Source organism: Lepidochelys olivacea (assembly GCF_965140295.1).
Source record: "Lepidochelys olivacea isolate rLepOli2 genome assembly, chromosome: 20".
NCBI lineage: Eukaryota > Metazoa > Chordata > Testudines > Cheloniidae > Lepidochelys > Lepidochelys olivacea.
Window position 1 is genome coordinate 3,773,244 of NC_140430.1, and position 125,951 is coordinate 3,899,194.

The 125,951-nt window shown below is 65.1% G+C and overlaps 5 protein-coding genes and 1 long non-coding RNA gene across 20 annotated transcripts; 4 read left to right on the forward strand and 2 right to left on the reverse strand.

Moving 5' to 3' along the window:
• Window positions 1-1,680: 1,680 nt before the first annotated feature.
• On the forward strand, window positions 1,681-24,305 carry KIF5A (kinesin family member 5A). Of its 2 annotated transcripts, XM_084610014.1 has the most exons (29): window positions 1,681-1,829; window positions 5,830-5,917; window positions 6,084-6,157; window positions 6,357-6,461; window positions 6,783-6,831; window positions 7,080-7,135; window positions 7,542-7,629; window positions 7,875-7,999; window positions 8,273-8,377; window positions 9,246-9,394; window positions 9,967-10,115; window positions 10,586-10,761; window positions 11,181-11,249; window positions 11,359-11,565; window positions 11,658-11,804; window positions 12,553-12,741; window positions 13,634-13,751; window positions 13,839-13,906; window positions 14,843-14,934; window positions 15,071-15,172; window positions 15,430-15,490; window positions 15,589-15,660; window positions 16,002-16,106; window positions 19,985-20,201; window positions 20,542-20,683; window positions 20,838-20,920; window positions 21,299-21,326; window positions 21,603-21,692; window positions 22,606-24,305. In XM_084610014.1, the coding sequence occupies exons 1-28, from the start codon at window positions 1,701-1,703 to the stop codon at window positions 21,679-21,681; spliced, it is 3,072 nt and encodes a 1,023-aa protein (XP_084466140.1). In that variant the 5' UTR covers window positions 1,681-1,700; the 3' UTR covers window positions 21,682-21,692; window positions 22,606-24,305. The 2 variants fall into 2 exon arrangements, with proteins under 2 accessions (XP_084466140.1, XP_084466141.1); XM_084610015.1 differs by lacking the exon at window positions 15,071-15,172.
• Window positions 24,306-25,627: 1,322 nt separating this feature from the next.
• On the reverse strand, window positions 25,628-27,048 carry LOC311510421. The gene is made up of 2 exons (XR_014709088.1): window positions 26,978-27,048; window positions 25,628-26,147 (listed from the first exon to the last, which is right to left on the reverse strand). It is a non-coding gene; the product is annotated as an uncharacterized lncRNA (long non-coding RNA).
• An 85-nt stretch (window positions 27,049-27,133) lies between these two features.
• PIP4K2C (phosphatidylinositol-5-phosphate 4-kinase type 2 gamma) lies at window positions 27,134-42,872 on the forward strand. 4 transcript variants are annotated; one of them, XR_014709085.1, is made up of 11 exons: window positions 27,135-27,320; window positions 30,866-30,963; window positions 34,728-34,824; window positions 35,237-35,383; window positions 35,644-35,790; window positions 36,686-36,724; window positions 38,854-38,967; window positions 39,822-40,065; window positions 40,474-40,577; window positions 41,096-42,715; window positions 42,769-42,872. XR_014709085.1 is itself a non-coding variant. In XM_084610041.1 (10 exons), exons 1-10 carry the CDS (start codon window positions 27,183-27,185, stop codon window positions 41,174-41,176), a joined length of 1,209 nt encoding a protein of 402 aa, XP_084466167.1. In that variant the 5' UTR covers window positions 27,135-27,182; the 3' UTR covers window positions 41,177-42,872. The 4 variants fall into 4 exon arrangements, 3 of the variants coding, with proteins under 3 accessions (XP_084466168.1, XP_084466167.1, XP_084466169.1); XM_084610041.1 differs by having other exon boundaries at window positions 41,096-42,872; XM_084610043.1 differs by lacking the exon at window positions 27,135-27,320 and adding an exon at window positions 27,562-27,579 and having other exon boundaries at window positions 41,096-42,872.
• Window positions 42,873-44,555: 1,683 nt separating this feature from the next.
• Window positions 44,556-55,873, forward strand: DTX3 (deltex E3 ubiquitin ligase 3). Of its 7 annotated transcripts, none has more exons than XM_084610048.1 (6): window positions 44,556-44,698; window positions 49,886-50,019; window positions 50,822-50,890; window positions 53,073-53,803; window positions 54,633-54,850; window positions 55,473-55,873. In XM_084610048.1, exons 3-6 carry the CDS (start codon window positions 50,878-50,880, stop codon window positions 55,546-55,548), a joined length of 1,038 nt encoding a protein of 345 aa, XP_084466174.1. In that variant the 5' UTR covers window positions 44,556-44,698; window positions 49,886-50,019; window positions 50,822-50,877; the 3' UTR covers window positions 55,549-55,873. The 7 variants fall into 7 exon arrangements, with proteins under 7 accessions (XP_084466174.1, XP_084466177.1, XP_084466178.1 ...); XM_084610051.1 differs by having other exon boundaries at window positions 53,092-53,803; XM_084610049.1 differs by lacking the exon at window positions 44,556-44,698 and adding an exon at window positions 45,016-45,074.
• Window positions 55,874-63,450: 7,577 nt separating this feature from the next.
• Window positions 63,451-98,012, forward strand: ARHGEF25 (Rho guanine nucleotide exchange factor 25). Of its 4 annotated transcripts, none has more exons than XM_084610024.1 (17): window positions 63,451-63,759; window positions 68,709-68,889; window positions 78,860-79,179; window positions 80,351-80,440; window positions 82,665-82,792; window positions 83,465-83,531; window positions 83,995-84,098; window positions 84,550-84,619; window positions 85,806-85,895; window positions 90,981-91,073; window positions 91,695-91,745; window positions 92,411-92,488; window positions 93,168-93,359; window positions 94,828-95,008; window positions 95,825-96,039; window positions 96,259-96,360; window positions 97,119-98,012. In XM_084610024.1, the coding sequence occupies exons 1-17, from the start codon at window positions 63,664-63,666 to the stop codon at window positions 97,206-97,208; spliced, it is 2,148 nt and encodes a 715-aa protein (XP_084466150.1). In that variant the 5' UTR covers window positions 63,451-63,663; the 3' UTR covers window positions 97,209-98,012. The 4 variants fall into 4 exon arrangements, with proteins under 4 accessions (XP_084466150.1, XP_084466151.1, XP_084466152.1 ...); XM_084610025.1 differs by having other exon boundaries at window positions 82,668-82,792; XM_084610026.1 differs by lacking the exon at window positions 96,259-96,360.
• Window positions 98,013-100,591: 2,579 nt separating this feature from the next.
• LOC311510411 (transcription factor Sp5-like) lies at window positions 100,592-104,502 on the reverse strand (the record flags this gene model as incomplete). Of its 2 annotated transcripts, none has more annotated exons than XM_084610058.1 (2): window positions 104,379-104,502; window positions 100,592-101,575 (listed from the first exon to the last, which is right to left on the reverse strand). In XM_084610058.1, exon 2 carries the CDS (start codon window positions 101,438-101,440, stop codon window positions 100,592-100,594), a length of 849 nt encoding a protein of 282 aa, XP_084466184.1. In that variant the 5' UTR covers window positions 101,441-101,575; window positions 104,379-104,502. The 2 variants fall into 2 exon arrangements, with proteins under 2 accessions (XP_084466184.1, XP_084466185.1); XM_084610059.1 differs by having other exon boundaries at window positions 100,592-101,570; window positions 104,379-104,429.
• Window positions 104,503-125,951: the final 21,449 nt, after the last annotated feature.

A 125,951-nucleotide genomic window follows, 5' to 3' on the forward strand; every position in this document is an offset into this window, starting at 1 on the left:
TCAGCCCCTGTTCGGCCAGGTGCTCACAAGGAAGCAGCCACTGAGAAGGACCAGACCGGAGGCTGCTCTCATGGCTGTGTCCGGGCCCAGCTGCGGTTCTGAGACCAGCCTCAGGCTTCAGACCTGGAATTTGGCTTCCTCCGCCCTTTGTCTCCCTTAAAACAGCAGCTAAACAAGGGAGGGGGGCGTCCAAATGCAAAGGGGACAGGTCCTCGGCACTGCTCCAGCAAAGTCAACCCCTGCCCGGCCGGCAGCATCAGCTGGCACAGAGGGGGATTCTTGGGGCTCATGGAGCGTGTAAGGCTGCAAGGGACCATTTGATCATCGGAGCACCTGGACAGCACAGTCTGGAGAATGTCTCCAGGTGACCCCTGCCCTGAGCTGAGGAACGTCCAGCCGGCTCAAGCACCTCCAGATGGCGGGACCCGCTGGGCACTGATGGCCTCCTTTGGCACTCACCGGGTTGCCCTGGCGCCTGAGGCCAGGAGCAGAGAGGAAGGGCTGGCTGTGGCCTGTGGGTGCCCAAAAACCCCACCAGGGCTGTGTGGCTCCCTTGTGCCCTGGCCCCATCTGACACGGGCATCTCGTTCCCAGGCCCCCCTTCTGAGCTCAGCCCCCCCCAGCAATGGGACACCATGGGATCAAGGGAAGGTGGGTCTGCTGGTTAGAGTCCAGGTAGAGTCAGGACTCCTGGGTTCTCTCCCCAGTTCTGGGAAGGGGAGTGGGGTCCAGTGGTTAGAGCAGGGGGCTGGGAGCCAGGACTCCTGGGTTCTCTCCCCAGCTCTGAGAGGGGAGTGGGGTCCAGTGGTTAGAGCAGGGGCTGGGAGCCAGGACTCCTGGGTTCTCTTCCCCAGCTCTGGAAGGGGAGTGCAGTCCAGTGGTCAGAGTAGGGGGCTGGGAGCCAGGACTCCTGGGTTCACTGGGTGCTAGTGGGCGAGTCGCTCGCCCTCTCTCTGTTTTCTCCATCCCCACCATGGGTCTGGGGCTGGTTCCCCCAGCAGGTTGCCAGTCTCAGCAGATGATGCCCAGCGCCCAAGACCCCCCCTAACGCAGGCACCGGGCTGGGGGCCCTTTCCTCAGCCTGGCCCTCAGGACCCAGCGGTTTGGGGACAAAGGCACGGAGGCGGGCAGGAGCCTGGGGCCGGGACCCGGGCAGGGGGCGCGGGCCTGGCTCCAGGGACCCCTCCCCCGGCCTGCTGGCTCCCAGCCGGGCCCCGCCACCTTAAGCGATCCGGGCCGCTCCACCTTAAGGGCTGGCGCCGTGGCTAAGCCCAGCCCGGTGCTTGCGGCGGGCGCCGGGGGCTGGCGCAGGAGCGGGACCCGGCGCGGCTCACACGGGCGAGGCGAGGCCGGACCAGCGGGAGCGTCTCCAGCAGCTGCGCCCCCAGCACCCGCCCCGCGCAGCCCGGGCTGCAGGCAGAGACCCAGCAGGGACCCCAGCGCCCCCCCATCCCAGCGACCCCCCCCGTGCCCGCCCAGCGCCCCCCCCATCCCAGCGACCCCCCCCGTGCCCGCCCAGCGCCCCCCCATCCCAGCGACCCCCCCCGTGCCCGCCCAGCGCCCCCCCATCCCAGCGCCAGCCCAGAATCCCCGGCCCTGCGCCCCCCGGCCCAGCGCCCCCCCCATTGCCAGCCCAGCCCCCCCCGGCCCAGCGCCCCCCCCCCATTGCCAGCCCAGCCCCCCCCGGCCCAGCGCCCAGCATGGCCGAGCCCAGCACGGAATGCAGCATCAAGGTGCTCTGCCGATTCCGGCCCCTGAACCAGGCGGAGATCCTGCGGGGGGACAAATTCATCCCCCTCTTCCAAGGGGACGACAGCGTCATCCTCGGGGTAAGTGCCCCCCCCCGCCGGTGCGGGCCCCCCCCCCCCAAACTCCCCTCCTCCCCGCTGCGGCATCGGCCCCGGGCTGCCCGGCCGGGGGGAAAGGGGCCCCCCGTGCCCAGCGCACAAAGAGCTGGGGGGTTGGGGGGGTCCCCCCAGCCCCCCCGAACTCTGCGGCTGCCGGGAGATGGGCTCCCAAGAGCGGGGGCGGGGGGGGGAGGCTGTATTGCGGATCCTCCATCCCAGCCGAGGCAACTGGGTGTGGCCAGCAGGGCTGGGCATTTGGCTACTGGTGTGTGACCCATAGAAAATCCCTGGCTTCCCTCCCCCCCGGGATGGGGACCCCCCCCCCTTTGCATGCAGACCCTCCAGCTGGCTCATTTCCCCTCCCCCACCATCTGTCCGTCTGTCCGTCTGTCTGTCCCTAGCCTGCAAAGCGGCCACCTCCCGCCCTCCCCCCCCCCCCCCCGACCTTGCGAGGGTGAAAGGTGAACGCCCCGCCCTGCTCGGACAGGCTCGGGGCCTGGCGATGCCAGCTTGCCCCGGTGCCCCTGCGGGGCGGGGGGGAGGAGCAGATGGTGCAGGTCCCGCCGTGGGCTGCAGGTTGTTTACTTCAAGGCATCCGCGCCCCCGACGCGCTCTCTCCGCAGCTGCCCGCCTGGCTGGGGGGTCGAGGAGCCTGGGGTCCCGGCCTCGGGGAGAGAGCGGGCGAGGGCAGGGCGCGGGGCCCCCGGGTGGGGTTGTCAAAATCAGCCCCTTGCTTTAGCCAAGAGCGAGGGTCGTGGGTGTAACCTGGGCTGACGCTCCAGCTGAGATGGGGGGGGCCCTTCGCGCCGGGGACCGAGATCAGGGGCCCCCGTCGCACCAGGCGCTCCAGAGACAGACCGTCCCTGCCTCCCAGAGCTCCCAGGCTAAGTAGACAAGAGGTTGAAAGGGAAACTGAGTCACCCAGCAGGGGAGGGGAACCCAGGGCCAGAGCCCAGCTGTCCTGTGTCCCAGTTAAGTGCTGTAGCCACTAGACCACGCTGCGTCCCCCGGTCTGGCTCTCTCGCACCCCAGCCCCCCCTTTGCCGTCTGACCGGGAGCTGGGGGGCATCTGTGCCAAGATGCCTGCACTTTTCTCCTCCCGGCCTAAAGGCCCTTTCCTGCCCGTCCACGCGCCCAGCAGCGATGCCACCCGCCGGACGCATGGCTCTGTCAGCCCTGCAGGCCCCCCCCCACATTGTGCCCGGCTCCAGACGACAACAGAACGGTCATTCCCCTCCCCCCATCTCCTGGTCTCCTTCCCGTCTGAGGCTGGGGAACGGCCGGGTGGGGTGGGGGGGTGGAGAGCCCGCCGGAGCCCAGGGAGCGCGCCGGGGGCTGCGCTGGCAGCCGGGGAGGGGAATCTCTCTCTGGGCAGGGATTAGGCCGCGGCTCCCGGATTAATGAGTTTGTCTGGTGACTAGCGGGATCCCTCTCCCGCCGCTCGCTGCTGGGTCGCACTTAGGGCCCCCAGGGGTTTGCATGGGGCCTGAGGAGGGGGCGGGGGGTTCAGGGAGGCCACCCCCGGGGCAGGAGCTGTGGGGCAGGAGGCTTTTGCGCCTGCAGGGGCAAGATTGTGGGCCGGGGGGAGCCGAGAGCCGGGGGGGGGTTGGGCACCCTGCCGCGTAGCCGTGACACAGCCCCTGTCACCGGAGCGTCTGAGCCTGGCCGTCTGTGGTGGCTTTATCCTCAGCAGCTCGCACGCTGGCAAAGCAGCCCTCGCAGGAGACCCTACAATAACAAACCCAGCCCTTCTGGGAGCCCCTGCGATAACAACCCAGCCTGTGTGAACAGGACAATCCAGCCCTCCCAACAAAAAGCCAGCCCCTGCAGGTGACCCTACAATAACAAGCCAGTGCAGGTACCTGGTGCAGGGGGCTGAGTGGATTCGTTATTATTTATTGAGCCCTGGCCAGGTGCATGATGGGAGTCAGTGCCAGGCTGGCAGCCCCCCCAATGTCCTGGCCGGTGTGGGTGCCCCCTAAAGGATGCATAAGGGACTAGCTGTTCCAGTGCTTTGGAGCTCGGCGCGGCGGGTTGGTGCTGAAGGTCGCAGGTTCTAGGCCCGGTTCCCCAGGTGGGCTGGGGGCGAGGAGGGGTCTGTGGCTTGCAGCCCAGGTGTTGGGCAGTTTGCAGAGCCCTGGCAGGGACGGGGCGCGCTGGCAGCTGCCAGCACCGGCCTGGGTTGAACCTTTCCCTTGCTTGTTGCGGTTCCGGAGCCGCTGGCTTTGGAGAGTCCTGGGGACCCTAGCTCTGGGGTATCGGGGCTGCAGGCGGACCAGTGAGTGGCACAAATACTCTGCTCCCCCTGCCCCCCTGTGGCATCGTGGGCGTAAGGGGTTTCTTAGCCATACGGGGGGGATAAGGAAGGGCCTGCGTAGGTCTGGGGGGGCCGGGCTCCAGGAGGAATGAATGCCTGGGGAGTGGGGGCCATGGGCTAGGCTGGGTGTTTGGAGAGGGCTCCTCCGTGGGGGCGGGTACGGCGCTGCTCTGTCTGTGCTGCATTCCAAGGGCACAAGTGGGATGAGTTTGCTGGGCCTTGGCCAAGTTCCCCATTCGGACGCGTCGCCGCTTCTCCTCTGGGCTTGGCTTTGTTGGCATCTCTGCCCCGGAGTGAGCCAGGCTACGGGAGAAAGGGGCATTGGCAGGAGAGTCCAGGGCTGGGCTAATGGGGCTGCGGGTTGGGAGTGAGGGGCACCGGTAGAGCTGGGGGGAGCCCAGGGCTGGGCTAACAGGGTGTCACGGAGTGTGGGGAAGTCAGGGCCCTGCACCCTCCACTTCCTGCCATTCACCGTGACTCTCAGCCAGTCAGTAAAACAGAAGGTTTATTAGATGACAGGAATGTGGTCCAAAACAGAGCTTGTAGGTACAGAAAACAGGTCCCCTCAGTCAGGTCCTTCTTGGGGGGTGGGGAGCCCAGACCCTGGTTCTGGGCCTCCCTCCGTTTCCCCAGCCAGCTCCAAACTGAAACCTCCTCCAGCCCCTCTTCTGGCCTTTGTCCCTTTCCCGGGCCAGGAGGCCACCTGATCTCTTTGTTCTCCAACCCCTTCAATTGGCACCTTGCAGGGGAGGGGCCCAGGCCATCAGTCCCCAGGAGACAGGGTGTCGGCCATTCTCTGCACAGACCCCTGCATACCGTTGCCCTCTAGGGCTCTGAAACAATCACACCCCCTTATCACCCCACCTAGATACTGAAGAAATGCCTAGGAGAAACCGAGGCACCCACACAGTATTCAGAGAGAACATTAAGAACAGTCCCTCTGCGGGTTAGGAGTGAAGGGCCCAGCTCTGGGCCTAGCTCCTGTATCGATAATGTCCCATGTCTCTCTTGAACTGGGGGTGGGGTCTGGCCCCTCCAAGAAGTTGGTCAGTCCCCTGGCTCTTCAGTCCCCAAACCCCCTCCCAGGGGTCCCAGCCCTGCCCCCCATGCCATCTGGGAAGCTGCTGTCCTGTCTTGGCAGACCTGGGCCTGGCCCGGGGCGTCTCCAGCACCTGGACAGCTCCCGGCGCGGGCCTGGCCTCTTTGGTGGGGGGAGGGGAGGAAGAGCCTCCCTGTTGGGCCTGGCAGTGGGAGAAGCACGAGTCAACTCAGCCTCACCCCCTCAGTGCCAGGGAGGGAGGGGGCCCAGAGCGAACTGGGGGGGGTGAGGGGGGTGAGGATTGGAGACACGTCTCCCGTGCCCACCCACTGGGGCCCAAGGGGGAACCTCTGTGATGGCTTCTCTATGGGAGAGCCCAGGGCTGGGCGGGCAGGGGGCTGCGGGTCGGGAGTGAGGGGCACCGGCAGAGCTGGGGGGGCAAGCTGGCACTGTGGTATTATTTCCTTGCTTTCCCGAGCACAAGAGGCCGGGCTGCGGGGGGGGGGGGCTCGGCCTGGGGGCCCACGGGGTGAACCCTCTGTATTGCGGGGATGGGGTGGCGCCAGCCTGGCGGGGGCTGGGGGTCTCTACCTGGGGACTGACCCACCCCGTTTGCTTCCCCCCAGGGCAAGCCCTACGTTTTCGACCGCGTCTTCCCCCCCAACACCACCCAGGAGCAGGTGTACCATGCCTGCGCCATGCAGATCGTCAAGGGTGAGCAGGGGAGGGGCTGGGGGCAGCCCAGCGCAGAGATTAGCAGTGGGGGGAGGACCGGGGGGGGCAGATCCAGGCTGCCGGGGGCGGTGGAGGGTGAGGAGGGGGCGGGGGGAAGGAGGGGGGCAAGGGGGAGGGGGCTCTCATTTACCCCTCTCTCTTGCAGATGTGCTGGCCGGGTATAATGGCACCATCTTCGCCTACGGGCAGACATCGTCGGGGAAGACCCACACCATGGAGGTGAGACAGGCGGGGCTGGGAGGGCAGGGTGATGCCCCCCCTCCGGGGTGAGGGGCTGGTGCTGCGGGTGTGGGGGGGGCTCAGTTAGCCCCTCGGCCTCTCCTAAAATCTGCTGGGAGGGAGGGAGGGGGCTGGAGCTGGGCCCCCTCCCCAGGGAGACTGGGCCCCACGGCTGACCCCCCCCTCCCCTTGCCCTCAGGGGAAGCTGCACGACCCCCAGCTGATGGGCATCATCCCGCGCATCGCCCGTGACATCTTCAACCACATCTACGCCATGGACGAGAACCTGGAGTTCCACATCAAGGTGAGCGGGGGCCGGGGGCAGGCTCTGGGGTCAGAGCTGTGGGGGAGGGGGTCCGGGGGGGCTCTGGGGTGGGAGTCATGGGGGATCAGAGCCATGGGGGGAGAGTGGGTGGGGGGCTCTGGGGGAATTTGAAGAGGGCCTCAGATCAGGGTGGGGGGCAGCACTGGTGATCTCTGGGGTGGAAGAGGATGGGGAGGTTTATGGGGACCTGCAGGGGGTGATCTGGGAGGCCCGGGGGGGGTTCCTATGGGCTCATTCCCCTCCCCACTCCCCCCCCCGCCCTGGTCTGTGCTCACGTGGCTCCATCTTGGTCTTTCTCAGGTTTCCTACTTTGAAATTTACCTGGACAAAATTCGGGACCTGCTGGATGGTGAGTGACGCCCCCCCCAGGAGAGCCGGGGCAGACACAGACGGGGCTGCCCCCTGGGGGGCTCAAGAAGTGGGGTGCAGAGGGGGCTGCTACTGCTGCTTCCTGAATGGCTGAGCTGGGGGAGCTGGTCAGGGGGTGCTGCTGGGGGCCCCATGTGATCCCCAACCCCCTCTGCCCGGGGGGCCCCTCTCCGGTCCCCCCAGCCCCAGGCCCTCCCCCCATTCCAGCTTGGGCCTTTCTTTCCCCAGTGACCAAGACCAACCTGTCGGTGCATGAGGACAAGAACCGGGTGCCCTACGTCAAGGTGAGGGGGGGAGGGAGGTCCCCTCGTGTGGGGAAGCAGGTGGGGGGCTGTGGAGGGGCGGGGAAGGGGACTGAGGGAGCAGCCAGAGGGTTGGAAGAGAATCCCCTGCTGCATGGAGGAAGCCGGGGGGTGGGGGAGCAGAGCAGGGGACCCCTGTGGGGTGGGGTGAGCAGCCCCCAGTGTGAGGTGGGGAGGTAGGGGCCTGATGGGGGTGAGGAGGGGCTGTGAGGGAGGGCCGTCCTGAGGGGTTGGGGGGGTGAGGAGCCCCCTGTGCGAAGCTGTGAGGGTGGGGACTGGGGGGGTGAGGGCCCCCCGTGTGAGGCTTGGGGGGAGGGCTGCCCTGAGGGAGGCTGTGGGGGGAGAGGGCCCCCCCACCTGAGCCTGACCCTCCCCGCTCCCCCGGCAGGGCTGCACTGAGCGCTTTGTCTCCAGCCCGGAGGAGATCCTGGATGTGATCGACGAGGGCAAATCCAACCGGCACGTGGCCGTCACCAGTGAGCAGCTGGGGCACCGGCGGGGGGGTGTCCAGTCCCGGTGTCCCCATCAGCACCGGTCCCCAGGGCTGGGGAGTGGGGGGGCTGGGCGAGCGGATGGGGGCTGGGGCCCTGCTGACTCGAGGCTGGACAATGGCTGGACACTGTGCCCGGGGCGGGGGCTCTGTGCCCAGGGGAGACAGGGGGGCTCTGTGCCCACGGGGGGCCAGTGCCGGCAGGCCTCCCACCCCTGCGTCTCCCCCCAGACATGAACGAGCACAGTTCCCGCAGCCACAGCATCTTCCTCATCAACATCAAGCAGGAGAACATGGAGACGGAGCAGAAGCTCAGCGGGAAGCTCTACCTGGTGGACCTGGCTGGCAGCGAGAAGGTGCCAAGGCCGGGGGGCGGGTGGCGGGGGCAGGGAGGGGCAGAGTGTCCGGGGGCGGGAGGGGCTCGGACATCCCCCACCCAGCTTCGGAATCTCTGCCCGGACACCTGGGTCCCGGGCGAGAAGGCCCTGCCCCCACGGGGGTCTTGGCTCATCCCTGCAGCCGAGACCCCATGTGCGCCATGGCTCCCCGCCTCTGGGAGGGCGACGTCCTGTGGTGGGATGGGAGCCCCCCCCCCCACTCCCCGCAACCGACACCCGCTCTGCCGACAGGTCAGCAAGACGGGGGCTGAAGGGGCCGTGCTGGACGAGGCCAAGAACATCAACAAGTCGCTGTCGGCCCTGGGCAACGTCATCTCGGCCCTGGCGGAGGGGACGGTGAGAGATGCCCCCTCCCCGCTGGGCCCCCCCCAGGGCTCCTCGGGGTGGGGATCCTCCTGCCCCCCACCCCAGAGCTGGAGTTCAGGGTCTCCCTCTCCGGTCCAACCCCAACAGGCTCCCCCTCTTTCTCCCCGCCTCCTCTGGGGGACCTGAGCCTGGCTACCTCTTGTGCCCAGGGCACCCATCCTTCCCCCCAGCCCCTCTGTGTCCCAGGGCGCCACTCCCACCCCAGGGTGCCACTCCCATAGCCCTCCTCTGCCCTGGGCATCCCTCCCCGCTAGGGCACCCGTCCCTCCCCCCCAGCCCCTCTGTGCCCCAGGGTGCCCCTCCCATCCCAGGGCACCCTCCCATAACCCCCCTCTGCACCCCTGCTGCCCTGAGGTGCCCCCATGATGCTTCCAGGGTGACCCAAGGTGTCAGGGGCGAATCACTCCCACTGCTCACAGCCTGAGAGTGGCTGTGCCCACTGGGGGAGACCTGCCCAGGCCTGCCGGTCGCTGGTGACCCACACGCCCGGCTGGGGGCTCTGCAGGCTGGCGAGTCCCACGGCCACCGGGAGATGGGTCTCCCGATCTCTGCAGCAACGCCCCCCAGCTTTCCGCCTTCCCTGCCGTTCAGCCCCTGTCCCCCCAGGAGGCCAAGCCCAGTGCTGGGTCTCTGGTAAAACCAAAGTGGGAATTTTCTGTCACTATTTTGTATGAATCCTGGGCGTGCTTCAGTTTCCCTCCCCCCGCCCCCCCAACCTGGGCAGCCATGCCTTGGAGGGGAAACAGGAGCACATCGGGGTCAAAAAAACTGTTACCGACTCTTCCCGCTTCGTCCCAGCACCGCCCCCCCCATAACTCCCCTCCTGCGCCCCTTACAGAAGAGCTACGTGCCCTACCGGGACAGCAAGATGACGCGGATCCTGCAGGACTCGCTGGGCGGGAACTGCCGCACGACCATGTTCATCTGCTGCTCACCCTCCAGCTACAACGACGCCGAGACCAAGTCCACCCTCATGTTCGGCCAACGGTACAGGAACCTCGCCAGCGGCCCTGGCCACCTGCTACCCCGGGGGCGGCGTCCCGCTGGCAGGGTCCGCAGGCCCCTCCCTGTGCTGTCCCCCGCTGCCCCCGGGGGTCTCCCTGCTTGCTGGGCCCGCAGGCCTCCTCCCCGTGGGGCCACCCGCTGCCCTCCTGCTACCCCTGGTGCGACTCCCCCACCCACCTGTGTGTGCTGGGCTCTGGCACTGTGAATCACCGTGGCCCCCCACCTGGAAGGGAGCCTGGAGTGGCCCTAAATCTGCTCAGGAGCTGCCGGGGCAGGGGCCGGGAGAGGCTGAGGGCCGGGCTGGGGTTGCTTGGTTCCCCACGTCGGGGTGTTCCGGATTCAGGGAGCGGGCAGAGCCGGGGTTGGGGTCAGAGAACCAAAGGGGGGCGCTAGGAGGAGTTCAGGGGAAACCCCAGCTGGAGGGATAATTGCGGCCGGGGGATCGACTCCCCAGGGGGCTCTGGCCCCGGGAGGCAGCGCTGGAGAAAGGAGAGTTGGGGGCAGGGCTGTTTTGTGGGCCCCATATGAAAGGGCCGCCCCTGCCTCCCCTCCAGGGCCAAGACCATCAAGAACACCGCATCGGTGAACCTGGAGCTGACGGCTGAGCAGTGGAAGAAGAAGTATGAGAAGGAGAAGGAGAAGAACAAGACGATGAAGGAGACGATCGGGAAGCTGGAGGCTGAGCTGAGCCGCTGGAGGAATGGTGAGGCCGGGCCGGGGAACCCAGGCGTCCGGGTGGGGAGGGGGAGAGCTCACTCAGCCGCTGGAGGAATGGTGAGGCTGGGCCGGGGAACCCAGGCGTCCGGGTGGGGATGGGGAGAGCTCACTCAGCCACTGGAGGAATGGTGAGGCCGGGCCGGGGAACCCAGGCGTCCGGGTGGGGAGGGGGAGAGCTCACTCAGCCACTGGAGGAATGGTGAGGCGGGGCCGGGGAACCCAGGCATCCGGGTGGGGAGGGGGAGCTGACCCTGCTGCTGGAGGAACGGTGAGGCCCAGTTGGGGGACCCAGGCATCCGGGTGGGGAGGGGAGCTCACCCTGTTCTGTGGGGGAGGGAGCTTCGTTCTCCAGGGCTGAGTTTCTGGCTGTCCCTGGGAGCTGGTGGGTGGGTGGGTGGGGGGTCCCCTGTTTCGGTTCCATGGGGTTACCCTGCCCCCCCCCCCGCACGCCCCCAGGGGAGAATGTGCCAGAGACGGAGCAGCTGGGCGAGGAGGAGAAGCCGGCGCCCGACACCTGTGACGAGACGCCCGTCAACGACAACGCCTCGTCCATCGTCATCCGCATCTCCGAGGAGGAACGGCGCAAGTACGAGGAGGAGATCCGCAAACTGTACAAGCAGCTTGACGACAAGGTCAGCCGGGACTCCCCCGCCCCCCCCCAGTGCCCGCTGCCCCCCCCCAGTGCCCGCTGCCCCCCCCCAGTGCCCGCTGCCCCCCCCCAGTGCCCGCTGCCCCCCCCGTGCCCGCTGCCCCTCCCGTGCCCCCTCCCCTCCTGCAGCCCCCGCCCACGCAGGGAGATGCCAGGGCGCACACAGACCCCTGGGTGCACTGGGCCCCCCCGGCCTCCCACTGCAGGCTTTCCAAGACCCAGACCTCTCTGGGCGCAGCACCCCGCCCCGCGAACCTGCCAGCCAGTACAGGCCAGAGAGCCCGCCCGACACCTCATGTTTCCAGCCCCTTCTCTGCCCTCTGAGCCCAGGGGTGCCGCGCAGCAGATCGGGGGGCGCCCGTGGGGCGGGTGGCTCTGACCCTCCTTCCCCCCCCCCCCCAGGACGACGAGATCAACCAGCAGAGCCAGCTGATGGAGAAGCTCTCGCAGCAGATGCTGGAGCAGGAGGAGGTGAGAGCCCGGGCGGGGGGCGGAGAGCGGGATGGGGGCTGGACCCCAGGGGAGCCCCCTCTTCTCCTGGCGGGGGCTCCCTGCCTGACCGGCTGTGCCCCGCCCCCAGCTGCTGGTGTCGACGCGGGGGGACAACGAGAAGGTGCAGCGGGAGCTGGGCCGGCTGCAGGTGGAGAACGACTCGGCCAAGGAGGAGGTGCGCGAGGTGCTGCAGGCTCTGGAGGAGCTGGCCCTCAACTACGACCAGAAGGCCCAGGAGGCCGAGGAGAAGGGGCAGCAGAACCAGCTGCTGGTGGACGAGCTGTCCCAGAAAGTGGTGAGCTGGGGGGGGGGGCGCTAAGGGCATCGAGCTGGGGGGGGGCCCTGATCCGGGGCCTGATCCAGGGCTAACCCGCGCTCCCCCGGCAGAGCACCCTGCTGGCCCTGGAGACGGAGCTGCAACGCCTGCAGGAGTTCGGCACCCGCCAGCGCAAGCGTGTGGCCGAGGTGCTCAACGGGCTCATGAAGGACCTGAGCGAGTTCAGCGTCATCGTGGGCAACGGGGAGATCAAGCTGGTGAGAGGGGGCGGGGGTGGGGAGGGGCAGGATTGAGCAGGGAGGGAGGGTGAAGGAGGGCTGGACTGGTGGGGTGGGACAGGCAAAGGGTGGCTCCCAGCTCCCCCCGCCCCCCAGCCAGTGGAGGTCAGTGGGGAAGGGGGATGGGATGGGATGGAGGGGGCAGAGGGCAGCTCTCAGTGGGGTGGGGGACGGGGTGGGGGGACAGGAGGGACATGGGTGGGTGGGGGAGGGGGTGGCTCTCAGCGGGGTGCGGGGAGGGGCACAGGGGGGGTAGAGGGACGGGGTGGAGGGAGGGGGAGGGGGCGGCTCTCAGCGGGGTGCGGGGAGGGGGACAAGGTATGGGGAGGGGGATGGGGGCAGGGCTGGCTCTCAGCGGGGTGGGGGTCGGGGCACGGGGGAGGGTAGGGGAATGGCGTGGGGGGGGGGCCGGGGGCGGCTCTCAGGGGGGTGCAGGGAGGGGGCCGGGGTGGGGGGCCGGGGTGGGGGGACAGGAGGGACATGGGTGGGTAGGGGAGGGGGTGGCTCTCAGCGGGGTGCGGGGAGGGGCACGGGGGGTAGGGGGACGGGGGGGAGGGGGCGGCTCTCAGCGGGGTGCGGGGAGGGGGACAAGGTATGGGGAGGGGGAGGGGGGCAGGGCTGGCTCTCAGCGGGGTGGGGGTGGGGGCACGGGGGAGGGTAGGGGAACGGCGTGGAGGGGGGTGCGGGGAGGGGGCCGGGGGCGGCTCTCAGCTCCCTGCCCCCCCAGCCGGTGGAGATCAGCGGGGCCATCGAGGAGGAGTTCACGGTCGCCCGGCTCTACATCAGCAAGATCAAGGCGGAGGTGAAGGGGGTGGTGAAGCGATGCCGCCAGCTGGAGGCGCTGCAGGTCGAGTGCCAGCGGAAGATGGCCGTGACGGGCCGGGAGCTGGCCGCCTGCCAGCTGCTCATCTCCCAGGTGCGGGGCGGGAGCTGCGGGATGGCAGAATGGGGGTGGTGCCCTGCTGGGGGGCGGGGGTAGGGGCCGTGGGCTGGGCCCTGAGCAGGGTCTGGGTGTGATGGGGTCGGGGCTGAGGGCGGGTGTGATGGGGCCGGGGGCGGGTGTGATGAGGCCCTGGGGCTGGGGCCAGGTGTGATGGGGCTGTGGCTGTGGGTGCGTGGGGTGGGGCCGGGACCATGGGGCTGGGTGTGAGGGGGCCGTGGGACTGAGGGCGGGTGCGATGGGGCCGTGGGGCTGGGTGTGATGGGACCAGGGTGGGTGTGATGGGACCAGGGTCGTGGGGCCGTGGGGCCGTGGGGCTGGGTGTGAGGGGGCCGTGGGGCTGGGTGTGAGGGGGCCGTGGGGCTGAGGGCGGGTGCGATGGGGCCGTGGGGCCGGATGTGATGGGACCAAGGCGGGTATGATGGGACCAGGGTCGTGGGGCCGCGGGGCTGAGGGCGGGTGTGATGGGGCTGAGGGCGGGTGTGATGGGGCTGAGGGCGGGTGTGATGGGGCCGCGGGGCCGTGGGGCTGGGTGTGATGGGGCCGTGGGGCTGGGTGTGATGGGGCCGTGGGGCTGAGGGCGGGTGTGATGGGGCCGGGTGTGAGGGGGCCGTGGGGCTGAGGGCAGGTGCGATGGGGCCGTGGGGCTGGGTGTGAGGGGGCTGTGGGGCTAAGGGCGGGTGTGAGGGGGCCGTGGGGCTGGGTGTGAGGGGGCCGTGCCGTGGGGCCGGATGTGATGGGACCAGGGCGGGTGCGATGGGGCCGTGGGGCCGGATGTGATGGGACCAAGGCGGGTATGATGGGGCCGCGGGGCCCCCCGCGAGCTCAGGGCCCCCCGCGAGCTCAGGGCCCCCCGGCTCCCCCGCAGCACGAGGCCAAGATCCGGTCGCTGAGCGAGTATATGCATAGTGTGGAGCTGAAGAAGCGGCACCTGGAGGAGTCGTACGACACGCTGAGCGAGGAGCTGGCCAAGCTGCAGGCCCAAGGTGCGTGTGGGGGTCCCGCCCCGCCTGGGCAGGGGGCTGTGGGGCGGGTGCCGGGGTCCCCCTAACCCTCTGCTCCTGGCCCTGCAGAGACCGTGCACGAGGCGGGCCGGAAGGACCAGGAGCAGGACCTGGTCCAGGACGCCGACGAGGTCAAGGTGTGTGGGGCGGGCAGAGCCGGAGCTCTCGGGGGGTGGCCTCTGCTGGGGGGATGGCAGGGGGCTCTGTGCCGGGGAAGGGGCTCCCTTCCTCCCGCCTGCCTTCGCCCCTCATCCTTCCCCAGAGGAGCAGAATATCGGGGTGGGGGGGCGGGGCGGTGAGGAATCTGGGGCCCCTGGCTGGGGGGGAATGGGGAGCCCTGTGGGGGGGAAAGCTAGGGCCCGCTCGGCGGGGCGGTGAGGAATCTGGGGCCCCTGGCTGGGGGGGAATGGGGAGCCCTGTGGGGGGGAAAGCTAGGGCCCGCTCGGCGGGGCGGTGAGGAATCTGGGGCCCCTGGCTGGGGGGGAATGGGGAGCCCTGTGGGGGGGAAAGCTAGGGCCCGCTCGGCGGGGCAGTGAGGAATCTGGGGCCCCTGGCTGGGGGGGAATGGGGAGCCCTGTGGGGGGGAAAGCTAGGGCCCGCTCGGCGGGGCGGTGAGGAATCTGGGGCCCCTGGCTGGGGGGGAATGGGGAGCCCTGTGGGGGGGAAAGCTAGGGCCCGCTCGGCAGGGCGGTGAGGAATCTGGGGCCCCTGGCTGGGGGGGAATGGGGAGCCCTGTGGGGGGGAAAGCTAGGGCCCGCTCAGCGGGGCGGTGAGGAATCTGGGGCCCCTGGCTGGGGGGGAATGGGGAGCCCTGTGGGGGGGAAAGCTAGGGCCCGCTCGGCGGGGCGGGGGCAGCGAGCCTGGTTAGGCAGTCTAGGACCCCCAGTCGGGGGGGCCCCAAGGGCGGGCTGGGGGGCCCGGTGCGGGGGATATGGGGCCCCAGGACAGGATGGGGCGGCCCTCGGAGCAGGGTGGGGAGCCCCGTGGGGGAGTCGGGGGCCCCTGGGGTGGGTTGGGGGGGGCTGCGGGGCCCCCGGCAGGGCCCGGCGCTAACCCTGGCCCTTGTGGTGCAGCTGGAAGGGCACCGCGAGGCCCACCACAAGCAGCTGGCCCGGCTGCGGGACGAGATCAACGAGAAGCAGAAGGTCATCGACGAGCTGACGGAGTGAGTGGCCCCCTCCGGCCTCCAGACAGCCCGCGGGGGCGGGGTGGGGGGCGTCCCGGACGGGCAGGGGCTCAGCACCGAGGGGGGCCGGAGGGGGGCCCCGGCACTGACCGCGTCTGCCTCTGTCCCGCCGCAGCCTGAACCAGAAGCTGCAGGTGGAGCTGGAGCAGCTCCGGGCCGACTACGAGAAACTCAAGAGCGAGGAGCAGGAGAAAACCACCAAACTGCAGGAGCTGACGTGAGCCCCGCCCGCCCCCCCCCCAGCCCCCGCGACCCCCCCCCCACTCCTGGAACTGAGACCCCCGCTCCCCCCGGGCCGGGGCTGGGTCCCGGTCCCGCTCTCCCCAGGACCAGGGCTCAGATTCCACCCCACGTGGGGCCAATTTGGCCCCCCAGTCCCAGGACCAGCTCCACCCTCTAGGGTCGCCCCCTCCCCCCAGCCCCGGGGTGGAATGTGGGGCCTGACCCCCCGTCTCCTCTGCCCCCTCTCCCCAGATTTCTGTACGAGCGCCACGAGCAGTCGAAGCAGGATCTCAAGGGGCTGGAGGAGACTGTCGTAAGTATTGGGGAGCTCCCCGGAGCTGGGGGGTGGGAAGGGCCGGTGTGGGGGGAACCTATCCTGACCTTAGCTCTGTCCGTCCGTCTCTGCCCCAGGCCCGGGAGCTCCAGACCCTTCACAACCTGCGCAAGCTTTTCGTTCAAGACGTCACGACTCGAGTCAAGAAAGTGAGTGGAGTCCAGCCTGGCTGAGGCCTGACCCTGGCCCCGCGCCCCCAGCCCGGCCCTGCGCCCCCAGCCGGTGCCAGGCCCCCCGGCCCCAGTCCTGCCCTGTCTCTGTCCCCCAAGCCAGTGCCAGTCCTGCCCTAACCCCCGAAGCCGGTGCCAGGCCCCCCGGCCCCAGTCCTGCCCTGCCCCAACCTTCCTGGGCCGGTGCCAATCCTGGCTTCCCCAGCCCTGTGCCCCACTGAACCAGTACCAGCCCCTCCCTCCCCCACAGAGCACCCCCCTGCCAGCTGGGTGGCTGTGGCCATGCTTCACCCCGGTACCCCCTTCCCTGTGCCCCCCAGAGCGCAGAGATGGAACCCGAGGACAGTGGGGGGGCCCATTCTCAGAAGCAGAAGATTTCCTTTCTTGAGAACAACCTGGAGCAGCTTACAAAGGTTCACAAACAGGTAGGGGGAGGGGCCGAGCGCCTGCGGGGGGGCAGCCGGAGCGGGAGTGGGGGGCTGGAACAAAGCCAGCATGGAGAGGTGGGGAGGGCTCAGCCGGAACTGGCTGGGGTGGGGGGCACTCGCTGTGAGTGGGGTGCCCGGGGGCACCGAGTGGGTTGTGCAGACCGGCAGCGGATGTGCCCTCTGCCCTGGGGGTACCCTCTGTGCCACTGTCTGGCACTGGGCGGGCCCGTTGGGGGGCTGGAGGGAGGTCACAGGACCCCACCCCCCCATTGGCATCGTCTGTTTTTATTTTCTGATCCATGTGTGTTGTGCACTGCTCACGAACCTCCATGCCTGTCCTGAGCCCGGAGCCCCCCTCCTCTGCTGCCCAGCTTGGGCTGACCCCCCAAATCCATGCCACCGCCCCCCAACAGTGCTGCCAGTGCCCTGACCCCATCTAGTGCCATCTGCAGCGGTCTCCTCTGGGGCACCCCCCACCCTGGGGCCTTAGAGTGACCGTCACCATGGCACCTGGGCTGAGAACGCCAGACTCATCACACCTGTCATGCATTCGGCACCGGGGGGGCTGAGTCTGCTCTTCCCGCCTCCCCTGCTCTGGGGCGGAGGAGGTGCCCCACTGGGGAGATCAGGCAACACTCCCCACCTTGTTCCCCTATGAGCGGCCCCTCCCCAGTGGTGGGGGGCAGGGGGACTGTCTGGCACATGCTGCGTGGTGGGGCAGAGCCTGGGCCGGCTGGTACTGGGGTGCAGGGGGGCGGAGCCTGGGGAGTGCATCCCAGAGCGGGGAGCGCGAATGTGGGCTTTGGCCGTGCTTTCCCCCGCACCCCCTCCCAGCTCTGCCTTGACCCCCACCCCTGTCAGCCCCTGCCTAGGCCTCTCCCTCCCCCTGTCAAGCCCCCTCCTTCCCCCACACCCCATCTGGCCCTGCCTAGCCCCCCTTCTTTGCCCCCCACCCCTGACTTGTGCCCGTCTCCATCCATTCTCAGTGTCTCTCCAGCTCCCCCTCCCCTTGCGCCTTGGCGTCCCGTTCCCCCCACATCCCTGCGCTGGGGGTGGGGGGGGTGGGGGTGTCAGGCTGCTGCTGCACAGCAGGGGGTGCCTTCCTGTGCCCCCCGAGGGGCTGAGTCCCGGGGCGGGGGGGTAGCATAGCGCCATGGGGGAGAGGGGATGCAGCCACTTGCCCAGGCTGGGCATAACCTGGCTGCTTCCCCTGCCCCGAGCTGTGGCCCTGCCCACGGAGCCCTTCCCAGTCTCCTGCCCGATGCCCTGGGGCCCATGGGAGGCAGATGGGGTCAGGGGGCTGCCCCAGGTGCCGCGCGGTGTTGAGTCACTGCTCTGTGTCCCCTTTCGCTGCCTTTCCCTAGCTGGATCTCTGGGTCTCCAAGGTACCGTACCCCCCCCAAGCCTGCTCTCTCGCCGGGCAGGCAGGGCCAGGGCGGGCAGGAAATGTTTGGAGAGCTCACTCGAGGGTTCAGATGCGGCCCCTCCCTCCCGAAAACCTCCCCTCTCCCAGCTGCAGTTGGGACAGTCTCTCTGTGCCAGGGACAGTGCCCGTCAGGAGCCTGGGCACTTTCCCTCCCCTGGCAGCATCCCTGAGTGCCCCTTTCTCCCTGTTCCCTAGGAGGCAGGGGGCTTGGGCAGCACCCGGGATGGGCCATGCAGGATAGGGAGGGTCTGTGCCCCCCTCCCCATGGGCACCCCTCAGGCAGGCCGGGCTGGGCCCTCAGAATGGAGAGGTGAATGGTGGTGTCCCTCAGGGGTCTGTATTGGGACCAGTCCTATTCAACGTTATTCATAAATGATCTGGGAAAAGGGGTAAACAGCGAGGTGGCAAAATTTGCAGATACAAAACTACTCAAGACAGTTAAGTCCTAGGCAGATGGCGAAGAGCTACAAAGGGATCTCTCAGACCTGGGTGGCTGGGCAACAAAATGGCAGATGAAATTCGGTGTTGATAAATGCAAAGTAACGCACGTTGGAAAATGTAATCCCAACTATACCTATAAAATGATGGGGTCTAAATTAGCTGTTAAGAAAGAGATCTTGGAGTCACTGTGGATAGTTCTCTGAAAACAGCCACACAACGTGCAGTCAAAAAAGCAAACAGGATGTCGGGCATCATTAAGAAAGGGATAGATAATAAAACAGAAAATATCATGTTGCCTCGTTATAAATCCATGGTACGTCCACACCTTGAATACTGCGTGCAGATGTGGTCACCCCATCTCAAAACAGATGTACTGAAATTGGAAAAGGTTCAGAAAAGGGCAACGGAAATGATTAGGGGTATGGAATGGCTTCCGTATGAGAAGAGATTAATAAGACTGGGACTTTTCAGCTTGGAAAAGAGATGACTAAGGGGGGATGTGATAGAGGTCTATAAATCATGACTGGTGTGGAGAAAGTAAATCAGGAAGTGTTATTTACTCCTTCCGATAAACACAGGAACTAGCGGGTCACCAAATGAACTTTATAGACAGTAGGTTTAAAACAAACACAAGGAAGTATTTCTTCACACAGCGCACAGTCAAACTGTGGAACTCCTTGCTAGAGGATGTTGTGAAGGCCAAGACTATAACATGGTTCAAAAAAGAACTAGAGAAGTTCCTGGAGGATAGGTCCATTAATGGCTATTAGCCAGGATCGGCAGGGATAGCGCCACTTGCCTCTGTTTGCCAGAAGCTGGGAATGGGCAGCAGGGGATGGATCACTTGATGATTCCCTGTGCTGTTCATTCCCTTTGGGGCACCTGGCACTGGCCACTGTTGGGAGACAGGATACGGGGCTAGGTGGTCTGACCTCGTACGGCCATTCTTATGGTCTTACGTTCTCTGCTGTGTGATCTCAAACATTTTCTTGCCCGCCCCTCGCCCACGGCGGCTGTGCCAGACGGCGACCGTCCCTCTCCATCCCGCGCAGCTTGCCTCCCGCTTCCACGCTCCCCTCTGCCACGCGCTCTGCTTCTGCTCTGCCCCACCGCTACTGCCTGCATGCCACACGCCTGGCGGCACGGCCTGCCTGGGGCTGGGGGCTTGTGCCTGGCAGAGCTGGGGGGTGTGGGGTCAGCCTGGAGATGGTAGGCACCTGCCCCCCACCTCCCTGTGGGGCCCCCCCAGCTGCCCTGCAGCTCTCCAGCCTTTCAGCCAACGTGTGCCCTGCGCCATGCAGCCTCAAGCCTGGCTCCACATAAGGAGGCAGGAGAGGGGGGCAAGGAAAGGGGCACGAATTTGACCAAGTCTCCATGGGCACTGGAGAGAGAGCACCAATGGGGAGGCACCCCAGGCTCCTAGATAGGGGGCATGACCCCTGTGCCCTGCCCCATACTGGCCCCCCTCGCCCCAGGGGTCCCGAACTCAATATGCTAGTAGGGCTGAAAGAAGGATGGCAGGTTGCTGGAGCCACCAGCCCTCTACAAGGCCCCCACCCTAGGGCCACCGGTCCCACCACAGCCCTCTGCGTGGGAATCCCTGTTCCCCATCACTCCCTGGTGCAAGTGATGTAGCACGGGATTAATTGATCTGTGGAACTGCCTGCCACAGGCGGGCGCTGAGGCTGAGAGCTTAGAGGGCTTCAGACCTGGGAGCAGGGGGTGTATGAGCATATCCCAGAGATGGAGTGAGAGGGGCTGCAACCCCCCCCAGCCCCAAACTGATGGGGTGGGGGTCTTGCCCCAGGGCGGGTGACCCCTTAGCCCGCTGCTGGGGCACGGGGGTGCTGGCTCCTTTCCCTGAAGCAGGCCACTGGCCCTGGGGCAGGACGGGTGCAGGAGATGGGGCGAGATGTGCTGCGGCTCCCTACGTAGGGCCGGGGGGGGAGGGCTCAGGGGGTCTTGTCTTGCCTCCGCGGACACCCCCTTGTCTCTCCGGTGCCCCCAGCTGGTTCGTGACAATGCAGATCTGCGTTGTGAGCTTCCTAAGCTGGAGAAGCGGCTTCGGGCTACGGCTGAGCGAGTTAAGGCCCTGGAGGGTGCACTGAGGGAGGCCAAGGAGGGGGCCATGAAGGACAAGCGGCGTTACCAGCAGGAGGTGGACCGCATCAAGGAGGCCGTGCGCTACAAGAATTCCACCAAGCGCACCCACTCGGCGCAGATCGGTGAGCGCCCATCCGGGGGCCGGGCAGTGGGGTCCCCGCCCCGTGTCCTACAGGAGCGGGCGCTGCCAGCGTCAGGGCCGCCGACCCCCCACGCCCACGGGGGGCTTGGCGACTCCTGGGGCATTGGCCTTCTCCATGGGGAGTGGTCCTGTGGGCAGGGGAGGGCATGAGGGGTGGGCACCGCCGGACCCTCAAGCCAGCATGGTGTGAGCCGAGGGTGTAACCCGCCCCCACCTCCCCTGTTCTTTGGGGGCTTTGCCCTCCCCCCAGCCTGCCCCGCTGCCTGCACAGCTGGGGGGTTCCCAAGAGCCCTGATTCAGTGGCGGTTTCTCCCTTTCAGCCAAGCCGGTGCGGCCGGGGCACTACCCGGTCTCGCCCACCAACCCCTACGGCGCCCGCAACTCCGACAGCGTCAGCTACACCAACAGCCTCTTCCAGAACTACCAGGCAGCCTACGGGCAGGGCTCCGCCCCAGACGCCTAGTGAGTGCCAGGGATGGGGGGGGGGACCTCCGGCAGAGGGGCTGCCACGCATGTGGGGCCCGGGGCTGCCGGTCCCAGGGCCGTGGCCCCCTGCGAGCGGCTGTCCGTGCTGCGGTTCTGACGGCTCTGTCTGTCTGGGTCTCCCCTTGCTCAGTTTTGCCAACACCTCGTCCAGCAGCGGCACGGGCTCCTCCAGCGGCCCCCTGGCCCCCTACCAGAAGCTGAGCGTGGATAACGGTGAGAGGGGCCCAGCCTGCGTGGGGTGGGGGGCGCCGGGGGAGAAGGGCAAATCCTGACGGGGGGGAGCCGGGAGCACGGAGCCTTCGGATGTGTCGGCTTCAGCTGGGCTGGACGGCCGGGTGGAGGCTGCTGCCGGGGAGCGGGCAGCTGAGGCTGGGGAGGGCCGGGGCCGGAGGTGGCCATCTGCTGGGGACCAGAACTTGCAGCCCATCAGAGATCTGCTGATAGCCAGGGCCCGTCCTGGGAGAGCACCCCAGGGCCCCTACCCTCAGGGACTGGCAGGGCAGGGGATGCAGGAGCTGGCTGCCAGGATGGTGCGGGGGCTGGGCCTCCCCCTGACACTGCACTTTCCTTTCCGTATCTTCCGGGCTGCAGGGAACGCCACAGACATCAACGATAACAGGTGAGGCCAGGGGCTCCCGCGGAGGGAGGGGGGTGCTGGGGTGTGGCTCCGGGGGAGGCCAGCAAAACACAGGGTGGGGTTGGAACCGGGCATCCCCCAGCCAAGGGGTGTCACAGGGAGGGCGTCGTCCATGCCCGACAGCCCTGGGTTCAGGCCGTCTGCCCCGGGTTGGAGCAGCCAGGCTCTGGTCTGGGAAGGGGGTTGGCACTAGGGGGAGGGGCCTCCCGGGGCACAGCTGGGGGGGGGGGCAGAGCTGAGCCCTCTCTCTGCCCGCAGAAGTGAGCTGCCCTGCAGCTGCCAGGCTGACGAACAAGCTAAGCTGTTCCCACTCCACCAGGAGACAGCAGCCAGCTAATAGCGCAGCTGGTGAGTGCCCTGCTCTGCCAGGTACCGCCCTGCCCTGCGGGCCTCTGCCCCTGCATCTGCCCTGCCGGGTACTGCCCCATGAGCCTCTGCCCCTGCCCTGCTCTGCTGGGTACCACCCTGGCCACAGGCCTCTGCCCCTGCACCCTCCGCCCTGCCAGGGACCGCCCTGCCCCATGGGCCTCTGCCCCTGCCCCCCACCCGCCCTGCTGAGGGCTGCCCTGCACCATGGGCCTCTGCCCCTGCACCCTCCACCCTGCCAGGGACCGCCCTGCCCCATGGGCCTCTGCCCCTGCACCCTCCGCCCTGCCAGGGACCGCCCTGCCCCATGGGCCTCTGCCCCTGCCCCCCACCCGCCCTGCTGAGGGCTGCCCTGCACCATGGGCCTCTGCCCCTGTCCCTCCCTGCCCTGCTGGGGACTGCCCTGCCCCATGGGCCTCTGCCCCTGCACCCTCCGCCCTGCCCTGAGGGCCTCTGCCCCTGCACTTCTCCCCCCGTTAGGGACTCCTTGCTATCTGCACCCTCCCGGAGAACAACCCCCATTGCACCTGCCCCCCACCCTCCTGCAGTCGCACTGTTGCTGCCCCCCCAATGCCTTTCAGTATCACGTGCACCACCTTCCTAGAGCCCCCCAGTGTCACACTGGCACTGCCTTGCCAGCTCCCCAGTATCGCGCTTGCACCCTTGGGTGCCTTCCCCTGCTGCCTCCCACATTAACCCTCCTCCATTGTGTGTCGCCCTGGGGGTTCTACCGTGAAAACTGCTGGGGGGGGGTAGCCCCTCCTCCTCCTGCCCCCAGGTCAAGCCAGGACCCCTGCCCGGCACAGCGCTGGTGGGTGAGCAAAGCTTGCCCCGGGGCAGGTCCCTGCTGTCCGGGGCGGCTTGAGATCTCACCCCATCCCCTCTTCTCTTGTAGTTTCTAACTGAGCTGGAGGCCTCTGCTCAGCATGCTGCTCTCTGGCTTCCCGGGCCTCTCTACTAACCCCCGTCTGTCCGTCCGCGCGTCTGACTGTCCTGCTCTCTCGTCTCCTGTGTCGTTTCCCAGCTGCTGCGCTCGCTCTCTCGCGCTCTCTCTGTCCTTGCAAGCTCGTTGATGTCGTAGCTCGCCCGTCGGGTCTGGGCCCGGCCTGCCTGGGGGCTGGTGCTCTGCCCGGGCTCGGCCTAGGAGCTGGTGCGGTGGCCCCTCCGGCCCAGCCCCGACCCACCTTGATTTTAAAATGCCTTAAGCAGACGCCACGAGGAATGTCTGGCATCGAACCCAGGCCCCAGGACGAGTGCCCTCCACCCCACCCCCCCGCGCACCAGCTCCTCTGCACCCCATGGAGAGGGGGGTATTAGCCATTTCACCCCACATCCCTTCATCCCCCTCCTAGCCCTGCGGGTCCCAGAGCCCATGGCACCCCCAGGCGCTGCCCTTCCGCTGCTGTACTGGGACCTGCTGAGGCAGAGGTGTCCCCAGCAGGGGGCGCCCTATGCATAGCCAGCAGCAGGGGCGCATTGCCAGGCCCGGGGAGCCTGCTTTCTCATCTCAAGGGGTGAGCCCCCCCCCAGCCTGCCATGCCGCTGGGGTGGAAGAGGCCCTGCAGCGTGGCCAGGTCAGTGCCTCAGGCTCGTCCCTCTGTCCCCCCAATGACAGTGCTCCCACCCCCCTTGCTGCACCCCAAGCTGCCAGCACTGCCCCAGCCCAGCCTGGCATCTGGACTTGGCGCTGCAGCGGCTGCCGAGTGGCCGTCTGTCCCTTCCACCGCAGCCGTGCTGGGGAGACAGCTGCTCCCCGGCCTCGCCCAGCATCAGACAAACCCCTGGAGAGCCCTTGTCCCCCGGGCAGGCTCAACAGAGATGCCGGGGAGCCCCAGCTCTCGTCCTGTGAGGGGTCCCTCCTGGGCAGGGCTCAGGGATCTGTACCTGGGCTGCAGTCTGCATCCTGCCCCCAGGAAGGGTCCCACCTCCCGGCACAGTCTGAGCTGGGCTCCTTCCTCCTCTGGGAGCCTATGTGCCCCTCAGCCTCACTCACCAGGCTACTGAGCCAGGAGGGGGTGGGGGTGCACACTGCTCGTCTCCTCTGGGTGCCTTCCAGAGAGAGGGGGGCTCCCGTAAGAGCTAGCAGGTGGGGTGCTTTGGGGGCAGAGATGCTGTGCTATAAAATGGGGGGATACTGCCAATGTTGTGAAAACTACTTGTGTGGCTTTGCCCCTCCCCACGATGCCCATTATACAGCTTAGCCTATGGGGCCCGGGCATCCTGCACGGTGCTGTTCTGGACAAACCAAAGCTGCTAAACCCACGTTGGTGTCTTTTTTTCTGTGTCACGGAGTAGCTGGGCTGGAGGGCAGCCGCCTCTAGCTTGCGTATGTGTGTCCCCAAGGGAAGCACGCAGACCACCTCCCCTGCTCCCCTCTTCTCCCATCGCCACAGCTGATATGCCCAGAGCAGAGCGGGCCGGGCGCACCCTCAGCCCTACGTCGGGGTCACTCTGCCCCGCTCCTGAGAGGCAGGAACACGCAGGCCCTGCCCACCCGCACCCCCCGTCTGCTCACCTCACACCAAAATGTTGCATGTTGGAGTAAAAAGTGTTTGTTTAAAAAAATCAATCAATAAAGAGATGAGAATGAGCGAGCGCCCTGGTGTCTGTGTGTGTGTGGGGGGGGAGCAGTGGGCATGAGACAGAAGCAAGAAACTTGTGGGCAGGCAACGTCCTTTGGTCTCGTGTTTGTGCAGCACTGTACACAGCGGCATGGTTCACAACGGGGGCTCCTACATCAGGCAGGGATGGGAATAACCTTCGCTAGCCCATGGGCCTGTTATCCTGCCTTGGCCTGGGAGGTGAGAACAAGCTGGACATGGGACTTTTGAGAATTGAAGAGTAGGGAAATATAACATCTCTCCCTCCATCCTAGTGTTGGGCATGCAAGCTTTCTCCTGAAGGTGGTATGGTGGGCAGGGAAGAAACCTGCTGCCCAGAAAAGCCAACCCTCGGCAGGCCAAAGCTAGGACAGAACTGACCTTCTGCTCCTCGACTGGCCCTGAGTCTGGCTCCTCCCAACCCACCATTTACAGCTATTTCGCTTTGTACGTCAAAGAACCTCAGAGCCAGCCGCAGCCTCCCAGGGCAGGAGCAACCCTCGCGTGCTGTAGAAGGGATGTTAGCCTGGCTCTGAGCACAACCCCTCCTGCCAGTTTTGTGCCCTGGGAGTGATGCCAACCCACAGCCCACATCTGTCTGCCCATGACCAGCCCACGGAATCATCCCTGAGCTCAGGTTTCTAATCCCCATGCAAGGCTGTGGCTGCGCACAGGGGTGGATGTGCCCAAGAGAACCCCCAAGCCTGGTTTGCAGCAGAGGAGGGATGAAGGGGAAGCTGAGGGCAGGGATGAAGTGACTGTGTGGTGGCTGGGGGACTGCCCCTTGGGGCGTGATGCTGTGCCGGGCATCAAGGGGATGTCCGGGAGCGGGAATGAGATCAGGAACCTCTTGGCTCTGATCCGGCCCAGCTGGGGGTATGTGACCTGCCTCAGCTCCCATCTGATACGTGGGAGCTCTCAGGCCAGGTCTCAGGAGGGGTTGCGCCCTTGTGACACACACATACAGGTGACTCATGGGCCCAAGAGCTGCTAGCCCTGGAGGCTGAACCCTCTCCCCCTCTTGGGGCACAAGAGGGGAATGAGGTTGTGAACTTTACCCGCTGCTTTGCAGCAGGTGACCCCTAAGATCGTGGCCCACTACTCCACCTGAGTAGGGTCACAGATCAAAGAGCTTAGGGACCATCTGACCCTCCTGTGTAACACAAGCCATTTAACTTCATCCCGTTACACATGCACTGAGCCCAAGAACTTGTGTTTGACTAAAACATCTTCCAGACAAGCCTCCAGCTTGGATCTGGGACACCAAGAGACGGAGAATCCATCACTCGGGAGGTAGTTCCAATGGTTAAACAGCCATCCAGTTAAATGTGTGTCATTTTTAATGTGATTTTCTCTGGCTTCAGTTTCCAACCATCGGTTCTTGTCCTGCCTTTCTCTGCTAGGGCAAAGAGCCCTGCAGGACCCAGGGTTTTCTCCCTGTGAAGATACTTAGATGCTCTAATCTGGTCCCCTCTCAATCTCCTTTCTGATAAGTGAAACGGACTGAGTTCTCAGAGTCTCTGCATTTTCTCCAGCCTGCAAATCAGTTTTGTGGCTCTTTTCTGCATCCTCAACAACTATCCAACAGCCTTTTTAAAACGGGGACCCCAGATTTGGCCAGTCTCCAACAGCGATTGCTCTCCCCGAAGCCGCAGACAGAGATAAAGCTGCCGACTGGCTCTTTCTGCTGCCACATCGCCCCGGGAGCCGGGGGAGTCGTGTGTCCAGTGTGACCCTGCGATCCTTTGTGGAGATGCTGCTTTCCCGGATCCCCCTGGCCCCCCATTCTGTAGGTCTGGCCAGCGGGCCTCACCCCCAGCGAGCACCCTGCATGTGGCTGGATGAAAACACAGGTTGTTTGAATAGGCCCAGAACCTGCTCTACAGCGATGCTCCCCCAGCCCGGCTCATTCTGTGCACCCCTGGCCTGGCCTGGCCCACTACCCTGCCCCCCCGCCTGCCCTGGCCCCCTGTGCCCCGACCCAGCCCAGCCCACTGCCCTGCCCTGGCTCCCTGTTCCCCTGCCCGGCCCCGCTGCCTGTCCTGGCCCCCTGGCCCAGCCCAGCCCACTGCCCTGCCCTGGCCTGGCCCCCTGTTCCCCTGCCCAGCCCCCCGGCCTGCCCTGGTCCCCTGAGCCCTGGCCCAGCCCACTGCCCTGCCCTGGCCCCCTGTGCCCCGACCCGACCCAGCCCAGCCCACTGCCCTGCCCTGGCCCCCTGTTCCCCTGCCCGGCCCCCCTGCCTGCCCTGGCTCCCTGTTCCCCTGCCCGGCCCCCCGGCCTGCCCTGGCCCAGCCCAGCCCCCCTGCCTGTCCTGGCCCCCTGGCCCAGCCCACTGCCCTGGCCTGGCCCCCTGTTCCCCTGCCCAGCCCCCCGGCCTGCCCTGGTCCCCTGAGCCCTGGCCCAGCCCACTGCCCTGCCCTGGCCCCCTGTGCCCCGACCCGACCCGACCCAGCCCAGCCCACTGCCCTGCCCTGGCTCCCTGTTCCCTTGCCCGGCCCCCCTGCCTGTCCTGGCCCCCTGGCCCGGCCCAGCCCACTGCCCTGCCCTGGCTCCCTGTTCCCCTGCCCGGCCCCCCGGCCTGCCCTGGTCCCCTGTGCCCCAGCCTGGCCTCCCCCCCACGGATAGGCCAGGGCCTGGCCCCACGCTGCGCGCGTGCTCCAGGCTGACCTTTGTCCTCTGCCCCCAGATGGGGTCACGACCCCCGAGAAGCCGGACCGCGCCGGCTCGTGACCTTTCCCCTTCAAACTCCCCCCCTGCCCGCGCAACGCGGTCCGGCGCCCGCCCCCGTCACGTGACGGGGGAGTCAGCTGGGCCCGGCTTCCGGCGCCGGGGGCAGAAGGCGGAAGCGCGGCCGCGCGGGCCGAGCAGGGATATGGCCGCCGCCGCCGCCGCCGGGCCCGCCGCGCCGCGCACCAAGACCAAGCGGAAGCGCTTCGTGCCCCAGCGCCTCAAGGTGCCGCGGGCGGCGGACCCGCTGCTGGGCGTGTTGGGCTGGGGCGTCCAGCACCAGGTGAGGGCGGGGCCCGGCCCCGGGACCCCCCCCACCGCCCCCCCCGGGGGCCTCTCCTCACTGCCCCCCCCGACCCCTCCCGCCGCCCCCCCCCGGGGGCCTCCCCCCACCGCCCCCCCTCCCCGGGCCCTCCCCCGATCCCGGCCCCTCACTGCCCTCCAGCATGACTAGCCCCCTCCCTGATCCTGGGACCCCCTGATCCTGGCCTGGGGCCCCTGGAGACCCCCCTGCTCTGCTGGTTTGGGGCGTCCAGCACCAGGTGAGGGCGGGGCCCGGCCCCGGGACCCCCCCCGCCCCCCCCCGGGGCCTCCCCTCACTGCCCCCCCCGGGGGCCGCCCCCCCGGGGGCCTCCCCCCCCGTCCCCCCCCGGGGGCCTCCCCCCACCGCCCCCCCTCCCCGGGCCCTCCCCCGATCCCGGCCCCTCACTGCCCTCCAGCATGACTAGCCCCCTCCCTGATCCTGGGACCCCCTGATCCTGGCCTGGGGCCCCTGGAGACCCCCCTGCTCTGCTGGTTTGGGGCGTCCAGCGCCAGGTGAGGGCGGGCGCCTGGCCCCCCACAGCCGCCGGGGATGCCCTGATCCTGGCCTGGGACCCCGCAGCCTCCCCTGCGACTTCACTGCTCCCCTGGCCTGGGGTGTCCAGCGCCCGGTGCCCCCCAGGGCTCCCTGATCCTGGCCCCCCATTATCTTCTGGGGCCCCCCTGATCTTGGCCTGGGACCCTCTGACCCTGAGCCCCTTAGATGTCACTGCCACCCCTGGGCTGAGGTGTCCAGCCCTGGATGAGGGCAGGGTCCCCAGGACACCTCCCTCCCGCTGTGCCCCTGGGACACCCCCCCCCGTGCCTCCCCCCCCAGTCTGAGAGCCTGTGATTCTCCCCCACCCCTGACCTCACTGCCTCTTGGGAGTGAGTTGTGGCCTTCAGCACCAGGTGAGACCAGGACACCCCCCCGCACTGTCCCCAGCCCAGGGCCCACTGACTCCCTCCAGCCTAGAACCTCAGTGCCCCTCTGAGCTGGGGTATCCCCCACCAGGTGAGACACCCCACACTATTCCCATTAGTACCTGGGCTGGGCATTTCCTCTTCCTCTGCTTCCCCCCACCCCAGTGTGAGTCACAATGTGAATTCGGCTGAAGCTGCCCCTTTCTCCAGCCTTCAGCTGAGGCAATGGGTCTGACGGGGGGCGGGGGTGGAGTCCCAGTTCTGCAGGAGTTGGGTAGATCTGACCCCTTGGGTGTGGGTGTGAATTTTGTGGGGTTTACTGCTGAACGTCTGTTTGTGCCCCCACAGCTCCTGGCGACTGTGGTCCTTAAATAGTCCTGATCTCTAGGGCTACAGCCGTGGAGCTTGGTAACCAGGTCACAGCGCAAATCAGGGCAACTCCCTGGGAATGAGGGCAGAATTATTCCAGTCTGTAGACAGGGAAAATGAGGCTCCTAGGCGCTGCTGGCATCACAGTCCTCTGCTCAGACCCCCTCCGAGGGAGCCCTGTGGGGCTTAGAAGGGGTGGCCTGCGCCTTTCGAGGCATGTGTACCGTGCTCTGGTGTTTGAGCGCCTAAGCCCCCCTGCCTGATGGCGACTGGTCTGTATGTGGGATCCTGGTAGGCAAGAGCTAGTGAGATCCTGAATACAAAAAGCACTTTGTGACCCACGTCCGGGGCGCAGCATCCTCACGTAGCAGCAAGCTGAAAAGGGGAGAACGTCCCAGCCCCATGGTGCCAAGTGGGACCTGGAGCAGGCATCTGCACTGTGGGATCAGTGTCTCAACCCACACTCCTCTCGGGTGCGCCGTACCAGGGCCATCCCCTAGCCGCAGGCTGAGACCAGAAGCCAAGGGACCTGCCTTCTGATTTCAGGGGCTGTAGGTGACACTCCAGTCCAGCCCCCTAGAATGCCAGAGCTCTGTGTCCTGCTTAACCAGCCCCAGAACAACCCGGACTTCACAGTGTAGCAGGCTGATGGTATGTGGGCCTTGTAGCATGGAGTGTGGTGGTCCCTTAACCCTAGCCTGGCCAGCTGCTGCCTTCCTGGCTGGTAGTCCCAGGTGGCGCCTTTGCTTTGTTGGCTCCCTGTTGTTTGGTGTGTTTCATTTGTGCCATGGCTTAAAAAGATCATGTGGCTGGGTAAGAAACGGATCAAGTTTTCGAACTGGTGGAGCTCAGATCTCTCGAGCGTCTGGTTGCTCGTGGAGTTCAAGCGTTCTCTCGGTGTGGGCTCCCACGCGCATGGACTTGCAGTGTTCTGTTAAACTGCCAGGATCCCGTCGTGTGCCATCGCTTTGTGTCTCAACGCTGGGGCTCTTTGTGTTGAGGGCAGGTTTATTTTGATGACTGCGGCTTGGCCCCTCGCGACGGACGGTTCCCCTCTTAGGAGCAGGTCCGTGAGCTCTTAATGGGGCTCAGCTGGCCATTAATAACTCTTATAGTGTCCTTCATCCCCGGCTTGCAAGCACCTCTCAGAGAGGGAAGTACCATTTAGGGGGAACTGAGGCACGGGGCAGGAATGGGACCTTGACCAAGATGGTAGAGCTGGGATATGAAACGGGGGGGGTCTCTGAGGTCTGGTGTGCTCCCAGTGACTCTGCTGGAGCTTGGTTGCCTTCTAGCTGCTGATGGCAGAGCCCCAAAACCTCGCTGTGCAGCTTTGGGGACTGTCCGCATGGAGTCTGTAGGGCAAAGCTGGGTGGGGCGCCAACAGCCCCGCCCCAGATCTCAGTGGCCATGGCGTCTCCTGCTGCAGCCTCCCCTTACGTTGGGCTCGCTGCAGCCAGCTAAAACGGGAGCTCCCACCACACGCATGCCCTCCCAGCCAGCTCGCGCCTCCCACAGGTTTGAGTGGTCTCTGCTCCATGCACCTGGGGTTCGGGGTGGAGTCTGAGCAGCTACAGGCCAGAGCCTGGCTTGTCCCAGCTGCTGCTTTCCTCTGCCGTGCTTGACACCACTATGCCTGAGCAATGGGTGAACCCCTCTGTGTTAATCCACAGGCCGTTCCCAGAGCTCCCTGGAACGCCAACTGACGGGGTGCTTGCTGCCTGAATTAGCTATTTATAGCCGCTTACGCTGTTCCCCTGGGCTCCTGTCACCCCGTTCCAATGGCCTGGCTGTATATTACCCCGTCCAGTAGGGGGCGGTCACAGGTTGCCTGGCACTTGCTGTCCGGTTCATTTGGAATAGCCCTGGGAGGGGAGCTCAAATTCTTCCCTGGCATCTCTCTACTGACGTGCTCTGGACATTGCCAAGCAGCCTTCTGACCAGGCCCTGAGCTGGGTTTTTTTGGCCATCCCAGCTGGCTCTGAGTGGCTGGGTTGTCTCAACTCTGCAGGGACTTGCTGGGATCGCTGTCCTAGCCCCCCTGCTGCGCCGTTAGCAGGAATGGAAGCTGTCCCATGGAGCGTTGGCTCTGCCTGCTTCTGTGCACCTGGATGAGGTTGGCAGGGTACCCAGCAGCAGGTCTGAGCGCCCCTGGGGTTTGCACGCCGCCTTCTGAAGCTCAAAACCTGCACATGGGGTGGGGAGTAACCCGCTTGTTCTGTGTTGCGTTGCCAGATCAATGAGCTAAGCCAGGTTCCCCTGCCGGTGATGCTGCTACCCGACGACTTTAAAGCCAACTCTAAAATCAAAGTGAACAATCATCTCTTCAACCGGTGAGTCGCTGCAGGAGGCTGCTGCCCCCACGGAGTCTGCGTGCTGGGGGGGGGGGGGGCATGTGCGTGTGCACGGTTCACTGGCTGGTATCGAAATAGCTGTGGTTGGATCTAGTACATTACGCCCCCAGTGCACCAGGGATCAGCTCAGGAGAAAGCATGGTTGGCGTCGTCCTGGATGATTGAGTCCTGCCTCTGTGTGGAGGATTGGGCTCGACGACCTTTCGGGGTCCTGCATCTCTCTGATTGCTTCTGTGCTGAGCCCAGCACCCCGGTTTGTTGCTGCCCTTCCAGCATCACCTGCAGGATTTAGTCAGCTTCCTGCCTGCTAGAGCTTATGAAAGCTCTCCGGGCTCTTCTCGCAAGGGCTGATGTGCCCTCCGGTTTGGGAAGCTTTGTTTGGGTTCTCCAAATTTCCACCCTGGCTCAGCCGGCTGCAGGAGTGTCGGGGGGCCACGGGATCCATGCTATGCCGCAGCTTTTAAACAGTCCCTTGGAGGAACCCCTCAGTGAGCCAGGCCCCCCCACTTGCTCCCCAGTGGGTCTCACTCTTCCTCAAGGGCTGCCTCAGCTCCCGAGATTGGCTCCTGGTCAGACTTTCCCCGCTGTGGATGCACTGCTGCCAGGTAGCCATATTCAAACCCGAGCAGGGTTTATTAGGCAGCTGGAGCCCAGCCTGGGAAGCCCTGGGAGGAGCAGAGAGAAGCAAAGGGTAAGAGATCTCCAACTGGCAGCACCAGGGCTCTGCCCAGCCAAGCTGCTGCAGATCCCGTCTTGGCTTGCTCTCCGCCGTCCCAGGTCAGAGCTCGGTGTCCCGGAAAGGCCGGTTCTGATCCTACCCCGTTGTATCCCGATTGGTGTCATAGTTCATTCCCTGAGGCGTCTGTTGCCTTTCCAAACCCTCCATTGATACGGGCTGGTTCTAGCCAGCCCCCAAAGAGCCCCCCCGCCCACCCCTGCATCCAACGCCCCTCGTGTCTTCTGCTTTGCCCAGGAGCAGCCCGCTGCCCCTGAGTCTCCCTGCACTGGGCGCAGCCTCTGGTGCCCTCAAGCTGGCAGCCCCTTGGCACTGCTGTCTCACTTGCTGTGCTTGACGTAAGCTGCCGTTTCCCCAGCCGCTTCTGGGCCTAGCACCCTGCCCTGGAGCTAGGGAGCCATCGCTGCCTCTGCCTTCCAGCCTTAACCACCCTGTACCTGGGCCCAGGCAAAAACTAAACAGCAGATGTGACCTGAAAGCCCCCGTGTGGGATTCGCTTGCACGGAGCGGGGCAGCTGGGGACAGCACCGCCATTCTGGCAAGGAGTTGGCTCCTGAAGCTCTGGCTTGTTGCTGAATGGGATGTGAGTCCCTTTCTCTGACTGCAGGGGCAGGGCAGGTGGGCACGTTGCTCCATTGTGACCACTTAGTCAAGAACTGCCGCGAGCTAAATCCTGCAGCCGGTCGTTTGGAGACACAGCCCGTCGGGAGTTAAAAACAGTCCGTGATGGAGGTTCCACCACGGGCTAATTCCCCTCCCTGGTAAACATCCACCTTCTTTCCCGTCTGACGTTGTCTAGCTTCAGCTTCCGGACGCTGGCTCTTGCTTTGCCTTTCTCCGCTTGGTGGAAGAGCCAGTTGTTAGATCTTTGCGCCCCATGTAGATACTTACAGACTGAGATCAAGTTCTCTGAAAACACCCGCTCCATGTGCCGCAGCTGTCAAAAAGAGAACAGAGTTAGGAGCCCCTCGGAAAGGGAGAGATAATCAGACAGAAAATATCCTAACGTCACTATAGAAATCCGTGGTACGCCCAGCCTTTGAATGCTGCGCGCAGATCTCGTCACCCCGTCTCAGAAACGATGTATTTTTCCAAAGAATTGGGAAAAGAACAGAGAAAGGTGTCACGGAGTCCCCAGGCGATGCTCTGGAACTGCTCCCTACGAAGCCAGTCAGGACTCTGGGGAAGTCTCCTCTCTGGGAGCAGCCTGTCTCCAGGGCAAGAAGCTCACACGGCTTCCACCTTCTTGGGTCTGACCTCAGAGCATTCAGCATCCTCTGCCGCCCCCTGCGCTTCCCACAGTGAGTCCGCCCAGGCGGGCTCCTGGGGAAGCCAGAGAGTCCTGCCCCCCAACTTCGCAGTCAGACGTGACTCTTAGCCAGCCAGTAAAACAGAAGGTTTATTAGACAACAGGAACATGGTCTAAACCAGAGCTTGTAGGTGCAGAGAACAGGACCCTTCAGCCGGGTCCATTTTGTGGGGCAGTGAGCCAGACAACCACGTCTGCACTTCACTCCACATCCCCAGCCAGCCCCAAACTGACACTGACTTCCCCTCCAACCCCTCCTCCTCTGGGCTTTGTCCCTTTGCTGGGCCAGGGGAGCACCAGATTCCTTTGTTCTCCAACCCTTTAGCTGTCACCTTGCAGGGGGGAAGGGCCAGGCCATCAGTTGCCAGGAGACAGAGTGTCGGCCATTTATGTACAGTGGCCCTTTGCTCTGCAACAATCACACCTCCCTTATCCCACCACCTAGAGATTTAAGAAATGCATGGGGGAAACTGAGGCACCCCTACGGTATTCAGAGGATACATTAAGAACAGTCCCACTTCGTCACAAAGGGCAACAAAAATGATTAGGGGGATGGAGCAGCTTCCATGTGAGGAGAGATTAAAAAGACAGGGACTGTTTCTCTTAGAAAAGAGAAAAGGAGGACTTGTAGCACCTTAGAGACTAACACATTTATTTGAACATAAGGAGTGTTGTTTACCTCTTCACGTGACCCAAGAACCAGGGGTCAGCCAATGAAATGAATAGGCAGCAGGTTTAAAACAAACCAGGAAGTAGTTCTTCACCCCATGCACAGTCGACCTGTAGAACACATTGCCGGAGGATCCTGTGAATGCCGAAACTGGGTTCAAAAAAGAGTTAGCTAAGTTCACGGAGGACAGGTCCAGCAATGGCTATTAGCCAAGATGGTCAGGGGTGCGATCCCATGAGTGTCCCTAAATCTGGGACTGGCCGACAGGCGATGGATCACTCGATAAATTGCCCTGTTCTGTTCCTTCCCTCTGAAGTATCTGGTGCTGGCTGCTGTCGGTAGACAGGATACTGGGCTAGATGGACCTTTTGTCTGACCCAGTGTGGTCGTTCTAACATTAACCGTCTCTTCACTTAACCTTTGCTTTGTTAATCTAAGGAGCTCAGTCTGTCCTTATAAGGCAGGTTTCTGATCCCGTAACCGTTCTTGGGGCTCTTCTCTGAACCCTTTCCAAGTTATGTAGCAACATCCAGAATGGGACGCAGGATTCCAGCAGTGGTCAGCCCAGTGCCAAATATCGAGGTAAAATAACCTCTCCACTGTCCGCTCCAACTCGAGATTCCCCTGTGTCCTGGGCTGGCATTAGATTGGCCACGGCATGGCACTGGGAGTTTGTGCTTAGCTGATTATCTGTCATGCCCCCCCGAATCTTCTTCAGAGTTCCTGTGTCCCAGGAGAGCGCCCCCTGGCCTTCTTGCACCTGCTTGTTGAACCCTTGCCAGCGTCCCCACCTGCGGGGTGATCCCTGGCTCTGTCTAGTGTCCTCCAGCCTCTGCCTTCTGCTTTGACTGCCAGCCAGGAGGTCCCCGATGCCAGAGGCGGGTTAAGGTGCCCACAGGTCGGGCGGTATTGGACTGAATCGCATGGTTACAGCTGTGACTGTGTCAGGCTCCTGGTCCCTTCCCGGAGCCAGCTGGTCCCTCTGGTTCTAAACACTGACCCCCCCCACCCCTCCTTTGCCACTTCAGGGAGAACCTGCCCAGTCACTTCAAGTTCAAGGAGTACTGCCCACAGGTCTTCCGCAACCTCCGCGAGCGCTTCGGGATTGATGACCAGGACTACCAGGTGGGTAGCACGTTCCCTCGACACCGAGTGTGTCTGGGGTGGCGGGGGGAGGTGTGTCCTGGGCCCCCCGTTCCAGGGCCCTCTGTGCATAGAGGGGGACGTACACAGACCCGGGCAGCTACCCTGCGCCCCTTAAAGCTTTCCTTGGAACGCCCGCCTCTTCGCCGGGGCGGGTTGGGACCGGCTGAGCTGGGGTTGGCCACAGCAGCCTTGTTGCAGCCCTGGCCGATTCTCTGATATCGCTGGGGTGGTGCCCCTCACTGGGGCACCTTGGCAAGGCAGGCCGCTGAGAGATGCCCCTGAAACTCACCATCTGCCCCATTAGAGGGTGGAATGCCCCGGAGTGGGATGTCCCTGGTGTGCCCCGGGGTCGGCGCCAGGCGTGGTTCTCACACCTGCCCCCCCCCCCCAGGTCTCCCTGACACGCAGCCCGCCCCACTACGAAGGTGAGGGGAGCGACCGGCGTTTCCTCACCTCCTACGACCGGACGCTGGTGATCAAGGAGATCTCCAGCGAAGACGTGGCTGACGTGCACAGCCTCCTTTCGCACTACCACCAGGTATGGCTGGCCAGGGGGCGGGGAGGAGGCTCTGAGGTGTCCCTGCCTTGCCACCAGGGGGCGCCAGAGCGAACCTGCCTGCTGCTGGGAGGAAAAGATCCAAGTTCTAATCCCAGCCCTGCCACCAACCTGCAGTCACGAGGGCACGTCACGGCGCCCCCCCCCCCCTTTCTGGCTGGGGTCTCCAGAGGCATGACCGGCTGGTGCCTCGCTCTCTGCCCTGGCCCCTGCTGGTCTGACGTGGCCCCGTCTCCTTGCAGTACGTGGTGAAGTGCCACGGGATCACCCTGCTGCCCCAGTTCCTGGGGATGTACCGGCTCAGCGTGGACAGCGAGGAGACCTACATGCTGATCATGAGGAATGTGTTCAGCCACCGGCTTGCCGTGCACAGGAAGTACGACCTGAAGGTAACGGGGCCGGCGGGCAGGGCCAGGGGCGTTCACCTGAGCCAGGCTCCCGGGGCACCCACCGTCCCTGCAGAGACACGGGCGGCTGATCATACTGCCGGCCCGTCTAGTCTGTCAGGGGGATCCCGCTCTCTGTTCCCCTCCTGTGAGGCTGTGTCACCAGGGGTTGGCCCAGAGCATTGCTCCCCGAGGAGTCGATTGCCCTGGCTGCACCCGATTGGTCTCTCTGCCCTGAACCCCGCTTTCAGCAGCAGTTCAATAGACCCCCTCCTTCCCATTGCCCCTGCTGGGTCTTCCCTGGCCGAGGGAGCTTCTCTCACACCTCTGGACCCCAAAGGGCTCCCACAGGCTGGTCGGGATCAGGGTCAGGCCAACCGGGGCTGTGCGGTATCCGTCTGAAACACCCCAGGACAGGCCCCCATTGGAGCTGTGGCTCTCATCGCTTTCCATACCGGGACACCACGTGGCAACCTAGTTTAGGGGCCCCATTTCCCCACAAAGGGCAGGTGGTTGCGACCCACCCTGGACCTGTTCGTGCCCTCCCCACCCCAGCATGATCCCAGGTGCTGCGGGTAGCTGTTTGGAGAGGCCATTGTCAGCAGCAGCTGTGTGGAACTCGGCCCAGTTGCCTGGACGGATCCCATAGCCAAGTGGCTCGGAGGCCCTGGGACTAGCCCGGGGGCTCAGGGCAGTGAGGGCATTTAGCCGCTTGGCTCCCATCCATAATAATCAGGTGACAGTCCCCTAAATATCCCCCATCTTCTCCCTCTTGCTTTGGCTTCTTGCGGCCACCTGCTCTGTGCCTCTCCCCACAGACTCCTGGGTATATCTGACCCCTCCTCCTCCTGTGGCCGGGGTGGGGCTGGTGACTAATCGACGGGTACCTCTCTTGCAGGGCTCCCTGGTGTCCCGAGAAGCCAGCGACAAGGAGAAGGTAGCTGGGGATGGCTGAGGGTGTGGGGGAAGGGGGGGGCGTGTCTCTGACCCATAGATCTCTCCACTCTGAAGCTCGCTTCCTTGGTACCTAGCTTGTTCTGGCGGGTGACAGTGCCCAGCCTCCAGGACAGCAGGCAGGGGGCCTGAGCCCCTGACTGAGAGGCATCGCCACCCCCCAGTGAGATGGGCGGGGCGGGGGGTGACCCTGTCGGAGGCTGCTCCGGTAGGCCTGGCTGGTGGCTCCCGTGGCAGTCGGGGCGGGGGGGGGGTCCTCAGGCTGCAGCCGTGGGAGCGGAGCCTTGCTTCCCCTTCTGCAGGTGTTCCTCAAAGCACCTGAGAACTCCGCCCCAGCTTGGTATCCGGGCCCTGCCATGCCTGCCTGGAGATTGGGTCCGTGGGCCGACTACCATGGGACTCCAGCCTTCTGGGATCCACCTCGCTGCTTGGCCCCGCTGGGCACACAGCCGCCTCCCGGCTGGGCCGCCCCACACCGAGTGGGAGCCGGGGCGAGCAGCCAAGTGAAGGGGGTGGCAGCTGTTGGGAATGCAGCCCTGTGCTTCTGGATAGGGAAGGGGCTCGGGTTTGTTCTCTGGGATCCTTGGGGCTGGGCAGCAGGAAGCTATGGGGTGTCCTGTGCCCAGCTTAGAGGGATCTTGCTGCTGAACGGGCGTTAACAAGGGCCTGCTGACTCCATGGGAAGAGCTGGGCTCTGTCCCCTCGGGGTGGGGGTAGGGGAGCCGCCGTCTGGTCTCCCCCACCCTAGGGAGGTGGAGCGTAGGATGGGCCTCTGTCTCTGATCTCTGATGTGGTACCACTGCTGGGACGGGCCAGCAGGTGGGTTTCATGGGGCGCTCTTGGCGGTGTGGGGAGCCAGGCTGGGCTCAAGCTGGTATCCCCTGGCCAGATGGAGCATGCCGGGGAGCAGCCCAGCCCCCTTCGAAAGGCAGCTCGAGCTGGTGAGGAATCAGCCGCTGTTAAATCCCGGCCTGAAGCACCGGGCAGGGGGAGCGGTTCTCAGCCCTGCACGGCCACCCCTCTGCCCGCTGCCCTCCAGGGTGGGGGTGTCCAGGGCAGCAGCCCTCTCCCCCAGCACAGGCCTTGGTGGGCTCCGTGCGGAGCTCTGCGGGCTTTGGGGTCACCTTACCAGCGCTCTCCAGCTGTGGCTTGCTCTGGGGGGACTGATGCGAAGGGGCAGCAAGGCTGGTTCGTGGGCAGGAGTGGGGACGAGCTGATGCCAGCCTTGGTCAGAGGCTCGCTCTGTCTGGCTGGGGCCTGTGATTGACTAACCAGTCGCGGCTCTCCTCGAGAGCCGTTCGGGGTGGAGGGGGGAATGACCTGAGTTAGCCGGATAATCCTGATCTCATAAGTGGCCTCCCCTGCCCTAAAGCCCGGGGTGGCGTCAGCCTCCAGTTAATGAGATTTGAGGGCCGCGAGATAATGGCGAGGGAAGGTTGATGGGATTGGAGCCTTCGGCTCAGCTGCCGGGGGAATCCTGCCAGGCTGAGGGGCTCTGGTGCTGCGTTGGGAGCCAGCCGCCGGCTCCTGTTGAGTCTTGTCTCTGGGGGGAACGGCTCCCTTACGGCCGGGCTCCTGTCACCAGCTCCTCCTGCCTTTGGGCACGGGTGCCATGTCCCTGGCCCCGCGCCCGCTGGCTGGCCCGGCTGCGGAATTCCTGGGGCAGCGGGTGAGGAATAACCTGGGATTCCCAGGCAGGGCCCTGTGGTGCAGGCGTCCTGGGCTACCCAGCCCGGGGGGCGGAGGGATGTATGTTCTGCATGGCGCTTCCAGGTGGGGGGTTAAATGGGGCATTTCCCTTGGGTTCCACCAGGCGGACCAGGTGGATTCTCAATTTTGGACCCTTGCAGAGGAGGTGGGGAGGGGCACTGCATTACCTGTGGGCCCCTTCACCCCATGGGCATGTGCCCCCGAACCGTCCCAGGAGGGGCAGCCCCTAGTCTGATGGGGTCTCTTGTTAGAGGGGCTGTGGGTTGCGAGGGGGTTTCACGGGGCCCAGTGCAACTCTGTGAACTGGGCTGCTTTGCAGGCTGTCCCTTGGTGCGTGGCCCCGTGTGTGTGAGGCTCCCCCCTCCACCCCCCAGACCACTAACCGTGTCTGGTTCCTTCCAGGTCAAGGAGCTGCCCACGCTGAAGGACATGGACTTCCTGCACATGAGCCAGAAGGTGTATGTGGATGAGGGGCAGAAGGGTGACTTCATGGAGAAGCTGAAGAGGGATGTGGAGGTAGGGCATGCCCCCTGGTGGGGCGGGGCACGGGCATGTCTGACCTCCATGCTGAGGTGGCAACTGTCCTGTGTCACCTTGGGAAGGCGACTGGGATCGATTGCGGGCACCACCTGCAGGAGGGTGCTTGGGGGCGTCTCACCTTCCCAAAAGAGCTTGTCCTCCCTGAGACGATCGGCCCAGACCCGCACGGGGCAGCCTGTTAAGCACAGCTTGTCTAGCAACCAAAACCGGCTTGGGGGCTCTGCCAGACCCCTTGGGGCGCGTTGCCACTGCTGGCAGGGACTGAAACCTGGGGCAGAGGGATCGGGGGGGGTCTCAGCCGTGAGAAAGAAAGGCAGTGCCTTGGGAGGCTTGGTGCCCGGGTGCCCAGCAGCTCTGCCTGTGCCAGGCAATATGTTACAGTGAGAGCCGCACAAAGGAGAGACAGCAGGGCTGCCTTGCCAGGGTCACAGGCTGTTGGCAGTGGCTGGTACCAAGGGCCTGGCACTGCTGGGTCTCCCACGCCCACAGTAGCAGGTCCCTCGCGGCTCAGCTGACATTCTCAGCTGTGGAAGGGGGGGTTCCCAAACGTCCCTGCAACCCAACGGAGCCGGAGAACTGCATCATGGGCCATGTCTAGCACCTCTTCCTAGAGTGTGGTGCAGCCCTGTGCGGTCGGGGTTCTCCCTGCCCTGCAGATCGGGGCAGGGGAACAGCCCCTTAGAGCAGGCCAAGGCAGGGCCCTGGGCCCTGCTCTAACCACTAGGTAACTTGGCCTGAGTGGGAGCAGTGGTGGCTTCTAAGGAGCCCCCTGGGTGGAATGGAGCCTGTCCCTGCTGCCCTGGTTCACACCCTGCCCGCTGCGCCCCTAGTTCCTGGTCCAGCTGAAGATCATGGATTACAGCCTGCTGCTGGGCATCCATGATGTCCTCCGGGCCGAGCAGGAGGAGGACGAGGATCTGAAGGAGGAGGAAGAGGAGGGGGAAGACGTCATGGCTGTGGGCTCCTACGGGACGTCCCCCGAGGGGATCGGCGGCTACCTGAACTCCTACAAGCCGCTGGGCCCCGGGGAGTTCGACCCCTACGTTGACGTGTACGCCATCAAGAGCGCGGAAGGTGAGTGGGGCTGGCAGCGGCATGCCGGGGAAGCAGGGTTCTGGGGGTGGGTAGCTCTGTTCCTTCCTCACTTGCTGGCCAAAAAGGTGTTCAAAGGATGGGAGCCCCCGGCCCTTGCGTTCGGGGATGGATTTTCCCCGAATGCCTCGAAAACGGGGCCCCAGCCATGGGCGCTGGTCCGGAGCGCTCTGTGTGGCTGGTGGGTCGCATGGCCCTTTGCAGCAGCCTCGGGGCCAGGTGGCGGGGACGGGGATGGCCGAGGAGCTCGCTGAGAGTGGCAGGGCACAGATCCACTGCGCCTAAGGCTGGACCCCGGTCAGGGAGCTAGTGGGTCCCTGCCAGGATGTGGAGAGGGGTCCGTTGAAGTTCTGGCAGCCGGGGTAAGCCAGGGTGTGGCCTTTCCCCCAGGCGGGCCCCAGCCGGAGGTGTACTTCATGGGCCTCATTGACATCCTCACGCAGTACGACGCCAAGAAGAAGGCCGCACATGCCGCCAAGACTGTCAAGCATGGGGTGAGTCCCGCTCGTACCGCATCCGGGGCAGGGGGACGGAGCCTCCTGGCCACATGGGGACCGCAGGGGAAGGGAGGACGGCAGCTGCAGCCTCGATAAACTCAGCCGGGCTGCCTGGCCTCTGGCCTGTTGACCAGCAGAAAAGCGGGCGTGGGAGGGGGTGTCAGAATTGTGGGGCATAAACCCAGGCGCCTAGCATGCTGGCTCTGGGCTCTGCCCCCCTTTGCCCCTGGGGGAGGCCAGGGGAGCAGGAATACTTCCTCCTCCCTGGTAGGTGCCCAGGGCCTGTGAGCCCATTTGGCTCCTGGCAAGTGTTGGAAGGTCTCCCTGGGGTGTCGGGGAGCCTCGCCGGAGTGGGGCTCTATCTGGGCAGGGCCGCGTGCCCCAGAGCCACTTGGCTCCTTCCCAGAAATGTCTGATTGGTGCTGCTCCTGGGGGCACCCGGCTGGCAGGGCTCCTCGCTGGTCCCCAGCTCTGCCCCAGGGCAGTTGGCGCTGACGCTGTTGTGCCCCCTGCAGGCCGGCGCGGAGATCTCGACCGTCCACCCCGAGCAGTACGCCAAGCGCTTCCTGGACTTTGTCACCAACATCTTCGCTTAGTCGTTACCTGCCTGGAGAGGCCCCCCTCTTTCCCCCCGCCCCCATCTCGTCTTGTCGGAGCTGAAGATCAAAGGGGTCCCCTGCACCCCATCCCTTGGTCTTAGTGCCCCCCCTCTGTTTGCTGGCCGAAGGGCTCAGCTGAGCTCGAGAGAAGCCTGGGGGCCGGGTGGGCTCGGTTGCAAACCAAGTGCCTTATCTTTATCTGCCCTCACTCGCCCAGCCGGAGGGGTCTCGGGCAGGAGAGAGGGGAATGGATCCTCTGACTGGGGTGCGGGGGGGCGGGGGGGGCTGCTGGCTGAGGGGCCCTGTCTAGTGCTGGGGTCTGCAACCAGCCCTGTCTAAAGGGCGGGGGGGGGCAGCCCAGGCCCGGCAATATGCAATAAGAGATTCCACCCTTTCGTGCCTTAGAGGGGGCAGACAAGTTCCTCCCTAGCAACAGTGACTCCCCCTCCCCCACCTTCCCTGAGCCTGGGGTGGCAGCAGATCCCCTCTCCTGCCCACCCCCATGTGCACTCTGTACTCTGTTCCCCCCTCCCCCCCCAACCCCCAGAAGGGAGAAGGTTCTCTTGGCCTGTCCCACTGTGTAATTTATTCCTAGGTGAAATCTCCCAGCTGGGGTCACGGGGGGCGTTGTTAACACTAGTTTGCATTGGGGTCCCAGCCCCTCGCTCTGCAGCCATCTCTCCCCACACACTACGTCCCCCTGGGGTCATGGCTGCTGCTGGCTCCCCCGGCGCCTGCCCCCAGCCTCACCCGCACGAGGCCACAAGCCGCGTTAGGTGCCGAAGCTGGGGTTCGAGCCAGGGCCGGGCTTTGGGCCACCAGCGCTCATGTCTCTGAGCCGCTGGGGCCGGGACCTGCTCCTCAGCCCTGCGTGCCGGAGTAGAGCGACTGGACACAGAGCTGGCTGCCCCCGGCTGTGAGCACTCTGAGCCCATATGCAGGGCTCCTGGGGCTGGCGGGCCCTCCAAGGAGTTCCACCCTTCCTCCAGCAGGAGGCGCTTGCCCCTGCCTCGGGCTGGGGCCTGACCAGCATTCACGCGGCAGGGCAAGGCTCATGCTGGATTTCAGCTTTGCCTGCCCAGGGTCCCAGCGGCCCCATGGAGGGGGCATGGCGTCGCTGCTGCTGGGGTTCCTCCCCTGGCACCTGCTGCCCATGGGTTGGGCTTTCCCCTAAATGTGGGGCTGCTTCTGCCCTTGGCCTGAGCCCTCCTCAGCCCTGGCTTGGCTCGGGCCGTGAGCTGACAGCTAGCCCGGGGAGGTGGGGGCTGGAGGGAGGCCCAGGCCGGGGCAGGGCTTGGGTGGGTAGTAGCAGAGCCGGCCTCTCCCCGGGCCTGGTCTGCAATCCATTCTCCCCACTGCTGCCTTGGGGGGGCCCACGGTAGAACAGGTCAAAGAGGTGCTCTGAACTCGCGCCGGCCAGGCCGGACGAAGTGACTACTCCCCTACCCAAAGCGGGCAGGGGGGTCCGCAGGGGCTCCCAAGCGGGAGAGGCGGTTCCTTGCCCTCTAGCCATCCTGCTGCGGGCAGTAATGCTCCGTGCTCTGGCCTGGGCAGGGCCCCGATCCTGCCCTTGGGCTGCTCAGGGAGAGGGGCCCTGCCGGCTGGGCTGCAGGTGAGTCTGTTGTATTTTTGTAAACTCTGGTGTATTTCCCTGCCCTGTGTCTGGATAGAAATAAATTATTGACTGACAGCAGCCTGGCTCTGGGTTCTTGGCCGGGCCAGGAGGGGCTACTGCCCTGGCAAGCGGCCAGCAAAGGGAAGGAGATACGGGGTGGGGCAGAGCCCACCCTGCCCCTACTAGCTGTCTGGGTAGGGACTAAGGCTTGTGAATTTCACCATCCATGCTTGGGGCGATGCCAGAGGCAGGGGTGAGGCTACGGTGCCCCCAGCCAGCTGCTGGGAGGGCAGGAACAGGGAGGGTCCTTCCTGACCCCTGGAGCCTGGGCATGAGCTGTGTGGCTACAGGTGATCCTCGGTCCTTTGGGGCTGCTGGCCCCTGCCCTGGGGGCGGCCCTCAGAAGCCCGGAGCTGGGGCTGAGCCCCCATCTCTGGTAGGGGAGAAAAAGGTTCTGGTGTTTTGTAGCCTCCCCAGCACCTATCTTGACCCATCCGGCTGCTTCTGCCGATGGGGGGGAGAGATAACTGAGTGGTACCCCCAATGGAGGGGGAGAGTCTCCTCTGCCCCCCCCATGGCTCCTGGCTTCAGGGCCACCCCCCAGGGGAGCTCCTCCTCATCAGCCACCTCTGTCCCCTTGCACCCCCAGCCCTGGGCTGCTGCCTTGGGCAAATTTCCCCCCCCCCCCAAGCCTCTGCCAGGGGTGGAGTTGGAACTGCCTGACCTGAGCGCTGGGGGGGGGGTTCACCATAGTATTATCTGCCCTCCCCAGTACGCCCAGCTTGGGCTTTTGAGCTTTTAAAATCCTGGCTTGTCCACCTGTCATGGGCTCGTCTCCTCCCCCCACTGCTCCGGCGCGGGCAGCTCCTCTTTCTTCTCGAGCCCCTGTGATGGGCCAGGATACGAGTGGACTGTGCACTGGGTGTTACGGGGCTTGTGAGAGGGGGGCAGTGAAGCCTGGCGGGTACGGGGCTGGGCCTTAGGACACCGGGGTTCTGATCCTACTTCTCCCCGACCTTCTGTGGGCCCTTGAGCAAGTCGCGGCCCTGCTCTGTGCCTCAATTTCCCTCCCTGATCTGGCTGCGGAGCCTGTGTGCGCTTTGGGTGAGGCCCTGGCTCCAGGTCTGCCTGGGGCAGTGCCTATCACCGTGGGCCCCACAACCTTGGGTGGGACCCCTGGATGCTGCCCAAACCCAGCTAAGGGCGCTGACAGCTCAGGGGTGGTGTCGCTTCCACCCAGCCTCGGCAGGCCACTGTCCCACCTTCGGTGCGGGCCCGGCTGCTTGCAAAACATCCAGCCCGGGCCTCGGGCTCGGGGGGGGGGGCAGCCGGGGGCGGGAGGCACCGTCCAGCTGGGCTGCGCGTTCCTCTTTGACTCCCCAGGGGGTTGCCCTCAGCCCACCCTCTCCCTGGGTTTCCAGGGGAACCTGTGGGGTGGGGTGAATCCCCTGCCCCCCCCTGCCTGGGAAGGCCTGAAGTCCCCTCCCAGCTGGGCCCAAATGGGGTCTCTACACCACCCCCCCCCCATACTGGGACTTTGCCCTACTACCTGGCTCTCTAGGGCACCCCCCCCGGCTCCAGCCTCGTATCCCCCAGACCCCAAGTGCTGTTGGGCTTTAGGCACCTGGGGGGGCTAATGGACCGGGGCCCATAGGCACAAAGCTAGAGACCTTCCCCCCCCCCCGCAATCTCAGCTCCCCTCCCCCCCCAGCGAGCTCCCCTCCCCCCCCGGTTTCCATAGCGCCGCCGCAGCCCCCATCGCTCGCGTCGCGCCCCCCCCCCCGCGAAGAGGAGCCGGGAGCGGGTCCCTCGCTCGCCCGCGCCAGGCCGGGGAAGGGCCGGGCCCGCCATGGCCGCGACCCCCGCTCCCGCCCCACGGCGCCTCGGGGCTGCTGCGCCGCCAGGTACGGAGCGGCCCGATCCCGCGCCGCTGCGAGGCTGGTTCTCGGGCTGGGGGGCTGCAGAGATGGGGTGGGAGCTGCCGGGCGTGGGGGCTGCAGAGACGGGGGCGGCCGGGCTGGGGGGGGGGGCTGCAGGGGGCCCGTGCCAGGGATCGTGGCCCGGATGCACAATAGCGGCTTTCCCAGCGCTGCGGGCCATTGTGTGGGCGGGGGGGGGGGGGGGGTTGGCATGAAATTGATCTGGGCCATGGGCCGGGGTGGGGGGGGGCGCTTGGTTTCCTGCCTCTGGCTGCAGATTCAGGAGGGTCGAGCCCATCACCTGTCCCGGCGGTGGGGAGGGGGCCGCTGCCCCTCCCCCCGGGCGTGTGAGTGGGGGGGGGTGAGTCCTGCTGGGAATGCAGAGCTGGGCGCGGGGGCGATGAAGGGGTCTGAGCTGAAGGATGGGGGTGGGGGCAGATGGGGGGGGGGTTGAGCTGAAGGGGTGATGTGGGGGTGAACGGTCGGGGCAGATGCGGGAGTCTCAGCTGAAGGATGGGAAGGGGTGATGGGGGAAGGGGGAAGGGTGGGGGAGATGGAGGTCTGAGCTGAAGAATGGGGAAGGGGGGAAGGGAGGGGCAGATGGGGGGTCTGAGCTGAAGGATGGGAAAGGGGGGAAGGGTGGGAGAGAGGGGGGGTCTGAGCTGAAGGATGGGGAAGGGTGGGGGAGATGGGGGAGTCTGAGGTGAAGGATGGGGAAGGGGGGAAGGATGGGTGAGATGGGGGGTCTGAGCTGAAGGATGGGGAAGGGGGGAAGGATGGGGGAGATGGGGGGTCTGAGCTGAAGGATGGGGAAGGGTGGGGGAGATGGGGGGTCTGAGCTGAAGGATGGGGAAGGGGGGAAGGATGGGGGAGATGGGGGTCTGAGCTGAAGGATGGGAAAGGGGGGAAGGATGGGGGAGATGGGGGGTCTGAGGTGAAGGATGGGGAATGGGGGAAGGTTGGGGGAGATGGGGGGTCTGAGCTGAAGGATGGGGAAGGGGGAAGGATGGGGAGATGGGGGAGATGGGGGGTCTGAGCTGAAGGATGGGGAAGGGGGGAAGGATGGGGGAGATGGGGTGTCTGAGCTGAAGGATGGGGAAGGGTGGGGGAGATGGGGGGTCTGAGCTGAAGGATGGGGAAGGGGGAAGGATGGGGGTCTGAGCTGAAGGATGGGAAAGGGGGGAAGGATGGGGGAGATGGGGGGTCTGAGGTGAAGGATGGGGAAGGGGGGAAGGATGGGGAGATGGGGGGTCTGAGCTGAAGGATGGGGAAGGGGGGAAGGATGGGGAGATGGGGGGTCTGAGCTGAAGGATGGGGAAGGGGGAAGGATGGGGAGATGGGGGAGATGGGGGGTCTGAGCTGAAGAAGGGGGAAGGGTGGGGGAGATGGGGGGGTCTGAGCTGAAGGATGGGGAAGGGGGGAAGGGTGGGGGAGATGGGGGGGTCTGAGCTGAAGGATGGGGAAGGGGGGAAGGATGGGGGAGATGGGGGTCTGAGCTGAAGGATGGGGAAGGGGGGAAGGATGGGGGAGATGGGGGGGTCTGAGCTGAAGGATGGGGAAGGGGGGAAGGGTGGGGGAGATGGGGGGGTCTGAGGGGAAGGATGTGGAAGGGGGGAAGGATGGGGGAGATGGGGGGTCTGAGCTGAAGGATGGGGAAGGGGGGAAGGGTGGGGGAGATGGGGGGGTCTGAGGTGAAGGATGGGGAAGGGTGGGGGAGATGGGGGGGTCTGAGGTGAAGGATGGGGAAGGGTGGGGGAGATGGGGGTCTGAGCTGAAGGATGTGGAAGGGGGGAAGGATGGGGGAGATGGGGGGTCTGAGCTGAAGGATGGGGAAGGGGGGAAGGGTGGGGGAGATGGGGGGGTCTGAGGTGAAGGATGGGGAAGGGTGGGGGAGATGGGGGGGTCTGAGGTGAAGGATGGGGAAGGGTGGGGGAGATGGGGGGGGTCTGAGCTGAAGGATGTGGAAGGGGGGAAGGATGGGGGAGATGGGGGGGTCTGAGCTGAAGGATGGGAGGGATTCTGAAGAATCCCTGCTCTGTCAGGTTTTGGCCTGGGCTGGATGCTCAGAACAGCCCATGCCCACCCCTCTGCGTTCTTTGTCCTGTGGCAGAGATGCCCTGGCTGGGCTCAATTTCCCCCACGCCTCACCCCCCCGTGCCTGACACCCAGATAGGCCTGGTGCCCTGACGGAGCCCAATCTCCGTTCCTCCCCCACCACCAAGCCTGGTGCTCTGATGGGGCCTGATCCACCTGCAGACTAGGATGAAGCCGGGTGGGGGTGGGGGGGCACTCGGCTGCAGGGCTGACCTAGCAGGATCTCAGCACTGGGCGCTGTCCGGTCTGGGGCCCCCGGTGGGAAGTGGAGTCAGCTCCCCCAGAGTCCTGCGCCCCTGCCCCTCTCAGCGGGGGCGACGTGTCCTGGGGGCCCGCCCTGAAGGGAGATCATGCCTGGGGCCGGGGGAGCAGCCCTGACACACCTTTTTGAACAGGGATCCTGGCCGGTGGTGTGGGGCTGGGGGGGGGCGGGGGATATGCTGCAGCCCTGGCCCATCCCAGTCCCCTCTAGGGAGGAATCGGCCTCAGGACAAGCCCTGCCATGGGGCAGCATGGAGGTACCAACTGTCTACATGGCCAGGCCGGCTGTACTGGCTGGTTCCTCCACCCCCAATCTCCCCCCCTCCCCCGTGCCCAGCTGGGGCTGGGAAAGCCAAGGTCTTTACCAGCAAATCCCCCACATCCATGGGGGAGGCGAGCCCTGTCTCTTGCCTGTTTCTCCCCCGCACATACAGTGCGAGGGCTCAGGCCACTGAGTCGGGAACTCCCCTCCCCCCAACACATGTAGCTGGCCGGGGGCCGGTTTGCTATCAGAGGGTCCCGTGGGAGCAGCTGGTAGGATGTGGGGTCCCTTCCTGCAGCAGTTGCGGGGGCTGGGTTGTTATTGGAAGGTTGCTCAGGCTGGCTTGTTATTGTAGGGTCTCCTGGGGGCTGTGCCCCGTGTTTATTGCAATGCAGCTGCATAGAAGGGAATGGTAAAGCCCGGCTGTGCTGTGATTGCCAACGGCAGCTGGGGGGGTGCTCTGCTGTGCAGGGGGGCGATCATGGGGTCACACTGAGCCTGCTCCCCGCTCAGCCATGCTGAAGTCAAGTCATACTGGGAGGCCAGTGGGAGAGACTCCTCCCCTGGGGACACTGGCAAAGGGGTTGTCCCTGTGGTGGGGAGTTCCCCATCAGGTGCCCCCCACCCCCTTGCCCTGCCACCGGGGCCCCGCTGGTACCAGCCCTTGTCAGTGAGCAGCACTGACCCATGGCCTGAAGCGGAGGCAGATACCAGCTCCGGCGCCCATCTTGCTCCCTGCATCATGACACCCCCTCGTGTTGCCCTGGAGCCAGCCCTGATTCTGAGGGGAGAGCGCCCCAGCCTGAGCCCACCCCCCTTCCTGCAGCGTCCGGGTGGTCTCGGAGGGTCTCCCAGCCAAGCACTGACTCCCCGTTCCCTGAAGGGCGGAGGCAGGACCCCACCACGCAGGGATCCGGCTGCAGGACACGCTAGATTTGGCCGTTTACATCACTATCCGGCGCTCGGCGACGGCAGGGAAACCTGGGGCCCCAGTTCACCTCAGAGCCAAGAGTTACCTGGCATCGAACAGCCCAGCTGGGGGGGAGCGAGCTCGGCTGGGGGGATCTGGGGTGCAGGAGTGGAGAAGAGATCTGGAGTGCAGCTGGCATTGCCGGGGGCCCGTAGGGGGATCGGGGCCCTGCAGTCAGCGTTGGGCGCCGTGGGGCAAATGTGGCATTGTCATGGTGGTGGGAGGGCGTAAGCATTGGTATGGGACAGGGCTGGGCCCTTCACAAGAAGGCAGGGAGCTCAAAAGCGGGGTGGGGGGACCCTGGCAGGGTCCCCCAGAGCAGGCTGCGAGCCTGGAGCCGAGTCAGTCTCCGGGCCTGGTCCCATCAGAGGATGCGCAAGCCTCCGTGGGTCTCTCTGCAGCTTGGAGGCCTCTGCCCAGACGCAATGCCAGGCTCTGCTCAAGGCCCTGGCAGCTCCAGATCAGCTGTGATGCCAGTCGCTGGGGGCTCTGGGAGTAAACAGCAACAGATCCCCCAGCCCCCCCACCTCGCAGGGCAGCGCCCACGACACGCGAAGCTCCCGGGTGCTAGAGACTCCAGGGCTTGGTTGAGGCTTACGGACCACGGGGAGGGGCCTGTGCACCATGGCTGCTGGGCACCGGCTTGTTTGGATCCAGACAGGCTGTCGGCAGCCCCCGTTGGGACACAGCTCCTCCCCCAGATGCTTGTCACTCCCTGCAGGTGGGGAGCAAAACCCACCGCCCCCTCCATCCTCGGCACAGATTGAGCAGGGCCCAGAGAGCCACACCCCTCTCAGTTCCTTATGCCAGCTGCCTCCCTAAGTGCCCCCTCGCCTTCCTCCAGGGATGCCTCTTGCCTGGCAGAGCAGGCTCTTAGAGGTTTGTTAGCACACGGGCCTGTGGGACTCACTGCCACAGGATATTACGGAGGCAGAGAACAGGCATGAAGAAGAGAAACTGGCTGGGTGATCCTGAGGCCAGTGTGGATGTGCTCAGCTTGACAGGCAGGAGACCCAACGCAACAGGGGCATGAACCCCCCCTGCCCCAGGGCACCGGACGAACCCTGAGTCCCCTGGCAGTAAGGAGAAAAAGTCCTTCAGGGCAGGTTATTCATCGGCAGCCACTGGGGGATGGGGAGAGTCATGGATGTCCCTTTGCAGAGACTGGGCTGGAGCCCTGTGCAGGGAGGAGTGTGTGCCCCTTCACTGAAACCGGAGTAGGGGGGTTCTTAGCGTTCACACCCCTCCCATCCACAGCCTCCATCCTAGGGTTGGTCAGGAATGTGGAGAGGAAGCAGGGAGCCAGCCGGCCTGCGAGTCTGGAAATTCTGGCTTTTCCCTGAGTGGGCTGCCCCGCCAGGGCCTGGGGCTGCCACTGACTGAAACTGCCAGGGTTCGTGTCTGTTTCAGGGTTGTCCAGCACTGAACAGCAGATGTGAAACTGCTATTTCAGTCAGTGGGTGCCAGGCCCCGGGAGCAAATGTGGGGAGCACCCTGGGGAGGGGGGGTTTCCTAGAAGGAAAATTGAGTGGGGTTTCCATCTGAATTGGAACCAAACCCAATGTTAAAATATCCCCCGACCCAGAAACCCTGAGATCCGGCCAGCCCGGACCCCCACCTGCCGCGAGTCCGGCCCAGGAATTCACCTGCTTCCCTGCCCTGGCTGTGAGGGTCTGAACGTAGTGAGGGATCCAACGTAATCTGGGAGCAGCCGTTTTGGTAAGATGGGCCGCAAGGTGCCCCCCACAGGCTACGACTGCGACCCCTTGTGACCCCCCTCCCCTCCATGCACTTTAAACACTGCCTGCCCTTCTGGGGGTTGGGGCCCGAGCAGTGGGGAGATCAGTGGGGAGGCAGGGGATGGGCTGACAGACTCAGCTGGGCACCATGTCCTGTGAGCCGGACCTGCCACGGACAGACCCCCACGCCGCGGGCAGAGCCGGCGCCCCACGTCCTCTGCACAAAGGGGGCTGTGCTGGGAGCCCGCGGCGCCTGTGGGGCGGCTGGATGTGGGGTGGGGACTGCGAGCAGGGGCGTGGAGCGTGGCAGGTGGTTCGGAGGTGGCACAGACCGGAGCTGCCGGGGCTTGGTGAGACCAGCTGCATGGGGCCCAACTCCCAACCCGGGGCCTCCTGGCTCCAGCTCTTGGCAGAGGCGCTGGAGAGGGGCCCCGGGCGAGGGAGAGCCGTGAATCACCGGGGGGGGTGTGGGGTGGAGATCACACAAGGAAGAGGGAGGAGGGAGCCGGGGGGGGGGGAGGAGGTGGAGGCAGGGAGGATGGGCCCCCCTGAGCTGGGGAGAGCCCTGTACCTTGGAGGGTAGTGGGGGGGGGCGCTGAGCTAGCAGGGAGGGGACACGGGGGGGGCGCAGAGCTGGCCGGGGGGGGGGACGCGCTGACGCCAGGTGGGCCGATCAGCTGTCGCGAATGGGGGGGGGGCTGGATAGCCCCGGGGGGGGCGGGGCAGCCCCTGCAGCGTCGTAACCCGCAAACCCCCTTGTCGCCCCCCCCCGTTCTTTGTAGTTCCTGGTTCGCGGCTCCGCTGAACTCGCTCCGGGCGCTTCCTGCTTCCCTCTCCCATGGGCTCCCCAGGTAGGTGCCGCCCGGCCCGGCCCCCACGGCCCGGTACGCCCCCCCCCCGGAATGGCCTGCACCCCCCCGGTACGGCCCCCTGCTTCCTCCCATAGGGGGCAGCCCCCCTCCAGGTGCAGGAGGCCCCCCGCCTCGCTACAGCCCCCCCCTCCGATAGGGCCCATCTCCCCCTTTACCAGCCCCCCCCGCGCGGTACAGCCCCCCCACTTCCTCCTAGCACCCCCCCCCGGGGTAGTTCTCCCCCGAGCCTCTGGGGTTTGCTGCATCCATTGCGGAAGGGGGGGATCTCAGTGAGCCCCCCCCGCCTTCTCCCACCTCCAGGTGTGGGGCTCTTCTGCGGGGGGAGGGGGGGAGGCTGTTCTCTTCCCGCTGTGGGTCTGCTCATGCGGGCCCCGGTGGGGGTGGGTCTGGGTTACATCTGCTGGGTCCTGGGGGGTGGGGGCATGTCTGGGGCCCAGGACGCCTGGGTTCTTCTCTCCCTAGCCGGGGGCGGGAATGGGGATCCGGTGGGTTAGAGCAGGGGGTGCTCGGAGCCAGCACTTGGGGCCGGGGCCTATTCTGTGGAGCTCCCCAACCCCCTAGCTCAGCCCCACTTTGGGGCTCCCCCAGCCCAGCTCTCCTGGTCCCCTCCCCCCACATCTGGTCAGGCCCCAGAGGGGCTCCCCCAGACAACAAAGGCCACAATTCAGCCTCCCCCCACTCCTGAGACACCCCAACCCAGGGACCGACTGGGGCAAAAGCTCCTTGGGGCACCTCCCTCATGCACCCCAGGGTGAGGGGTGGTCTGAATCCTGCTGAGGTTGCTGGGTGAGGGGGGCAGCCATAATCTTGAGTGGCCCCCAGTGTGAGGGAAAGGGAGAGAGGCCTCCTCCCCTGACACCGCTCGGGTGCCCCTCTTTGATCCAGGCTGGCAGGGGGCCCCACCTGGTGCATTTGCCTGCCCCATGGGGTATAGGGCCCCAGCCCCCTTGCTGGAGCCATAGCTCCGGGGCACAAGATTCAGTGGGGCAAATGAAGGGGTGTTATTCCTGGCACTTACTGGGGTGGGGGGAGTGGGGCATGGCCCAATTTGGGATAAGTGTGTGTGGGGGAGTCTCCCTAAATGTGCCAGGGGGCTCAGGAACCACCTGCTCCTCGTGTCCAAGGCTGAGGCTCAGTTTGTGGGGCTCGATCCCAAGGTCCCCCATCCCTTCAGGGGGGGTTGCACCTCTCTGGGCTCCCCGTATTCTGGGCCTGGCCCCTGGGGAGCAGAAACTACCCGAAGTGCAGTGTCCTCTGGCCACACCCCTGATCTGCCCCAAGTAGGGGGCCAGGGCCTGACCCCACTTCACCGGCTGGGGCCCCTGCAGGGGTGATTCTTGGGGGGGGATGCACCCCTATTCTGGCCCATTCGCGCTGCTGGAGGGTGGAGGGGGGATGGATCTGTGTCTTAGGGTCCTGCTAGACTCCGCTCCCTCTCCCATGGGCAGCCCCACCCCCAGCCTCCTTATCCCTCCCCCAGGACCCGGGATTTCCCATTCATTACTCTGCTGTTTCATAACCCAAGGTGGTGGGGAACGCAGCCTTCGGCCTTACGAAGCGGGTTTTTCGCAGCAATCGTGCCCCCCTGTTTAAAAAAACCCTTTGTTAACCCCTCCAAACAAGCATTTCTCCCCCATCCCCCCCCCCGTGTTTTATTTTAATTGCAATGATATTTATTAAATGATTGTCTCGTGACTGTCATGTTTGTGATGGGTGACTGATCAGCTGTGGGGGGTGGGTGTGTGTGTTTTGTTTGAACTTGGGGGGGGGTTCGCTGTGGGGCAGGCTGTGGGGTACAACCCGCCTGACACCACTGAGATGGACAGGAGCTAACTCACCCCAACCCACACAGCGATAGGGGAATAGACCCCAGAAGATACACCCCGCCCCCCCCCCCGGAGCGTGGGACCCGAGGGTAGAGATTTAAAGGCCAGAGGGGACAACGATGGCTGGGCCGAGGGGATGGCTGGGCCCCGGAGGGGATCCGCCCCTCCCGATGCTTCCTGGAGCCGAAGGTTCAAATCCCGGCTGGGGCTGGGGCAGTTGGCTGGCTGTGGAAGGGGTGGGGGTGGGGCGGTGTCCGTTGTCTGTCTGTCTGTCTGTCTCTAGCCCACCCGGGAGGCGATGCCGGCGGCTTTGATGACTGTTCTTTTCTCTTCAGTGTCATTTGTTTTATCCAGGATGGCGGCATGCGGGGGCGCCACTAAAAATAAGCTCACGGTCTCTAAGCCCGTCTGGGACTTCCTGACCAAAGAGGCCCCCTCCAAGCTGGTCAGGCTGAAGGAGGAGACCAAGCTGAGCATCCTGATCGATGGGGAGACCTCGGAGATCTACGTGCTGCAGCTCTCCACGCCGGCCCCCGGGGCCGGCAACGGCCTCTACCTGGCCCGCAAAGCCCTCAAGGCCTTGCTCAAGGAGACGGAGAAGGAGCTGAAGAAGGCACAGCGGCAGAGCGAGCTGGTGGGGTGCATGGCCCTGCTGGACAAACCCGGGGGCGAGCTGCGCCCACACGGGGCCGGCGTGGTCTCCCGGGGTCAGCAGACCTCCGGGGCCAGGGCGGGGGGCCCAGGAGGGGGAGGGGGCCTGGGGGGGGCGGCGGGCTGCTCGCGGGAGGAGGAGCAGGAGAACCAGTGCCCCATCTGCCTGGGGGAGATCCAGAACGTAAAGACTCTGGAGAAGTGCAAGCACTCCTTCTGCGAGGACTGCATCACGCGGGCGCTGCAGGTCAAGCGGGCCTGCCCCATGTGCGGGCGCTTCTACGGGCAGCTGGTGGGCAACCAGCCCGAGAACGGGCGCATGCTGGTGTCCAAGGACTCGAGCCTGCTGCTCCCCGGCTACGAGAAATACGGCACCATCATCATCCAGTACGTCTTCCCGCCTGGCATCCAAGGGGTGAGTTCTCCCCCGGCCTCTGGCCCCAGCTCTGCAGTCCTCCCCAGCCCGCCTGGCTGCAGCGGGTGGTGGGAGGGGGCTTGTTGGGGCAGTCAGCTGCAAGGGGCGGAGGTCTGGGTCAGCTTCCCTGCCTCCCTAGCTCTGCCGGTGCCCCTCAATCCCAACCCGCAGCCCCCTGCTAGCCCAGCCCTGGGCTCCCCACACTCCAGCCCTGCCGGTGCCCTAAATCCCAGCCCCCTGCTCTCCCAGCCCCATGTGCAGTGTCCCCACCAGGCTGCGTTGGCCCTTGGATGCCCCCCCCTTTCCTGTCCGCCCCCCATCTGCTAATTTTCCCTCTGCACTGGGATCACCTGGTAAATCTGGATAAATCTAACTCCTCCCACATCCATCCGATCCCTGCCTTTGCCCCTGGGGCACGGCAGAGCCTTGGGCACGGCCCTGGCAGGGGGCGGCACTGGGGCACACCAGCCCTACCTTGTCCTGTCCCCTCTGGACTGGCGTCGCCCTGTGGCTCAGGGAGGCTGAGCACTGTGTAGGCCGAAAGCAGGTTGGCATTCAGGGGGCAGTGAGCAGAGGACATTCCCCCTCCCTCTCCCCAAGAGTGATACCCCCTACGCCAGTTGCAGGGTCACCCGCCCCCGGGGTTCTGCAGGGCAGGAGGAGACCAAGCCCCCAGCTGGAGCGACCCAGGGGGCTGCCCGATGCCCGCAGTGAGCACTGGAGGAGACTCCGGCCCATGGGCAGCGTCACCCCTTGCCTGGCAGCAAAGTCTGTGCCAGGCTTCACAGCATCCCTGGCGTCTGATTGTCTCCGTCTCCCCCCATTGTAGGCGGAGCATCCCAACCCCGGCGTGCGGTACCCGGGCACCACGCGGGTGGCCTACCTGCCCGACTGCCCAGAGGGGAACAAGGTGCTGGCCCTGTTCCGCAAGGCCTTCGACCAGCGCCTGACCTTCACCATCGGCACCTCCATGACCACGGGCAGAGCCAACGTCATCACGTGGAACGACATCCACCACAAAACCAACTGCACCGGGGGACCCCAGCTGTAGGCAGCCGCCGCCCGCAGGGCTAAGGGGCTGGGGGCCAGTGGCAGGGGTGCTGATGACCCATCCGTGCTCCTGAGGGGGGCCCGACGGGCACTGGAAACCTGGGGGGGGCTCAGTAGGGGGCTCTCTCCCCTAGCAGTCAGTGCTGGCCCCGGTTCGAGGGGGCACTGTGCTGCAGGGGGTGAGACAGGGGGCTCAGCGGGGGGCGCTCTGCCCTGGCTCTCGGCGCTGACCCCAATCCCCAGTGCCGGGGGGCTCAGCGGGGGGCGCTCTGCCCTGGCTCTCGGCGCTGACCCCAATCCCCAGCGCCGGGGGGCTCAGTGGGGGGCGCTCTGCCCTGGCTCTCGGCGCTGACCCCAATCCCTAGTGCCAGGGGGCGCTGCGCTGCGTGTCAAGACGCTTGTGACCCTGGCAGCTCCCGGGGCCCTTTCTTCAGGAATTGGGACACACCCCTCCCCGTGCCCTGGCCAAAGGCCCCCCTGCGGGTGCCGGGGTCCCCCGTGAATGGCAGTGCACAGCTGAGGTGGCCAAGCTGCTGTGGCTGGGGGCGGGACAGGTGAGGCTGGGGAGCTGTCCAGGCGGGGGTGTGCATGGCTGATGTCTCCCCTGTGTGTCTCCTAGATTCGGGTACCCCGACCCCACGTACCTCGCCCGGGTGCAGGAAGAGCTACGAGCCAAAGGCCTCACTGAGGATTAACCCTTTCTCTGCTGCGGCTCCTGCTGTGGGGCCAGGGGGCGACCCGGGGGGGGGGGGCAGGACGGCCCCACAGCGTCTCCCGTCCAGCTGGGCCCGGGGCGGCCACGCGTCCATCAAGGCAAGGTGCTTCGCCGGCTCCGCCCTGCATTGCGGCTGTCAGTGCCAGAGCCCCTCCCCGCTGCCAGTGCTCCTTGGAGGGGCGGGCGGGGGGAGTGTGAGTGTGTGACCAGGGCGTGTCTGGAGAGGGTAGGGAGATCAAGCGTATGTGTGTGTGAGAGTGAGAGATCAGGGGTTGTGTGTGCAGGGGGTGAGGGGGGTGTGGCTGTACCGGGTGCGGGGGATCGGGGGTTGTGTGTGCAGGGGGTGAGGGGTGTGTGGCTGTACCGGGTGTGTGGGATCGGGGGTTGTGTGTGCAGGGGGTGAGGGGTGTGTGGCTGTACCGGGTGTGTGGGATCGGGGGTTGGGGGTGAGGGGTGTGTGGCTGTACCGGGTGTGTGGGATCAGGGGTTGTGTGTGCAGGGGGTGAGGGGTGTGTGGCTGTACTGGGTGTGTGGGATCGGGGGTTGTGTGTGCAGGGGGTGAGGGGTGTGTGGCTGTACTGGGTGTGTGGGATCGGGGGTTGTGTGTGCAGGGGGTGAGGGGTGTGGCTGTACCGGGTGCGGGGGATCGGGGGTTGTGTGTGCAGGGGGTGAGGGGGGTGTGGCTGTACCGGGTGTGGGGGATCGGGGGTTGTGTGTGCAGGGGGTGAGGGGGGTGGCTGTACCGGGTGTGTGGGATCGGGGGTTGTGTGTGCAGGGGGTGAGGGGGGTGTGGGATCGGGGGTTGTGTGTGCAGGGGGTGAGGGGGGGTGGCTGTACCGGGTGTGTGGGATCGGGGGTTGTGTGTGCAGGGGGTGAGGGGGATCGGGGGTTGTGTGTGCAGGGGGTGAGGGGGGCGTGGCTGTACCGGGTGTGTGGGATCGGGGGTTGTGTGTGCAGGGGGTGAGGGGGATCGGGGGTTGTGTGTGCAGGGGGTGAGGGGGGCGTGGCTGTACCGGGTGTGGGGGATCGGGGGTTGTGTGTGCAGGGGGTGAGGGGGGGGTGGCTGTACCGGGTGCGGGGGATCGGGGGTTGTGTGTGCAGGGGGTGAGGGGGGGGTGGCTGTACCGGGTGTGTGGGATTGGGGGTTGTGTGTGCGGCAGGGTGTGTGGGATGTGGCCGTTCCTAGCTGGTGGGGTCGGGGTGGGGAGCGTGTGCCCTGTGGGGGGGAGATCAGGGTGTGCAGTTGCGGTGGCTGTACGAGACGTGTGTATGTGTGAAAGGGGGCCTGGCTCGCACACGACACCTCCCTGCACCACACCCGGCCCTGGGCCCAGCTGCCCTCCTCTCCGGTTCCTGCTGGGCCCCGGAGCCGCAGTCGGCTGAGCTCTTCGCTGAGCACTGCTTTCCGGACCTACATGAAGTCGCGGCCCTGCCAGGACGCCTGCCGTGTGCCCCCCGGCGATGCCGCCCTCTGCGGACACCTGCCTCAGCACAGCCAGGGCTGCGGGCCGTGGGCACCCCCTGCCCAGCCGTGGACAAAGGCTCCCGCTGGGACCCGCCTCTCCTGTATATACCCCTCCAATCCCGCTCCGGACTCTCCGCCGGGGCCTGGGCGTCCAGTCTGGATCTGAACTCTGCCGACCGGCTTCCCCCGGCCATCGCCGCCGACTCCACCTGCCTGGGCACCGCGGGACCCGTCTGTTTCTTTTGCCTATTCTCAGCATGTGGCTGCGGCCGTCCAGCGTGTACCGTGTGTGACGGAGACGATGCGTCCCGTTCTGTGAGCAGACTCCGCTCTCTGTCCTGTGTTAACCTCCCCCCCCCTGCGCCCCGGCTGAGCTGCTGCCCTGGGGAGGATGGGTCCCGGGCCTCTCCAGAGGGGGGAGGGGGGGTTGCTGGTTAAAAAAGAGGAGAAACCGAGTCGCTCGGCCCCTGACCCGTCTGTCCTGGATTCTGTAGCTTTGGTTCAATAAAAGTATGCAACATGTCTGCGGCCCCCTTTCTGAGCCCCGTGGCGGGGGCCACGGGGGGAGGGCCCCTGCTGGAAGCAGAGCTACCATTATTAGGGATAAGGTTGCCCGAGGCTGGCTCTCTGGGAGTCGCAGGGCTGCTATTATCTCTGTGTATTACAGTAGCACTTAGCCCCAGTCATGGCCCCGCACCCGTTGTGCTAGGTGCTGTGTGTTATTTATTAGGTGTATTACGGTAGCGCTGGGAGCCCCCCCGGCGTGGCCCCGCACCCCTTGCATTAGGCGCTGTACATGATTTATTAGGTGTATTACGGTAGCGCTCGGTGCTGTGTGTTATATATTAGGTGTATTATGGTAGCGCTGAGAGTCCCCGGCATGGCCCCACATCCCTTGTGCTAGGCGCTGTACAAACAGGCCCCACAAGCCTCCAATCTCAGTAGCAGACAAGAGACCCTAGATGGGCATGAAATGCAGCCAGCGCCAGGCTGTGTGATGGGCTCTAGGCAGCAGCACCCTCACGGCTGCCCCCCTGCGCTCCGAGGGCCCGTTCTCACTCCCGCCTGTCCTGGGGCAGGATTTCCTCATTGTCCTGGGCCTGTCTGGGACCCTGGGCCCCAACTGCTGCCCCCGTGGGGCCCTCTGCGCCCTCCCATCAGGACTGAGCCCCGTGCTGACACCGGCCCGCCATAGAGAGGATTTGGAAGCCGGGGACTGTCAGAAAGGCCGGACGGGCTGAAATATCCATTCCCATGTTGATTGGTATTGAGGGGCCTCCCTCTGTTAACCACAGGAGCTGCCCAGACACGCCGCCGAGCACTCACGGGTTGAAGAGACACGCGCTGGGAGGGGAAACTGAGGCTGACGTGGGCTGGGGCTGTGCCATTGTGGTGTAGACGCGTCACCATAGGCAATCATCTCCCCGAGCCGCGGGAGCAAGGCTGGCAAGAACCGACACTGGGCACGAGACCCTGAGTTCTCTGACTAGGCCGAGCTGCTGGCCCCGTTCCTTGAATTCGGTCCTCAAAACGCAGACAAACCAGCTCGGGCTGAGCTATTCCCCTGGGGGGCTCTGGCCTGGGTAAGGCTGGGACGTCCGGCTCATGGCTCTAAAGGGGCCATGTGGGGCAGGGGGGGTGACTGTGTCAAGAAGAAAAAGTGAAGCCACCCCTGGGGTTGCACCACGATATGCCGGGAGAAAAGGAAGCAGCAGGAGGGGATGCAACTAGGACACAGCGGGGGTGGAACCCAGGAGTCCTGGCTCTGAGCCCCCAACCGCTGGACCCCCTCCCCCACTCCAAGCCTCTCCCCCGCTCCAACCCATTGGACCCCTCTCCCCTTCCAGAGTTGGGAACAGAACCCAGGAGTCCGGGCAGTGGTCTGGGCACCTCCCCCCACCTCTCAGGATGGCCAGATGTGGTTAGGGAGCATCCCTCTCCTCCCCCACGGTGCCCGCAATGAATCCCCCATCCCAGCTGCAGGCTGGACTCCAGAGCCAGCGGGCCGGGGAGGAGGGGGGGCCCCATCGGTCTCCAATGATGGGGAAATGGCCAAGTATGGGAAGGTGGCGGAGGAGTCCCTGGGAGGGGAAGGGGCTAAATATAGGCTGCTCCTGCTGCAGCCCCGGGGGGCTTGGAGCGTCTCCTCCCCGCCTTGCCTCAAGGACGGGCTCTGCTCCAGCACGGGCCAGTCCCCTGGGAACCGTGGCGCAAATGTCTTCGGCTGCCCTGAGTGGTTAGAACAGGGGTCTGGGAGCCGGGACACCTGCGTTCTGTCCTCACCTAGCTGCCTTTGGCATGTCACACCCCAGCTCCGTGCCTCAGTTTCCCCACTGGTACATTCCTCACAATGGTGCTGGGGCTTCGTTGATGCCAGGCTCAGGGGGTCAGGGGGGATCCAATGTGGGGTCCCCTGCCCCAAGCCTTGTGGTGTCGGTTGCACCGGTGTGAGCCCAGAGAACCCCAGTGGGTGGGCCAAGTTAGACCAGGCCAGCTGATCCCTTCCTTGCTGGGCACAACTGGGCCCCTCTGTGCCCACAGACCAGTGCCTGAGGGCACCCCAGCCCCACAGCACAGACCCAGGTGCTCAGTTCCAATCCCTGCTCTTGGCCAGCTGGTCCCAGCCAGGCAAGGGGGCAGATCCCCACCCCACTCTTGGGGTGTCTGTGTGCTGATCTGTGCCCCATGCCCTGACACGGGGGGGACGGGGGCACTGGCTGCTACCCCTCCCCTCCGAATCCATCTGTAAGTTCTGGGATCTCGACCCCCCCCCAATTCCTGCCCCAGGGAGTGGGAATGGATGCAGCCGGGAGCCCCGTTCACCTCGCTCCCAGGCCCAGGGAAGGGGCAGGGCGACCCCCGTTGCCTGGCCAGCTCGTGGAGCTCCATGGTGGGGTGCTGGCAGGGGGCCACAGGTTGGGGATTCAGCTCCGGCCCAGCCCGGCCTGGGGGCTCAAGAGCGGGGGACCTGGCACCGTGGCTCCTGCTCGCTGCGGGCCCCTGGCCTCACTGTCTGTGCCCCCCCACTCACGCCCCACTGCTCATTTGTCCCCTGCCCCCACACACCCCAATTCATCTAGCCATCCATCCCCACCAACCCCTCCCTCCCTCCATCCCCTCACACACCCGCTGCCCATCCAGCCGTCCCTACCCCACGTCCACCTGCCCTCTCTATCCATCTCTCCTCCCCCACACCCCATCTCTCCTTAGCCAGACTCCCCTATTCCCCCCCGACTCACTAGCCATCCCTCCCTCCCACCCCGTACGGACGTACCCAGATGGCACCCCCATGAGCCTCTCCCCATCTTCCATCCATTTTTATCCCCCCCTCAAAGTGGTTCTAATTCCCCTTTGTACTTGCTGGGCCCTGGGGCCACCCAGGTACTGGGGGGGGGGGTGGTCTAAACGCCCCAGTGGCCTCTCGCCCCGGTCCAGCCTGCCCTGACTTCACACTGCCCAGCTCCCTTGCCCTGCCCCATTGCTTGGCAGGAGCCGGCCCAGGGCAAACGGGGTTGAGGGGGGTTGATTTTAGCAACTGGGCCGCAGGGCAAGACCAGCTGCCCCCGGCTGGGAGGGGAGGGCGGGGCTGGGAAGGGTGCTGCCAGGGGGAAACGGGAGGTGAGGTTGGCAGGGCTCCGTGGCAAACAAGCTGGCGCTAAAAATACCTCGGTGGTGGTTACAAAAAGCTTTCTGCGCGCGGGTCGCTGACCGTGAGCTGCATGCCAGTTGGGTCCGGGGCAGTCTCGCCTTGATGGCTGGGCTCATCAGCAGAACCGGGCCAGGCCCGGTTACTCCTTGGCTGGGAGGCCGCAAAACCGGGGGTCGGGGGGGGGCTCCCCTTGGAGCCAGGGCTGGCCTCGGCACTGGGGGGTGCTGTGCAGCGGGGTCCCGCCTCTGTCCCACGCTGACCCCAGCTGCTGAAGGGCTCTGGCTACTCCCAGCATGGTGGGAAATCAACCCCCGCCTCCTTCTTGATGGTCCCAGGGCTGGGCCGAAGCCTCCTGGCTAAACCCCAGCTCAGGCTGCTCCGGCTGCCTGGACGCCCCAGGTTTCCTGCCCTAGCCTGTTACTGTGGGGCTGTTCCACCCCAGAGGCAGCTGCATATTCAGCACTTGCTTTCCCCTCCAGGCATGGCTGAGCCAGGGGAGGGCGCTGTCCTGGGGCCGAGACAGCCTCGCTCCTGCACACCTAGCTTGGCAGCAGGGTGTGAGCCTGGGCAGGGTCAGCCCCCCACCTCCCCCAGCATCTATTATGGCTCGGCTGGAGTAAATTATTCATGCTCAGCGGCAGTTCCCGGCCGGAAAGCTGCAGGCTCAGGCCTCCTGTGGCCCAGGAAGGATCTGGCCAGGGGGCTTTGCTGCAGCGAGCCAGGAGACGCAGCCCAGGTGGGTTTGACTGCCTGGGTCCCTCTCCAGGGTCTAGTGCTCTCGGCGTGGGCCCAGTGCAGGGGACGGGGCCGTGTGGCTAACACCCCTGTGGAGGGAGCAGCTTGTCAGTTCTGGCAGGGGGAGGAATCCAGCAACCCTACAATAACAAACCAGCAGGCCCAACCCCAGTGCTCCCAGGAGACCCTACAACAACAAACCAGCAGGCCCAGCCCCAGTGCTCCCAGGAGACCCTACAATAACAAACCAACATGCAGCGGAGGGGAGTTCCCATCTGCTACGTCTCCTTCAGGAGCTGGGGGCTCAGGGCTCCTGCCAGGCTCATTTGGAGGAGGGAGAATTTGGGACCCATGGGCCGGGGATGGGGGTGCATGTGAGGGGTACAGCAGCAAACTGTCATCAGTGTGTGTGTGTGGGGGGTCTGTGCAGGGGAGGGGGAAGCAGCAAGAGGCTCAAGGCCTGGGGGGGGGAGGAAAGGTGGCTGGCATGAATGAGAGGGACAGAGGACTCCAAAGTGGGTGGGGCGGGAGCCTGTATGTGGGGCCTGCATGGCGGGGGGGGGGGGGGAAGAGATGAGGTTGTGATGGGGCCCTTGGGTGGGGGGGGGACACGGAGCATAGGTGGGAGATGGGAGGCAGGGGTCCTGCGTGGCGTGGGTGGGGGCATGGGGAGATGGGGGAGGGGCAGGGCAGAGGGTTGGGGGGAGGGGCAGGAGGATGGGGGGGAAAGTCCTGCGTGGCGGGGGAAGAGCAGGGCGGGGGTTGGGGGAGGGGTCCTGCGTGGCAGGGGCGGGGGCATGGGGGAGGGGCTCTGGCTGCGGCTCCTCTGAGCTCGGGCTCCAAAAATGTGTTTTGACTTTGGAAAGTGGGAGAGAAATGGCAGGAAACGAACGTCCCAGGGGAGTCCCCGACCGTAATTACCGGGCTATAGGGGGCAGCGGGAGGATCCTGGCTCTGGGGGAGCCCCCAACCGTAATTACCGGGCTATAGGGGGCAGCGGGAGGATCCTGGCTCTGGGGGAGCCCCCGACCGTAATTACTGGGCTATAGGGGGCAGCGGGAGGATCCTGGCTCTGGGGGAGCCCCCAACCGTAATTACCGGGCTATAGGGGGCAGCGGGAGGATCCTGGCTCTGGGGGAGCCCCCGACCGTAATTACTGGGCTATAGGGGGCAGCGGGAGGATCCTGGCTCTGGGGGAGCCCCCGAACGTAATTCCCAGGCTATAGGGGGCAGCGGGACGGCCCGGACTCTGGGGGAGGCCCTGACCGTAATCACAGGGCCATGGGGGAATGGGGAGCCACCTGGGGCTCTCTGCCCTGCAGCACTGCCGGGAAATTTCTCTCTAGGGCACTGTCAGTGGCCTGAGCCTCTCCATTCCCCTCCACCCCTCGCCCTCCCCTGCTCCCTGCCCCACAGCGCTGGCTCCTCACCTTGGCCTGGAACCAGCTCCCTATTTCCTAGGGGCCTCCCCTGCCCCATCCCCGCTGGAGCCCAGGACACCCGCAGGGCCGAGTCTGCAGCTCCCCTGGGGACATCGAAAAAGAGCGACCCTCCAAAAGCCCCCCCTGGCCTGGGGCTGGGCTAGGCTGGTTTTACATGGGACTAGCCTGCGCCTGGTCTGGCCACCCTGCGCTGCCCTTCGTCCTCCCAGCCCGCGCAGCGATGCCCGTTGAGCAGCGCTTCATTTGTGCCAGGGCACCGCTGGGCCCGGTGGTTCGTAGCCCCCGGCACCGCTGGGCCCGGTGGCTCGTAGCCCCCGGTACCGCTGGGCCTGGTGGTTTCTAGCCCCCGGCACCGCTGGGCCTGCTGCATCCATTATGAAAGCAAAAACATTGCTCCAGCCCCTCTTTCATTCCAAAGGCAGCTGAGCTCCCCCCCCACCCCGACTCTGAGTGCTGCCCTGGGGGTCCCAGCACCCCCCCTTCCCCTGCGCTCTCCCAAGGCCGGGGAGCAGCCAGGGAGGAGGCGGGAGATAAAGGGTGGTGGCGGGACCGGGGAGGGTAGCAGCTTGTAGCAGAGAAGTTATGGTAGCTGCGGAGGAGCGGGGGGCCGGGGTGGGGGCCTCGGATCGGAGCCACGCAGGATCCGTCGCTGTTTAGCAATCCCAGCCACTCTCGGCGGCCACACGGGCAGGGTGCCCGGGGCTCCGCCCGGCACCCCTGCTCCCCCAGACACCTCCAGCCTCGCACTGGAGCAGGGAGCCTTTGGAGGCAGCCAGGCGGAAGTGGGACCCCCAGCCCCGGGCCATGAAGGCCCCCCAGCAGGCAGCGGGGTGCACGGACCAGATGCTGGGGGCCATGGCCGATATCCTGACCTCCATGGCCCTCCCCAGCCAGCAGTGGGTAAGGGCCTGGGATGGGGGGGGGGAGCGGCTCCTGGGGGCTTCAGAGCCACATGACATCTCTGGGGAGCATGCGGGGCTTGTGCAGGGGATTTGGGGCCATCTGGGTCCCCTATGAGCGCTGGGCCAGCCTGACAGGGGATGTCCCCAGGGGCAGTCAGGGGCTCTGTGCTGGGGTGAAGGGGGGTCAGTCTAGGGGCAATTGGGGGGGTCTCTGCAGAGGGGGTTGGAGGGTTCTGTGCAGGGTGGCTGGGCGGCCCATGTGGGGATAATCGGGGGTCTGTGCAGGGTGGTTGGGGGGCTGTGCAGAAGGAATTGCACAGGCCACATTGGGCTGGCTGTGGGGTCTGCGTGGGGGTCACTAAGGGGGCCGTGCCCCCAGTGCCGGCACATGGGGCTGCGGCTTTTGGGGCCTTGATGCCGCCCCTCTCCGGCTCACAGGGTGTTTCCCGGCTGCTGGGCAGAGGGATCCCGCCAGACTCCCCTTCCCCTTCCCCCCTGGGCGGGTGCTGGGAGGCTCCATTCCTGGGGGAGGGGGTGAGATTGGTTAGAGCAGAGCTTCAAGGGAGAAGCTGGGACCCCCCAGCCCCAGCAAACAGGCTTCCTGGTGTGGGGCAGATACAGTCCCAGGGATGGGGGGTATAAACACCCCACCCTGCAGATCCTTCCTGCTGCAGTATTGCAGGCAGGCTCGTTTGTTATTGTAGGGTCTCTCGGGGCATTGGGCTGTTTGTGCTGGTTTGTTATTATAGGGTCTATCAGGGGCTAGGGTGGTGTATGGGGGGTTATTATTGTAGGGTCTTTCGGGGCACTGGGGCTGTACATGCTGGGCTGTTGTTGTAGGATCTTTCAGGGGGATTAGGGTGATGTATGCTGGTCGGTTATTGTAGGGTCTCCTGGGAGCACTGGGGCTGTGCGGGCGGGTTTATTATTGTAGGGTCTCTCGGTGCACTGGGGCTGTGCGGGCGGGTTTGTTATTGTAGGGTCTCTCGGTGCGGGCGGGTTTGTTATTGTAGGGTCTCTCGGTGCGCTGGGGCTGTGCGGGTGGGTTTGTTATTGTAGGGTCTCTCGGTGCGGGCGGGTTTGTTATTGTAGGGTCTCTCGGTGCGCTGGGGCTGTGCGGGTGGGTTTGTTATTGTAGGGTCTCTCGGTGCGGGCGGGTTTGTTATTGTAGGGTCTCTCGGTGCGCTGGGGCTGTGCGGGCGGGTTTGTTATTGTAGGGTCTCTCGGTGCGCTGGGGCTGTGCGGGCGGGTTTGTTATTGTAGGGTCTCTCGGTGCGGGCGGGTTTGTTATTGTAGGGTCTCTCGGTGCGCTGGGGCTGTGCGGGCGGGTTTGTTATTGTAGGGTCTCTCGGTGCGGGCGGGTTTGTTATTGTAGGGTCTCTCGGTGCGCTGGGGCTGTGCGGGTGGGTTTGTTATTGTAGGGTCTCTCGGTGCGCTGGGGCTGTGCGGGCGGGTTTGTTATTGTAGGGTCTCTCGGTGCGCTGGGGCTGTGCGGGCGGGTTTGTTATTGTAGGGTCTCTCGGTGCGGGCGGGTTTGTTATTGTAGGGTCTCTCGGTGCGCTGGGGCTGTGCGGGCGGGTTTGTTATTGTAGGGTCTCTCGGTGCGGGCGGGTTTGTTATTGTAGGGTCTCTCGGTGCGCTGGGGCTGTGCGGGTGGGTTTGTTATTGTAGGGTCTCTCGGTGCACTGGGGCTGTGCGGGTGGGTTTGTTATTGTAGGGTCTCTCAGTGCGCTGGGTCTGTGTGGGCGGGTTTTTATTGTAGGGTCTCTCGGTGCGCTGGGGCTGTGCGGGCGGGTTTGTTATTATAGGGTCTCTCGGTGCGGGCGGGTTTGTTATTGTAGGGTCTCTCGGTGCGCTGGGGCTGTGTGGGTGGGTTTGTTATTGTAGGGTCTCTCGGTGCGGGCGGGTTTGTTATTGTAGGGTCTCTCGGTGCGCTGGGGCTGTGTGGGTGGGTTTGTTATTGTAGGGTCTCTCGGTGCGGGCGGGTTTGTTATTGTAGGGTCTCTCGGTGCGCTGGGGCTGTGCGGGTGGGTTTGTTATTGTAGGGTCTCTCAGTGCGCTGGGTCTGTGCGGGCGGGTTTGTTATTATAGGGTCTCTCGGTGCGGGCGGGTTTGTTATTGTAGGGTCTCTCGGTGCGCTGGGGCTGTGTGGGTGGGTTTGTTATTGTAGGGTCTCTCGGTGCGGGCGGGTTTGTTATTGTAGGGTCTCTCGGTGCGCTGGGGCTGTGCGGGCGGGTTTGTTATTGTAGGGTCTCTCGGTGCGCTGGGGCTGTGCGGGCGGGTTTGTTATTGTAGGGTCTCTCGGTGCGCTGGGGCTGTGCGGGCGGGTTTGTTATTGTAGGGTCTCTCGGTGCGGGCGGGTTTGTTATTGTAGGGTCTCTCGGTGCGCTGGGGCTGTGCGGGCGGGTTTGTTATTGTAGGGTCTCTCGGTGCGGGCGGGTTTGTTATTGTAGGGTCTCTCGGTGCGCTGGGGCTGTGCGGGTGGGTTTGTTATTGTAGGGTCTCTCGGTGCGCTGGGGCTGTGCGGGCGGGTTTGTTATTGTAGGGTCTCTCGGTGCGCTGGGGCTGTGCGGGCGGGTTTGTTATTGTAGGGTCTCTCGGTGCGGGCGGGTTTGTTATTGTAGGGTCTCTCGGTGCGCTGGGGCTGTGCGGGCGGGTTTGTTATTGTAGGGTCTCTCGGTGCGGGCGGGTTTGTTATTGTAGGGTCTCTCGGTGCGCTGGGGCTGTGCGGGTGGGTTTGTTATTGTAGGGTCTCTCGGTGCACTGGGGCTGTGCGGGTGGGTTTGTTATTGTAGGGTCTCTCAGTGCGCTGGGTCTGTGTGGGCGGGTTTTTATTGTAGGGTCTCTCGGTGCGCTGGGGCTGTGCGGGCGGGTTTGTTATTATAGGGTCTCTCGGTGCGGGCGGGTTTGTTATTGTAGGGTCTCTCGGTGCGCTGGGGCTGTGTGGGTGGGTTTGTTATTGTAGGGTCTCTCGGTGCGGGCGGGTTTGTTATTGTAGGGTCTCTCGGTGCGCTGGGGCTGTGTGGGTGGGTTTGTTATTGTAGGGTCTCTCGGTGCGGGCGGGTTTGTTATTGTAGGGTCTCTCGGTGCGCTGGGGCTGTGCGGGTGGGTTTGTTATTGTAGGGTCTCTCAGTGCGCTGGGTCTGTGCGGGCGGGTTTGTTATTATAGGGTCTCTCGGTGCGGGCGGGTTTGTTATTGTAGGGTCTCTCGGTGCGCTGGGGCTGTGTGGGTGGGTTTGTTATTGTAGGGTCTCTCGGTGCGGGCGGGTTTGTTATTGTAGGGTCTCTCGGTGCGCTGGGGCTGTGCGGGTGGGTTTGTTATTGTAGGGTTGCTCGTGCACCATGGCAGGAGGTCCAGTGGCTGCTGTATTAGCAGCGTTTTTAAACACAACTCATGAAGAGGAATCTCAAGCCAGGGACATCCCCCCCTCCCCGCATGTCACTGATTCTCAGCCTGTCCCTCCCCGAGCATTTGGGGCGGGGGCCAAGGCTCAGGGGGCCACATCTGAATTAGGGAGAAGCAGCGGCCGAAGGCAGGGGGCTGCAGTGCAGGGAGTCTCCTCAGACAGGAGGGCTCTGCCCTAGAGGAGCTCACTGCCCCATCCCCTCCCCATCCCCAGATCAGCTGGCAACCCCTCCCCACACCAGAGCGGCTCACAGCTCCCTGCCCTTCTCGGCGGGGCGGGGCTGGGGTTCTGGACCATGCCTCCAAACACATGTTTCTTTTAAGAGTATCAGAAGTCTCAATGCAAAGGGACAACCCTACAATAACAAACTGGAGCATGACACCCAGCGCTTAGAGACCCTACAATAACAAACCAGAGCATAACACCCAGCGCTTAGAGACCCTACAATAACAAACCAGAGCAACCCTACAATAACAAACCAGAGCATAACACCCAGCGCTTAGAGACCCTACAATAACAAACCAGAGCAACCCTACAATAACAAACCAGAGCATAACACCCAGCGCTTAGAGACCCTACAATAACAAACCAGAGCAACCCTACAATAACAAACCAGAGCATAACACCCAGCGCTTAGAGACCCTACAATAACAAACCAGAGCATAACACCCAGCGCTTAGAGACCCTACAATAACAAACCAGAGCAACCCTACAATAACAAACCAGAGCATAACACCCAGCGCTTAGAGACCCTATAATAACAAACCGGAGCATGACACCCAGCGCTTAGAGACCCTACAATAACAAACCGGAGCATGACACCCAGCGCTTAGAGACCCTACAATAACAAACCAGAGCAACCCTACAATAACAAACCAGAGCATAACACCCAGCGCTTAGAGACCCTACAATAACAAACCAGAGCATAACACCCAGCGCTTAGAGACCCTACAATAACAAACCAGAGCAACCCTACAATAACAAACCAGAGCATAACACCCAGCGCTTAGAGACCCTATAATAACAAACCGGAGCATGACACCCAGCGCTTAGAGACCCTACAATAACAAGCTCTTGTGAGGGTGGCAGTACGGGAGGAAACAAGCTCCTCTTTCTGCGTCCGGGGGATCCGAGCGGGGACCCCTCCCTGGGCTGGTCCCAGCCTGGGGAGTCTCTGAGCAGGAAGCAGCGGTGGAGGGTGAGGAGTGATCGGTGACAGCGGCTGACACCCTCCAGGCGAGGGTGCGGGTATGGCCGTGGCCAATGCCAACGCCCTGGCTGCTCCAGGAATGCCAGGAAACAAGTCAGCAAAGTCAGTGCCCAGGCTCTGCCTCCAGCTGGAACAGGCGGGAGTGGGGGGGCACCGGCAGAGCTGGGGGGGGAGCCCAGGGCTGGGCTAGCAGGGGGCTGTGGGTCAGGATTGAGGGGCAGGACTTGGGGCGGAGCCCAGCTTTGCTCTCTGGCAGGGCGCCCTGCGCCTCTGCCCATCCCTCCCCAGCCCCCCACACCCCCCCACCAACCTGTCTGTCCTTCCTTCCAGCTGCCGGATCTGTGCTCAGAGGGTCCGGGGGCCGAGATGCGGCCGGAGCACCGCAGCTCCGAGGCCCCTTCAGGGAATGGGGAGCAGCATGACGGGGACCCCCAGAGCGGGCCAGCAGCACCAGGCCCCCCCAAGCCCCACGGTGTGGCCCAGGCCCCAGACACCTGCCCCTCAGAAGAAGGTGAGTCCAGCTCCGGTTCCCCCCCCCCCCGCGCCTGTCTGCCCCCCAGGGTTCTAGGGCCTTGGCCGGGGGCTCTTACCTGTTCATCAGAAACCCCCCCCCCCAGTCCCTGAGGCTGTGACAGCCAGGAACACAGATTAGCGCCCTCTGAACCGGTCCCTGGGCTCCTCGCGGGCATGGGGAGGGATCGGGGCCAGGCTCTGGGGCTAGTGAGGGAGGGAATGGCCTGCAGGGCCCCAGAGAGCAGTTGAGCCACAACGGGGGTGGGGTAGGAGCTGGAGAGGGGACTAGAGCCACCCCCGGTTCTTCTCCAGACAAATCAGCCCCCCAGCCAGACGTCCTGGAGTCAGCGGCCCCCCTCAGGGCCTTTTCGGGGGGAGTTTCCTGGGGGGTTCCGAGGGCTCTGTCCTGACACATGGCTGGAGAAATCCTGCGTTTGCCCCAAGTGGGGCAACAGCGTGAGCCCCCCCAACCCTGGTACCCCAGCCTGACCCACACATGAGGGGCACTCAGGCCCCTTGGTCCATTCAGCCATGGCCTCCCCACTGAGCCAGCCAGCAAGGGGGCCGGCTGGTGCCAGTGGTTTCCATGCCGGAGCTACCCCTCCCCAACAGGTTGAGCTGAGACACCCCCCCCCGCCCCCCAGTTCTTTCACCCAGGGTCATTGAATTTGTCAATCCTGCCCCAGGGCACGATGGGAGCCAGTGCCCCCTAGAAGAGAAAGGCCCCTTGCTCCATTCCCTGCCCCCCGTGCCAGCCAGTCTCATTCAGCTGGTACCTCCCTGCCCAGTGTGGGGCTGGCCCCACGGCTGCCTCGCAGGCCCAGATGCCCTGGGAACGGTCCCGCAGGCAGGTCTGCCAGTGGCGACCCGCAGCCCCTGCCAGCCCAGTGACTGTCCCTTCCTGGTGCGGAGCTGTGAGGTGAGCGGTGCCCTCTGGCCAGTTGGCAGAGACACCCGGGGTCAGGAGTACGTGGCTCGCGTGGGGCTGGGGGGGGCGCTGGGGTATCTAAGAGACAACCCCGGTGGTTTGCCTTGAAGATTCTGTGGGGTGGAGCCTGCGCAGGGGGGTGAGGCGCACCCGGGGTCGTGCTCCACTTTCCTGCCTCCCCCCATGTCCCTCACTCCCAGTGGTGGCCCCTGAAATGGCAGAGCCGGTGCCAGGCTCCAGGCGGTGACTCGGACGCCGGCTCCGGCCCCAGGCTGGGGGGCAACGGGCAGCAGATGGCACTGCGGTGCGGGCAGATGGATGGCTCCCCCGCAGTGCACCTGGGGGGAGCAGTGATTAATATGGGGGGGGGGATCCAGAAAACACCGGCCTCTTGCTCTGTTTTGCCCCCAGGGGGGAGGTCCAATTGCACCTTTCAGCCCCCAGCCTTGGGGCTCAGCCCCCACTCCCTGCCAGGCAGCCGGGGCTGCCCCCGCTCCCTGCCAGGCCTTCCGGGAGCCCAAGCTGGGACCCGCCCAGGACCCCCATCTGCCCAGCGCCAGGGCAGGCTCTCCCCGCTGCAGGCCTGCTCCTCTGCAGTCTGGCCGCAGCCTGGGCTGGGAAGAGCCCAAGGGAGCGAGGGATGGAGGCAGGGAGGGGGAGGGATGGAGGCAGGGAGGGGGAGGGATGGAGGGATGGAGGGGGGGAGGGATGGAGAGGGGGGAGGGAAAGCCCAGGCTCCTCCTCCTCCTCCCTGGCAGCTGGACCCAGCCCCAGCCCCTGTTATTCCAGCGCTGAGCGTGCAGTGGGGAGGAGCCCTGGGCCCCCCGGCTTCCCCCGGCTCTGTGCCCTGATTCCCGCCGCCCGGTCTATGGCTGGCACCCCTTGGGCAGCGGGCGCCGGTGCCCAGCCCGGCCGGGCAGCACCATGAAAGGGGGGCACCAGCAGGGCTGCTCCTGCCAACACTTGTTCCGCAAAGTCCTTGCCAAGTGCAGCTGCTGTGACGCCCAGGCGCGAGGTCAGTGACTCCCCTCCCTCAACCCCCCGCCTGCCACCACGGGCTCTGCCCCCCCCCCCCCCGCACTGGGGCGCTGTCCCCTGCGGGCACCTCTCCGGGGCATGGCACAGTAGGCAGCCGGCTCAGCCTACAGATGCCCCGCGGCCTCGCCCCGTTGGCACGGCTGAGCCAGGCAGCGGGTGCATGGGGGGGGGGGCAGGTGAAGTTTGGAACAAGAGTGACAGGTGAATTTAGAGCTGGGGAGGCACCGGGGGGGGACGAAGGGGGACTGGTGCGTCGCTCAGCGTTAGGGGCTTGGTCCCAGGGTGGGTTGTAGTCTCTGTGGTGGAGGTGGCCCAGAGTGTGTCTGGGGGGGGGACCACACAGTCTGGGGGTGGGGGGCGTTGGGGCGTGCTGTGCCCAGACTCCAGCATCTGTCCTGGCCATTCACCATCTGCCTGGGGGGGGGGTGTCCGGCTTGCCCGTGGTCCCACACTCGGCACAGGGGTCCTGCCCTCTCCCCCAGCCTGAGGCCCTGCTGAACTGGTTGGGGGCGAACCCCCACTCTGGCCCCTGTGGCCATTGCTCATCTCCCACTGCCTGCACTGGGGCTGCTGGGGTTGGGGGGCATTGGTCCCCCCAGGGTGGGGGCAGGGAGGGGGCTCTCAGTCTGTCTGTGCACCCCAGGCTCTTACCCCTTTGCCCCCTGCGGCCCAGTGCCCCCTCGCCCTGCACCAGAGCAGGATTTTGGCTCCTGCACCAGGACCAGGGATCTGCCCAGGGCTCAGGTGGGGCCCTGTCTGGGGGCTTGTATACCCCTGAGCCCCACCTCGGCCTGGAGCCCAGACTGCGCTGCAGTTCCAAGAAGGGCCAGTAGGGGGCGCCCTATCCCGGCCACTCAGTTGCATTGTGCTGCCCAGCCGAGGCTGGGGGTGAGGGTCCTGCAGCATCCCCACGCCCCCCGCTCTTCTCTGGGGAGTGCTCTGTACTCGGGGGCAGCTCCTCTTCTCTGGATTGAGGGGCATCAGTAGAGCTGGGGGTGGGGGGAGCCCAGGGCTGGGCTAGCTGGGGGCTGCGGGTCAGGATTGAGGGGCACTGGCAGAGCTGGGGGGGTGCATGTCCTGGGTGACCCCATGGCCAGGGGGGGCATTCTCAGTGGCCCCGTGGCCGGGGGGGAGGCCCGTGTCCCCGGTGGCCTCGTGTCTGGGGCATGAGGGTCCTTTTCTGTTCCATGATCCAACCTCTGGCACATTCCTTCCAGGCCCCAGAGACGTGTCTTGTGGGGGAGACCGTGGGACCCCTCAATCCCCAGCCCCCGCCCCCACTGCAGGGGTACATTAATAAAACTCATTGGTCCCATTCCTGGCTCTGGGTCAGAAGGTGATGATGGGCTGGGAGCCAGGATGTCTGGGTCCCACCCCAGCTCTGGAAGGGGGTGGGGGTAGCAGGTTAGAGCAGTGGGGGTTGGGAGCCCAGGACTCCTGGGTTCTACCCCCAGGTTGGGGCAGGCGTGGGGGGGGGAGTGGGGCCCCCAGCCCAGGGGATCCTCCGTGGGAGCTGCAGCCCATTGCTGTGTCTCTCAACAGCGCCCCCGCCTGGCCAGCCTGAGGGCAGAGCGGATTGATGGGGCACGGTGCGGGCCAGCTGCCCCCACTGCCAGGACCTCTGCCCCTTCCCCGCAGGCCTGGGTCACTGGCAGGCGGGCGGGGTGGGGGTGGATGTCCCAGTGCTAGGAGTCATGGGGGGGGGGTCTCAGTGCCAGGGGTTGTCCTGGGTCGGTGTGGGGGTGGGGAGGTGGACAGGCTGTAGAAGTGTTGGGGACCCAGTGTGGTGGGAGGAGCCGCCAGCCAAGCTGCCAGGAGAGAGAAGCTTTCCGGTCACCAGCCCCCCCATTGCCTGCCCCAGCTGGTGCCGAGCAGGGGACATTCACGTCCCCTTGCCCCCGATACCCACCGACCTCAACCCCCACCTGGCGCCCTCTCCCTCCGCAGGCGGGCAACTGGCTGCGCCAAGCGGGGCTTTCACCCACCTAATGGTAGAGAATTAGATGAGAGCGGAGAGGGGGCAACTCTCCGCCCCGGACTCCTGGGTTCTATTCCTAGCTCTGGGAGAGGAGTGGGGTTAGAGTGGGTGGGCAGGGGCGGGGGGATTCTCTTTTGTTACTGAGAATTTTTTCCCTATCCCCCAGTCATAGCTGGTGTGTTATTGTAGGGTCTTCCTGGAGTTATATGGCTGTACCCAGACTGGTGTGTTATTGTAGGGTCTTCCTGGAGTTTCGTGGCTATACCCAGACTGGTGTGTTATTGTAGGGTCTTCCTGGAGTTTCGTGACTATACCCAGACTGGTGTGTTATTGTAGGGTCTTCCTGGAGTTATATGGCTGTACCCAGACTGGTGTGTTATTGTAGGGTCTTCCTGGAGTTATATGGCTGTACCCAGACTGGTGTGTTATTGTAGGGTCTTCCTGGAGTTTCGTGGCTGTACCCAGACTGGTGTGTTATTGTAGGGTCTTCCTGGAGTTTCGTGGCTGTACCCAGACTGGTGTGTTATTGTAGGGTCTTCCTGGAGTTTCGTGACTATACCCAGACTGGTGTGTTATTGTAGGGTCTTCCTGGAGTTTCGTGGCTGTACCCAGACTGGTGTGTTATTGTAGGGTCTTCCTGGAGTTTCGTGACTGTACCCAGACTGGTGTGTTATTGTAGGGTCTTCCTGGAGTTTCGTGACTGTACCCAGACTGGTGTGTTATTGTAGGGTCTCCCAGAAGCTCTGGACTGGGCAGACTGGGATCCTTTGTTGGCAGCTTTGTGGGCACAGGGCTGTGGGCTCTGCTCTGTTATTGTAGGGTCTCTCGCCAGACCGGGTTCTTATTGGCGGGTTGCTCCTGCTGGCATTGTTTAGCAGGAGTCTGACCCCTCTGTGGGGTGACAGCTGCCCCCTTTGGCCTGGAATCTGGGGACCCCCCCCCACCGTGTTGGTCCAAAGATCCCGGCTCCCCTGAGTGCTGGAGGGGCCGGTCACACCAGCTCTTCCCCCAGGGGGCTCCAGCAGGACAGGGCCCAGCCCTGGGGAATTCCCCAGCCACAGGGACCCCACCTGATCAGCCCACAGGACTTGTCCTGGGGCTCAAGGCCCCAACACCCCCCAGGTCTCTCTGGTGCAACATCCCCATCCCGAAATGGAGCTGTTGTGACCAGGGACAATGCGAACCCTGGCCGGCCCACCCCCATGACTTGCTGGACAGCCCCCAGCTGCCCCCCAAGCTGGGTAGTCCTCCCCTCGCAGGGTTCCCCCTCCCCAGCACAGGGCTCGGCTCCCAATGCCCAGGGAGGGCTCTGTGTGGGAGGGATGAGCTCACAGGCATGGGGGGGGGGACGCAGCACAGACAGCCCCCCCTCGCCCCCTCCGGGGCCTGGCAAACTCGCCGAGTCAGCAGTAGTGTCCTGTTGCTTCTGCAGCTGCCCGGTGCAGCGGGGCCTGGAGCCAGGGGGGGCCTGGCTGCACAGTGAGCCCGGGTAGCTCGGCGGAGGGGGGGCTGTGAGGTGCGGAGCTAACACGATTGAGAGCAAACTGCCCAGCTCTGCCGGTGCCCCCCCCCCAGCTCTGCCGGTGCCCCTCACTCCCAGCCTGCAGCCCTCCCTTGTTTCAGGCCTGGGTTCCCCCCATGGCTAGGTGAGTGGGGGGTCCCAGCATAATCGCACTGAGCTCTGAGGGGGTCACTGGCTTCCCGGGGCGGGGGGAGGCCGTCAGGGTCCCTCCTGCTTCTGCAGCTGGTGCTGGGGAACGCTGGCCCGAGTTCCCCCTGTGGAATCCCCCCCCAGCTCCCCCCACCCAGGGCAATTGCGCTGCTGTGCCTGTGCCCCCCCAAATCCTCCCCCTCCCTGGCTCCTCTCCCAGCTGATCTCCCTGTGCCCTGCCAGCTGACACCCCCCAGGCTCCTCCCCCAGCTCCCTGGCTCCTCCCCCAACTGACTCCCCCCAACCCCCAGCTCCTCCCTCGGCTGACGCCCCCCCCAGCTCCCTGGCTCCTCCCCCAGCTGATCTCCCCAGATCTCCCCAGCTGGCTCAACCCCCCCCCCCCCGCGAGTTCTCTGGTCTCTTGCCCCCACGCCCTGGCCAATTCTCTTCCACCCAGGCTGGTTTTACTGCCCGCCCCCCCAGCACAGCCTGTTTATAACATAATAAAATCAACATTTTTTGGTCAGCCTCATTAAAATAAACAGAGTGTAATGGGGAAATGTTGGCAGGATCCTGGGATGGGCGGGTGGCGGGGGGTGGGGAGCCCTGCACTTAACCCCCTGGCTGCTGCCTGGGAGCCCCTCCCCCAGAGGCCCGCCCCAGTGTGGGGCAGGTCTTCACGCCACCCCGCCTGCTGCCTGGAGTCCCCCCTTCACTCCAGCAGCTCCCCCGCCCCCCTGGAAGGGCAGCAGGGACCTGACTCCCCCCTCCAGCCTTTTCCTTTTGGAGGGAGTCTTCCCAGATTGCCCTCCCCCAGGCCCCTCACCACCCAGGGGTGCTGCAGAGGGGGGCCCTCAGCACCCTCTGTTCTGAGCTCTGCCCTTTGCCCTGCTCATCCCCCTTTGGTTGTAGAGAGGGGGTGGGGCTGGGAGCCAGGACTCCTGGGTTCTCTGGGCTCCAGTAGCAGGGGTTGCTCGGCCCACAGGCCTGTCCCCGGGGCTCAGTAAATCCAGCCACGCTAAGCGCTGCCCACCCTGGGGCGTGGCTGGCGCCTGCTGCCAGGCCTGTGCACATGGAGCCCGGTGCCCAGTGCCAGCCCGGGTGCGGGAGGGCTGGGGAAACAGGGAACACAGCTGCCTTTGCTTGGCCCGGCGCCTGGCCGCCGTCCCAGCCACGCTCCACACCAGCCTCAGCCCCCAGCACTGCGGCTACCCTCTCCCCCATGGCCACGCAGCTCCCCCACCTCAGCCCTGGCACCACCGGGCACCAGCAGCGCCCTGCGGGGCTTCCTAGGAAGAGCTGGTCAGCGCAGGGATCACGCACGTTACTGGGAGGATCCCCTCTAGGGGGCGCTGGCTCTGATCCGGCCCCCGGGCGAGGGCACCGGCTGGCACAGGGAACGGGACATGGGGCCTTTCCCCTCTAGGGGGCGCTGGCTCTGATCCAGCCCCGGGCGAGGGCACCGGCTGGCACAGGGAACGGGACATGGGGCCTTTCCCCTCTAGGGGGTGCTGGCTCTGATCCAGCCCTGGGCGAGGGCACCGGCTGGCACAGGGAACGGACATGGGGCCTTTCCCCTCTAGGGGGCGCTGGCTCTGATACAGCCCCTGGGGCAGGGCACTGCCTGGCCCAAGGGGGCAGGGAGTGGGGTACAGGGCCTTTCCCCATTGGGGGGCACCGGTTCCAGTCCCCTCCAGTTTGCTGCAGGGTCCCAAAGCCCCATCTCTGGGGCCCTGCTCCCCCGCCCCGCCCCCTCGCTCCCCCAGGCTCCTTAAGAGCCTTTAAAAGAAAACTAAATGATAAAGAACCCAACTCAAGTCACACAATCCCCTGCCCCTCCCCTGCCCGGCCCGGCTTGTGCCGAGGCTCGGCCTCCGGACCCCCTGCCCCGGGAACAGTGGGTGGAACAGGGCGGCCGCTCACCGGCGCTGCCAAGAGTCTCTCCATGCACGTCCCGCCGCGGGCGCACGGCCCCTCCCCTGGCACGTGGGGGGGGGAGCTCCCGGGAGCTGGGCCATGGGGGCAGGACGCTGGTGACGGAGGGCGCGTGGGGACAAACTCGGGCGGGGGGCAACTCCCTGATCCCCGGGGGGAGAATAGGGGCTGCCAGGGGGGGCATTGGGGAGCACCCCCCTCCCCTGGGGCCTGGGACTCCAGGGCAGTTTGGGGCACCACGGAGCCAGCCCAGCTGGGAGCCGATAACTGTGCCCTGCTGCTAGTGCCAGGCCAGCCCATGGGGGGGGGCTCCCCCACTGCCCCCCCCCGCATTCCCTGGGCCTCCGTCCCCACGCCAGGGCCGCCCCCCGGCTCAGGGTGGAGGTGCCAGCTTGGGCCGGGGTCCGAGGGAGCCCCTCTCCCATGGGGGCGGCACGTTCCCCAAGCACTGTGCCCAGGCCCCTCCGCCTCGCCCCTGCTGGCGTGGGCGGGGTGCTCATGGCGGTGGCTTGACACGTCCCGGGCTCCTGATGCAGGCGAGGTTATTTCGGGAGCAGGTGCCGTCTCGCTGCATGGGGTTATCACCTCCCGCCAGGCGCTGGCCCAGCCCACGCCGCCCCCTGCCTCGCCAGGCCCTGCCGGGGAGGGGGCCTTCTCCCGCCTGCTACAAGCTTTGCTGCTGACTGGTAGCTGCGCTGAGAGCGGGCCCCGTCAGGGTCAGCGCCCTGGGCACCCGGCTGCGATGGCAGGAGGAGGGGAGGGGGGTCCAGCGGGAGGGGACATTTCGTGCCTCTCGAACGCATGTCCCCGTTTCCCCAAAGCAGCCGTCAGGGAGCGCTGCGGGGAACCCAGGACTCGGACTCCGGGGTTCTCTCCTCAGCTCAGATGCTTTGGGGAGGCGCCTCCCTCACTGTCTCTCCCAGGAGATGGGGCTGGGATGAGGCTCCCCCACTGGGTAAAGTATGGGTTCGAAATGGGCTGGAGGGGGTGCTGATTCTGGGGTGCGTGGGCGAGGTGGGGGGAGACGTGTGTGTGGGGGGGGGGAGAAATCGCAGCTGGAGCTGGGATCTTTGGTGCAATCCTGTGTATGGACAAAGTCCTGGTTCCCCAGAAGCAGCGGGAATCAAACAGCGGGAGGCTGGTGCTTTGCTCCTCATCTGAAGCCCCTTCCCAGCCAGCACTGTGCCCAAAAGCTCTCACACTCTCTAAGCTGTCCTCAGGGCCATGTTCCTGTGCTTTTTCTGCTGCTTCTCTTCAGGTAGCCACAGCGCCATCCAAATGATCCCCAGCTCTCTGGGTTTGCATTCAGGCCCCCCTTGGAAGCCCCCCCCCGCTCAGATTCCTGACTGGCTGGTGCTTTTCATGGTGGCTCTTGTGGTTTTGCCTCTCTCGTGCCATAAAGGAGCTTAATTGCTTCTCATGTTTCTCTCTAACCCGCAGCCTAGCGCACACTGATGCGAATGCCCACATTCACGCGCTCACCTCTGCACTCCCATGCACGTCCTTGTGCACACCTGTACTCGCACGCACCCCCTGGACCCAATTATCCAAAGAGCTCCAGGGATCAGGGCCTGATTTGCCCAAGGACCCTGAGCACTGGGAGGTGAGCTCTTTGGAAGTCCTGCACCCACCCGCCCCCGCCCTGGGCTTGCAGGGAGGGCAGGGGGCTTTGCAGGTGGTCTGCAGGACAGAGAGGACAAGGCTGCAGCCGACGTGCCAGGGCCGTCCGGCGCTGGCTCCATTCCGCAGCTGGAATTGTTTGGAATAGAGGGGATTAGATTTCTGAGCTGGGCTAAGTCCCAGTAGCCCCCCACCCTGCTACCAGCACTCCCTGCTGTGGGGCTGAGGGATGGGAGCCTGGACAAGTGGGCGTCTGTGTCGCCCCACTGTGCTGCAAACCCAGGGGCTAATGCCGGCTCCAGCCGGGCTGCTCAGGGCCTGGGTCGTCCCGGAGCAGGGTCCCTTCCCAAGCATTTGATCCCACGCCTCCAACCGGGCCCCGGAGAGGCTTGGCTTCTCTCCTGGGCCTGGAGAGACACTGCCAGCCCTACCCGCCCACAGCAGCCCCCATCTGTGCCCGCCTGGCACCCTCCGAAGCCACCCGGGGCATGACCCCCGAACGCTCTCTCGGCTCAGTGTGTGTCCTCCCCCTGGAGGATCCCCTCTGGACTCATGTGAGAGCCCCCAGCATGTCCGTGTGCCCCTCTCCTCCATGCCCGCTCAGGGTGCCTCTTGGTTCTCCACAGCCCCCCCATGCCACACCCCACGGAGTATCCCCCCGCCCCACCCGGAGAGTCAGCCCTCGCTCTTCCAGAGCTTCTCCCCCATGCCAGGACCCTGCGCACCCCGTGCCCATTCTGTACCCACCCCCCTGCCTGCCCCTGCCCACCCTGCGCCTGCCCCACTCTCTGACCCCCTCAGCCTCTCCTCTCCCGCAGAGCCCTACTCCGTGGCAGGCAGTGATGGCAGCATCTCGGCCTCGGTGGCCTCCATCCAGCCCCAGCCCTCGTCCGGCTCAGCGCCCAGCTCGCCCGGCTCCCGGCGCTCCGTCAGCACCCTCAAGAAGTGGCTGACCACCCCGGTGCGTAAGCTCAGCACCGGCAGCCTGGCCAAGGGCGAGCGGAAGCCGGAGGGTCGGCCCCGGCGTGGGGGCGAGGGCAGACGGCACGGCCGGCAGGAGGAGAGGAAGAGCATCGACCTGGGGCTGCTGGGCAAGACCAACGAGCCCCTCATCACCCTCCGGCAGCCCAAGGCCACGGTGAGAGCACTGGGGGTGGGGGTGGGCACTGCCATGGGGGCTGGATTCCCGCGGGCTGGATTCCCGCGGGCTGGGCACTGCCATGGGGGGGCTGGGTTCCCAGGGGCTGGGCACTGCCATGGGGGGGCTGGGTTCCCAGGGGCTGGGCACTGCCATGGGGGGGCTGGGTTCCCAGGGGCTGGGCACTGCCATGGGGGGGCTGGGTTCCCAGGGGCTGGGCACTGCCATGGGGGGGCTGGGTTCCCAGGGGCTGGGCACTGCCATGGGGGCTGGGTTCCCACGGGCTGGATTCCCGCGGGCTGGGCACTGCCATGGGGGCTGGGTTCCCAGGGGCTGGGCACTGCCATGGGGGGGCTGGGTTCCCAGGGGCTGGGCACTGCCATGGGGGGGCTGGGTTCCCAGGGGCTGGGCACTGCCATGGGGGGGCTGGGTTCCCAGGGGCTGGGCACTGCCATGGGGGCTGGATTCCCGCGGGCTGGGCACTGCCATGGGGGGGCTGGGTTCCCAGGGGCTGGGCACTGCCATGGGGGGGCTGGGTTCCCAGGGGCTGGGCACTGCCATGGGGGCTGGGTTCCCAGGGGCTGGGTACTGCCATGAGGGGCTGGGGTTGGGTCCTGCATGGGGACTGGTGATGCCAAGGGACCGGTACCGCAGGGCTGGGGTGCCAGGCGATGGGCTAACATTGCCAGGGGAGGCGGGGGGCTGGCTCGCCCAGGGTTTAGGGGAGCTCTGGGTTAGCAGTTCCAGGGGTGGCCCAGGCAGATAGTGATGTGTCAGGACACACCCAGCGCCCTCAATCTGCCCCTGCCGCTGTCCCGCTGGGCATTGAGGCTCTGGCTGGGAAAATAGCCTCTTGAATTCAATTTCCCCTGGAAAACAGAGGATCTCCCGTGGGGGGGCACCTGACCCCCGGAGGGAGAGTGAGGGCTGTGGGGGTAGGGGACATGCTCTGCAAGTCTCCCGCCCCCTCTGCAGGCCCTGTCCCCCTTCCCCCAGCCCCTTTTCCTCCCTCCTCCAGGTCTCCCTCACTGGGATCATGGAGATCAGGGGCAGGGGGTATAGTCCCCCCCATCCTGCTTTAGGAGAAACTGAGCCTCTGGACCCCCCCCGGCCCCCGTGGCAGAGCTGCAGCCCTAGCCCCCATCTGACCCCTGCCCCCGGTGTGTTGCAGGAATTGGGCCCCACGGAGGGCGAGCAGCTGCCGGACCTGGCTCTGCTGTGCAGCCTGCTGGAGGGGGGCACCGCAAAGGCAGACACACAGGTGAGGAGGGGGCCTTGGGGGCGGGGGCTGGCACCGCGGGAGACCCCCACCCCTTTCCCCCTGGCTCCAGGTCACCCTCACTGCCCCTGGGACCTCCCATCCCATGCTGCAGCGGGCACCCTGAGCTGAGAGCCTCTCACCCACACCAGGGGTTAACAGTGATGCCAGAGGGGCTGGGGGGCCGAGCGGGGGCGGTGGAGCTCCCCCCCAGAGGTGGGCGCACGCCCTGCCTCTTATGCTGCTGCCCCTTGCAGGGCGCCCCCCACCCTGCCCCACACACATGCTCTCCATCAGCGCCTGGCACAGACCTGCGTTTCTGGAGCGGGTGCCAAGACCCCGGGTGGGGGGCGGGCTGGGGTGCTTGTTCCTGCTTCTCTGCAGGGGGCAGGCTGAGTCACGCAAGGGGAGGGGGCCCCCCCCAAATCCTGCCCCATTGGTACCAAGCGCGGCTGGGAGTTGGGGCACAGAGAAGCAGAGCCCAGCCCAGCCACTGGGGGGGTTCGCTGTGGGGATTGACTCCGGTGTGGGGGGTCCTTGGGGGATTGACTCCCAGGAGTCCCGGTCCGTGGGGCGTTTAACCCTCGCAGGGCCCGATCCTGCCCAGGGTGCTGCCAGGCTGGCTTGGACCCGGCAGGACTTCCCCACTACTGCACACGGGGGAGGGGCCCTCCCCAGCTAGCGGGGTCTGCCTGGGGCTGGGGGGCAGGAGCAGGGACTGGGGGCTCTGGGATGCTCCTGAGGGCACGATGCCCGAGTTGGGTCTGCTGACATCCCCTCCCCCGCCACCCCGTGACTGTGCCCCGGCCCCCAATCTATGGGGTCTCGGTTCCCAGGGCATCCCTTGCAGGGCCTGCAGTTAATATGGAAACCGCATCTCTGGCCATTTGGGTTCCCTGAGATCCCAATCCCATGGCCCCCCACAGCAGAGGAGTCCCCTCGGCAACGGACACCCCGTGCACACGCAGACACAGCCCGCGCACGCCTGTGCACACGCAGACACCCCCCCACCCCATTGCACACGCAGACACTCCCCATGTACACCCCGTGCACACAGACACACCCCATGCACACCTCATTGTGCACGCAGACACACCCTGCACACACCCCTGTGCACACACAGACACACCCCATGCACACGCAGACACATCCCAGGCACACCTAATTGTACCTGCAGATACACCCATGCACACCCCTTTACACACTCAGACACACACCCCACACCCCCGTGCACATGCAGACACGCCCCACGCACACCCCGTGCACACGCAGACACATCCCAGGCACACCTAATTGTACCTGCAGATACACCCATGCACACCCCTTTACACACTCAGACACACACCCCACACACCCCGTGCATACGCAGATGCCCCGTGCACACCTAATTGTACCTGCAGTTACATCCATGCACACTCCTTTACACACCCAGACACACCCCACACACCCCGTGCACACGCAGACATGCCCCATGCACACCCCATGCACACGCAGACACATCCCAGGCACACCTAATTGTACCTGCAGATACACCCATGCACACCCCTTTACACACTCAGACACCCCCACACACCCCCCGTGCATACGCAGATGCCCCACGCACACCTAATTGTACCTGCAGATACACCCATGCACACCCCTTTACACACTCAGACACACACCCCACACCCCCGTGCATACACAGATGCCCCACGCACACCTAATTGTACCTGCAGATACACCCATACACACCCCACACCCCCCGTGCATACGCAGATGCCCCACGCACACCCCGTGCACACGCAGACACACCTCGCGCACACCTCATACACACTCAGAAATACCCCCACCCACCCCAGGCACACCCCATTGCGCACGCAGACACGCCCCTGTGCGCACGCATTAGAAAGGGAGGTGCCTCCCACCCCGTCCTGGCTCTCGGGGGAAGTGACTCGGGGGGCGCTCCGTGGCTGCAGTGCTGGGGGGGGTGGTCAGAGCTTTCCGTGCCCCACTGAGGGCCCCTTCCAGGGCAGGCACCAACTCATCTGTTGAGGGGGGAGCTCTGCCCCGACACACAGACTTGAGATGCCGGACCCCTGGCCCAGCTCCCCACGGGCCCCTGCGCCCCCCCACCTGGCAGGGTCTCCCAGGGCTCTCTGCCCAGCAGCCTCGAGGCCAGTTGCCAATGCCCAGGTGGGAGTGGGCAGGGCTGCTCCGTGTCCCCTAACTGTGTCTCCCCTCCTCCCAGCAGGGCCCCAGCCCCCTTCATGTCCCCAGTGACCCCCAAGGCCCGGCCCACCCTGAAGAGGTCCCCGGGCACCCCCCGGAAGAGATAACGAGTGAGGAGCAGAGAAAGAGTGCCTTAGAAAAGAGTATGTAAGTGGAGCCGCTGCGCCCGTGGGACAGGGCTGAGGGTGCCAGGGGTCCGGGATGGGGGTTCCTGGGTGGAGATGCCAGGGGATCTGGGATGGGGGTTCCTGGCTGGGAGGTGCCAGTGGGTATGGATGGGGGTTCCTGGCTGGGAGGTGCCCGGGGTCCGGGATGGGGGTTCCTGGCTGGGAGGTGCCAGGGGATATGGATGGGGGTTTCTGGGTAGAGGTACCAGGGGGGCATGGATGGGGGTTCCTGGGTGCAGGTACCAGAGGGTAGGGACAAGGTTCCTGGCTGGGAGGTGCCAGGGGGTATGGATGGGGGTTTCTGGGTGGAGGTACCAAGGAGTATGGATGGGGGTTCCTGGGTGGAGGTGCCAGGGGGTAGGAACAGGGTTTGGCTGTGGGTGCCAGTGGCAGGCCTGGGGGGTCCTGGGGTGCTTGGAGAAGAGGCTGAGTCCCCAGCACTGCAGGGGTTTGATAGGAATGGATCCTGGGGCTGGGAGTGACCTCGACTCTAGGTCCCTCCCTGGCGTCGCTCTGGGCTTGAGCTGGGAGGGGGCCGGGACGTCTCTCCCCTGGCAGCGGAGGGCGGGACGGGGAGGATGGAGGGGGGTGTCTCACAAGGGGCCGCGTCCCCTCCCCGCTTTCAGACGTGGCCGTTCCCTCCCGTGGGCAGGTTCGTCCTCACGGAGCTCGTGGAGACGGAGAAGATGTACGTGGAGGACCTGGGCCAGATAGTGGAGGTGTGAACCCCCCCAGAGTCCCCCTCCCTGGACAGCCCCCAGACCCTGGGTTCCCCTCCCCATACAGTCACCAGCCTAGGGTCCCCTTTCCTGGGCAGCACCCCCACCCCAGGGCCCCCTCTCCGGACAGACACCAGCCCTAGGGCCCCCCTCCCCGGGAAGCCCCCCACAGCCCGAGGGCTGTCCAGCAGCAGGCCCAGTCCTAGACCCCTGCTGGGTAGCCCCCCAAGCCTAGTGCCTCCCCGCAGAGCCCTCAGCCCCAGAGCTCTGCCCCAGGAACATGGCCCCTCCCTGGGGTGAGCAGAAGCCTCTCCCCTGGCCCAGCACCTCCCGCCGGGGGCTCCATCCCCCCCTCACCAGGGGCCCTACCCCTCCGCCGCAGACTGGGCAGCAGCAGAGCCCCACCCCCACCCCATGTGCCCCCAGCGGCAGCTCCCCGCTGATCCGCCCCTCCTTCCCCCAGGGCTACATGGCGACCATGCGTGCCCGGGGCATGCCCGAAGACATGGAGGGCAAGGACAAGATCATCTTTGGGAACATCCATCAGATCTACGACTGGCACAAGGAGTGAGTCAGGGGATGGGACGCTCCCCCCCAACCACCTGCCCTCCACGTGGGTCACAGAGACACCTCCCCCCCCGCTCGCGCTGTGTCCCAGGGGCTGGGTCTCCCTGTGCTGCCAGGGCCAGGCTGGCTGCCTCCCCACGCCCACGTATAGGCTGGGGGGGGCACACAGATGCACCCCCAAGAGATCTCTGCAGCAACCCCCCCTTCCGCCCACTGCAGAGGGGTGCCCGGACTCTGGAAGGATCAGGGAGACGTCTGCGGGCACCAGGCGAGTTCCCTGCTTCCAGCCATCCGGTGCCCTGCTCTGCCCTCTCCCAGATGTGGCCCCTTGTGGTGCCTGCATGCCCGCTGGGCCCCTGGCACACCCAGCTGCCTGAGGGGCTGGGGGGGCAGAGGGTCAGGGGGGGTCTGCCCCATGGTTCTCAGCCCTCTCTGCCCCCCCTCCCCCCAGTTACTTCCTCAAAGAGCTGGAGAAATGTCTGCACAACCCGGACCTGCTGGCGCAGCTCTTTGTAAAGCACGTGAGTCCCGGGCGTCGCTGCATGTTCCCTGCCCTGCCAGCCTGCCCCTGGCGCTGCCCTGCCCCCCAGCCCTGGCCCCGCCCTGCCAGCCTGCCCCTGGCACTGCCCTGCCCCCCAGCCCTGGCCCCGCCCTGCCCCTCAGCCCTGCCCTGCCTCCAGCACCACCCCACCCCCAGTCCTGTCTCGCCAGCCCACCGGGCCCTGCCCCTGGCACTGCCCTGCCTCCAGCCCTGCCCCGCCCCACGCCAGCCTCCAGCCCACCAGGCCCTGCCCCTGCCCTGCCTCCAGCCCTGCCCCGCCCCGCCCCACGCCAGCCTCCAGCCCACCAGGCCCTGCCCCTAGCCCCACCCTGCCACTAGGCCCCGCCCCCAGCTCTGCCCCCAGGCCCCGCCCCTGGTCCCACCCTGCCATCAGCCCCGCCCCACCTCACCCCATTCCCAGCCCTGCCTCCCCAGCCCACCGGGCCCCTGGCACTGCCTTGCCCCCAGGCCCCGCCCCCTGCCCTGCCCCGGCCCCGGCTATGCCCCCAGCCCCAGCCCCATCCTGCCACCAGGCCCCGCCCCCAGCCCCACGACTAGCGGGCCCCCAGGCCTGCCCACACCACTAGCCCTGCCCCCAGCCCAGCCTCCCCACCTGGCCCCGCTCCCAGCCCCACCCTGTCCCAGGCCCCACCCCTACCCTGCCACCAGGTCCAGGTCCCAACCCATCATGCTGCCAGGGCCCTCCCCCCAGGTCCCACCATGCCACGAGGACCCCACCTCATCACGCCCCGGAGGCCCTGCCCTATCACCCCACCGCTCCACCTCGCCGTGCCATGGGGCCCAGGTCCGGCCCTGTCACACCAAGAGGGCCCCGCCCCTGATCTATGCCGCCTCCTGCCCCACGAGGGCCGCACGCCATGGGGCTGACTGCCATATGGTGCTGCAGGGGCCCTGCCAGCTCTCCTGTGGGCACGTAACTGCCGGGCATCCTGGCTCCACTGGGGGCTGCCGCAGGTCGCAGCGGGCATCAGCCACGCCCCCGCGGGGATAGACGCAGGAGCATGTTCCAGCGTGTATTAGCGTGACGTAGCATGTGGTCGCATGGGCTGGCAGGTGTTGGAGGTGTGCTCATGCTGTGGGGCATGTTCTGGCGTGTGCAGGCGTGTGCCTGGGACCGTTGTCACCTGCTCCCCGTTCCCTTCCAGGAGCGCCGTTTGCACATGTACGTCGTTTACTGCCAGAACAAACCCAAATCGGAGCACATTGTCTCTGAGTACATCGACTCCTATTTTGAGGTGAGGGGACCCCGGCTTCCTCATCTGGCCCCTCTATGACCGCCCCCCACAGCTGGGATGCTGGTTACCCCCATTAAACCTGTCATGGAGTCCCCGGGTGATGCTCTGGGACGGCTCCCCACGAAGCCAGGCAGGACTCTGGGGAAGTTTCCTCTCTGGGAGCAGCCTGTCTGCAGGACACACAGCTCCCCCGGCTCCACCTTCCTGGGTCTGACCTCGGAGCATTCAGCCTCCTCTGCCCCTCGGTGCGCTTCCCACAGCGAGTCCGCCCAGGCAGGGTCCGGGGGGGGGGGGCCAGAGGGTCCTGCCCCCCAACTCCGCAGTCAGACGGGACTCTCAGCCAGCCAGGAAAACAGAAGGTTTATTAGACGACAGGAACATGGTCTAACACAGAGCTTGCAGGTGCAGAGAACAGGACCCCTTAGCTGGGTCCATTTTGGGGGGCAGTGAGCCAGACAACCCCGTCTGCCCTTCACTCCATGTCCCAGCCAGCCCCAAACTGAAACTCCCTCCAGCCCCCACTCCTCTGGGCTTTGTTCCTTTCCCGGGCCAGGAGGTCACCGGATTCCTTTGTTCTCCAACCATTTAGCTCTCACCTTGCAGGGGGGAAGGGCCCAGGCCATCAGTTGCCAGGAAACAGGGTGTCGGCCTTTGTCTGTGTCCAGACCCCTGCACACACCTGCCCTCTAGGGCTCTGCAATGATCATACACCCTTACCCCACCACCTAGATCCTTAAGAACTGCATAGGGGAAACTGAGGCACCCCCACACTATTCAGAGGAAACATTAAAAACAGTCCCACTTCGTCACACACATCTCTCCCCCCTTCGAGACTGAAGTGAGCGGGGTCACTTTAGGCGGTGACCTGGGGAAGTTCGAAGCCACCAACGTTCCCATGGATGCCCCAGCATCTCTTCCATTCCTTGGTGGGAGTTACACCAGGCCCTTCCAGTTTTACACCCTTCCAGTTTCACGCCCTCCCTTAGGTCGGGGGTGGTCGATAGCACTCACATGCCGCATATGGGAAGGTTTATGTGGGCCATGCTCTTTTGCCACCCCAAAACCCCCGGGGGTCAAACTGGGATCGGGTCTTCTCCCAGCGCTCCAGTCTGGACGGCTGCAATTCGGGCTCTCTTGGTTAAGAGCCCCCATCTTGACCTGGGCCACATACTGTTCACTTACAGAACTAGCATGGAGACATCCCTTTCTCAACAACTTTGTCTCCCCAACAAGCTGGCCAAACACAGCCACTTGGTTAGAGGACTGTTTAACTTTCTTAACAGCTTTCACTTAATCTGAGACCTTCTCAAAGCTATCCACACTGGATCCTTCAACAGGAAAGTCAGTGGATCCATTCACAACAGAAAATTTCTGGCTGTTAGGAACTGAAACTTTCTTGATTAAATCACTTTCACGCCCTTCAGTGGCAGTAAACTGCTTGCAAAGACTCCATGAGGATTCCTTTCCCTAGGGCTTTTCTATGCAACAATTCACCCTTCACAGAAATTCTGCCCTTACCCTCTTTACCTAGGGCTTGCTCTAGAGGAACACTTTCCTGAGCAACAACAGACTCTTTCTGGGTCTCCCTTACATCCAGAATTACCTCTGGCCCATCCGGCGGATTCCTACACAATCCCCTTTCAGGCAAACTTACAGACTTCCTAGATAAAAGGTCAGAAGCCTTCTCCTTCCCTTTGCCACACACAAGTTCAGGAATCTTTTCCTTCTTTCTACAGGTTTCCACACCCTCAGTAGGTAACACAATCACACACCTTCATGCTCTCCTTGTGCCCTGGCTAGGATTTCACCCTGATCAGACAGAGTTGCGACACCCTTTCCCAACAACACACTAGCTACGGGCAAAATACAAGCACCAGAATTGTCTGGTCTCTGGGATTTTACATAGACGCTAACTGGATGTGACCTAGTTACAGGGCCATTCTCCTGAGCAGACACAAACTTAGGACCCTTCCCTTCCTCGGCTTTAGCTGAATCCAGAACCAACTCTGAGACAACTGCACGACCCTCATCCATCACAGGCTGAAAGGCTCCTTTAAGAGCCGGACACACTTTCTCCTTTCCCAGACACCCAGCTTGGGATCTCATTCCCCTTGTCCCAGCACACAAGGCTGGTCACAGACAACTGCTTGGAGACCAGGGTAGCTCCCTCCATAGGCAAGTCAATACCCCTGACAGACACAGGCACGTTTCCTTCCCTGTCACACTTCTCCACCCAGCTAACAGGTAAGGTCCAGGGACACTCATCTTCCACCCTCCTCGCCTTCCCACCCTGCTGACTGGACACAGCCATCAGCTCACAAGGTTGCCTAGGCTCATCCAAACTTTCCTTACCAAGCACCTTGCCACTCCCCACAGATCCCCTGCCCTGCCTGTGTCTCCCCCCACTCAGCTGGGGTCTCAGCTCCCACTGTGCTCAGCACTGCCCTTGCTGTCCCAGTGGGGTAGGCAGCGAGCTCCCTGCTTTCCTCACTGCAACAGAGCCAGCGTGAGCCCCCTGAGCCCCCTCTCCGGTGTGCAAGGGGGCGGGGAGCATCTCTCTGTCCCACCCAGCCCCAGGGGTCTGCTTACAGGCAGGCAGGTAGCCTGAGCCTAGCCGCTCCTCCCCGCTGCCAGCCAGGTCATCTGCATTTTCACTGACCATTTCCCTCTCCACCGATTGGTTCCCTGGATTCAAATTCAAACTCTCAGCTGTTACAGGAGCAAGGCCTGGATCCTGTCCCAAAGAGACACAGTCACCCCCCAACAGGGTCTCGCAGCTGGTGTCCTGGAGAACCCCAATGACCAGCTAGCCCCACCCCTCCTGGGTCTGCACAGGGATCTGGGCCATAGGCAGGGTGAGGGGCTTCATCCCTGGGACCCTCACCCAGCTCACACAGCCCCTCAGCATCTGAGGCTGCACCACCCGGGGCCTGACACCAGTTCTCTCTGTCCCAGGATCTCGCCACCCCGGGAATGTCTCCCCATTGACCATCACCTTCCGCTCCCACTGGGGGTCCGAGGGGCCCGACCCCAGGGAACTCCACACAGACATATAGGTTGGGGTCAGGAGTGGGAGCCTGTCCACCTCCCCATCCATCTGGCTGACGGAGTCTACGGCCTTGGGACCCAGCAAGGGAGCTAGACACCAGGGCTTTTCCGCAGGGTCCCCCTGGTTCAAATCGCCAGCCTGCTCAAAGGCAGTGAGGTGGCATCCACATCCCCCCCACCTTAACCAGGGGCAGCAATTTAGTCTCGAGGTTCCCTGCAGAACTGGCCCCCCGGGGTCTATCCCCACTCACCCCTGGGAGGTCCCCTAGGCCTCTCCGCTCCCCCACCGCCAACTCATGCTGCTGCTTCTGCAGCTCTTTCTCGGGCTCTCGCTGTCTCTCACGGTCCTCTCGCTCTCTGGGACTCAGCTCCCTGGGACTCAGCTCCAATCCCGTCCGTCTCTGATCCTCTGATGGGGAACCCGATCGTGAAGACCCCTGTCTGGTCGGGGACAGGAGTCTTGGGGATGCCTGGCTACTACTCCAGCTGCTCCCAGATCCTGCTCTAGCCCCATTTGGGGTCAGGAATCTGTCCCTTAGAGCGGTCATCCTCCTCCAGCTGCACGATGAACTGTGCTTTGGTGAACTTTCCAATGCTCAACCCTCTCTTTCTGCACAGGGTTACAATGTCCTTCTTAAGGAGACGGTGTCACTCCGCTCTTCCCAAGGTGTTGTGGACTCACAGGCCTGTGTGCTCTCAGCTCCCCACGGTTTCCAGGGAGAACCCCTCGTGTGCCAGCCCTTCTCGAGGTCACCACCTCTTTGCCAGGGTCCAGCTGCAGACTCCTCTGCCCCTGGGACCGCTCGCTGCAATCCCCAGGGGAACCCTGTTACTGCAAAAGTCCTTCTCTCTCCTAGGGCCAAGCCGCAGGCTCCTCAGCCCCTGAGACTGCTCCCCGCAGTCCCCAGGGGGACCCCATTACTGCACAGTCCTACTCGCCGGTCACACACTCCCAGGGGTTAACTGCCCCCTGAAACCGCTCCTCTCTGAGCCTTCAGCACGCCTGGTCCTCGTCAATCCCCCTTCGTTTTACTGCTCCCCAGTCACTTACTGCAGGAAGAGCCATCCATGGGGTGCAGACCATGGGGTCCTGGGGAAGCCAGAGGGTCCTGCTCCCCAACTCCGCAGTCAGACGGGACTCTCAGCCAGCCAGTAAAACAGAGGTTTATTAGACAACAGGAACATGGTCTAACACAGAGCTTGTAGGTACAGAGAACAGGACCCCTCAGCTGGGTCCATTTTGGGGGGCAGTGAGCCAGACAACCACCTCTGCCCTTCACTCCATGTCCCCAGCCAGCCCCAAACTGAAACTCCCTCCAGCCCCCCCTCCTCTGGGCTTTGTCCCTTTCCCAGGCCAGGAGGTCACCGGATTCCTTTGTTCTCCAACCCTTCAGCTCTCACCTTGCAGGGGGGAAGGGCCCAGGCCATCAGTTGCCAGGAAACAGGGTGTCGGCCATTCTCTGCATCCAGACCCCTGCACACACCTGCCCTCTGGGGCTCTGCAACGATCATACCCCCTTATCCCACCCCCTAGATACTTAAGAACTGCCTGGGGAAACTGAGGCACCCCTACACTATTCAGAGGAAACATTAAGAACAGTCCCGCTTCATCACAGGACCCCCCTCACCCCTCCCTCACCCTCTGCAACCTGCCCCACGCTCCTCCCCTCATCCTGTGCAACTTGCCCCATTCGACCCCCCCCTTGCTCCCCCAGTTCCCCTTGTCTGACCCCCTCTCTTGCTGTCCTGGCTCACCCCTTCCAAGCCCCCCCCAACCTCACTCCCCCAGTGAGGATCCCACCTTGCTACATCCGATCCCCCCTCCCTCCCCTAGCTGGGACCCCAGCTCACCCCATCCGTCTCCTCCAACCTGCCCAGTCTGACCCCACCCCCACTTACTGCCCCAGCCAGAACCCCAGTTTGCCCCGTCTGCCCCCCACCCTGCTGCCCAGCCTGGCCCCTCCCAACCCTCCTGGAGGTGGGCAGCACCAGGCCAGTGGGGGCACCACAGGGCTGATTTGCTGCCTGTTTCCCCAGGAGCTGAAGCAGGAGCTGGGCCACAGGTTGCAGCTCAACGACCTGCTGATCAAGCCAGTGCAGAGGATCATGAAATACCAGCTGCTGCTCAAGGTGAGAAAGGTCTAGCAGGGCCAGGGGTGCTCCGCCCCAGAGCCAGCCGCCCACCCCGGGCTGCCCAGGGATGGGGACGCTCCAGCCCAGAGCCAGCTGCCCACCCCAGGCTGCCCAGGGATGGGGATGCTCCAGCCCAGAGCCAGCCGCCCACCCCGGGCTGCCCAGGGACGGAGACGCTCTGCCCCAGAGCCAGCCGGCCACAACCTGCTGCCCAGGGGTGGGGACGCTCTGCCCCAGAGCCAGTCCAACGTCTCTGTGATGCCCCTGAAGCCCGACCCACAGCCCCCTGCTAGCCCAGCCCTGGGTTCTCCGGAGCGTAAACACCCCCTCTGGGTTCTGCTGAAGGCTCAGTGTAAAAAGCAGCAAACCCAGTGTCTTGGGAACCCAGCCCTGCAAGCTGAGTGGAACAGGGTGGCTCTGAACCAGGCTCCCTGCCCTGGCGTCCTGCCCTGGCACATCTGCTTCTTCCTCTGCCCATGTTAGGAGGGATGCCATCTGCTTGGGGGTTAATTGGGGCCGTTGCCAGCCCCTTGATGGGGTCAGGGCACCCCCTTTCCCATCGCATCCAGGATCTGGAGTCGAACCCCATCCCCCAGTCCCTTTTCTCTTGCGTCCCAGGATTTCCTGAAGTACTACGGCAAGGCCGGGATGGACACGGAGCAGCTCGAGGTAGGGATGGAAAGAGCCAGGAGTGGGGGGCGCCCGGCCCACAAGCTTCTGCCCGGGGCAAGGCCACACTGGGCTTAGGGGTCGTTCCCTGCAAATGCACCATCCCAACTCTCTAGCAGTGTCAGGGGGGATTGGGCAACATTTCCCTGGGAACTGGGGGGCCATGGGGCAGTGTCTCCATGGAGACCAGGGGGTCACGGGCAGCATCTCCATGGGGACTGGATGGGGCATGGGCAGCATCTCCATGGGGACTGGGGGACCACAGGGCAGCGTCTTCATGGGAACCAGGGGGACATGGGGCAGCATCTCCGTGGGGACCGGAGGGGGCACGGGGCAGCACGTCTCCATGGGGACTGGGAGGCACGGGGCAGCATCTCTGTGGGGACTGGGGGGGGCGGGTGTTTGCCAGGGGGGGTTCATCCTGGGGTTGGTTCAGTTCCCACTGGGAAAATGAAAACAACTAGGCCATTACCTGAGCAGTGTGTGTGTGGGGGGGGGGCGGTGCGAGCCTGGGGAAAACCCACCCAACTCCGCCAGTGCCCCTTACTCCCGACTGACAGCCCCAAGCGTCTGCAGCTCCTGCCACCCAAGGTGGTGCGAGACGCCCGGCTGCCCCCCGCCTGGCCCAGGGCCTTTCCTGGCTCTCACTCCCCCTTGCCTCGCAGAAAGCCGTGGAGGTGATGTGCTTCGTGCCCAAGCGGTGCAATGACATGATGAACGTGGGGCGGCTGCAGGGCTTCGAGGTAGGAGTCAGGTGGGGGGGTCTCCTCTGAGCTCCGGGCATTGGGATCCCTCGGGGGTGGGGGGGCAAGCAACTGTCTCCCCGCCACGCATAGGCCCTGTGCTGGGGCAGCCTCTGCTCCCGCCGCAGGGGGTTGGAGGTGGCTCTGCTGTCAGCCTGCCATGGCCCCCCCAGGGGCACTCTGGGACCCGGGGTTGTGGGGGGAATTAGGGGGTCTGTGCCCACTGGCGGGGGTTTAGAGGATCTATGCCCTCTGGAGGTGGAGGAGTTACAGGGTCCATGTCCTCTGTGGGAGGTTGGGGGCTCCATGTCCCTGTGGGAGGTTGGGGGGCTCCATGGCTCTTTGCCCATATTCCAGGGTGCTGGGCCAGACCTTGGCTGCGTTCTGCCCCCTTGCCTGTTCGCCGAGCGGCCACCAGGGGGCACCGATTTCCCCCAAGGCTCCCCTGGAGCTGGGATCTGAACCTGAGCACCCCAGTGGGTCCCGTGGGGCCGTGGCTGTTCCCTGACTGGCCAGGTGGAGTGGGTGCTGATGGGGGGCTGGGCTGTGGTCAGGTGGGGGGCGCTGGCAGGGTGGGTCAGGTGTTGGTGGGGCGCGGGGGGGTGACAGGAAGTTGGAGGGGCTGGAGGGGGGGGCTTTTGGCCCCCACGTGACCCCTCCCTCCCACCCGCCCCCCCAGGGCAAGCTGACAGCACAGGGCAAGCTGCTGCAGCAGGACACCTTCTGGGTGACGGAGCAGGACGGCGGGTTCCTGCCCCGCTGCCGGGAGCGACGGGTCTTCCTCTTCGAGCAGCTCGTCATCCTCAGCGAGCCGCTGGAGCGGCGCAAGGCCTTCGCCACGCCCGCCTACCTCTTCAAGAGCAGCATCAAGGTACCGCTGGGAGCCCCGCCCCGCCCCACCCTGCCAGGCCCCGCCCCCACCCAGGCAGCTCCGCCCCTGGCAGGCTCCACCCCCACCTCTAGAAGGCCACCCCCCCTGTGCAGCTCCACCCTGCTGGGCCCCGCCCCCACCATGGAGCCCCGCCTCTGGCAAGCCACCCAGGGGGACTCCCCCTCTAGCAGACCACACCCCCACCCATGGAGCCCCGCCCCTGGCCGGCCCCACCCCCACCTGTAGCAGGTCACACCCACCCACGGAGCCCCACTCTGGTGGGCCCCGCCCCCCACCATGGAGCTACACCCCCACCCATGGAGCCCCGCCCCTGGCAGGCCCCTCCCCCACATCTAGAAGGCCACACCCCACCCATGCAGCTCCACCCTGGTAGCCCTGCCCCCACCACAGAGCCCCGCCTCTGGCAGGCCACACCCCCACTAGGGAGCCCCGCCTTTATTGGACCCCGCCCATGCCAGAAGCCCAGGTCCCCCCTGGGAGCCCCGCCCCTAGCAGGCCTCACCCTGTCCCCGCCTCAGGAAGCTCCGCCCACCCAGGCAAGTCCCACCTCTCTGAGGAGCTTCCTACCCGCTTTGGTGAGACCCGGGTGGTTGGAAGCTGGTGCCCAGCCCAGAGCTCAAGTCCTGGGGGCATCTCGCGTGGCAGGACCCAGGACCTGCCCCCCCACCCCAAACACACAGCAAAGGGGGCAGAGCTGGGTTTGCAGGCATCTTTCCCAGGGGCAGCCGCCAAAAAGGGAGCGGGAAGTGAGGGGCTGGGACCTCATGTGCTGTGGCCCCTGCAGCCCCCTGCCACTGTACCCGCCCTGTGACCCACGCCTGGGGGTCGCTCCCTGCCACTGCACCCTCCCCGCCCTGTGACCCACGCCTGGGGGTCGCTCCCTGCCACTGCACCCTCCCCGCCCTGTGACCCACGCCTGGGGGTCGTTCCCTGCCACTGCACCCTCCCCGCCCTGTGACCCACGCCTGGGGGTCGCTCCCTGCCACTGCACCCTCCCCGCCCTGTGACCCACGCCTGGGGGTCGCTCCCTGCCACTGCACCCTCCCCGCCCTGTGACCCACGCCTGGGGGTCGCTCCCTGCCACTGCACCCTCCCCGCCCTGTGACCCACGCCTGGGGGTCGCTCCCTGCCACTGCACCCTCCTTGCCCTGTGACCCACGCCTGGGGGTCGCTCCCTGCCACTGCACCCTCCCTGCCCTGTGACCCACGCCTGGGGGTCGCTCCCTGCCACTGCACCCTTCCCGCCCTGTGACCCACGCCTGGGAGCCCCCCCCGCCCTTCTGCACCAGGGGGACTGGGACCAGAGCCAGGGTACCCTCGAGGGGAACTGAGCACCCCCGGCTGTGCCCTCGCCGGCCTGCTCCAGCGTGGGCCCCAGGTGGGGAGGGGGCAGCCAGTGGCGGGGGGCTGGGCTGGCTCCCCTCTCAGGCCCGGCTCCCTGCGTCAGGTCAGCTGCCTGGGGCTGGAGGAGGGGGTGGAGAACGACCCCTGCAAGTTCGCCCTGACGTCGCGGGGGGCCGACCGCAGCAGCGTCCGCTACGTGCTCCAGGCCGCGGCCCCTGAGATCGCCCGGGCCTGGGCAGCCGACATCAGCCACATCCTGGAGACCCAGCGCGACTTCCTCAACGGTAGGTGGCCCCCCGGCTGCCCCGGCCCCCGCTTCTCCCCAGGGCTGCCCCAGCTCCCCCGCCCACCAGCCCCTGGGCTGCCCTGCCCTCAGGCCTCCCCAGGGCTGCCCCAGCTCCCCCTGCAGCCCCTGGGCTGCCCCAGCTCCCCGTCCACCAGCCCCTGGGCTGCCCCACCCACAGGCCTCCCCCCAGCTGCCCCGGCCCCCCCTTCTCCCCAGGGCTGCCCCAGCTCCCCCGCCCACCAGCCCCTGGGCTGCCCTGCCCTCAGGCCTCCCCAGGGCTGCCCCAGCTCCCCCTGCAGCCCCTGGGTTGCCCCAGCTCCCCGTCCACCAGCCCCTGGGCTGCCCCGCCCACAGGCCTCCCCCCGGCTGCCCCGGCCCCCCCCTTCTCTCCTGGGCTGCCCCAGCTCCCCCGCCCCCAGCCCCTGGGCTGCCCCAGCTCCCCCTTCTCCCCAGGGCTGCCCCAGCTCCCCACCCTGCCGCTGGGCTGCCCTGGCCCCTCCACGCCCCTTTGCTGCCCCACCCACAGCCCCACCCTTTGGTCTGCCCTAGCCCCCCGTGCTGCCCTAGCCTCCCCTCCTCCATCCCCAGGGCTGCCCTAGCCCCCTTCCCGGGTTGCACTTTCTCCCCTCCCCACCCTTATCTGCCCTGCCCTAGGGCCCTGCAGGGTGAGAGGGTCCCAGAATGCGCCGGGGAGGGGAGCGTCCCCCAGGGGGTATCGGCACGTGGGACCCTCCCTTGCCCCAGGCATGTGGGGTCCGCGCGCTGTGTGAGCCCCCGTGTGTTATGTGACGCCCCGTGTGGTCCCCCCCCCCAGCTCTGCAGTCGCCCATCGAGTACCAGCGGCGGGAGAGCAAGTCCCGCAGCCTGGGCTGGGTGGGGGCCCCACAGGCATCGCCACGCAGCGGCCCCCTGCGGCCCCACTCCTCTGCCTCCATGGACAGGAACATGGGGCCCGGCCTCCGTCCCTACAACTGCTCCCTGCCCTCGCTCCTCCTGCCCAGCAGCCACCCGCGCCCACTGCCCACTGAGGTACCGGGAGGACTGGGGGGTGGGGGTGGGGCCTGGGGGGTCCCAGCTGAGGTGCGGGGTGGGGGGCATGGACTGAGGTTGGAGTCTGGGGGGCCCTAGTTGAGATAAGGGGGTGGGGGGCAGGGACTGAGGTCAGGGTCTAGGGGGGCCCAGCCCTGGGGAAACCCCTTCCCTGAGCCAGGACTCCTGGGTCCACTTCTCCTTGCCCTTTCCTTGCAGCCTGTCCGCAGCCAGAGCTCCCCCATGCCCATGACGGCCTCCCCAGCCCACGTCTGCCTCGACTTCCCCAGGGGCCCCCAGCCAGGCGAGCCCCCCTCTGGGGTGAGTGATGGGAACAGCTCCATGAGGGCTGCGTGGCTGGAGCTGGGGCGAGGGGAGCAGGTGTCGGGGGGGCTGCGGCAAGGGGGGCTCGCTGGGGAACGTCTCTTCTGCTCCTGCTTTGTAACATCGTCCCTCTGGGCCCTGCCAGTGCCCCCCAATCCTGACCCACAGCCCCCTGCTACCCAGCCCTGGGCTCCCCCCAGCTGTACCAGTGCCCCCAATATCGACCCCACAGCAGGGCCGCCCAGGGGGCAAGTGGGGCAATTTGCCCCGGGCCCCCCCACAAAAGTTTTCAGGGCCCCCACGAGTTTTCGGCGTCGGGGGTCAGACTTCTTCTGCTCCAGGTCTTTGGCGGCAATTCGGCGGCAGGGGACCTTCCGCTCCATGTCTCCAGCGAAGTGCCCCGAAGACCCAGAGCGGAAGGACCCCTGCCGCCAAAGACCCCAGTCCCCCTGAATCCTCTGGGCGGCCCTGCCCGCAGCCCCCTGCTATCCCAGCTCTGGGCTCCCCCACCCCACTCTACCAGTGCCCCCAATCCCGGCCCACAGCCCCCCTGCAATGGTTCCCATCCACTGGGGGTTTGTGGTCAGCTCTTGTGAGTTCGGGGCTGAGGCCTGGTGGTGCTAGGGGTGAACCGCGGGTTCTGGGGAGCAGGGACCAGTGTTCCCCAGCATTGGGGTGGGCAGGGGAGTACTGGGGGACAGGGCCAGTCTGGCTGGGGAGGGGGTGCTGACTCTGGCTGTGTTTGTCCCTGGCAGGCCCTGAGGGGGGCAGGCTGCCCGCCCCCTGAGTTGGGCTCCGACTCCCCCAGCGCCCGGCTAGCCAAACTCGACGAGGACGAGCTGTGACCCACCCCCTTCTGGGGACTCTGGAGGGTGCTGCCCCCCCACAGCCCAGGAAGTGACCTGCGAGGAACGGCTGGGCCCCCCCTCAGAGGCAGGAGTGAAGCCGGGGAGACCTGGGGCCCCGCACCCCATGCTGGCCCCCCCCACCCCAGGAGAAGGGGCAGCCAGGCGGGGACCATGGATGTGACCTTGAGCATCGTGCCTTTTGGCCAAGGACCCTCGAGCTGAAGAGGGTACGGGGGTCTGCCCCTCCCCCACCCAGGACCCTTCAGTGCACGGAGCTGCCATGGGGCTGGGCAGTGGGGTGCTGGGGAGGGGGCAAATGGGGCTCTGGACAGATGGGGAGGGGGCCTCTGCCCCCACCTGGGAGCTGAGTTGGACCCAGCCAGACCCCGACCCCGTCCCCCTGACCCCCAGCTGCGGCCCCTGCTTTATGGGGGGGGGTGTCCCAGATGCCCCCCCCCGCTCCCTGGGGACGTTTAGCAGCCCCAGGCTGTCAGGGCCCTCCCCCTTCTGCCCCCCCCCATCTCTGGCTCCAGAGATTGCAACATCCCCCACCCCCACCCCCAGTGACCCTCTGGCCTGGCCCAGCTGTCCAGCCCAAAGGCGGCTTCTCTCCCAGGCTTCACCTCTTCCCATGGGAATCAGGCCCCCTTTCTGGACCAGGGAATGCAGTGTGGGGCTCCCCTGGGCCCGCCCCCCAGGGGTCTCACCCCCGGGCCCACAGGCCCCTGTATATGCATGCTGCTGGGCCCCGGGTTGGGAGTAGGGGAATTATTTTGTTTAATAATAAAGTTTTTGGTTTATCAAATGGGGAAAAACTGGCTGAGCTTGGAGCCCCCCAGGCAGTCTAGGGGGTAACAGCACCTTCTGCACTCTTGGGGGGCAGCCCCCTGCCGCCCATCGGTAGGAGCAAGAGCACATGCTGGGCTCGCACCTGTGTAGGGCAGGTCCCTCTCCGGGGCATGGGCTCTGCGGCCGGGGCCATGGGCCCCCCTAGGGCTCAGGGCATGGGGGCATCACTGCCTCATGCTGACACCCCTGGCAGGGTCAGGGCCAGCTCCGGGGGTGGGGGGCAGCAGGGTGCCCCAGGCAAGGCCGTGGGGTGGGCCCCCGGCTTCGCCAGACAGAAGCCACAGCGGGAGGGGCCCCCTGAGCCCCAGGGCCTGTGCCTACAGACTCATCCTGCCCTCACAGCCTCTAGCTTGGAGGGTGTTGACTAGTGGGGGGCTGCAGGTTGGGGTATGGTGTGAAGGCTGTGGGTTGAGAGTGGGGGCATGGGTGGGGGGCTTTCCTTGCCTGTTTATGGCCCCGGGGCGGGCATTAAGACAGATCAGATGTAAGGGCCAGCTCCCCCTCCCCCTCCTGCTGGGGCTTGGCCCAGTCAGATTCCACAGCTCCCCAGGAATGAGCCCCCCCCCCGGGATTCCTGGATTCCCCCCTCCCAACTTTGCTCCCTGAAACAGCCGTCCCCGCTGTGGGCCCAAAAGCTGTGGGCTCTGGGTCTGCTCTGACATTCCCCCCCCATGTGGGCTCAGCACCCCTCCTGTCCCCCCAAAGGCACTGGTGGGGTGGGAGCGGGGGGATCACGTGGGCTCAGCCCCTCACCCGCGCTGCCCCCCTCCCCAGAGATGGCCGCATTCCGGTGGTGCCTCACAGTGCCTCAGGGCTGCCCCCCGTTCTCTGGGCGGTGACCCCCATCTCAGCCAGGTCGGGGGGGCGCCCCCCCACTCCCTCCCACTGGGGCCCTAGAGACTGGACCAACCAGAGTGCCTGGGGCAGTGTCAGGCATTTAATGGGTGTCAAGCACTGTACATGGGGCGGGGTGCAGCCCGGCCCCCTGGAGCCAGCCCCCCCCCCAAGCTGATGTCAGAAGCATGTGTGTGACCTCGCTCGCTGTGATGTCACAGTGACTGCGTGGGCCCCAGCGGGGGAAGGGGGATTTGGCAGCCGCCCCCATGTTCACTCTGGGGTCCAGGCATCAGCCCCCCCACCCCCTCCCCCAGGACAGGGGGTCTCAGTGCTGTGTGTTTAGTTCTAGCCACCTCCAACCCCCCCACACCCCAAGCCTCCAGCTGGGCCGGCAGTCCCAGGACTGGCCGCTCCATCATTCCTGGTGAAGAGCCATGAGGGAGGAGGCCTGGGGGCAGGGGGTCCCCACACCCCCGCCCTCTGGGTCACAATGACTGGCTTTTCCAGCGGGAGCGGCTGTGGAAATTTGAGACTCCTGGGGGAGTCTCTGCGGGTGTGTCCGGGTGCTCTGGGGGACGTCTCTGTGGATGACTGGGGTTCTCTGCGGGGGGGGGGGGAGGGCATCTCCTTGGGTGTCGGGGTGCTCCAGGGGAGGTGTCTCCGCGGGTGTCTGGGGGTGCTTTGGGGGGTATCTCCATGGGTGTCTGGTGGAGGTGTCAACGCAGGTGTCCAGAGTGCTCTGGGGGGGACGTCTCCGTGGGTGTCCAGAGTGCTCTGGGGGAGGTGTCTCTGCAGATGTCTGGGAGGGGTGTCTCCATGGGTGTCCAGGGGGCTCTGGGGGGGACGTCTCCGTGGGTGTCCAGAGTGCTCTGGGGGAGGTGTCTCTGCAGATGTCTGGGAGGGGTGTCTCCATGGGTGTCCAGGGTGCTCTGGGGGGGCCGTCTCCGCGGGTGTCCAGAGTGCTCTGGGGGAGGTGTCTCTGCAGGTGTCTGGGAGGGGTGTCTCCACGGGTGTCCAGGGTGCTCTGGGGGGGGCGTCTCCGTGGGTGTCCGGGGTGCAGTCATTGAGGGTGTCTGGGGTGCTTTGGGGGAGTGTCTCCATATGTGGCTGGGGTGTTCTGGGGGGGCATCTCTGTGGGTGTCCATGGTGCTCTGGGGGGGGCATCTCTGCAGGTGTGTGGGGTGCTTGGGGCTGGGGGTGTCTCTTTGACCCAAAGTTTTCCCAGGATGGCATTCTCGGTCGCGAAATGCCAAACTCCAGGCATCTCACGGCGACTGTCTCAAAGTTCCCCGTGGAGAGGGATGGCCCTGGCTGTGCCCCGGGTGTCTGGGCTGTCTGGGGAAAACCCACCCGGCCCGTGGGGATGCGAGGGTCCACCCTGGAGGAACCCAGCGCTTTGGGGCCGCGTGATCGGGGCCACCTGGGCCCTTTCAGAACATTCCTAGGGGCGAAACATTCCCAGCTGGCCTCAGCGGCCGGACTTGGGACCTTTCCCGCCCGCTGGAAAACCCTGCGTTGGACCCGGGCTGCCTCGTGCATCCGCCGTGCGTCTCCAGGTGTGCGTGTGTGTGTGTGTGAATTGTGTGCGCACGGAGTGGAGTGTTTGCATGTGTGCCCGGGAGCGCCTGCCTCAGTTTCCCTCCCCCCGCCCCCCCGCAGGGCTCCGTCCCCCATAGCAGCTGCGGGGGCCCCCCTCACTCCTGCTTGACGGGGCCCAGCTGGGCCCCGCGGCCCTTGGGCCGCTTGCCCTGGTGGGTCTTGACGTGCTTGGCCAGGTGGTCGCTGCGCATGAAGTGCTTCCCGCAGCCCTGGCAGCCGAAGCGCTTCTCGCCCGTGTGAGTCCGCAGATGGCGTTGCAGCTCGTCCGAGCGGGTGAAGTTCTTCCCGCAGTACAGCCAGCTGCAGACGAAGGGGCGCTCGCCCGCATGCCAGCGCAGGTGGGCCTTCAGGTGGGACGTCTTCCCGTAGACCTTCCCGCAGCCCGGCAGGTGGCATGCGTGCTGCTTCTTCCTGCCCGGCTCCTCGGCGCCCGCCTGGCAGTTGGGGCACCTGCAGCGCCGGCAGCGCCGGGCCGGCCCCAGCAGCCCCTTGGGGGAGCTGGCCAGCAGGGCCGGGAGCGGGGGCTGTGGCCCCAGCATCAGGGGCCGGCTCAGGTGGAAGGCGGGCAGGTGGCCCGGGGTGGGCTGCTGCAGGCTCCACCAGGGGGCATCTTCGGCGTGGCCCCCCGGGGGGGCGGCAGCTGGGGCGCTGGGGGGCCCGGGGCCCAGGGGCCGGGGGGCCATGCCGCCGGAGCTCTGCAAGAAGCTGGGGAAGTCCTGCGCCTCAGGGAAGTGGTAGGCGGGGCCGGGCGGCCCCTGGGGAGCCAGGACCTTGACAGGCGACAGCTCGAAGGAGTAGGTGTGCTCGGCCGGTGGGGTCAGGGGCAGCTCGTGGGAGCCCGGGGCCCCGGGCCCGGGGTACTGCGCCTTGGGCAGCCCGAAGGCCATGGCGGGGGCACTCAGCCCAGAGCCGGCTGGCACCTCGTTGCTCCAGAGTTGAAACATCCCAGCGGGGCCACCCACAGCCTCAGAGGTGGCCGGGGCGAAGTCCGCGGAGGAGGGTCCCACAGCGGCTGCCAGGAACGCCAAGGAGGGGTGGTGGGGAGCAGCTTGCTCGGGGGAGGAGATGGGGGTCCTGTCCTGGGGCAGAGAGAGCCAGAGTCAGGCGGGGCCAGACCCAGCAGCGAGAACAACCCCCTGCCCAGTACCAGCCCTGCAGCATCCCCCCTGAGCCCCTGCATCACCTGCCCCCCAACCCTGAGCATCTTCCCCCCCCTGCACCAGAGCATCACCCCCCCCAGCCCCTGCATCACCTGCCCCCCCACCCTGAGCATCTTCCCACCCCCTGCACCAGAGCGTCACCCCCCCAGCCCCTGCATCACCTGCCCCCCCACCCTGAGCATCTTCCCACCCCCTGCACCAGAGCGTCACCCCCCCAGCCCCTGCATCACCTGCCCCCCACCCTGAGCATCTTCCCACCCCCTGCACCAGAGCGTCACCCCCCCAGCCCCTGCATCACCTGCCCCCCCACCCTGAGCATCTTCCCACCCCCTGCACCAGAGTGTCACCCCCCAGCCCCTGCATCACCTGCCCCCCCCAGCCACAGCAACCCTCTCCTCTGCCAGAGCATCACCCACCCACCTGCCCATCACAGCATCACACCCCCCAGCCACGCACCGCAAGCTGCAGCATCACCCACCTGGGGCACTCCCCTTCCCAGCTCCACCAGTCCTGCCTCTAGGGGGTGCCCACGGCCCCACAGAACAGAACCAGCCCCACAGCCCCAGCTGCTCATTAGCCTCTGATGCGAATGTCCCGGGGCACCGCAGCAGGACTGACCCACCCCAACCCCAGCTGGCTCCTGCCCTTCCCAGCTTCCTGCCTGGAGAGGCAGCGGGTGGGGGCGGGAGGCTGGGTGGGGGTGGGAGGCTGGGTGCGGAAGGGGCTGCGTGGTTCCTGGGTGACCCCCAGGCAACGCTGGGCACAGCTCAGACCAGTCTGGGGGGCCCAGCACTTTGCCCGAGTGGAGCCAAGCACAGTTCTGGGGCAGGAGCTGGGGGTCTGGAGCTGCAAACTCCTCCCCCTACCCTGGCAGCCATGCCAGCGGCTGTGTGTGCCCTGCCCAGGGCAGGTCAGGCCCCTGGGGGGCTCCTCCCCCAGCTGATTAGCCTCAGGATGGGAATATATCCCAGTCGATGATACCCTCCCGGTGCCAGCCCCCAATGCCTGCTCCCTAAGAGATGCCAACCAAGTTATGCCAGCAAAGCGGTGTTCTGTCTGTGTCGCTAGCAGCCCCTGGGGTGACTAGAAAGTTGAGGGGTTTGCAAAGCTGGGTTATTAACCCAAGCCCCGATGACTGTCCCCCTGCCCAGCCCATCTGCACAGGGGAGGGTGTTACACTGAGCCTGCCACTGCCCTGTCCGGGATACCCAGCAGGATCCGGTCTCGTCGTCTGACAGGCTGTTTCCACCAGGAGATGTTTTACCTTGGAGATCCTGGAGTGTTTCTCTCTAGAGTTTGAGAACTTTGCTTTGCCACGCGGTCCTGTGCCATGGGAGGGCTCGCCCAACCAGGCCCCAGCCTGGTCCCATGGGTGCTGTTCTGGGGTCCTCACTGAACTCACTCCAGATTTCACCGGGTATCTGGGAGCAGAGTCTGACCCAGAGGTTGGGGGCTCTTCACTAGGTGGCCCCTGCACCACAAGGGAGACGTGGAGACCTCCCTGTGCGTCCTGTGTCACCAGTGGTTTGGGCATGGGGGCACTCACCCTGATGCACACATGCGAGGGGCGAGCCAGCCTACTGGGCTATAAATGGGACAAGGGGGCTCAGCTGAGGTTTCAGAGGAACCAGAGCCCTGGGGGAGAGGCGGGTGGCCGGGGCTGCAGTGGAGAAGGCTCTTGCACGGGAGCCCAGCGAGAGCTAAGAAGGCAGCTCCAGATTTGTAGAGTGACTCATGCCCTGTGATGGGTGGGGGGGGTGTCTAAAAATGTGGACCCCCCAACCCTAGCCAGAGACCCACCGCTCAGCTCCCACTGACAGTCACAGGCTAGAGGATCATGGGCGCTTGAACTGGGAATGGCAGCCTGGGGGTCAGGGGACATGGCACACCCGGGACAGCTGGTGAGCACTCTGCCTGTCCCAGCGGCCTCTGGGCCTGTGCAACTGGGGTCACAGCCTTGAGCCCAAGTCCCAGCTGCGTAACATCAGCCGCTTGCGGGTTCTGGTCCTTTGGGCTCCAGGGGGCCGGGGCTTCCCACCAGCCCCTCTGGAAGAATGAACTTTTCTAGGCAGGCAGCTGCCCTAGGACTGGGCAGCCCAGTCATGGCCCAGCACCTGGCGCTGGTAGGTAGCTGCCTGACCCCCGAAGCCCCGGCAGAGAGTGTGTGGCTGGCTGGCTGGCTCCATGTGTGTCTCCGTCTCTGGGTGCGACAGACCCGCTCGGTCCCAGGGGACCCGGGGAAGAAGCCCAAGGGGCGTGGGTCTAACACAGAGGCAAAGCCCGCCGGTTAGCTGCCCTCCGCTGAGCTCAGCTCTGAGTGGGAGGGATCCACAGGGCGGGCCGGGGTCAGAAGATTGTTCCTGTCCCGTGCCAGGCTAAGCGCAAGGAGAGGATCTTCCATGGGAATCGCCTCTCTTTGCTCCCCTCCCCTCAACCCCCCCCTCGGTTCCGGACAGCGATCTGCCTCCCAGCAAGGCGTGCTCAGGATCGGGGCCCCCGGAGTGCTGTTACATCCCCCCCGCCCAGGGTTCGCCTCCCCGCCCCGCTGCGTGGCAGGGCGCAGGACTTGGGTAGGAAAGGGCGCAGCTCTCCGGGGCGCACGCAGCATTCCAGCTGGGAAGGCGCCGGGGAGGGGGCGGGGGTACCTTGGCCCATCCCCAGCCCGCTGGCGCGGGGAGCCGGCAGATCGCCTGAGTTCCCGGCCGGAAGGGAAGCCCCTTACCTGCAGCAGAGCTGGGGTCCGGTAGCTGGGGTCCGTGCGCGCTGCGCCCAGGCTGGCCACGGCCGGGGGCTCAGGGCTGCTCCATAGAGCGCGGCGCGCCGCGGCTCGCAGGCGTCTCCCTCCTTCTCCAGCCGCCGCTTCTCCCCCGGCCGCATCTTTTGGCTTTTCCCCCTGCGCGTAAACTTTTGTTTTTTTTGGGGCTGCTCCCTCAGCCAATCAGGAGTGCGGAGCGGAGGCAGCCTTTGAAGTCCGGGAGCGAACCAATCATTCAACTCGATGGAGGGATTTCAAAGGGGTCTGGCTGGGTCTCCTTTAAGCGCCGGGCTCCCCTGCTGGGCCGCTTGTTATGGATGCAAAGGGGCCGATTGGGCTCGTGTGAAGAGCCCCGGCTGCTCGTTTTATCTCTTGAAAGGTAGAGCGCGAGGTGGGGTTTTTAGGGAGTCGGGGGGGGGGGGGAGGGGAATGAGCGCGTGGGATGCAGCAAATGGTTCCTCTTGGGTGCGTGACATGGCAGTTCAGCAGCAGGGCCTGGCCCTGGAGACTCACCCCAGAGCTGGCTGCATCTAGGATAAGGGAGGGAGTTTGTGGGTCCAGGACGCCCCCTGCCCAGTGCCCTCCACCCAGTTTAAGGGCCCAGGACGCCCCCCCTCGCTCTAACCACTGGGCCATCCTGCCTCTCTCTGTCTAGTGGCCGCCCCAACCTGCACCTTCCTGCTTTGTGGCCATACAGATGCAGGGAGGGACCCACAGGAACCCCCTCAGCTTGGCACCCCAGGATCAGGAGGCCACCGGGTCGTTGGGGGCCCACTGCTGCTTGGCTCACTTCGTATCCAGCCTTCAGACACTCCTGGTAACAGAGCCGGGTGTTTTGGACACGCGGGAGATTCCCCCAGCGGCTCTGCACCAGGGAAGGGTGTCATTGACTCACTGATCATGCCCACTCTTGGCCCTGTATGGTCCCTGGGGCGAACCCCCTTCAGTGAGATAGCCCTTCTCGGGGGCCCACTCTCTCTCAGGAGTTAAGCCCCTCCACCTCTTGGAACCGCACCTCTCTTGTCACAAAGGGCTCCCAGAGATGGCCGCGCAGACCACCCCCTCCGGGGAAAGGGAGGGGGGAATGAAGCATCAACTCTCCCATGCCTGACTTGGGGGGGTGGGGGTGGTCAGAGACCTGCTTGACGTCAGTAATGTAATTAGCATTTGCTCCCAGATACCCTGGTGATGGGCACCTGCGGGAAAGTGAGAGAGACCGACTGGTAGATGGACAGAATTACAGCAGGATGGCTGGACAGACAGACAGATGATACCCCCCCCCACACACACACACACCTTTCTCCAAGGCCTGCCAAGGCTCCGCTTTGCCAAGACTGGCCAGCTGGCCTCCTCTTTCCACGTGGAACTGGCTCCGGCCCTGAGACAGGGCCCGCGTCCATGTGTCTGGCCTGGGGGGTGGCACCCTGCTGCATCTGTGCCTGTCCACTGCTCAGCAGGGGCCTGGCTGTGGCTGCTGGACCCAGACAGGGGCTGGCGTCCATCCGCCCTGCCCAGGTGGTGAGATACGGTGAGCGAGCAGTGAGGGCCAGCAGGCAGGAGCTGGCAGGAGGCAGGTGGGCCCCAGCCTGGCGGGGGCGGGGGGGGGGTACTGCACTGCATGGAGGGGGTGTGGGGGAGTTATGTGTGTCAGCCATGCTCTGAATCCTCCCCACTCCATCCCAGTTGCCCCTCCCCCAGCTCTCCTCCCCTTCCCCCACCCCAAGGCCTTGGGAATACCTGGGCCCAGGCCTGCCCTTCCATGAGCCCCAGGGCTAGGTGCAGGGCATTGTATGCAAATAGCCCATTGTGCTGCCTTATCTCCCGGCTCTGGGCTGCCCCCACCCGCCCTGGGATCAGGGGGCCCAGCCACCCTCCATTTGCGCTTTCCATCCCTAGGGTGGGTTTCACTGAACTGCCGGGGAGGGGTTGTTTCTGTCCCTCTGTCCCCCTCCCCCAACCCTCTGGTATGCGCCAGGACCTCCCCCCATCTCCCACAGCCCAAGGAGCTGGTATCCCCGGCCGCCCCCTCCCCTGGCCACATCTACAGGACAGCTGTCACTCAAAGGTGTTCACACAATGCTAGTGTAGACGGCACCAGGCCTCGGCTGGCCGGCTGCAGCTCGCCCTTCCGGCCCCGTTGGCCCGACGGCTCGGCGGGCAGGGACTCGGCGGTGGGTGTGGTGGTGACAGGGCAGTGGGCACCATCCGCTGGGAACCGTCTGTCACCCTGGAGGTGGGACCTGGCCCCAGTGCCATCGGGAGGGGTGTGGTGGGGGGCTGCCGGCAGAGAGTATTCTCTCCCCCAGGGGGGCCATGGCAGGCAGCCCTAGGCCGGATGTTGTATCAAGAGGCAGAAGGGGGTGGGGGTGGTAGTGAGTGGGTGTGTGCAGGAGTGGGAGTTGTGTGTGTGAGTGTTGTATGAGTCTGGCAGCAGCCCCTGTGTGGTGCAGGAGCGCGTGTGGGTGTGCAGTGGGGCTGTGTGTGCATGCCATGCAGGTGTGTGTGTTTGTGCAGTGTGTTCGTAGTGCATGCAGTCGGTGTGTTTGTGCAGTGCATGACTGTGTGCAGTCTGGGCTTGTGTTTGTGCAGTATGTGTGTGCGTGCAGTGTGTGCAGTGAGTGTGTGTATCGTGTGTGTTCAGCGTGTGTGTGTGTATGCAGTGTGTGCAGTGTGTGTGTATAGTGTGTGTTCGGTGCGTGTGCGCGCATGCAGTGTGTGCAGTGAATGTGTGTTCAGTGCGTGTGTGCAGTGAGTGTGTGCACAGTGTGTGTTCAGTGCGTGTGTGTGCGGGCAGTGTGTGCAGTGAGTGTGTGCACAGTGTGTGTTCAGTGCATGTGTGTGCGGGCAGTGTGTGCAGTGAGTGTGTGTACAGTGTGTGTTCAGTGCGTGTGTGTGCGGGCAGTGTGTGCAGTGAGTGTGTGTTCAGTGTGTGTTCAGTGAGTGTGTGCAGTGAATGTGTGTACAGTGTGTGTTCAGTGCGTGTGTGTGCGGGCAGTGTGTGCAGTGAGTGTGTGTACAGTGTGTGTGCAGTGAGTGTGTGCAGTGAGTGTGTGCACAGTGTGTGTTCAGTGTGTGTGTGTGCGGGCAGTGTGTGCAGTGAGTGTATGTACAGCGTGTGTTCAGTGCGTGTGTGTGCGGGCAGTGTGTGCAGTGAGTGTGTGTACAGTGTGTGTTCAGTGCGTGTGTGTGCGGGCAGTGTGTGCAGTGAGTGTGTGTACAGTGTGTGTTCAGTGAGTGTGTGCAGTGAATGTGTGTACAGTGTGTGTTCAGTGCATGTGTGTGCGGGCAGTGTGTGCAGTGAGTGTGTGTACAGTGTGTGTTCAGTGCGTGTGTGCAGTGAGTGTGTGCACAGTGTGTGTTCAGTGCGTGTGTGTGCGGGCAGTGTGTGCAGTGAGTGTGTGTACAGTGTGTGTTCAGTGCGTGTGTGCAGTGAGTGTGTGCACAGTGTGTGTTCAGTGCGTGTGTGTGCGGGCAGTCTGTGCAGTGAGTGTGTGTACAGTGTGTGTTCAGTGCATGTGTGCAGTGAGTGTGTGCACAGTGTGTGTTCAGTGCATGTGTGTGCGGGCAGTGTGTGCAGTGAGTGTGTGTACAGTGTGTGTTCAGTGCGTGTGTGTGCGGGCAGTGTGTGCAGTGAGTGTGTGCACAGTGTGTGTTCAGTGCGTGTGTGTGCGGGCAGTGTGTGCAGTGAGTGTGTGTACAGTGTGTGTTCAGTGCGTGTGTGTGCGGGCAGTGTGTGCAGTGAGTGTGTGTACAGTGTGTGTTCAGTGCGTGTGTGTGCGGGCAGTGTGTGCAGTGAGTGTGTGCACAGTGTGTGTTCAGTGCGTGTGTGTGCGGGCAGTGTGTGCAGTGAGTGTGTGTACAGTGTGTGTTCAGTGCGTGTGTGTGTGGGCAGTGTGTGCAGTGAGTGTGTGTACAGTGTGTGTTCAGTGAGTGTGTGCAGTGAATGTGTGTACAGTGTGTGTTCAGTGCGTGTGTGTGCGGGCAGTGTGTGCAGTGAGTGTGTGTACAGTGTGTGTTCAGTGCGTGTGTGTGCGGGCAGTGTGTGCAGTGAGTGTGTGTACAGTGTGTGTTCAGTGAGTGTGTGCAGTGAATGTGTGTACAGTGTGTGTTCAGTGCGTGTGTGTGCGGGCAGTGTGTGCAGTGAGTGTGTGTACAGTGTGTGTTCAGTGAGTGTGTGCAGTGAATGTGTGTACAGTGTGTGTTCAGTGCGTGTGTGTGCGGGCAGTGTGTGCAGTGAGTGTGTGTACAGTGTGTGTTCAGTGCGTGTGTGCAGTGAGTGTGTGCACAGTGTGTGTTCAGTGCGTGTGTGTCCGGGCAGTGTGTGCAGTGAGTGTGTGCACAGTGTGTGTTCATTGTATGTGTGTGCAGTGAATGTGTGCACAGTGTGTGTTCGGGGGGGGGTCCAATGCAGTCAGGGAAGAGGCATCCTTTCCGAGACACGTCTCCCGCAACCCTGCGTGTGTGTGATGGTGGCAGGTGTTTGTGTTTGTGTGTGAGTAGCGCGGGGGGGTGTTTGTGTGTGAGTAGCGGGGGGGTGTTTGTGTGTGAGTAGCGGGGGGTGTTTGTGTGTGAGCGGGGGGGGGTGGTTGTGTGTGAGCGGGGGGGGTGTTTGTGTGTGAGTAGCGGGGGGTGGTTGTGTGTGAGCGGGGGGGTAGTTGTGTGTGTGTGAGTGGGGGGGTGTTTGTGTGTGAGTAGTGGGGGGGTGTTTGTGAGTGAGTGGGGGGGGGAGAGAGGGTGCGTGGGGACAGTTCTGTGGGTGCAGCTGCCGCGGGGTGGGGGGGGTGGGGGGGGCGTGTGGTTGCAGCAGGGGCTGGGTGTGCGCGCGCGCACGTGCGGAGGGGGCGGGGGTCGCGGCGCGCGCGCGGGCGGGGCTCTTCCAGGGGGTCCCTTGTAACCCAGCTGTTAATTACTCCGCGCACCGTTTCCTGTGTCCCGCGCGGGCCCAGCTGCGCCCTTTGAAATGCAAACAACCGGTGCATCGCTTTGAACTGCTGAAACAAAGCCCCTGCCTGCTCCCCCCCCCCGGACCCCCCCCTCAGGCTCTGGGCCCTGGGCCTTACTGTCTCCGCACCAGCCGGGATTTTCCCCCGCTCCCCCCACCTCCGCCCTGCACCCTGACCAGACCTCGGGGGTCTGGGGCCGGGACAGCTGATGCTGGCTGGGTGGGTTTTGCCAGGGGTGCCCCCTGTGCCCCAGGGCTTCAGTGTTGAAGAACGGGAGATAGAACCCAGGAGTCCTGGCTCCAAGTTCCCCCCCCCCCGACTCTAACCACTAGACCCCACTCCCCTCCCAGAGCTGGAAATAGAACCCAGGAGTCCTGGCTCCAAGTTCCCCCCCCCCCCGACTCTAACCACTAGACCCCACTCCCCTCCCAGAGCGGGAGATAGAAGCCAGGAGTCCTGGCTCCAAGTTACCCCCCCCCCCCGACTCTAACCACTAGACCCCACTCCCCTCCCAGAGCTGGAGATAGAAGCCAGGAGTCCTGGCTCCAAGTTACCCCCCCCCCGACTCTAACCACTAGACCCCACTCCCCTCCCAGAGCGGGAGATAGAACCCAGGAGTCCTGGCTCCCAGCCCCCCACTCTAATTATTAGACCCTCCCAACCCCCTTCACCCCAGAGCTGGGGCTAGGACCTGACTTGGCCGCTGGGTTCTAGCTATGGGGGGCTGGCGCGGTGGGGCAAAGGTCCCAGCAGCCAGGGGCCTTGGAGCTGCAGAAGCTGCCCTGGTCCATAGTGCTCCCAGCAGGAGGTGCCCTGGAGCTGGTCTGCAGAACTGCCAGCCCCCAGAGGATTCTGGTCTCCTCTGCTCCAGCCCTGGTGTGAAGCAGCCGGAGTCCGCCCCCGGGGTCGCCAGCCCCCACTCCAGTGCCAGGTAATAGTGAGTGTCCCTTGTTCGGGGTCTTGGAGTGTTTCACTGACACCGGTGACATCTGCCCCTCCCCAGCCCCCAGGATGTAGCTATGGGAGATGGGGGAAACAGAGGCCCGGAGCATGGCGGTGACCAACCCAGCAACAGCGCGAGGGGATGGAACCCAGGAGTTCGGACTCCCTGGACTCCCCTGCTCTGAGCACTCAGCTGGTCGGCTCCCTCCCCTCCCAGAGCTGGGAATGGATATTACTGATGTGCCTGGGTCGTATGAGAGAACCCAGGAGTCCTGGCACCCTGCACCCCGCTTCACCTTGCTCCCTGCAAGGGAAGGAAGAGGTTCAGAACGGCACCCAGATGGTGGGTGACTCATGCAGCCTGCCATCACGGACTGGGCTGGAGATGGTCCCATTAGAGGCCCCCGGGGGTGGGGTGGGGTGCCCGCTGCTCTCCCCTATGGGCTCCGTGTGTCCAGCTGCTGAGCCAACAGAGGCTGGGACCCTGCCCCTATCCCTGCCCGGCCCCATGGATCCAGCACCCCAGGGGCTGCTGCAGCCTGCCAAGTGCTACCAACGCTGGGGGCGGGTTCCCAGGCCACTTGGAAAGGAGCTGGAGAAGGGGGGTGTCTCCGTTCAATCCTTGGGGGACACAACTGCAAATCCCCCCTCCCCCAGCTATGTCCCACTGTTGCCAGCCATCTCAGGGGCAAGGGGATTGGTCGCGCCTGGAGGTGGGGGGTGTCTCTGCCCCCTCTCAGGGGAGGGGGTATAGAGAGCAGCTCCCTCCTGTTACCGCCCACACCCCTTAAAGTTTGTTCCCCCCACACCCCGTGGTCTCTGCCCGCTGGTACCATCCGCCCCCAGCTTCCTGCTCCCCATCTCCAGCCTCCGTGCCCCGAGCCCTCCCCTGCTTGTCCTGCTGTTGCCTCCCCCAGGGAGGCCTGGGCCCAGCAGAACCGCACCATGCCAAGGCACACGGTGCCCAGCTGCAGGGACTCGGGATCCTCGTGGTGGGTACAGCAGCAAGGGGCACCTGCCTTGCGCCTCCTTTCTCAGGGCTGAGCCTTGCTGTAGTTTGGGATCGGGGCTGGGAGTCCCCCAGCCCCACTTTGTGGTGCCCGGCTGTGCCGTGGGCTCGGGCCCGCCACAGGGGCGTTTGGAGAGAGGCTGCCCAGGCCTGTCAGGTGGACAGGAGCCGATGGATCCACATGGTCTGTGCAGCGAGCGCGCCGGGCCTGGAAGTGGGGATGCTGTGGGGCCAGCCCAGCCGGGGCCAGGCCTAGTGATGGTGGATGCGCAGAAGTCAGCGCACCAGACAAACAGACACTTTACTGGGCTGGGAGTGCGGCCCGGCCACTCCCCCCACTCAGCCAGGACAATCAAATCACCCCCAAAGTCCCCCCCCCGCAGGTGTCCAGCTGCAACTCTGTCCCTTGGTGCTCCCCGGGTGTCCGGCTGTCGCTTGGTGCTCCCCTGGGTCTCAGGCCTTCCCTTGGCACTCCCCTGGGTGTCCAGCCATTCCTCGGTGCTCCCTCCCGGGTGTCCAGCTATCCCTCGGTGCCCCCCCCCGAGTGTCCAGCTGTCCCTCGGTGCCCCCCTGGCTGTCCCTCAGTGCCCCTCTGGCTGTCCCTTGGTGCCCGGTGGATGTCCGGCTGTCCCTCAGTGCCCTCCCTGAGTGTCCAGCTGTCCCTTGGTGCCCCCCGGCTGTCCCTCGGTGCCCGCTGGAGTGTCCAGCTGTCCTTCTGTGCCTCCCAGGTGTCTGGCTGTCGCTTGGTGCTCCCCTGGGTCTTGGGCCTTCCCTTGGCACTCCCCTGGGTGTCCAGCCATCCCTCGGTGCTCCCTCCCAGGTGTCCGGCTGTCCCTCAGTGCCCCCCCCCGAGTGTCCAGCTGTCCCTCGGTGCCCCCCTGGCTGTCCCTTGGTGCCCAGTGGGTGTCCGGCTGTCCCTCGGTGCCCTCCCCGAGTGTCCAGCTGTCCCTCGGTGCCCCTCTGGCTGTCCCTCGGTGCCCGCTGGGTGTCCGGCTGTCCCTTGGTGCCCTCCCTGAGTGTCCAGCTGTCCCTTGGTGCCCCCCGGCTGTCCCTCGGTGCCCGCTGGAGTGTCCAGCTGTCCTTCTGTGCCTCCCAGGTGTCTGGCTGTCGCTTGGTGCTCCCCTGGGTCTCGGGCCTTCCCTTGGCACTCCCCTGGGTGTCCAGCCATCCCTCGGTGCTCCCTCCCGGGTGTCCGGCTGTCCCTCAGTGCCCCTCTGGCTGTCCCTCGCTGCCCGCTGGGTGTCTGGCTGTCCCTCGGTGCCCCTCTGGCTGTCCCTTGGTGCCCGCTGGGTGTCCGACTGTCCCTTGGTGCCCCCCGGCTGTCCCTCGGTGCCCACTGGAGTGTCCAGCTGTCCTTCTGTGCCTCCCAGGTGTCTGGCTGTCCCTCGGTCTCCCCTGCGTGTTCATCGGTACATTGTGGCAGAGTCCTGTGGCACCTTATAGACTAACAGACATCTGTACATTGTTCTCCATGAGGCCGGCTGTCACTTGCTCGGTATCTCTGTCTGTCTGTGTCAGTCTGCTTTGATTCCCGAACAGCCCTGCCCTGATCTTGGGGCATGGTGGAGGGGAGGGGGGAGGGTTGTTGGCTTGGCCTCTCCATCCTAGATCCCCATGATTTGGGGCTTCTTAGTCAGGATGGGTTGGAGTTTTCCACCGGCCTCCTTGGCTCTCCCTGCTGCGTTCTGGAACTTGGGTTCCAGGGACATCAGCAGAACTGAGTGTGTGGGGAGCCGAGGGCTGGGCTGGCAGGGGCTGTGGGTCGGGAGTGAGGGGCACCGGCAGGGCTGGTGGGGGGAGCCCAGGGATGGGCTGGCAGGAGGTTGTGGGTCGGGAGCGAGGGGCACCGGCAGAGCTGGGGGGGAGCCCAGGGCTGGGCTGGCAGGATTGGGGGACTCAGGCAGGACTGGGGGGGTCCTAAGGTTGCAGGGACAGCTCCGTACCCCAGTTCCAGCGCCATCCCGGGCTCCCAGCCCCTAACGCTGCCAGGCCGGGAGCCCCCTCCCCCAGCAGCGGCCCCTTCCCCAGCTCCCTGGCCCAGAAAGTTTCTCGGCCAAGTGAATCTTCGCCAAGTCCCACCCCAGCTGCCCGGGAAATCCGGGGATCGGCTGCAGCAGAGAACAAATAGCAGCAGCTCGGGGGGCCCCGGGGATGGGCCGTGCCCCCCCCCACCTGTGTTTCATCTCGTCTCCTGCCACCCGGCTGACGGATATCGGAGGAAGCAGCCGAGTGGTTCTGATCCGGGGGTACAAAGGCCTGGCGGGGCCCTGCGCAGAGCCGGCACGACAGGTCCAATTTGCCGGCGCCGTGTAGGCCCGGCTTTGAAGCCACCTGTTTAGCATATCGTGGCGCCCGCCGTGTGAGGAGCAGCTGCTGCCGGTCCCACGCCATTCAATTAGGGGGAGAACAAGGCAGCGAGGCGGGCGCCCCCCTCTCCTTGCATTAGGCTGATGTGGGGGGCGGCGGGGGGGGGGGCGCTGCGCTCCCCTCTGCGGCCCGTGCACTGAGCTCAAGTCTCGAGAACTTAACTTGGGCTGGGGCAGGGAGCCACAGGGGCGTGGCCCTCCCCAGGGCGTGCTGTGGGGGGGGGCTTGGATTCCCCCCACGGACCTCCCCTTGGAGTTTGGGGTTCGTCCGCAGGGGGCAGCGCCTGGGGGTGGAAGGGCCCCCAGCTTCGAGTCATAACCAGCGGGTCTCCTTCCTTCCCCGCAGTCCCCTGGGAAGAGGCTCATTAGCAGATTACCCCGAGGGGGGGCCGGGGGGCTGTATTGCCAATCCCAGAAAAGTCCTTACAGGGGGGCGAGGGCATGAATAATACATCTGGGGTTTGCTTGGTGCAGCAGTAGGGGGCAGCCGCCAGGCCATGAATTATGCCGTCTGGCTGCTCATTAGAGCCGGGGATGTGCCCGGACGGCAGCCCCCCACCCCGGTGTCAGCGGTGTCTTGGCCTCTGCTGCCCCCGCCCTGGCCCGCGCTCCCTGCCGCAAAGGGTGGGGGTTTGGCTGGGCTAAGCCACGGGCCCGGGAGGGCCCTGCGCCAGCCCCCCACCAGTGCCCTCTGGTAGCTCAGTGCAGAGTTCCCGAGAGCGGGCCCCGGTGCTCCCCCCGGGTTCAGTGTAGAGGTGTGGGGCAGGGAGGTGTGGGGTGCAGGTGTGGGGCAGGCAGGGAGGTGTGAGGTGGAGGTGTGGGGAGTCGAGGGTGTGGCAGGGAGGTGTGGGGTATACAGGTTTGGGGTGTGGCAGGGAGGAGTGTGGGGCAGGGAGGTGTGGGGTTCTGGGGGTGGGGCAGGGAGGGAGGTGTGGGGTGCCGGTGTGGGGCAGGAAGGTGTGGAACGCTGGGGTGTGGCAGGGAGGTGTGAGGCAGACGGAGGTGTGGGGAATTGGGGGTGTGGCAGGGAGGTGTGGGGCAGGCAGGGAGGTGTGGAATGCTGGGGTGTGGCAGGGAGGTGTGGGGAATTGGGGGTGTGGCAGGGAGGTGTGGGGCAGGCAGGGAGGTGTGGGAAATTGGGGGTGTGGCAGGGAGGTGTGAGGCAGACAGGGAGGTGTGGGGAATTGGGGGTGTGGCAGGGAGGTGTGGGGCAGGCAGGGAGGTGTGGGGAATTGGGGGTGTGGCAGGGAGGTGTGGGGCAGACGGAGGTGTGGGGAATTGGGGGTGTGGCAGGGAGGTGTGGGGAATTGGGGGTGTGGCAGGGAGGTGTGGGATGCTGGGGGTTTGGCAGGGATGGAAGTGTGGGTGCAGGTGTGGAGCAGGGAGATGTGGGGCAGGCAGGGAGGTGTGGCTGGGGTGCGGCTGTGGGGCACACGGAAGGGTCCGTGGTGTGTGTGGGTCCGTGCGTGTGTTGGGGTGCGCTCTGCCAGCCTGTGCTGTGGGTGGAAGTGTGTCGTGTGACTGTGTAGTGTGTTGTGTGTGTGTCATGCAATGCATCCGTGTGCATTGTGCAGCTGTGCAGTGCGCTGATATTCGCTGTGTTGTGCAGTGTGTTGGTGTGTGTTGTGTAGCTGTGCTGCACCGTGCTCTGTGCCCATGTTGCATGCAGGCATATGTGTTGTGTCTCTGCATAGTACAACGGTGTGTGTTTGCAGTGTGTCGGTGTGTACTTTGTTGTGTAGCTGTGCGGTGTGTCGGTGTCCACAGTGTTGTGCAGTGTGTCAGCGTGCGCTGTGTTGTGTAGTTGTGCGGTGTGTCGGTGTGCGCTGTTGTGTAGCTGTGTGCTGTGTCAGTGTGCGCTGTGTTGTGCGGTGTGTCGCTGTGCGCTGTTGTGGAGCTGTGTGTTGTGTCGCTGTGCGCTGTGTTGTGCAGTGTGTCGGTGTGCGCTGTGTTGTGTAGCTGTGCACTGTGTCGCTGTGCGCTGTGTTGTGCGGTGTGTCGCTGTGCGCTGTTGTGGAGCTGTGCGCTGTGTTGTGCGGTGTGTCGCTGTGCGCTGTTGTGGAGCTGTGCGGTGTGTCGCTGTGCGCTGTGTTGTGTAGTTGTGCAGTGTGTCGCTGTGCGCTGTTGTGTAGCTGTGTGCTGTGTCACTGTGCGCTGTGTTGTGCGGTGTGTCGCTGTGTTGTGCGCTGTGTCGTTGTGCGCTGTTGTGGAGCTGTGCGCTGTGTTGTGCGGTGTGTCACTGTGTTGTGCGGTGTGTCGCTGTGCGCTGTTGTGGAGCTGTGCGCTGTGTTGTGCGGTGTGTCACTGTGTTGTGCGGTGTGTCGCTGTGTTTTGCGCTGTATCGTTGTGCGCTGTTGTGGAGCTGTGCGCTGTGTTGTGCGGTGTGTCGCTGTGCGCTGTGTTGTGCGGTGTGTCGCTGTGTGCTGTTGTGGAGCTGTGCGCTGTGTCATTGTGCGCTGTGTTGTGTCGTTGTGCGCTGTGTTGTGTCGCTGTGCGCTGTTGTGGAGCTGTGCGCTGTGTTGTGCGGTGTGTCACTGTGCGCTGTTGTGGAGCTGTGCGGTGTGTCGTTGTGCGCTGTGTTGTGCGGTGTGTCGCTGTGCGCTGTTGTGGAGCTGTGCGCTGTGTTGTGCGGTGTGTCGTTGTGCGCTGTTGTGGAGCTATGCGCTGTGTTGTGCGGTGTGTCGCTGTGTGCTGTTGTGGAGCTGTGTGCTGTGTCATTGTGCGCTGTGTTGTGCGTTGTGTCGCTGTGTGCTGTGTTGTGTGGTGTGTCGTTGTGTTGTGCGGTGTGTCGTTGTGTGCTGTTGTGGAGCTGTGCGCTGTGTTGTGCGGTGTGTCACTGTGTTGTGCGGTGTGTTGCTGTGCGCTGTGTTGTGCGGTGTGTCTCTGTGCGCTGTTGTGGAGCTGTGCGCTGTGTCATTGTGCGCTGTGTTGTGTCGCTGTGCGCTGTTGTGGAGCTGTGCGCTGTGTTGTGCGGTGTGTCGCTGTGCGCTGTTGTGTAGCTGTGCGGTGTGTCGCTGTGCGCTGTGTTGTGCGGTGTGTCGTTGTGCACTGTGTTGTGCGGTGTGTCGCTGTGCGCTGTTGTGGAGCTGTGCGCTGTGTTGTGCGGTGTGTCGGTGTGCGCTGTTGTGGAGCTGTGTGCTGTGTCGTTGTGCGCTGTGTTGTGCGGTGTGTCGCTGTGCGCTGTTGTGGAGCTGTGCGCTGTGTTGTGCGGTGTGTCGCTGTGTTGTGCAGTGTGTAGCTGTGCGCTGTTGTGGAGCTGTGCGCTGTGTTGTGTGGTGTGTCGCTGTGTTGTGCGGTGTGTCGCTGTGTGCTGTTGTGGAGCTGTGTGCTGTGTCGTGCGCTGTGTTGTGCGGTGTGTCGCTGTGTTGTGCGGTGTGTAGCTGTGCGCTGTTGTGGAGCTGTGCGCTGTGTCGTGCGGTGTGTCGCTGTGTTGTGCGGTGTGTCGCTGTGCGCTGTTGTGGAGCTGTGCGCTGTGTTGTGCGGTGTGTCGCTGTGTGCTGTTGTGGAGCTGTGCGCTGTGTTGTGCGGTGTGTCACTGTGCGCTGTTGTGGAGCTGTGCACTGTGTTGTGCGGTGTGTCGCTGTGTGCTGTTGTGGAGCTGTGTGCTGTGTCGTTGTGCGCTGTGTTGTACGGTGTGTTGCTGTGTTGTGCGGTGTGTCACTGTGCGCTGTTGTGGAGCTGTGCGCTGTGTTGTGCGGTGTGTCGCTGTGTTGTGCGTTGTGTCGCTGTGCGCTGTTGTGGAGCTGTGCGCTGTGTTGTGCGGTGTGTCGCTGTGTGCTGTTGTGGAGCTGTGTGCTGTGTCGTTGTGCGCTGTGTTGTGCGGTGTGTCGCTGTGTTGTGTGGTGTGTAGCTGTGCGCTGTTGTGGAGCTGTGCGCTGTGTCGTGCGGTGTGTCGCTGTGTTGTGCGGTGTGTCGCTGTGTGCTGTTGTGCAGCTGTGTGCTGTGTCGTTGTGCGCTGTGTTGTGCGGTGTGTTGCTGTGTTGTGCGGTGTGTCGCTGTGCGCTGTTGTGGAGCTGTGCGCTGTGTTGTGCGTTGTGTCGCTGTGTTGTGCGTTGTGTCGCTGTGCGCTGTTGTGGAGCTGTGCGCTGTGTTGTGCGGTGTGTCGCTGTGTTGTGCGGTGTGTCGCTGTGTGCTGTTGTGGAGCTGTGTGCTGTGTCGTTGTGCGCTGTGTTGTGCGGTGTGTCGCTGTGTTGTGTGGTGTGTAGCTGTGCGCTGTTGTGGAGCTGTGCGCTGTGTCGTGCGGTGTGTCGCTGTGTTGTGCGGTGTGTCGCTGTGTGCTGTTGTGGAGCTGTGTGCTGTGTCGTTGTGCGCTGTGTTGTACGGTGTGTTGCTGTGTTGTGCGGTGTGTCACTGTGCGCTGTTGTGGAGCTGTGCGCTGTGTTGTGCGGTGTGTCGCTGTGTTGTGCGTTGTGTCGCTGTGCGCTGTTGTGGAGCTGTGCGCTGTGTTGTGCGGTGTGTCGCTGTGTTGTGCGGTGTGTCGCTGTGTGCTGTTGTGGAGCTGTGTGCTGTGTCGTTGTGCGCTGTGTTGTGCGGTGTGTCGCTGTGTTGTGTGGTGTGTAGCTGTGCGCTGTTGTGGAGCTGTGCGCTGTGTCGTGCGGTGTGTCGCTGTGTTGTGCGGTGTGTCGCTGTGTGCTGTTGTGCAGCTGTGTGCTGTGTCGTTGTGCGCTGTGTTGTGCGGTGTGTTGCTGTGTTGTGCGGTGTGTCGCTGTGCGCTGTTGTGGAGCTGTGCGCTGTGTTGTGCGTTGTGTCGCTGTGCGCTGTGTTGTGCGGTGTGTCGGTGTGTTGTGCGGTGTGTCGCTGTGCGCTGTTGTGGAGCTGTGCGCTGTGTTGTGCGGTGTGTCGCTGTGTTGTGCGGTGTGTCGCTGTGCGCTGTTGTGGAGCTGTGCACTGTGTTGTGCGGTGTGTCGCTGTGTTGTGCGTTGTGTCGCTGTGCGCTGTTGTGGAGCTGTGCGCTGTGTTGTGCGGTGTGTAGCTGTGTGCTGTTGTGGAGCAGTGCGCTGTTGTGGAGCTGTGCGCTGTGTTGTGCGGTGTGTCGCTGTGTTGTGCGGTGTGTCGCTGTGCGCTGTTGTGGAGCTGTGTGCTGTGTTGTGCGGTGTGTCGCTGTGTTGTGCGTTGTGTCGCTGTGTGCTGTTGTGGAGCTGTGCGCTGTGTTGTGCGGTGTGTCACTGTGCGCTGTTGTGGAGCTGTGCACTGTGTTGTGCGGTGTGTCGCTGTGTGCTGTTGTGGAGCTGTGTGCTGTGTCGTTGTGCGCTGTGTTGTACGGTGTGTTGCTGTGTTGTGCGGTGTGTCGCTGTGCGCTGTTGTGGAGCTGTGCGCTGTGTTGTGTGGTGTGTCGCTGTGTTGTGCGTTGTGTCGCTGTGCGCTGTTGTGGAGCTGTGCGCTGTGTTGTGCGGTGTGTAGCTGTGTGCTGTTGTGGAGCTGTGCGCTGTGTTGTGCGGTGTGTCGCTGTGTGCTGTTGTGGAGCTGTGCGCTGTGTTGTGCGGTGTGTCGCTGTGCGCTGTTGTGAAGCTGTGTGCTGTGTTGTGCGGTGTGTAGCTGTGTGCTGTTGTGGAGCTGTGCGCTGTGTTGTGCGGTGTGTCACTGTGTTGTGCGGTGTGTCGCTGTGCGCTGTTGTGGAGCTGTGCGCTGTGTTGTGCGGTGTGTAGCTGTGTGCTGTTGTGGAGCTGTGCGCTGTGTTGTGCGGTGTGTCGCTGTGCGCTGTTGTGGAGCTGTGCGCTGTGTTGTGCGGTGTGTCGCTGTGTTGTGCGGTGTGTCGGTGTGCGCCCGCTGTGTGTGCCCTGCCCCGTCCCTGCGCCCGGCTGCCCTGCTGGCTGGTGCTTTGCCCCGTGCGGCGGCTCCGGGCACCGTGCCCGCGGCGAAGCCAACCAAAGCCGGACACGACGCCTGCGTCTTCCAGGATCAAAGGCCCGAATTTACCTCGCGCGTCGCTTGATCTTCAAACCCCCGAATCAAAGCGCCCCGGAGCCCCCCCCGGGGGGGGGCCTCCTGCTGCCTTCAGACCAGGGGCGCTCCCGGCGGGGGGCTCGCGGCTCCCGTCCCTCTCCCGACGGGGTAGCGGCTGGGGCGAGCAGGGGCCCTGCGTGGCTGGCACCGGGCAGCTGGTGCCGGGGAGAGGTGCCAGCCTTGGAGGCTGGGGCCCCTGGCGAGCTGCTCGCCCCTGCTCTGGAGGGCGCCCTCTAGTGGGGAGAGAGAGCGAGCAGCACCCCCGCCCTGTGACTGGTTTCAGGCTCCTCCAGGGCCCTGGGGACACTACGAAAGTGGACTCCCCAGGGGTCCGACCCCACTGGAGGGGCAGCGTCTGGCTCTCCCTCTCCACCCCACGGCCTCCTCTTCCTGCCCACTGCCAAGGTGGCTCTGCTAGGCCTGCTGCATGCCACACACAGAGTCCCCTGCTGGGGTGGGGCTGGCTGGGGCCCCCAAAGAAGAGGACCTTGGCGGTTACACCCCAGGGGGATGAATGAGGCAGCCCCCCCCCCCGTCGGAGCTGTGGGCTCAGGCTCTCGGCAGACTCAGGCAGCGTTGTTGGGTATGCTTGGGTCACAGTTCTGAGCGTTTCTCCCCAGCTGTGAGGGCTAGAAATTGTCCTTTTCCAGTCAGAGCCGAGAGTCTGGTCTGATCCCCTGACTCCGGGAGCTGGGGTCCTGGGCGGGGGCCTACAGTTCCTACCTGTGCCTCCCTCCAGCCCTGCTGGGGCTGCCGGCGAGGGGCCAGTTCCCCAAGCTGGCACCACACGGCCCAGCGGGGGAGAGGGCTCCGTCCCCAGGACTGGCGAGAGTTGCCAGGCTGGGTGAAGAGGGGGATCTGGGGGCCCAGCTGGCATCTCTAGCACATGCACGAGTGGTTAGAGCTGGGGGAGAGGCCTGGGAGCCAGGACGCCTGGGTTCTATCCCGGCTCCAAGAAGGACATGGGGTCTAGTGGTGAGAATGGGGAGAGGCGGGGGGCTATGAGTGCGGAGACGTATTGTCCCTTTAAATCTCAGCCCCCCCAGAGGCCCCTGAGGGCCATAGCGAGGGAGGGGGAGGGGGAAGGGGCCCCACTCCAGCATTCCTGTCCCAAAGGCAGATCGCTGCTGCCCCCTAGTGTGGGTCCGAGGCTGGGGCGCAGGGACGGTGAATGACAGACGTACAGCACCCCCCCACACACACCCCATTCCACAGGCAAGGAGGGAGGGTTCAGAGTGGCACAAATGTATGTGGGGGGGTGGCGCAATGATCTCCCCCAGGTGGGACGCTGCCTGGGCCCGGCCACTGGGCAGAGCCCGTCGGGGACCCCTGCCCCCCTCCCGCTGCCAGAGCCCAGCCCAGCTGTGAAGTCTGGCCCCCGGCCCCATTAAGGAACCCACCGGAGGAGCAAGGATCAGCAGAGGCTCAAGGACGGGGAGCGTGGCTGGCTGGAGAGTCTGGCTCCGGGGCCAAGCTCCTATCGGGTGGGTGGGGTGGTCACGGCCCTCCCTTCCTGCCCCCCAGGAAGCAGGGTCAAGAGGGGCCAGGGCACAGGAAGGTTGGCCCCCGTGGAGATAACCGAGGGAGCCGTCGCCCGGTCTGCTGGGAGAGCTGGCCCTACAGCAGCCAGCCCCTCTGCCCAGTGCCGAGGTCTGTGAGCGGTGGGCCCAGGTGGGTTCCCAGGGGACGGGCACCCCGGGACTGTTGGCACCTCTGCTCACAGCCTTGGGAGAGGGGCCAAGGGATGAACGGGCTGCAGAGAGAATCTGCCCTGGGCTCCTCTCCCTGCACCCAGCTGGAACTGCTGGGATCCATTCATTTACCCTTGAAGCCCCCAGGAAAGTGCCACCCAGCCTGGGCGCAGAGCTGGGCAAGCCGCCAAGAGCTGGAAAGCTGCAGCCCTGGAGTGTGGCACCGATACCCTGATGCCAGCACCCCCACCCCCCAACTCGAAAAGATTTCTGCTCTTTGGAAACGGGCCATTTCCCCCTGGGGTTCCCACTTCCCTCATCAGACAGGCAGGGCTAGATCAGGGGACTCTCGGGTTCTCTTCCTGTCTCTGGAGGGAGCGGGGCCTGGTGGGCTGGAGCAGGGAACTGTCTATTTCTGGCTTTGGGAGGGGAGAGTTGGGTAGTGGTTAGAGCATAGCAAATGGCAGTCAGGCCTCCTGGGTTCTGGGAGGGGAGGGGAGAGGGGGGTCTAGTGGGGTTAGATCAGGGGACTGGGAGCCAGGACTCCTGAGTTCGGTCACTGACTTGCTGTGTGTTCTCGAGCTAGTCCCTCCCCTGCTCTGTGCCTCAGTTTCCCCATTTGTAAAAAGTAGCTGTGCAGCCTCCTCTTCCATGGGACATGCTGGGATTCTCTCGAGTGCCTCGATGGCCTCTGACCCCCAGGGCCAGGTTGGGGTGAAGGACAGCAGCTGGTGAGAGCCTGTGAGTGGTGCAGGTCCCGCTCTCCTGCCAATGTCCCAGAGAGCCTGAGCCAGCAAAGGGCAGAGTTGCCCAAAGCCCAGCCTGCTTCTCCCCTGCGCCCCATCTCTCCAGCTCCCTCCACTGTGCCCGTCACCGTAGTGACTGGTCGGGAGATTCGTCCTCAGCACCTTGGCCTTCCTCACCTGGTGGAGCAGTCTCTGTGTGGGGAGAGCGGCCTGGGCTCCCCTCCCCTCTCTGCCAACCTTATCAGCTGCCCTCCTCTGCCCACCAGGGTTCCATGTTGGGTAAAGCTACTTAACCCTCTGGGGATGCGGGTGGGCAACCCAGAGCTCGCCCAGGCCTGCAGTGCCCGTGGCCACTTGTGCCCACCTGGTCTGGGCCCCGGGGGGAGAGGCCATCGGTCTTTTCAGCATGGATGGCGCGGCTGCTGCTCTCTGGCTGTGGCTGGGACCCACTTGCCGGCTCCCCCGGCTGTGGCGAAGAGCTCTTGTGACGCACAAACCACACACGAGAGGCAGGCATGTCATGGGCCAGCGGGTCCCCGGAGGGGCAGTTCAGGACAGCAGCTGGCTCCCCGGAAAGAGCAAGTCCCATTCGCTCAGTGCCGGGACCTGGCCCCGCTGCGCTTGCCCCCCCACCCCCGGATCACCCCTGGGAAGGGGGCAGATTTGAACCGGGGACCTTTGGATGCCACAGCACTAGCCGCTGCCCTTTGAGCTAGGGACCTGCCTTCCTTAACCTGCAGGCCCCAGTGCATGGCAGAGCCACTAGAGGGGGACAGCGAGTGACCAAGCCAGGAGGTGCGCTGGGTTCCTGCCCCCCTCAACGCTGTCAGTCACCCCAGAGCAGGGTGGGCGAGTGTGGGCAGGGGTGCGAAGAGCCACGGGCGTGAAGAGCCGGGTGTGAGCAATTCCCGCTGGGGCGTCTGTCTCCCCCACCCTGGAGCTGTTCCCATTGGAGGCCTGGTCTCCGGGACCCCCAGCTTGGGAGGCGGGGATAGGATCCGCCACAGCAGGGAAATGCAGCCCCCCTCTCTCCGAAAAACTCACCGATTTCCCAGTGAGAGCGGGGCAGGCTCTGGTCTTGTCTACACTGGGGTGGATTCCAGCTCTTTACCCCCTAGTGCGGCGCACGCTGAATGGTGATCTGCAGTAGTGTTGTGAGCCCTGCAGAGGTCCATGCAAAGAGCAGCTCCTGGGGCAGCTCCCTGGAGGGCTGGAATTGCCCATTGCAGGGGGCAGTGTCGTCCAGTGGGTAGCGCACTGTGCTGGGACTCCCGAGGGCTGGGCTCTAGTGCTGAGTGACCCTGGGAAGTCCCTTTTCCTTGCTCTGTGCCTCAGTTTCCCCTCCCACCCATGGTCTGTTTCCATCGTACACTCTTTGGGAGCAGAGGCTGTCTGGGGCCTGGTCTCTGTACAACAGCAAAAATAGCTGAGTGCCCGCAGTGGCAGGAGGTGGGTGGGGCTGGCACGGCACAGGAAATCCCCCCTCCCCCCTCAGCCGGTGCAGGGGGACCCAGAGTTTCGTGGCACATCCTTCCGTAGGAGCCCGCGGCAGGATGGGGGTCTCTGGAGGGCAAATGCTAAACGTCCAGGTGTTTATTGCTCCGGCTGCATGTCTTTAGCCGCCAACCCGGGCCAAAGGCTCCCGGGGGCTTTGGCAAATGACCCGGCCCTACTGCATTAGCCCATTTGGAAGCAGCTTGCCGAAGACTAGCCCGGGGGGGGGGTGCTGGGCCAAATCCTGGGCGAATTCTGCCCTGGCTTTGAACCACCCAGGGACAGTAACGCTCAGCCCAGGCAGCGGCTCAGGGGTGCAGGGCCAGCGGCTGGCAGATGCCCTGAGTCTGTGAGTTCTCAGCTGCAGCCGTGGGGTTTTCTGAGCCCGCCCAGGGAGGCCGGTTGGAGGGGAACGGGGCCGTGCTCAGAGCTCATCAGGGGTCCCAAACAACCAGACCCACCAAGGAGAGACAGAGAGGACCGTTGTACTTGTGGAGGAAGCCCAGCATGGGGGACAGGGAGGGGCCGGCAGCTGGGCAAGGGGGGGTTCAGGGCAGGAGAAAGCTGGGGGGGAGCTCAGAGTCAGCTGGGCTGGGGAGGGTGAAGGGGTTCAGAGTGGGGGGGGCTGGGAGTTGCGGGGCATAGTACAGGTGGATACAGAAAGCAGGTAGCACCCGCAGGAGAGCTGTTACTGCAGAGATACCCCCTCCCCGAGGGGGCAGACACCCCCCATCCGGGTTACTGAGCCCCTGGGGGGGTCCCCAACTCTTAGGGAAAATGCCACAGATCCAGAACTCAGCACTGCAAGATGGGGAAACTGAGGCACAGAGCGAGGACTCACTCCATGTCACATAGTCAGTCACTGGCAGAAGAACCCAGGCGTCCTGACTGGCAGCTTACTGCTTTAACCACTAGACTCCCCTTCCCTCCCAAGGCCTGAATAGAACCCAGGAGTCCTGTCTCATCCCTTTCTGCTTTAAGCACTGGATCCCACTCTCCTCCTAGAACTGGGAATAGAACCCAGGAGTCCTGATGGCCAGGCTGTGCTCTAACCACTAGCCTCCCCTCCCCTCCCAGAGCTGGGGAATAGAACCCAGGAGTCCTGACTCCCTGAGTGCTGAGCGAACTTCCCCAGCTGTGTGGGCCTAGGTGTGGGTCTCTCCCGGTGCCCTGGGGTGCCCACTAACCCTGCCCTGCACAGCCTGCGTGCATCTCCCCGGGGGTTCGCGTGTTCCCTGCTCCGAGCTGGGCTGGTTTCCTGCCGTCAGACAATAGCGTTCGGGGCGGGAGGGAGATGGAAGATGAGTGTCCGTGGCCCTGGCCCATCACCCTGTTACCCTCGGGCGGGCCAGGCTGCCAAGTGGCAGGCGGCCAGACGGATCCTCGGAGGCTCATTGAAATACAGGAACCCACCCTGGAGCTCTCCTCCCTGCGAACAATGTGGGGGCTGAGAAGGCACTGGCCGCGGCCTCCCCGAGGTGGGATTAACGCGGACAGGACGTGCGGAGCGAGCGGGCCAGGCAGCCAGCCGGCGCGATAAGACGCCAGGGGAACAATGGAAGGAATTGGAAGGCCGCGGGCTCCAGCCTGCACCACCCAGACTTTGAAGAATGGGCCGGGGAGAGGCAGCCGGGAGCTCCCTTCTGGCCGAGGCGGGTTCGGGCCGGAGCTGGGAAGATGGGGATGGGGCAGCGCAGAATGGGCTGGGGATGCCAGGGCAGCGCCAAGCGGGCAGCCCGGGGGCAGTCGCGGAGCCGGGCCCAGCGATGACGGGGACATGGCACCAGGGCAGTGCCAATCAGGCCACTCTGGTGGGGCACAGCTGAGCAGGCCCCCTGGCACATGGGCCACAGCAACAGGACGGTCCTGCCACAGCTCTGGCCACAACCAGGCCCCCGTGCTGGGCGGTGCCCACTGCCGACGACACGGGGGGGTAGTGCCCAGCAGGTCCAGTTCCAGGGGCGATCTGAGGCTGCCGCAAACGGTCATCCTTGGGCGCCGAACTGGCGGCCACCAGAGCAATAAGCCAGGGAGCCCTTGTCCCTCCCCTGCCAGCTCCTAGCAAGGGCGTGGGCAGCCAGGTGCCACTCCCGGGGCGAGGCACTGCAGCCGGGTGGGTTTGCTAGAAGTTCGGGGGGGGGGTCACAGGAGCCAGGGGTGTTGGAGGTGGGAGAGGTTCCCACAGAGCGACGGCTGGAAGCCCCCGAGAGGGACTGGGGGCCAGCGGGGAGCTGGCGGCTACGTGGGGCTGCCTGCCCCACCTTGTTCCCAGCCGTGAAATGGCAGCGCAAGGGTGTTATGGGACAGGGAGGGGATGTGGGGGCTGGGCAAGGGGCAGTAAAGGGGAACGTAGGGTGATGGAAGGGGAGGTGGGGGCTGGGCAATAGGAGGGGACAGCCTCTCTCT

What these genes read in the sequence shown, in the direction of transcription:
- KIF5A (XM_084610014.1), top strand. Translation starts at nt 1,701, where the DNA reads ATGGCCGAGCCCAGCACGGAATGCAGCATCAAGGTGCTCTGCCGATTC. An exon ending in ACCAAACTGCAGGAGCTGAC is followed by an intron (nt 15,173 to 15,429) that starts GTGAGCCCCGCC and finishes CCCTCTCCCCAG; the next exon opens with ATTTCTGTACGAGCGCCACG. An exon ending in CACCCACTCGGCGCAGATCG is followed by an intron (nt 20,202 to 20,541) that starts GTGAGCGCCCAT and finishes TCTCCCTTTCAG; the next exon opens with CCAAGCCGGTGCGGCCGGGG.
- PIP4K2C (XM_084610041.1), top strand. Translation starts at nt 27,183, where the DNA reads ATGGCCGCCGCCGCCGCCGCCGGGCCCGCCGCGCCGCGCACCAAGACC. An exon ending in TCCTTTCGCACTACCACCAG is followed by an intron (nt 35,384 to 35,643) that starts GTATGGCTGGCC and finishes GTCTCCTTGCAG; the next exon opens with TACGTGGTGAAGTGCCACGG. An exon ending in CGCCATCAAGAGCGCGGAAG is followed by an intron (nt 40,066 to 40,473) that starts GTGAGTGGGGCT and finishes CCTTTCCCCCAG; the next exon opens with GCGGGCCCCAGCCGGAGGTG.
- DTX3 (XM_084610047.1), top strand. Translation starts at nt 53,036, where the DNA reads ATGCCGGCGGCTTTGATGACTGTTCTTTTCTCTTCAGTGTCATTTGTT. An exon ending in TCCCGCCTGGCATCCAAGGG is followed by an intron (nt 53,804 to 54,632) that starts GTGAGTTCTCCC and finishes CCCCCATTGTAG; the next exon opens with GCGGAGCATCCCAACCCCGG. An exon ending in TGCACCGGGGGACCCCAGCT is followed by an intron (nt 54,851 to 55,472) that starts GTAGGCAGCCGC and finishes TGTGTCTCCTAG; the next exon opens with ATTCGGGTACCCCGACCCCA.
- ARHGEF25 (XM_084610024.1), top strand. Translation starts at nt 63,664, where the DNA reads ATGAAGGCCCCCCAGCAGGCAGCGGGGTGCACGGACCAGATGCTGGGG. An exon ending in AGTGCCTTAGAAAAGAGTAT is followed by an intron (nt 82,793 to 83,464) that starts GTAAGTGGAGCC and finishes TCCCGTGGGCAG; the next exon opens with GTTCGTCCTCACGGAGCTCG. An exon ending in ACATCGACTCCTATTTTGAG is followed by an intron (nt 85,896 to 90,980) that starts GTGAGGGGACCC and finishes CTGTTTCCCCAG; the next exon opens with GAGCTGAAGCAGGAGCTGGG.